At 49.2% G+C, this 132046-nt stretch overlaps 6 protein-coding genes and 1 long non-coding RNA gene across 14 annotated transcripts in view; 5 read left to right on the top strand and 2 right to left on the bottom strand.

Moving 5' to 3' along the window:
* MAP2K5 (mitogen-activated protein kinase kinase 5) overlaps nt 1-18574 on the top strand; it is a 120423-nt gene extending 101849 nt beyond the window's left edge. Inside the window, exons 21-22 of the mRNA XM_059482469.1 lie at nt 1524-1569; nt 17337-18574. Coding sequence (XP_059338452.1) covers nt 1524-1569; nt 17337-17438 — 148 coding nt within the window. The 3' untranslated portion in view covers nt 17439-18574. The remainder of the gene's footprint in view (nt 1-1523; nt 1570-17336) is intronic.
* Nucleotides 18575-25925: 7351 nt separating this feature from the next.
* On the top strand, nt 25926-30231 carry SKOR1 (SKI family transcriptional corepressor 1). The gene is made up of 8 exons (XM_059482412.1): nt 25926-27923; nt 27998-28094; nt 28382-28489; nt 28568-28639; nt 28832-28906; nt 28983-29057; nt 29603-29668; nt 29741-30231. Exons 1-8 carry the CDS (start codon nt 25941-25943, stop codon nt 29836-29838), a joined length of 2574 nt encoding a protein of 857 aa, XP_059338395.1. The 5' UTR covers nt 25926-25940; the 3' UTR covers nt 29839-30231.
* Nucleotides 30232-38749: 8518 nt separating this feature from the next.
* LOC132079520 (uncharacterized) lies at nt 38750-49687 on the top strand. Of its 7 annotated transcripts, none has more exons than XR_009419423.1 (7): nt 38750-38928; nt 41009-41232; nt 44035-44195; nt 44809-45459; nt 46564-46688; nt 46903-47023; nt 49504-49687. It is a non-coding gene; the product is annotated as an uncharacterized LOC132079520 (long non-coding RNA). The 7 variants fall into 7 exon arrangements; XR_009419417.1 differs by having other exon boundaries at nt 44035-44323; XR_009419421.1 differs by having other exon boundaries at nt 38768-38928; nt 41012-41232; nt 44035-44323.
* Nucleotides 49688-50892: 1205 nt separating this feature from the next.
* PIAS1 (protein inhibitor of activated STAT 1) lies at nt 50893-106190 on the top strand. The gene is made up of 14 exons (XM_059482099.1): nt 50893-50921; nt 72603-73047; nt 85782-85866; nt 87175-87222; nt 88082-88172; nt 88671-88805; nt 92233-92338; nt 94144-94217; nt 97348-97508; nt 99019-99149; nt 99386-99563; nt 101002-101144; nt 101342-101379; nt 103258-106190. The coding sequence occupies exons 1-14, from the start codon at nt 50898-50900 to the stop codon at nt 103552-103554; spliced, it is 1956 nt and encodes a 651-aa protein (XP_059338082.1). The 5' UTR covers nt 50893-50897; the 3' UTR covers nt 103555-106190.
* Nucleotides 106191-108142: 1952 nt separating this feature from the next.
* On the bottom strand, nt 108143-112169 carry CALML4 (calmodulin like 4). 2 transcript variants are annotated; one of them, XM_059482232.1, is made up of 5 exons: nt 112094-112169; nt 111935-111965; nt 110394-110534; nt 109613-109801; nt 108143-108788 (listed from the first exon to the last, which is right to left on the bottom strand). In XM_059482232.1, exons 1-5 carry the CDS (start codon nt 112094-112096, stop codon nt 108691-108693), a joined length of 462 nt encoding a protein of 153 aa, XP_059338215.1. In that variant the 5' UTR covers nt 112097-112169; the 3' UTR covers nt 108143-108690. The 2 variants fall into 2 exon arrangements, with proteins under 2 accessions (XP_059338215.1, XP_059338216.1); XM_059482233.1 differs by lacking the exons at nt 111935-111965; nt 112094-112169 and adding an exon at nt 111522-111601.
* A 1289-nt stretch (nt 112170-113458) lies between these two features.
* Nucleotides 113459-121218, bottom strand: CLN6 (CLN6 transmembrane ER protein). The gene is made up of 7 exons (XM_059482269.1): nt 121049-121218; nt 119900-120014; nt 119333-119431; nt 116905-117093; nt 115940-115995; nt 114636-114758; nt 113459-113847 (listed from the first exon to the last, which is right to left on the bottom strand). Exons 1-7 carry the CDS (start codon nt 121129-121131, stop codon nt 113559-113561), a joined length of 954 nt encoding a protein of 317 aa, XP_059338252.1. The 5' UTR covers nt 121132-121218; the 3' UTR covers nt 113459-113558.
* Nucleotides 121219-124416: 3198 nt separating this feature from the next.
* Nucleotides 124417-130316, top strand: FEM1B (fem-1 homolog B). The gene is made up of 2 exons (XM_059482015.1): nt 124417-124684; nt 127336-130316. Exons 1-2 carry the CDS (start codon nt 124437-124439, stop codon nt 128969-128971), a joined length of 1884 nt encoding a protein of 627 aa, XP_059337998.1. The 5' UTR covers nt 124417-124436; the 3' UTR covers nt 128972-130316.
* The last annotated feature ends 1730 nt before the right edge of the window (nt 130317-132046 follow it).

Below are 132046 nucleotides of genomic sequence, written 5' to 3'. Positions count from 1 at the left end.
TCTCTGAGGCCTGCCACGGCCTGTAACAAATACAGCCACAAAAAGCAGGCTGATGAGCAGTTAATTAAAGTAACTAAATAATTAAAGTTTGTGTAACAGAGGCCTCGGTTTTCAGTGGTTTCAGCTTACAAAGACCGAGGGTATTTGGAGGATCCTGCAGCACAACGCGGGCTGTGGAGCTCCAGCTCCTTTCATCCTGCCCAAAGCAGCGATGACAGGCTGCTCTCAAAACCCCACAGCGAGGCAGAGGGAGGGACAGCCTGTGCTGAAATCCCCCCATGTCAGCTGCAGCAGGAGAAATGGTGGCTAATAGGCTGCCTCTCCCTGGGGACAGGGCTACTTTGGGCTGTCAGATTAGAGCTCTGCCCCAGACAGCTCGTGGGACCTGAATATCTGAGGGGCTCACAGTTATTTGTAGGGGAAGGTAAATTGTGTCCTTAATATCTCCAATTTACAGCACAGCTCATTTGGTGTTTTATACCCAGTGCTTTATTAGCTGTGCTTTGCAGTGGGGGGAATTACTGCTTAAAAAAAACCAAATAAGGAGCAACTATATCTTATTTAAGCAATCAATTTGGAATAACCCTGAGAGATGTCAAGTGAGCAGCATCCCAGACTTTGTGCCAGGCCCTCCATAAAGCCTGCTGCTTGGATGGAATCCAATTAGTCCACAGGCAGCTCCTGGTGGTCACCTCTGTGCCACGTTATTGTGTTCCCTCACGCAGCTAAGCACGGCCTCCAGAGCTAATTGCACCTGTTGCAGGGAAAAGCAGGACTGTTTGCATGAGAAACATGATCCTATAACCAGGTTAATGCTGGTTATGTGTAATGAACTATCACCCTGCAGGGTAATGGAAATAAATGGGGGAAAGTGAAGGTAGGAACCCCAGGGTATTGCATGTTTGGAGGTGGAGTTGGATTTCCCACCTGTTTGGATAATTCTTTGTGTCATAATCCCCAGAAAAAATGGTGTGTAAATACAGAAATCCACACAAGTGGATTTAAAAGTACATCATCAAATACAAATCAAATGTGCATATACATAATCCCCACCTTTCATGGGGGGGAGCCCTATATCCCATAAGGGGAGGCTGGGAGAGAGGAAAATCCCACTAATATTTTGGTTACTGTTAGGAACCCTGTGTCCCATACACTGAAATTCTTCACTCCGTTATAAAAGGGATAAAATACAATTGGAAAAATGGGAATCAACTCTCTGTATTTCCTGTTTTTTGGGGGATCTCTGTATTTACACACTTTTCATGGTTGCAAACAGTGCGGAGCCCTACACCCCTTAAGGGAAGGCCGGGAGGGAGGAAAAACCCAAAATTAATACTTTGGTTACTGTTAGGAGCTCTGTCTCCCATCAGCACCTGATAAATTTAATACCCTGAAATTCTTCACTCTGTGTAAAAGGGATAAAATACAATTCAATCTTTCAACATTTCAAATAAAACAACTCAATCTTTCAACATTTCAAATCAACCAGCAGTTCTTTTAATACATTTTGTTTTATGACACAGCATGAAGAAGCAGCCAAAGGAAAGGCCAGCACCTGAAGATTTAATGGTGAGTGAAACCTCAGTTTGGATTTGTCAGTGAATATATTTTGGTCATTCACATAGAAATTTATCTCTTTTTTTCCTGCATTTTTCAGTGTGCTCAGTGTATTTCTCTCTGAACTCTTCCTGCTTGTGCAGCAATTCCATATTTGCACCCAAAGCAGGGGTGGAGTTGTGGTTCTGAAGTTGGTGGGGATTTTGCTGTTGCCTTCACTTGTGATTTGGGGAGTTAATTCAGAACTTCCACAGCCACTATCGAGTTTCAATCAAAACCATTTTGATGCTTGATACACATTTTCTTGCAGTTTGGATGTCCAGGGATTACAGCTTAATGTAGGTCACTCCTTGTCAGCATTTGCCAGCCTGAATCTTCCCAAAAGTGAGGATTGCAAACAGAGAGTGGGGTTAAAATATGTGTTTTAAAAAAATGCCAGAGCCACTGTTTTCAGTGATGGTCATGTAAAATTAAACCAGATGGGCTGCAGGAGAATGAGAATATTTGGTGAGGTATGCCTGTGGAAGGGCTTGGAATCTGAACTCAGAGCCCACTTTTTGTGCAGTTGTCATTTTTCAATTATTAATTATTGCTAAATACAGCAATTTATGTAGACTCCCAATCTCCTCTGGGTCATGTCAAACACCTTTAATTTAAAAATGTTTCCTTACTTTCCTTTATATTCTCCTTGCTGTAACTCAAAAGCTTCTCTAAAACAATCATGATTTATTTGAAATGAAATACACATTTCAATATACTTATTTATTTGAAATGAATATACATCTGTGCATGAAGTACACAGGGATAATTGGAATACAGGAATAATTGTAAGGGATTTTAACAGGATCAAGACACTGGTGCATCCTCTCATTTCTTGCTTCCAAGAAAGAGAATATTCTCACTGCTTCTGTGAGAATAAACAAATTTTTCTCCTGCAGCAGTTCTCTAGTTAAAGGCTAATCTGTGAAGATGCCCAGGGGCAGGTGTCTCACATCCAGACCAGTCTCTTTCCTGGTTAGGAGGTATTTAACTGTGAATCTCATTTTAGGGATATTGACTCCACCAAATCTGCACTTGGAGTTGGGCACCTGCTTAAATACCTCACTGAAATGAAACCTTAAAATTTATCAGAGCCCCTCCACTTTGGGTTTTCTCCCACCAAAGGCCGATTTTTGTCTTTTTTATGAACTTTTGATGGCTGGGGAATTCTTGCAGTTAGTCACATCTGAGAAAACTTGGAGCAGGTTCTGGAGCTGCAGCCACATTTACCTCGTGCTCTGTTCTGCCATGGCTGGGTGCCTCGGCTATTAAAACAATGGAATGGGCTCTCAGAAAACCTCTCTCTGCTTGCAAATGCACATTCTGGTGATGCAATAGGCCTGCCACTTATAAATAAAACATCTGCAGATCCCAGCGCCCCCCAGAAGTGTGCGTGGGGATGGTTGTGAGCAATAACACCACTCCAGGGTGTAGAGCCATAAAAATGAGGCCAAAGGGTGAGTGCCTGCAGTAGCAGGGAAGTGCACAGATTTATCTTTCCAACTACATGCCCTGGAGTGTGCTGGGCCCCTTTAAAGGAGGTGTTTTGTGAAATTATTTGGAAATTTCAGCGCCTCTGGGATAAAAAAATAAATAAAAAAGGAGCATTCTTACTTTTTAAACAATTTAATGCTTTTTTTTTCCCACTTCCTTTTTAGTCAGTTAGAAATGAGCTTGCAACAATGAGTAGTAAAACAGGAGCTGCTCACTCCTTTCTATTATAGAGGATATAAGTAATATTATTTATATAATATATTTCTATTTTTATTTCATATTATAGATAAATATGTATTTATAATTAAGTATTAATTATATTAATTATAATATATATAGTGTGGTTTATTTTCTATTGTATTATAATTAATAATAATGTTTTATATAATTAATATTATTTATATAATATGTTTGTATCTTTATTTTTATTTATATATCATATGTTTATAGAGTCAAACCCTTTATATTTTTGCTTTTCCTCAGTCTTCTCAAGGAGCACTTTATTTATAAAATTAATATGAATATATACATTAGCATTATGTGTCTGTGTACACAGATACACACACAGCATATCTGTGCCTAAATATGTGTGCAGAAATTAATTTATAATTGCTGGAAAACAGGGCCAGAAAAAACCCAAAACTTTAAATATTGGGGAATTAATGAGGTTGGAGAAGCCCTCCAAGGTCATGGAGTCCATCTGAGCCCCACCTTGAGCAGAGCACCGAGTGCCACATTGCCTGGGCACAGAAATCCTGTGAATTCTGGAATTCCTCACCACTGCATCCTTCAATTCCATCTTGCTGAGATTGCCACGTGGCTCTGGTGGATGGAGGGGGTGCTCAGAGGGATGCAGTGAAACCCTGCATCCTCAAGGTCACCTTCTCCCTGATTCAAACCAGAGCAGGGTTTCACCTTGCTCACTGCAGTTTGGGTTGCTTTATTTTAATTAAAAGCAGCGTTCCAGCAATGATGGGAGGTGTCACACACCCACCCTCACCTGCAGACAAACCAGAGCATCTCCTCCTCCCCTGCAGACACCGCTGTGCTGGGAGTCACTGTGTTGTGACCACTTTGGGATAATTAAGCACTGAAAGCAAAAGGAAGGGAGCAGAAGATGAATCTTTCCCTCCTCTGCTGAAAATCAGTGTATTTTGGGTGTATTTGAGGAGCTGAGTGCCAATACCTGGAGTGCCAGGTTGGCACCTCCACCAGAGCCCTGAGATGGATTTCTCCTGCCTGTCATGCAAAAAGCTCTTTTTTACAAAACCCAAAATGTCCATTTTGTCAGGAAATAGGGCTGGATGAAATTCCTGTTTAAAGTCAGGTTTTTCATTATCACAGATTTCCATGTGCAGGTGGATCAGGATTTATTTATTTTATTATTTATTTACTCACTGCCCTTTCTTCCCTGCAGCCATGCCCAAAACAAGATAACCCATTGGTTTTTCTGGATGTGCATAATCAAATTAACTGACTTCTTCCACAGCAGTGAAATAAGGAATTTCACCAAGAAATGAGAAAAAAATTGTCCATTCAGGGAAAGGAACAACCTCAGAATTTACCAGTGGTCATCCTGAACTTGCTCTAAAATGCTGCTCCTTTATCTCCAGTTTGTTCCCTCTTAAGAGAAAGGCAGAGAGCCAGTTAAATTGAATATATTCCTGTATTATTACAGGAAGGGCTGCACAGCACATTCCTCTCTGTCTCTCCCCTCCTTTCTAACATGAAAATCTCAACAATTCTCCTGTATAAAGAGATTTTTCCCCTTTGCTGTTGTGGTTTTTGCCAGAAACACAGAGTTTTTCTGGCTCTCGGGGCAGTGCTTATTCAGGAGTTGTGCTGTGGCAGCCCAGGGAAGGTTTAAACTCTTGTTTAAACCCAGGGAAGATTTAAACTCCTGTTCCTGTTTTTAATTCCCTTGTTGTGCTTGTTGGAGATGTGGGAACAGGCAGCCAGAATGCATTTTTGAGTCTCTAATATATTGACACATGTCTTAAGATATTTAAATACACAAACTAACTGTTTATCTGGGAAAAATACCCATTACAGTCAGTAAAATCAGGATCCCTGGTCCAGAGCCATTCCTGGAATGGGAAGGGCAATTGCTGGATGCATGGGAATGGGAAATTTCAAAATTGTACTAGGCATTGAAATAAATAAAATACCAGAGGAGAACAGGTTTTACAGCATGTCAGTGGCTTTGCCAGAGATCATATACAGTTTATCACACAATGTTTAAGTTGATACATTTAATCTTTTTTAAATTTTTTTTAATTTTAAATTGATAAATTTTAATTTTTTTTAGATTTATTTTTAAATTGATTTTAAAAATCATTATAATGTAAATAGAATATCAACATAAGAAATGCCAGTAATTTAAATTTTTAATTCCTGTTTAAACCCAGGGAAGATTTAAAGTCCTGTTTAAAGCCAGGGAAGGTTTAGACTCTGGTTTAAACCCAGGGAAGGTTTAACTCCTGTTTGAAGCCAGGGAAGGTTTAGACTCTGGTTTAAAGGCAGGGCAGGTTTAACTCCTGCTTAAACTCAGAGTCCAGGGCAGCATCCAGGCTGGGGCTGGGCCTGTATTTACGGTATTTTCCCAAAGCTTTCCATCCTAAGCTCTATTTAATGGAATCTATGCATAGTAAGTAATCAGGTCAGAGAGAAGCAGCATCCCCTGTTTGAGATCAATCGCTGGCTAATACTTTATCTAGGCCACTTTATTATCTCATGCTGATTCCATTCCCATTCTCCTCCTCCTTTGTAGCGTGCACTTCAGCTGTGGTAAAACTACGCCTGGCATACATATTAAAAACATATACCCATTCTATCTGTATGTAAATGGGGGAGGCACAGCTGGATATTGCAGGAGTTTGATTTACTAATAGTTATTATCTGTTCTAGCTGTTCGGAGGCAGGGAGAGTTGCAGAAAACAAGCTAGCGCAGAAATTGCCTTTATGATATCACTGCCCTGCTTTGGTAATTGTTTAAAATCTCTTCTTTAGCTGCAAGCTCGGCCTCGGCTGCTGCAGATTGTTGGTGCTTTTTTTGGAATTGCTGGAGCCTCTTGGTGAGGGGTTTTTTGTTGTTGGTGCAGCATTGAACTCCTCCATGATGGTTATTGGAATGAAAGGTGTTTGTGTAAAAAATGGTATTTGAAGCGCCAAAAGTCAGGAATGGAGCAGTTATTCTGTTGTGCCTGCCTTTAGGATTTCTCAAGGAAAAATTTGGCATGGAGATGATGCAGTCACCTCCTGCACTCCATTACTTTTGCACAGATCTAATGATTCTTCTTCAAGTTGTCAACACAACCAGGAGCTTTTATCCTTCTTAAAATTTAAGTTACTGGTGCTTCTTATGTCAATATTTTATCAATTTAAATGATATAAATTTAAATATTGTGTGATAAATTGTACATCATCTGTGGCAAAGCCACTGACATGCTGGAAAACCTGTTCTCCTCTGGTATTTTATTTATTTCAATGCCTAATACAATTTTGAAATTTCCTATTCCTATGCATCCAGCAATCCACCTCTCCATTTCAGGAATGGCTCTGAAGCAGGCACCCTGATTTTATTGGCTGTAGTGGGTATTTTTTCCCAGTTAAACAGTTAGTTTGTATATTTAAATATCTTAAGACGTGTCAAGATATTAGCGACTCAGAAATGCATTCTGGTTGCCTGTTCCCACATCTCCAACAAGTACAACAAGGGAATTTAAAATGTAAGGTTTTAAGTAGCTATATTTTATGTAGCTTTATTTCAGAGGGTCTGCAGAGTAGCTAAACATATTTGCAGTTAGTTGTGTTAAACCCCTGGTTCCAGCTCTCAGGAAACACTTTTATGGTTTAAACAAACAAATGGAGGATCAGCATAATCCTGCCTGGATTTTCATCTAAAGCCCCAGAATAAAGCCAATAAAACACTGGTGCTTAGGTTTGTCAATAAAGGGCTTTCCCCCAGTGGTGTCAGTGAGGAGCCAGGGCTGGGGTTTGGATGGTGATGGTTTTTGGGATGGACCAGAGGGCTCTCAGCACTTCCCTTTGCACAGACACACCCCAGAGATCCTGTGAGATCAGCTTTAGAGATCCATGCTTGTTGTGTGCCCCCATCCAGATGTTTCGGCACCATTGCTGAATCACAGGGAGCCAAGAATTTTCCCTCTTTGGCTACTCTGTTTTGTCCTGGGCCAGTGCAGGATCTCCCATCAGGGCTGATGGAATTGTCTGTGCTTGGAGCTGTGATGAATGGCTTTGTTTGCAGATGTGCAGCCTCTCCTCTGTCACAACGATCCCAGTTATTCACTCCATGACAAGGGGAAGTTCTGACAGACACCAAACACAAGCAGATGTGAAGGAAAGGGCTCTGTCCTGGTTTTCCAAGGAAAAAAAGTACAGAGCCAAGTATTTTAGCTGTTGTAAATATAGAATTGTTTAGGTTGGGAAAGGTTTTTTAGGATCATCCAGCTCAGTCATGAAATATATGTGATAAATAATAAACTGGGTCTTCAGTCTCTCACTTCAGACATGCGGTGGACAAGGAGTTCTGGATCAAATCACTGAAGACAAATCAGAATTTATATTGAGGCAAGGATTTCACAGCAGGGCTCAGGATGCGCCTGTCACTGGGTGTTCAATATCTTCCTTGCTCAAGGTAGCTTAAGAGGAAAAGAATCTGTGTTTCTTCAGGTGGCAGCATTGCTCAGTGAGCTGAAATTGGTAAAGGTGGGCCAGGGATATTTCCCCCTGTCTTTCCAAAAAAAAAAAGTGGGGGGAAAAGCCATCTCTGTCCTTTGGGGTGTGAGTTCTTCTGTGCCACTTGAGAAATTGGCTCTTGAAATGGAGACATCCATTCTGTCAGTATCACTAAATCCAGCAACCACCCAAGAGCAGGATGGTGACAGCTTAAGGGGTGGTGCCTTCATTCCCTGCCTGTTGCACCCATTGCTATGGGATCACCCAGTTCCCCCAGCAAATGGGAATATCTGGGAATAATATCTGGGAATAAATGGGAATATTCCCCTCCTAGAGCTGCACAAACCAGCAGCACTTCCCTGTGAAATGTGAAAAGGAGTAACTCGAGTTGGCTGAAAGAGGTGTTGAAAATCTAAGGAAATTGGACAAAAACGAATTGGCAACAGCTTAGAGGGATACAGTTCATATTTTTTGGCTACTTGAGTCTCCTGGGCTTTGCAGTTTAATTTGAGCAAATGTTTCATTTGGCACTGCTGGTTGTTCAGTAGTTCTCCAGGCACAGGGAGAAATATTTACATCTCACTCATTTTGGTAGCAGAATTGCAAATCTTTCAATTACTGGATATTGAGAAGTTGTGCATTTGCCTTGTTGATGTTTTATGTCAGCTGTCTTCCTTACGTATTTCTTATGTATTTATTTTGAAAAATTGAGGAAAAAAAATCTGTTAGCAGTTCCAAAATAAGACCCCTATCTTTAAATCCCAGAATACTGTCCTCTCTATTCATTCCAAATCCATCAAGGAATTTACTCTAACAGGCAACTGTTGAAATTCACGTACAATTTTTATTTGTGCAGTGAAATTGGCATTTTAAATCTATTCAGACACTCTGCGTAGATTAAAATGGCTGGTGCTTGTGGAGTACCAGCTACATGTGGGTCTCTAGTCCAATTAGCACCTCAGGACACTCCTGCAGTATTAAATAAGAGTAATAATTGCCTATGAATAAGCAGAGTATAAAGCAGGAGATAGAGATATGGCTTCTTAGTGACCTGTGTGCATTATGCCTCAAATCCCTTAATCAGATTTGTGCCGCTTGATTCTTCCATCCGCAGAAATTCTGCTGGAGGATCAGGGCCTAAAGTAGTAAAAAATCAATTAATACGACTTTCTAATTTGTGCAGTTGACAAAAAAAAAGGGAAAAAAAAACCCGCATATAAATAGAGGACATTTTTCTCCTGAAGAGGGGCCGTGCTGAAAGATTTTTTAATTGGATTTTCATTGTGATTGACAGCGCTTGATTATGACAGTAACTTTATTTCGCTGGACTGTTAGAGCCCCCTTGTTCAGGGTGGTTTTTTTCCCTTTTTTCCCCATCAAAGGCCTTTTTTTCTCGGTGGCATTCCCGGCGGAGAGGCAGAGTTTGTGAAAGAGCCTTTTAGCACCTTTGTTGCCGCCATCCCTGGTGACGATTGGGCCCAGCTGGTTGCGGGTCGCAAAATGCTCCTCTCACAAAGAGAAATCTCCCTGGCCTCCATCATTTTAAGAGCTCCAGAAACCTGTTGAGGATTAGAAGTAGCTTTAGATGTGAAATGAGTGTTAAGTATTAGTAATCGGGAGATTAGGGCCCCGGGGACAACGGGAGATAAACAACCGCAATTAAGGCAAATCTGCCAGAGTAAACAAAATTGAGCAGAAACAGATGCCCTCGCCATTTTGGGGGATTGATTGGAGGGCACCGAGGAATCGATTTTTGTCTTGTTTACACTTCCAAACCCCGGTGATAAACTGGGAGGCTAAATATTTCATAGCGCCTGATTTTAGTTAATTTTTCTCGGCTCCTCACAGTGACCAGGCCCGGCCTCGCTCAGCCTTCACAGGGAGCAGCTAATTGCCTATGAAGGGCCCCTGTGTTTAAATGGGCTTGACAGGAATTTAAATTTTGTTTCAATCAACCTCTGTGCTCACAGCCTGCTCCAGTTTCTAATTTTTAAATTAAACATGATTTCTTTTTTATTTATTTTCCTTTTTTTGAGCCGCGGCCTCCCCTCTGGAGCCGGCTGCTGGCGCTCCCACCCGGGGCAGAGCTTGGAGTACGCAGCTTTATTGAGGCTGAAACCCCAAAATACAGCCCTGGAAAAGTTCATTGTCCCATCAATGTGCATCTGCCTGCTGGAATTGATGGGAGAGGTTGGGGAAACACTCAGATGCTGTAAATCGGGATGAGCTGGTGCCTGCTGGGCTGGGGAGAGCCAGGTTTCCACCAGGGAAAGGCTCCCCTGGATTAAAACACAGCTCTGAGCATGGAAATGGTACTGGTGGCCTCGGTCCTTGTTCGGTGACCTTGGGAAGGATTCAAAGGAATTGATATTTTTTTCCCCAAGCCAACTTGTGCTGATGTATTTTGCTCTGTGTTTTCAGCAGGGCTCTGTGCGTTTATGCCAACATTGTTTCATACCTTAGCTTTCTCTGCTCCTCAGACGAGAGGATTTGGCAGCACCTTCCCCTCCATCATTTAATACTTTACTGAGTCCCCTTCCCAGAGCCTGCCAAACACGGGGATGTCATTTTGCACTCCATGCAGGCAGTGTGCAGCCATGGAATGCAGGATGATCGTAGTGGTACTTCTAAAAACAACTTGTTCATTTGCAGAAACTTCATCGCAAAAATGCTAACGAAGTACGAGCTGTTCCATTCTCCCTTTTTGCTTCCAGCCACATCATTTTCAGGGTTTTTTTGCTTTTGTTAATTGTTGTTATTTGTGCGTGTGTGTGCACACAGCATTTTCTTCTCTAGGATTTGGATGAAAAACATTTAGGAGATTGTTTCAGTTTACTTCAGCTTAGTAATTTGCTTAGCAAATTTTTTTTTCCCCAGTAGAAAAACTTGGGGAAAACAGTTGTTTTCTTCACCCTTCCCCCTGAGTCTAGGGGAACACTTAGTCCTTGTTTGAAGGAAATTCTGTATCATCTCTGAATTCCTGACGAGCTCTGTTTGGTGTCACTGAGACCATTCCTGTGTCCTGAGGACACTTCTGCAGGTGCAGCTCCCGCAGAGTTCAGGTCAGGTGTGCCTTTCTGGTGTGAATCTCTGCTCTTTCTGAGCCCCCACTCTCTCATTCTCATCACAGCCAGGTCTTGAAGCTCACGAACTGAATCGATTTCAAATGAAGCCCCACCAGAAGATGTGCTCCAGGCACACACCTAATGAGCTCCAGCTACTAATGGGCACTGAGGCCACAGACCAGACCAGAGCTGGGCAAAAGTCAAAGCTCTTCCATCCCCAAAATGTTGCACCGAGCGTTTCACTCAGCAGAGCTGCTTCTGTTGTCGACAGCTTGCTAATGTTGACAGACTCCATCAGCCTTGGGCCACTCTCCCCATTCCTCCTCTGCAGCTCTCCTTAACCTCAGCAGCACTTGCAGAAGTAAACTCCAATTAGATTTGGGTTGCTTTAGTTTGTTTTAAGAGTTTTTAAGAGTCATAACACAAAAGTGAAATACCTTTGCTGAGAGCTGGCTCGTTTTCAGCTGAGCAGCGTGAGGAGTGCCAAGGACAGTTTCTGCTTTAACAACAAATATCAAAAGCAAAGCTGCTGTGGAAAGAATGATCTGCAGATGGGCAAATAGATTCCTCTGTGCCACAGCCAAACCCTAAACCCTGCAGTAAATTTCAGACCAGTTTTTTGCCACAGGAAGGGAGCAAATAGCAGACCTGGGGTGCTGCAGGAGGAGGGGGTGAGGAGTTTGAAGTCAGGGCCAGCTGTGGAGTGGAGCTGCTCCAATTCCTGCTGTTCTCACCTGAAGAATTCCCTCTTGACCCTTTGTCTGCTGATGAGTTGGGAGCTTGGACACATCAGTCAAGTGCACGAGGGGTCTCTGAGGTCTGTTTTGGGGTCACCAGCTGTCCAAAGCTTGGGAAAATAATACTATAATCATAATGAAGAATCTGTATTGCTGTTTAAAATGGAAATTTGGGTGAGGTGTGTAGACAGTTGATGTTCAGGTTAAGGTGTTGAGGTCAAAGTTAAGGTGTTCTTTCTCTTGGTCCATCCATCAGGCCTGGGGACTGTTGTTATTTGAATACAAATTTTGTAAATTCCAGGAGAGTTTTGGTGCCTCAACAAAACTAAACCAGCTGAAAATTGCTTGCAATTAACTTTATCATATAAAAAGGAAAAATGCATTAGTGAAAGTCAATCTACAAACAGAAAAATAATAGGAGAGAAAAGTACTTCTTAAAAAAAAAGGAAGAAATACAACCCCAGGGCTTCAGTGCTTAGTTGTGTCATCCATTTATCTTTGTTTTGCACCATCTTTTCACTGTCTCACATATCATCAGAGGGATGAAATCATTAGTGTGCTAATCTAGGTAGCCATAGTTCTAAGGCTGACCTAGGCTAATCTGCCTTTGCAATTTCAAGTACTATGTTTGACTCCTCTGAAAGTAACCTTAAATTGTAGTCTTGTAAGAATTCCAGAGCTGTATCCTTCACTCCTTCTCCTAATGAGGTTATGACCAAATGCTCATTATAATTGCTTTAGACTCCTTTTAATTTTCAAGCTTATTAATCATAAGAAGAGTTATTTAAAATTGCATAAATTAATCTTAGATTAAAAGCCCATCAAAGCCTCGAAACAATTAAGAATAAGTAGGATTTCCCTGGGGCAGCAAGTTTTATTTTAATAGTGTAGTCAGGTGGATATCAGAACATTGAAGTATGGTAGTGATTAATGTATGCAAAATTTAAATGAGAGTTTTTAAATGGCAAATCTAAATCACATATTGACCTAACTGTAGGCTTTAACTGCATTGTCTGTCATATATTTAAACTGTTTAGTAATCAACATTTTAATTACAGTGTGTGTTAGGGAGGCCATGCAACAAACAAAACTCCCCACTTCCCGAGTGGAGCTGCTCAGCAGCCTGGGCTCTGCTCTCAGCTGAGGAGCGAGCAAGGAGCAGAAACTTGCAGGAAAATAAGCAGACTTGGTTTTCCCTGTGGATGTGTTCTTGTCCCTGCCTCATCTCCAGCCAGAAAACGCCACTGGTCCATGCTGGGAGTGCTCAGGGTTGGATGGGAGCAGCCTGGGGCGGTGGAAGGGGGAGGAGTGGGTGGGTTTTAAGGTCCTTCCAGCCCATGATTGGGGATGCCATGGTTCTGTGGGGTCAGGTTCCACCCCCTGCACAGGGGCTTTGTCTCCAGCACCCAGCTGAGCACAGCTCTGGGGTGCTGGAGCCTCTCCGGTGCAGCAAGCACAGTCCTTGCCCTCAATAGTCTGAGGACAGAACAGTGAGAGAGAACTGGGCCAGCAAACCTCGCTCCCAGATCAGGCACAGTCCCAGGGAGGAGCTGCAGTTTTAGGGTTAAGCTCAATCTGTGATCTGCAATCCCATTTGGAAGAGACAAGGAGGCTGCAGCTGACCTTGCTGCAGCTTTGGGGCACTCTTGGCAGACACAGACTGAGCCTCCCAGTCCCCGCTGTCCCAAGCACTTCAGGTGCTCACACTTCCCTTAAAAGGGTTTAAAAATTCCCAAAATTTCAAAAGGAAAACAAGAGATGGAGCAGCTGGATCACACTAGAATAGTGTCCTGCAGGGCCCTTTCACCTGTGGGTACGTTCTGTGTCTCTCTGGGTTCACCTGTGCTCAGCCTGCAGAGTTCCTACCCCACTCAGGCCTCAGAAGCTGCGTGGAGCATCCCCTGAGGATGCCCTGCCACCTCCTGTGCCTGTGAATTAACCATGGTTTGGGAGTCTGCAGTGAGACAATTGGCCTGAGGATTCCTCGCTGCTATTCCTGGCTGTGGGAGCCGCAGTTGGATCCTGTGGATAGCTGGCACAGATAATTAGAACAGCTTTTAGTGTGGCTTGTCCTTGGAGGCAGCAGCTCGAGATGGAAAATCCTCCAGCACTGGAGGCAGGGCTGGAGTGATGAAATCCTGACACGTGCTGAGGGCACTGCAGGGGGACCTGGGGTCAGTTTGGGGTGGTTTGGGTTACTCAGCACTTGGTGTTTCCAGGAATTCTGGGATGCTGTTTGCATTGCTCAGCGCTTGGTGTTTCCAGGAGTCCTGGGAAGCTGGTGCAGCTCCAGAGCTGAGCTTTGTGTTTGTCCTGTTGGAGGTGGGACTTCCACTCCATTAAACATGAGGATGGGCAGGATTTCCCCTCGAATCCATGCCCTGAGTTCATACAAGAGCTGTGCACAGCACAGGCACCTCAGGAGCAATGGGAGAACCAACTGGGATGTGCTGCTGGACAGCCAAGTTGGGACTTTTTGGAGTTGGAGGGATGAGCTGCCAGGCAGGCTTTCCTGGTTTAACATTTGAACAGAGCACCTGGAGTGGGGGAAGGCCTGGAACATCCCACCTGCAGCAGGAGCAGCAGGGGTTTGGTGGTTTGCTCGTGTTTCACATGGAGTTAGGGCTGGAATTCTGCTCAGGGGCTGGAATTCTGCTCAGGTGAAATGGGTGCAGGGGCAAAACAGATCCCAGGTGTCCAACAGAGAGCTGGGTCAGAGGATGCTCTTCCCATTCCCAGCTCTTAGTGCCAGGGAGGAATTAAGGAATGGCAGGGAAGGGGAGCAGGCTTTCAGTTTCCACTTGTGCTGTGTTTTATGCAGGAAAATGTGCATCTGATGCATTCAGGGCATGCCAACAGCACCCAGTAAACTGCTGCATCTTCCTCATCCCCCCTTAAAAAACTGCAAGTTAAGCAGCGAGTGAGCTTCCCTCAGAGCAGCCTGCAGCCAGCAGTAATATTTATTTTCTCTATTTGTTTTAAGCCTGGGAAGGCTGTGCTTTCCTGCACACTGTCCTGATGGAGCCCTGCCCAGCGAGCGTGCAGTGCCCCCAGCCCTAATGTGCCATTAATGATAGGTTAATGTACAGTATAATGTTTTTTGGACTATGGGTTCATTACACTTCTGAGTGCAAGGTCCTTCTGCAGAGCGCCCAAGGTCCCATTGCATTATATCATGCAATAAAAATACCCTTTTCATATCACACACTAATAAACTGTATTTGAAATGCTGTCTGAGGGCACGGCCATTGTCTTCATAGGCTGTGGCTGCAACAGTTGGGATCTTTTTTATTGTGGTTTTTTTGTGGTCTTGAGTTCAGAATTTTTTAAATGGAAGGCATGGTTTGTCTGTGCTGCTTGGTGATAAATGGAGTTCAGGCTGGGAGGGTTCCTGGAAAAAGGAATGTTAAAAGGGTGGCACCACTGCAACCAGTGCAGTGCCACTCATTTCCCAACCTTCCTTGCATAAGCGTGAGGAACTTTATTATCATTTTTAATTGGCTGCCCTCCCCAGTCAGCCTCTCACTGTGCCAGAGGGAAAAAAATATAAGGAGGTGCTGGAGTGGGTTAGATCTCATGTTCTCCCACCATTTGGGATTCAGGTTCCTGCCATGCTCTGTGCCCCAGGGAGCACCACCCTGGGGAGGAAAATCTCTCATTTCTGGTGATTTCCAGGGAAATCTGTGGCTGACTGGCATTTCACCCTGGGAATGTCCTTTGTCACCATTGCAGGCTGGTAGCTGCCTGTTCCATGGACCTTTAGAGCAGTCTGACATAAACACTGACTCCTTTTGAGCCTGAAATCCCAGGCATTGCACGAGGGGCATTGTTGATGGTCTGCCTGTCCTTTGGCATTGCTCTGAGGCTCCCTGGTGCTCTCCAAACACATTTTATGGCCAGAGGATCCTGTTTGTGGGAGAGGCTCTCCTGAAGCTCTTCCCTGGATTTGTGTGTGAGGGGCAGTGGAAGTTGTTCCCTGTGCTTTAGACTGAAGAGGTGTAGGGATTTGGGGTTGTGGGTGATGATTTTGTGTCCCAGAGGGAATTTCATCCACCTGGAGCAGAGCTGCACTCTCCAGGTGGGCACTTGGAGCTGGAAAAGGCCCCTGGACCTGCAGCCCTGCCCAGGATGCCATGAGGCAATAAGCTCAGGGTGGGTTATTAACAGAAACAAAGATTTTTTTTATAGGTCAGAGGAGACAGCCGTGAAAGCAAATTGCTGAATTTTAGGGGTAGATAAAATGATAGAACTTTTACCCTTGAATAATGGGGATTTAATTGACTGAGCTAAATGATGGATGGTTGGTGAGCACTGAGTTGGAATTACCAGGGCTCTGTGTTCAGGGGGGCACTGCCCTTTTAATTTCCTGTCAGGTATTTAAATCCTTCACCTCCTCCTCTGCCAGGAGCTGCCCTGTGAAAGAGTTAAACCTGTCTGGGGGGACACTGCAACTCGAGAAATGTACCCTTTATCAAGAGAACCAGAAGAGACAAGTTCATTTAAAAAGCCTGGTTTGTCATTGTTTATCTCATTTTCAGGCTTGACACACAAAATTAGGCTGCCTGACACTCACTGGGGGCCAGCCCTGGCCCTGTCCTGCCTGACCTTTCCAGCTCCAGGCTCTGCAGCAGCCACTTCCCATTCCCTGCAGGATTCCCAGTGCATCCCACTGAGCCAGGGCACAGCACACCAGTACCAGACCAGTAAGAAAAAACACTTTGGTGCTGGATTTTCTACCTCTCTCCTGCTGGCTGTGCTGAGTTCCAGGTATTTTTAAGGCTGAATATTTAAAAACCTGACAGCTGAGGTTTCAGAGCTGAAATTTCATTTGGAGCAGCCTGAATGCAGGGATATGCTGGGGGTGAGTGGGCTCTGGCTGCAGGGTCTCTCCATCCTAAAGGGGAAGGGACTGGCTGGAATATTTGCGTTTGATTGCCCCAGAGCATCTGCTCTGCCCTGTCTGTGCCTCCTGACTGTTCTCTGCTGCTTCTCCATCCTAAAGGGGAAAGGACTGGCTGGAATATTTGGGTTTGATTGCCCCAGAGCATCTTCCCTGCCCTGTCTATGCCTCCTGACTGTTCTCTGCTGCTTCTCCATCCTAAAGGGGAAAGGACTGGCTGGAATATTTGGGTTTGATTGCCCCAGAGCATCTTCCCTGCCCTGTCTGTGCCTCCTGACTGTTCTCTGCTGCTTCTCTCTGGTGTCCTTGGCTGTTCTGTTGAGGAGGTGAAACAGCTGCTTCTAGGCTGTGTTAAAGGCATTTCTCTTATTCCTGCACTTTTCCACCCAAAACCACCCCAAGTGCTGGGCAGAAGACCTCATCATGTCACTCCTGCCTTGTCCAGAGTCCCTGTCCAGCTCTCTTGGATCCCCTTTAGGCTCTGGAAGGTCAGTGCACATGAAGGATGCACGGTTGGTTGTTAAAGAGAGGAATTTTAGGATATTGCACACATTTACAAGCAGAGGAGCAGATTAATGAGGTTTTTTTGGAATATCATTTCACCCAAACACCATTCAGCAACTGCTCAGCTGTCCTGGAAAGGGGCTGGCTCAGAACACAAGGAGCAAATGGAATAACAAAAACAAAAAGAGCATTTCCAAGGAGTCTGGGCTCGGAACAGGCTGCAGGGAAATGCACTGCTCTGAGGCAGTGCTTCATGGCCCTGCTGTGGCTGTCACCACGGGCTGTTTGTGCTGCAGAAGGGCTCTGTGTGTCTGTCCTGCTGACCCTGGCTGTCCCCTGCAGGGCCACCCGTTCGTGGTGCAGTACAACGACGGCAATGCCGAGGTGGTGTCCATGTGGGTGTGCAGGATGCTGGAGGAGCGCCGAGCCCAGGGACCCCAGTGAGCCCTGCAGCACCCGGGGCTCTCCCCACGCCAGGATCTCCACCTTGGCACTCTCGGCTTATCCAGGTCCTGTTTTACTCCAGCTGTTTCCTAGAAGCATCGACAACATCAGGGTGTTTGCTGGCTGCCTTTTCCTCACCGCCACGTTAAGGAATTTTCTTAATTGTTTCTTTTGTTGCTGAGCAATTTCCAGGTTTATCTTCAGTTATACTGTACACAGCCTTAAAGCAAGTATTTTATATCTCTATTTTTGGGTTACTGAATGTTCTGTTTCCTGACTCCAGAGTATTTTTTAACTGTTGCTCCTTTCCAAGTGTCCAGAGGATTTCCTGATGAGTTGGTGGCTGTCTCTGAGTGCAGGCAGCCACTCAATACTGGGTTTAAGTGTAAAACAAAAGCAAACAGACAATAAAGAGAAATATCTGGGCTTGCCCACCCTGTGAGGAGGTGAGGGGTGCCAGAAGGGTCAGCATCACACCAGTGAGTGACTGGGAATGCCCTCTCTGCTCCCAGTGTCAGCTGCTGGGACACGAGGAGCACCCATGGTCAGGCTGATCCCTGAACCAGAGAGGGTTTGCTGAGGTGGAAAAGGGGGAAAGAGGACAGGGCTCTGCTCTGGAGCCAGGCTGGGAGAGCTGGGAATGTTCCCCTGGGGAAGGGAAGGATCCAGGAATCCTCAGAGTCCTTGCAGGGCCTGAAGGGGCTCCAGGAGAGCTGGAGAGGGACTGGGGACAAGGATGGGGGGACAGGACACAGGGAATGGCTCCCACTGCCAGAGGGCAGGGATGGATGGGATGTTGGGAATAATCCTTCCCTGGGAGGGTGGGCAGGCCCTGGCACAGCTGTGGGTTCAACCAGGCCAAGCACAGGCTCCAGGTTTGGTGTTGCAGGAAAAAGGAATGGCTGCAGTGTCTCTGCTGGGTGTTCCTGGCTCCTGCAATTCCTGGGGAACATTTCCACAACAGACCAACACAGGTTGAATCATTCCTTGTGTAAAAATGCTTAATAAAAGGAAAAAAAAAAATAAACCATGGATGTGAGAGGCAGGTTTGGGGTGAGTGAGTTGGGTGGGAGGAGGTTGGGGTTTGTTTGCTTGTCTTTTCATTAGAAATAAACTTTTGGTAAAAAATAAAAAAAGACTCAGGTGGTTTATTTTCTACCAGCAGCTTCAACCCCCCCCCCCACAGTTCAGTGAATTATTCCTCCCGAACCACTGCAAATCCTAAATGTTATTCTGGAAGCAGCCTGGAAAAGACTTGCTTTCCTTCCTTGGAGGGATCGTTTGTCTTCTTTTGAAGTGTAGAGGTTGCAGGCATGAACTTAGAGACTAAAGTTTGTCTTAATTGCTCTGATGTCACAACCTCGCTGGCAGATAACAGGCAATGAATGAGGCAGCAGCCCCCGTTCCTCCAGGTCCTTTTGCTAAAGTGAGACAAATTCCCTCCCTGTGAGCCAGGCAGGGCATGGCAGCGCTGCCATTTATTTATCCCTAACAGTTCCAGCAGCTTTCCCTGTATAAAAGGGCTCTCTCTCCCTCTCTCTCGGATCTGGTTTAAAACGCAGCAATCCCAGGGCTTTTCTTGCTAATTTTCATGCCGGGGAGGTTGGGAGGGGAGGACTCACCCTGAAAATCCGTGTGGGATGGAGCTGGAAAAAACCTCCTGGTTAAAGCAGGGCCAGAATTATAATTCATGTGGTTCGTCAGTGGGATGAGTCCAGGGGAATTTGGGGCTCCATCCCTTCCCTCTCCCAAATCCTGGGATTCATTGCAGCCAGGGATCTGCTCATCTGCCCCATCCCGGCAGAATCTGGGGAATGGGGCTGGGTGAGAGGGCGGAGGAGGGAAGTTTGGGATTGAGCAGCTCCTCTCAGCCTTGCTGGCATTCCCAGCTGAGACCTGGGAATGGACCCCAATTCCTGCACCACCCATCAGCACCGAGGGCACAGCTGAGGGGGAATGCAGGGAATGTGGCCAGGATTGAGCTCACCCCCATCCTGGACCCGGCCCAGGCTCCTCTCCCTGCTCCAGGAACATCCCAGTCCGTGTCTGTGCCCTGTGGGATGCAGGTGAGCCTGGCATGGGGCACCCCACAGTGCAGGAACCCCCAAACCTGCCCCAAGGGATCCTCCCGGGCTGCTTTGGGGCTGAGCAAATCCTGCCCCAGGACAATCAAACATGACTCTGAGGTGGCCAGGACACAAAACACGCCCCAGGTGTAACATCCCCCTGTTCCCAGAATGTCCAGGGATGGGAATGAAGCTCCAGGGAGGTTTTCCTGAAGTGCTGGGTGCTGGGAAGGGGCTCAGCAGTGCTGCTCTCCCCACAGGCAGGAGCTGACCCACACCTGGGGCTGCCCAGGCATGGGTTTGCCCTCTCTCCTCTTCCCTGCTGCATTTTTTTGGGGTCTGAATTGTGGCATTTCTTGCTGGAAATGTTGCAGGAGATGCAGCAATATCACACCCTACAGCTGAGTCCTGCTCAGAGGATGGCATCAGGGGTGTGCAATGAGTTCAGCAGAGGATGCCACAGCTGCAGTGACCCCCCAGTCCCACTCCTCACCCCAGCTGCTCATTGAGGGCTCCCCACCGATGTCACCTCTGTCTCCCCTCCTATAACCTCAGTGGTGATGATTCCCATGGGAGTGTGGATGTGGGAAAAACGGAATGTGTCCCATCTGTGCCAAAACTTCCAATATTTTCCACATTTCCCTTTCCCGCTGCCCGGCAAAGCTCCCGTGAGAAGAGCCCGTGGAAGATCGCCCTTAAATCAGCACAGAATGAGAAAGTATTTTGTTTCTCGTATCCCGTGGCCAAATCCAGCCCGCTGTCAGCATTCCCAAGGCAAAGCGCCCGTCTTTGTTTTCCGGAGAGCAGCCTGAACAGCCGGGGGGGAGGCGGAGCTGCCGGGGCTCCTTTACCTGTCGCTGTCCCTCGGCCCCACGCCGGCAGTGCGGTGGCGTTCACACCCGAGCCACGGCCGGGAGCCGCTCTGGGGAGCTCCGTTTGATCCCTGGGTACCCGAGAGGAAAACCAGCGGGAGGGCTGGAGCTGGGGAGGCCGTGGGTGCTCTCCTGCCTGCCGGTCCTGCAGGGAAAGCTCACCTGGAGGCATCCGTGGGACCGCGGGAGTGTGCGGGCAAAACCTGGGAATTTGGGGCTTTTTTTGGGGAAAAAAAACACTCCTGCAGGGAACCAAATCCACTGGTGGAGAGCGAGAGCTGCGGGAGAAGCGGCTCGGCGGGGACAGAGGGGGCGATGGCACCGCCGCGGGCACTGGCCTGGCTCGGCTCTGTGGCCCCAGCGCTGGCCCGGGCAGGACAATCCGGAGCCACCGGGACAATCCGGGCAGGACAACCCGGAGCCACCACATCCCACGGGAGCTGCTCCGGGAACCCCGGGAGCTGCAGCTGGGCTGGGCAGGGGGGACAGGAGGGACAGGAGGGGCAGGGGCTGTCCCAGGTGGCGGCTCCGCTCTGCGGGGCTGCTCCGGGGCCAGGGCACACACACAGAGCCCCTTCGGGCAGGGAACAGGAGCGGCGAATCCCGTCTCCAGAATGCTCCAGGGCTGCTCATCTTCTCGGACACATCTCCGTGCTCTTCATCCCGCTCCCGTTGGGATGTGACAAACACAGGGACACCCCTGGGGAGCCGTCCTTGCCCAGCTGCCACGGGCCGACCCATCAGGGCACAAACACAGCCCAGGTGCCCCCAGTTACCCGGGAGCCTCAGAGGATCCAGCTGTGCCCCCTCTGCCCCCAGGGCAGGGTATTTGTGGTGCCTCTGCCCGGGGAGCCAGGTAAGGAGCATCCCGAGCCCCAAATGCTGCGGCTGGGTGGCAGCGATGTCCCTGCGGGCACAGCCAGGCCTGGGGGGCACAGGGGCTCTCCAGGGAGGAGCTGGGGCCGCTGAATGATGGTGAGGTCCTGAGCTGTGACCGGGGTTTTAGGGTAACTCATCCTCAGCATTCCTGGGGGGCCTCACAGGCACCACAATTTGGGGGTGTCCTCTAAACTTTCTGGCCTCCTCCTGCTCCCCCAGCTCCCCAGCCTGGACTGGGAAAACCTAACGGGGAAAAAGAGAAATTTAAAAATCTCCTATTGCAGTATTTGGTCACACCGAATAAAAAAAAAAGGTTGTGCAAGCTGCTCTAGAGGAAGGTGTCCCTGCCCATGGAGGTGGGGTTGGAACGAGAGGAGCTTTAAGGTCTCTCCTAACTCAAAGCAGCCACAGCGAGCCTGTGATCCTGCGCCTTTCCCGTCGGGAAGCTGCAGCCGGAGCTGCGTTACCTTCGGCAGAGGCTCTGTCCATGAAGCACCGTGCTCGCCCAGGACAGGATTTATGGATTGAGCCTTCCCGGCTGCGGCTGCTCCGGCGCCGGGCCCGCGGCGCAAGTTCAAGGTTTGTGAGAGCCGGAGAGCCCGGAGGTGTTTAATGGCAAATGGATGTCCGGGGCTTTTATGGGCAGCAGCAGAAGCAGCAGGAGGAGGAAAACTTCCCGCGGCCAGGCCCGCGCAGGTGAGTGCGGCTCCATCCCGCAGCGGGCACGGCACGGCACGGCACGGCCTGGAGCGCTGCCCGGGCCTCGTCCCGCTCCATCCCTGCCCAGTGCTCGGCTCCACCGATCAATAAATCGGCGCCTATCGATCCCGCGCTCCCGCAGCCGCTCCGGCCCAGGAAAACGGGGAGGTTCCGAGGCGCAGGGAGGGTTCGGGGGGACAGAGAGGTGAGGGGGACAAGGGGACAGTAGCCGTGGGTTGGGCCTGGGGCGCACTGGGGACAGCCGGGGATGTGTTGTGGGGATGGAGGGTGTGTGGGGTGTCACGGGGGGCACGGAGGGGGCCATAGAAAAAGGGGGTGCACAGACTGGGGATGCACGGAGGGCATGCAGCGGGGTGGGGGTCAGCTGTGCCCAGCCCTGTGAAAGGATCCCGGGGCGCAGCCAGAGGGAGCCCCAGGCTCCCCGGAGCCCGCACGGGTCCCCCCGGCCCGCGGGGACTCAGCAGCCGGGTCAGGCCGAGTGTGCCCGGCCTGCAGAGAGCCGCCGCCCGCTCCCTTTGTCAATGTCCAGTAATTAAAATGTCACCGTTTAATTTTCAGGCCTCTCGGAGCAATCTTTTCCTAATAAAGAGTCTAATCGAAACGCTCCTTCCCCCGCCTCGGCGGGAAGGGCCGCGGAAGAGGCTGCGGAGGTGCAGAGCCGCCGCGGATCGATGGAGAGAAGCCCGGATTGATCGGCCTCTAAAATTAAATTTATTGGGGTCATGGTTTTATATGGTGCTGATACAACTGTTAAATGGGGAACATTCATTTCCAATAGGAGGCGTTTATTAAACTTCCACTGAATTAGACCGCCGTGATTTATGTGGCAATCTCGGCTCAGCCCTCCAGGAGCGCGGGGCCTTCCGCGCCCGCCACGCGTGATTATTTATTTATACACCCGTGACACGGCTCCCTAAGTTTTAACCTAAATTATCCTCCGGCTTCGGCTGCGGGCGGCACCGGCCCGGGGAGCGGGGAAGGACGGGGGGTCCCGTCGGGGCTGCGCCCTCCCCGCCGGCCGCGGCCCCTCCGCGCCCCCCGGCCCCGGGGGTGTCCCGGGGGGGGTCCCCGGTTTGGGGGGCGGCGGAGCCCGCAAACGTCCCGGCTCCCGCGTGCGGCGATCGTTGAGCGTTAATTAGAAATTCATTACAATTAAAAGCCGCGCGCACACGCCTTAATTACATCTGATTTTTAATTCCGAATCCGTGTTTACACAGTAAGCGAGACGTACCTCCTGATTATCCCCAATACTCTTTATACTGTACTAATTATGTAAATTAAACCTAATTAACTGACAAAAACTGCAGTCAATTCAACTGTTAAAAGATACGGCGGTCGCGAGGAGCGGGGAGCGCGGCCGGGGCGGCGGGGCCGGGGTCGGGCCCGGGGCCGCTCCCCTCCCCGGGGCTCCGCGCCGCCGTCGGGGCGAGCCGGGGCCGCCTCCGCCGCTCCGGGCGAGCTCCGCGGGCACCGGGCAGAGGCACGGCCCGTGCAAGGGCACGGCGGAGGGAACGGGGGCAGAGCCGCGTCCTCCCGGAGCGCCCCCCGCTCTCTCCGCCCCCCGGTCCCGGCGGTACCGGCTCGGTCCGCGCCGCCGCCCGCTCCCGGTGCCTCGCGGCCCGGCGCGGCCCCGCGGGTGCCGAGCGCGGCGGGATCGCCCCAAACGCGGCGCCGAGCGGGGTTCGACCGGCGCGGGAGCGTCTCACCGCGCTCCTGCCTCCGTATGGCTGCAGGAGGGGGGGCTGGCGAGGATAAATAATTAAAAGGCGCGGAATAATTACCGGCTCGGGTTGCGATCATTGCGGGAAGGCCGCGCCGCAAGGCCCGGCCGGCAGCGCCCGGTCCGCGTCCCCCCCGACGGGGCGTCCCGGGGGGAGCCGCGGCCGCTGTCCCGCGTGGGAGCGCGGCCGGGGCTCGGCTCTCCGCGCAGGAGAAGGGCGGCTTCGCGCCCGCGTTCCGCTCCGCGCCGGCCCCGCCGCATCCTCCCGGTGCCGCCGGTGATGGCGGGGAAGGAAGGCGCGGGGGCACACACAAAAGTGATAGCTGGGGGCGATCCGCGCCGTTATTAACTTCTGTTTGATCGCTGTAATTGCGCCGATCGCGGCCGGACGCGATGATTAATTACAGTTTAATTAACGTGGCCGTGACGAGCGCCGCATGCGGGAACCCTACCCGGGCAGGGATGCGGCGAGAGGCCCCCGCCACACCGGCACGGCCGGCGGACACCGGAGCGCCGGGTCCCCTAAGCCGCTCCGCCGGTCCTATCGGCCGGTCTTGCCGGCGTGGCGTGAGACCCCGTGGGGAACGAAAAACCCGAGCTCGCCCCTCTCTGCCCCCTCCTCCCGGCGATTTCGTTGCCGCCCGATGTCCCCCCCTCGTCCCCGGTACCGCTCCCGCACCCGCGCCCCGCACCGGAGCGCGCATCCCGGCTGCGAGAGGGATGCGCGGCAGCAGCGCATCCCCGATTTCGATGGGGTCCCTCCGCCGCTCTCCCCGGGCTCCTCTTTTCGTTACCGCCCGCTCCCCGCGCAAACTTTCAACGAGCATCGCTGCCCCCGGGCTGGCGGCACGGCGGGAGGCGGGCGCGGGGGGGACACGGGGACGCGGAGCCCGCGCAGGTGCGGCGCGGGGCCGATCCCCGCTCTTACCTCGGGCTGCCCGGGCGGGTCCCCGCTCGGTGGCGGCCCCCCACGCCCTCCCCCCCTCCCGCTCCCTCCCCGTTCCGCCGTGCCTTAAAGCCGCGCCGTGATTGACTGGAGCGCATCGGTGATTGACGGCGGCGGGGTCCCGGAGGCCGTTAATGTAAATATGCTGGTGCTAAGTGGGTGTGTCTTCCCGTTATTTTAGCTGTCACCGGATCAATGTGCAGCGTCTCCAAGTACGGATCCGGATCCTCCCTCGGTGGCGCGGCTGGTCACTCGCTCTTGTTGCATCTCGCCCGGGCGGACGCGGCGGCGGCGGGGCGGGCGGCGGCCCCGAGGCGTCGGTGAAGGGCGCGCCCGCTGCCCGCCCGCCCCGCAGCTCCGGCTGCCCCGGGAACGGGCGCGCTGCGGACGGGCCCCCCCGGCCGATGGCGGCCCCGGCCCCGGGCTGCGGCCCCTAGTCCCGAGCAGAGCCTGCACGTCCAGCCGGGCTCCGCGGCGCGGTGAGTGCGGGCGGGCGGCGGATGGAGGGGTGGGCGCGGGGATGTGGGGGGGCGCAAAGCGGGGCGCGTTTTCGGGACTCGCTCCCCGTTATTTTGTGTAATTACCACGGAAGCGGCTTAAGCACCGGGAGCCCTTCCCGCTAAGCCAATTTGCCTGGCTCGCTGCTGCCCTTCTGCTACGTGCGGCGGGCGCTGCCCGCCCCGGCCCCTAATCCGCCCGCGCCTAATCGCCTGCCGGGGACACCACAAAGGGGCTCCGGGCCACCGCGCCCGCCGCCCCGCTCCGCCCGCGGACACCGAGCGCCAAGTTTGGGCCCGCCCGCTCCGGCCGGGGCTCGGGCCCCCGGGACGCGCCGGCCGCATCCTCCGGCGCCTTTCGTTGGAGCCCGCCCGGAGCCCGCCGCGAACCGGCACGGCACGGCACGGCCCGGCGAGCCGGCACAAAGGGAAGGGACGCGGCACCTCCCGGGAACTCGGCGCGGGAGGAGGCGGAGGTGATGACCCCCCCGGGGTGCCCTTGCCCCGGGCTCCCGGGGCCGCTCAGCCGCGGGGCCGCGCCCGGATGCGGCGGCGCTCGGTACCGGCGGGCGCGGGCGGGAGATGCGCTCCGGCCTCGTCGGACCCCGCCGGCCCGGGAGGGTCCTGCGGCAACGCCCGAGGGGCTCCGGGTCGGGGCCGGCAGCGCAGAGCAAACAGCGGCCGGGCCGCGCGGCGGGGATCGGGCGGAGCTCGGGGCCCCGGGAGCGGCGGCGGGGCCCCGGGAGCGCCTCTAACCCGCGCCTTTCCCCGATTTCGTTTTGCAGGGGCGTTTTGGGGGGGAATGGAGGCGATCGCCAGTCAGATGGGAAATGGGAGAGATGCAAGCTCCTCCCCAAATTCAAAGCAAGAGCTGCAGCCGTACCAGGGCTCCAATACCCTCAAGCCCAACCAAGTGGGTGAGACCTCCCTGTACGGCGTGCCCATCGTGTCCCTGGTCATCGACGGGCAGGAGCGGCTGTGCCTGGCGCAGATCTCCAACACGCTGCTCAAGAACTATAGCTACAATGAGATCCACAACCGGCGCGTGGCCCTGGGCATCACCTGCGTGCAGTGCACGCCGGTGCAGCTGGAGATCCTGCGGCGGGCCGGGGCCATGCCCATCTCCTCCCGCCGCTGCGGCATGATCACCAAGCGGGAGGCGGAGCGGCTCTGCAAGTCCTTCCTGGGCGAGCACAAGCCGCCCAAGCTGCCCGAGAACTTCGCCTTCGACGTGGTGCACGAGTGCGCCTGGGGCTCCCGGGGCAGCTTCATCCCGGCGCGCTACAACAGCTCCCGCGCCAAGTGCATCAAGTGCAGCTACTGCAGCATGTACTTCTCGCCCAACAAGTTCATCTTCCACTCCCACCGCACCCCGGACTCCAAGTACACCCAGCCCGACGCCGCCAACTTCAACTCCTGGCGCCGCCACCTCAAGCTCAGCGACAAGACGGCCACGGAGGAGCTGTCGCACGCCTGGGAGGATGTCAAGGCCATGTTCAACGGCGGCACCCGCAAGCGGACCTTCTCCCTGCAAGGGGCGGCCGCCGGCGGGCCCGGGGCCGGCTCCCCCGCCGCCAAGGCCGCCCTGCACCCGCCGCCGCCCGCCGGCCCCGAGCTGGCCCCGGCGCACAAGAGCCTCCGGTGCAGCGGGCAGGAGGCGGCGGGCGAGCGCGGCGCGCTGGGGCTGGCGGCGGCGGCGGCGCACGGCGGGGCCGCGGGCGCGCACGGCGGGGCGAGCGCGGTGCGCAGCTACCCGGTGATCCCGGTGCCCAGCAAGGGCTTCGGGATGCTGCAGAAGCTGCCGCCGCCGCTCTTCCCGCACCCCTACGGCTTCCCCGCCGCCGCGTTCGGACTGTGCCCCAAGAAGCAGGAGGAGGCGCTGGGCGGCGCGGGGGGCGGCGAGGCGGGCAAGGGCGGCGCGCTGCCCCCCGGCATGTTCTGGGGACCCCCGCACCCCCACCCGCAGCAGCCGGCCCAGCCGCCGCACCAGCCCGGCGCCGCCAAGGACGCCGGCGTGTACCCCTCGTTCCCCGTGTTCTGGCCGGCCGCCGGCAGCCTGCCCGTGCCGCCCTACCCCGCGCAGAGCCCGGCCAAGGCGGCCGCCACGGCCGTGGTGGTGGCGGCGGCGGCAGCGGCGGCGGCGGCGGCGGCCGAGCCGGCGGGGCTGGCGGGGCGGCACGGGGAGCTGGAGGGCTCGGAGCCCTCGGGCAGCGGCCGGAGCAGCGCCACCCCGCAGGAGGGCGCGGGCGCCGAGGGCGAGCGCTGCCCCAGCGCCCTGTCGCGGGCGGCGGGCGAGGAGGAGCGCTCCGGGGACGAGGCGCTGCTGGCGCCGCTGCCGCTGCCCAGGAAGGGCAGCTACCTGTCCGCCTTCCGCCCGGTGGTGAAGGACGCCGAGAGCATCGCCAAGCTCTACGGCACCCGCGAGGCGTTCGGCGGCGCGGGGCCCCGCGGCCCCGGTTACCTCTCGCCGGACTTCCTCAGCGAGGGCAGCTCCAGCTACCGCTCGCTGTCCCCCGGCGGCGACACGGCCGAGGAGCCCGAGGTGGACGTGGAGTCCAACCGCTTCCCGGAGGACGAGGAGGAGGAAGGCGCCGCCGTGCCCGCCGTGGGCCCCGCCGAGGGCCGGGAGCCGCCGCCGCCGCGGCTGCTGGCCGGGCCCGAGGAGCCGCCGCCGCCCGCCGGGGCCGAGGGGCCCGAGGAGAAGGCGGGCGAGGCGGGCGCGCAGGAGGGCGGCCCGGGCCCCGACGGCAGCCCCGAGCGCAGCGGCAGCAGCGGCGCCTACGAGGTGCGGGGCCGGCGGGGGGATCTGCCCTCGGGGGTCCCCGGGGCCGGGCCCGCTCCTCACTCGCTCTCTTGCAGGTGTTCGCGGCCGAGAGGGGGGAGCTCCTACAGCCGCTGAAGCCCGCAGCGTCCCTGGGAGCCCCCGCCGCCTTCCTGTGCGCCCCCGAGGCCAAGGGTAACGCGGGCTCGGCCCCGGGGGGGGGCGCCCAGGGGCCGCTTTCGTTTGGGGCTTTGGGGAGAAAAGCGAAAGAAACGGGATCCGGGCGGGGAGCGGGGCCGGTGCGGCGGGGATGGGCCGGCGGGGCCAAGCTCCTGCCCACAAGCTACTTTCCAACGGCAAAGCGATTAGGATGCCCGCTAAGAAGGTTTTAACGAGGGCTTTGTCCGTAATTATGTAATTAAGGATATATCAGGACCATACTTTCATTGCTTACGGTTGAAAATCGGTTTATTAACTTTAAGAGCAAGATAAAGAAGACAATCACTCCGCGGCGGAGGATTTGGAGAGCAGAAAATCCTATCAGGACCAAAGGAATGTCTCTCATGCCAGCCCTGTAAATACCGACAGAGGTAAGCACCGCTCCGCGGGGCGATGCGCGGCCCCTCCGCGGGTCCCCCGGCCGGGCTGACGCCGCTCTGGCCCCGCAGGCGAGGAGGGGCTCGCCATGGATGTCACCGGGACGCAGCTGGTGGAGAAGGACATCGAGAACCTGGCCCGAGGTGAGGAGCGGGGCTCGGGGCGGGGGTCGCGGCGCCCCCCGGCCTCTGCCCGCGGCTCGGGGTATTTGTGTTTTGTGCAGGAGTGATTAACTCCTGTGATTAATGTAACGTAATGCGATTAGCGCCGCGCTGAGCCGCCTCCAGATGGAAAAGTGCGGGCTCCCCTCAACCCCGCCGTGTATTTTTAAACAGATGAGTTACAAAAACTGGTCCTGGAGCAAATGGAGCTGAGGAAAAAGCTGGAGAGGGACTTCCAGAGCCTGAAAGGTACCGGTGCCCCATCCCCTGCCCACGGCCCGCCCCGGCCGGGCAGGGGGCGCGGCGCTGACCCCCGGCCCCACAGATAACTTCCAGGACCAGATGAAGCGGGAGCTGGCGTACCGGGAGGAGATGGTGCAGCAGCTGCAGATCGTGCGAGGTAAGGCCGAGCCCGTTAGTACTTTTTTTTTTTTAAATTTATTTTCTTTCATTTTTTAAAAATTTAATTTCATTTGATTTATTTCTGCTTTTTTGTTTGGGTAAGGGGTTTTCAGGAGGGTTTTTTTTTTATGTTTTGGGGTTTTCAGTTTATGTTTTAGGGGTTTTTTTTGGTTGATTGTTTTCTGTTTGTTTGGAGGTTTGTTTCGTTTTGTTTTGGTTTTTTTTCTCTCCTGTTTTTTGTTGATTTTGTTTGGGTTTTTTTTTGTTTTGTTTTGTTTTTCCTTTCTTTCGTTCTGTACCTTTTCCTGCCCTCCAACTCCCCTCGCGATTCCGAGCTGCGAGGAATCGTTCGCACGGCAGCGAACGAACCTTCGCTCCCGCAATCGCTTCCACTCGGGCTAAATTAAAAATCCGAGCCGTGAAACGCCTTACCCGGCGAGCCGGGAGAGCCGTGCCCGGCCCTGCGCCCCCGTCCCCCCGTCCCCCTGCCCTGGGTGCCCCGGGGCGGGCTCAGCCCTCAGCCAGCGCCGCTCCCCATCGCAGACACGCTGTGCAACGAGCTGGACCAGGAGCGGAAAGCGCGCTACGCCATCCAGCAGAAGTTGAAAGGTACCGGGGGGGTCTCGGGGGTCCCTCCCCGCCCGGGGGGGGCTCCGGGGGTGACGGCTGGGTCCCTTGCAGAGGCTCACGACGCGCTGCACCACTTCTCCTGCAAGATGCTGACCCCGCGGCACTGCAGCGGGAACTGCTCCTTCAAGCCGCCGCTGCTGCCCCAGTGAGCGCCGGGCCCCACGCCGAAGCCATGCGGGCAGAGCCCACTCAAGCCATGCCCACGAGGAGCCACCTGTACATAGAGGACAGAGCCCGGCTGTGCTCGGACTGCGCCAGGGCGGGGGCGGCCCCCGCTCCGCCCGCCCCTCCCTCCCCGTGTGTCCGCTTCTTCCACCCTCGTCCAGACTGGAAACAAAAGTGGCGATGTGCAATGGATATAAATGTACTGTGATTCTCTTGGTACAGTATTTGTCGGATTTTTATTTATTTATGATGTATATTTATCTCCCCCCGCCCTCCTCCTTTCCCCCCACCCCTGTAAATTCTGGATGTAACGGCACTTTAACGGGCGGCCCGCGACTCCCGAGGCACAACAACGCTCGCCCGCTCTGGGGACAGCCCCCTCTGTACGTGACTTTGGTTCTTTAATAAAAACACACTTGGAGAAGCCGCCTGGTGCGTGGGGCTGGCCCGGGGCCGGGCCGGGGGTGCCCCGGGCTCCCCGCGCAGCCGGAGCTCATTAATGCCCATTTATATGCTCGTTTCACACATGAAGGTACCGCATTAATGAGCTCGGAGCGCGGGCGCGGAGGTGCGCGCACACCTCTTGGCCCGAAGTAGCCGGGTTTTAGCCCAGAAATAACGGGGCAGCGCTGCGGGGCCGGGATGGGGAGAGGCGGCACCGGGGGAGCTCCGGGGCTCGGAGGGGACGCGGGGAGCACCGCAGGACCGGCACCGGGAGGGGATGCGGGCCCGGAGCACCCCGCGGATCGGGACCGGCAGCGGATCGGGACCGGGGCTGCCATGGCGGGGTCCGGCCGGCCCCGGGAGCCCGGCGGAGAAGGAGCCGCTGTTAATTAGCGCGGGGCTCAATTAGCGCGGGGCTCATTAGGCCGTTCCGCGGCCTGGGGCGCCACCGCGTGGGTGCAGCCGGAACTGCAGCTCCTCAATTCCGGCCCTGATGCCGAGCTCGGGATCAGCTGAGCGGGGCAGCATCGCCCACCCACCCTGAGGGGAGGAGGCTCTTCATCGGGTGGGATGAAGGCTAAAAACCCCTGGGGCGGAGCCCTAAGTGGGGGGTTTCGGTTTCTGTCTGTTTGGGTCTCAGAGAACGTTCTCAAGGCTCCTCTGCCCCATCCCTGGGGTGCCCAGGGCCGGGTTGGACGGGGCTTGGAGCAGCCTGGGACAGAGGGAGGGTCCCTGCTCATGGCAGGGGCTGCAACGAGATGACCTTTAAGGTCTCTTCCCAGCCATTCTGGGATTCTTGGATTCTTCCTTTGGTCACAGCCCCCCTGCACAGGACACCCCGAGTGTGACAGGAACCCCTGAGCAGAGCAGCGGGGCTGGTGGCACCCCCAGGTGAGTGCAGGGGGGATCACTGGGCAGGACACGGAGGGGACCCAGGGAGGTGAATTTGGGATCTGAGTTGAGCTGAGAGGCCCTCACTGGAGGGAATGAAACATTCGGACATTTTGGAGTTTGTAGAGTAGCAGCAGAACCTTTCCCTCTCATTTTGTGCCTCTCAGGGTCGTTGGTGCCACCTGACAGGAGTGGCACCGGGTGACCCCACAGAGGAGGTGCCCTGGGTGCCTCTCCAGCCCATAATTTCACCCAGGCCCCGCTCAGCCCACCTGCCCCAGCGGTGCCTCCCAACACAGGCGCAGAAATGAGCCATTAGGTTGTATTAATATTGCCCCACTACTTAGTGCTCATTAAAATGTGCTTTGCAGAATTTAATATGCGGCTTGAAATGACACAACGTATTAAGTGCTTAATATACTAGAAATTATGAAACTATTACAGTCTAAGTAATATGAAATAATTAGAGTGAATTAAACTTCACGGGCAGAATGAGGGAAAGGCTTCAATTTTTTTATAGTTGGTGGGGTTTTTTTTGTCGCTGTTGTTTAGTCTCAAAATAGTTGAATGTGGTAACAGCTCCCGAAAATAAACAGCCAGAGTCGGGATTTTTAAATAATTAAAGCAGGAAGGCGCCTGTGTGTGGGGAATGGGGGAAGCAGAAGGTTCTGCGGCCGCAGCGGATGGAGCCGCTCTTTCGGGCGGGTGGCGGAGCGGCCCCGGGAGCGGCTCAGCCCGGCCCGGCCCGGCCCCATCTGCCGCTGCCCTGTCCGTGCCGGGGGCTCCCGGGGACAGATGGGCTCCGGCTGCCGGGCCGGCACTGCCCTGTGCGGGGCAGCCCCACCTGGGGGTGCGGGCACCGGAGACCCCCGGGACAACCCCAGCAGGGATTTCCCCCCTTGGGAAGCGCTCGGAGCCATCGCGGGTGCTGGGGTTGAATTCCGGGCGCTTTTCCCGGCCGGAGGCGATTCCCGGGGCTGGGGATGCCCTCGGGAGCGTCTCCAGCAGCGATGCCAAGGGCCAGCTTTGGGCAGGGGGTGGGAATGGATGGGAATGGGCCGCTGGGCACCGAGCGTGTCCCAAACCTCTGCTGTTCCCCGTGTGGATGAGTTTTAGATGGGATTTTGGGGTGGAATTCTCTGTGAGGGTGGGGAGGGCTGGGCTGGAATTCCCAGAGCTGCTGTGGCTGCCCCTGGATCCCTGGCAGTGCCCAAGGCAGGCTGGAGCCCCCTGGGATGGTGGCGGGTGTCCCTGCCATGGCAAGGGTGGCGCTCGACGGGCTCTGAGCTCCTTCCCGCCCCAATTCCCGATTCCTGGAAGGCGCCAGGAGGTGGCGGCTCAGCCCAGCGCTCCCCTCCGGAGCCGGGAGCGAGCGGAGCTTTGTGCCCGGGCTGCCCCTGGGCAGGCACAGGCTGGGGCCAGCCCGGGCAGGACGCGACATCCGCCCTCCCCAGGTGCCAGTCCCCGCGCCCGGGGATGTCCCAGCGCTGCCCCCCGCTCGCTGCGGCCCCACCGGGGTGGCAGATCGGGGACAGCATCGATCCCGAAGGACGGCGCTGCCCCCGGGGCCAGCGGGACTTTGTGCCCCGGGCCATCACAGCCCGGCCGCTTCCGCTGCTCGTTCCCTTATCCCGTCCCCAAATCAGCCACGAGGATGCCGCGGACGCTGCGCCAAAGCCCCGCCGGAGCCAAGGTGAACAAACCCCGCTGTGCCTCCCCTCCATCCCCGAGCGCCCCAGGAACGAGCCGTGCCCGGGAGGCTGCACCGGCTGTTCCAGCCCCAAAACTCCCTGGGGATGCATCCCAGCAGGATCTGCTCCATCACCTTCCCAAGGTGTCCTCTGGGCTTCCTCCTCCCCTCCAGACCGAAGCTGGAGCCCCAGCCCTGCTGTGACCCTTTGGGGATGATCCCGTGGTCCCACAGGGATGCAGGCAGGATCCTGCCCACCCTGGATGGGTTTGTCCAGGACCCGAGCAGCACCAGGAGGGTTCGGGTGTGACCAAAATGACCCCGTGAGCTGTTGGCTGCCTGCAAATCCAAAAGATCTTTCTTGGGGAAATAATCCCAGCTGTTTCAGGGTCTGGCTGAGGACAAGGTGATGTTTAGTCCTGGCCTGGCTGGAGGTTCCTCCTGCCTTATCTTAATTTTTTTGGGAAGCTCATTTAATTTGAGTGATGATAAGTCTGGCCGGTGTCCTTTGGGTTGAAATTCAGCATTTTAGGGGTGAGTGTCAGCAGGACAGAAAAGACCTGTGCATAAACAGGGGTGTCCACGTGTGAGGAGAGGTGGGTTTAATTAAATTGATTTAATTTTGGGTGCTAAAAAGACTTTTTGTGTGTTGCTCTGTTGTGAGAAGGGAGTGAGCAGGGCAGCTCTCCTTGCTTACAGAACTATTTTTAATTCACTTTTAATTTAACAAAGTGATCCTCCTGGAAACTTAAACCACATTTTCTGGGAGATTTTTGCCCCTCAAAAGCTGACAACCGTTCCCTTTGATGTCCTTTCTGACTCCTAATTAAGCTGTGGGATCTGCTCCTTTTGGAGGGATTGTTTTGGAGATCTTGCACCTCAAGGTTGAACCATAAGATTCTGCATCTTTTTGGATGTTATTTTGGAGATCTCCAGGCTGAGCTGTTCCATCTCCTCCCCCTGCCCTCACAAGGGGGCGTTTCATTCCCCTCACCTTTGCAGTCACCTCCCAGTTCTCAGGACGCTGCTGCAGGTGAGGATGAGCGGGGCAGGATCCCCAGGATCCCCTTCCCGACCCCTGGCACGGTGGGAAGCGCTGCACAACTCCTGCCCCGAAGGAAAACTCCCTGGAAGAGGCCAGGAGCCCTCTCTGGGGATCCTCCGGAGCTGCCCTGGCCCTGGGGCTCAGCCTTGGCCGGGAAGGGCCGTAAATGTCACCTTGCCCAGAGCCCTGAGCTCGCAGAGCCCGGCCAAGTCTCGCACGTTTTAATTCGCTCCTTTCCCAGGCATTCCTGCGTTTATGGCTCTGCTCAGCCCGCATGGAAAGCTCCCTCCAGAGGGTCCCTCCACGCCATAACCCTTGTGGGCTCCCTGGGGGGAGCTGATGTGCTGCTCCCTGGAAGGTTTCCACCTGGGCAGGGGCTTTGGGCTGGATTTTGTGGGAATCTGGAAGCTGGCAGGAGCTGGTCTCTGGGATTCTGTCTGAAGCTGGGGCTGTTACTCGGCTGCCTGCTTTAAAGGCTGCCTTGTTTTCAGGCAGGATGGACTTGGGAATGTGCTAATTGTGTAAAAGTGAAAGAGAAAGGGGGGGAAAAAGGAGAAACCTGGGGGAAAATGGATTTTAGTGATGCCTGCACCACGTTGAGGAGCACATTTGGAGCTGGTTACCCTCTGCAGCACGTGGCCAAAGCAAACACCACCAGCCCAGCCAGCTTTGGCTGCGTGCTTGCCATAAACCATTGCAAGGGCATCCAGACTAGCACAGCCCTGGAACCACTTCTAGGATTAGGCCTTACTCCCTTGAAAAATAAACCTTGGCAGGAGCTCCGTTCTCCCCAATAAAAATTCCGTTTTCACAGCTCCAATCAAGTTTTCCAGAGCCGTGGTCCAAATGAGAAACTGCACACAGAATCCCTGACCCGGGAGAAGGAGATGGAGCCCTGCATTTAGGGCTGTGCCAGGCTGAAAATCTCCAAAGTTCTGGGTGTCCCAGCCATGGCAGAGCCCTGGAGTGTCCCAGGAAATCTGTCCTGGCACAGCAAAGCTCTGCCACGACCAAATCCCTGCTCCCAGGTGGGTGAGGCTGCTCTGCAGGGAGAGCTGGCGTTGTCCAGCCTGGAGAGGAGAAGAGAAGGTTCTGGAATACCTCAGAGCCCTTCCAGGGCCTGAAGGGGCTCCAGGAGAGCTGGAGAGGGACTGGGATGAGGGATGGAGGGACAGGACACAGGGAATGGCTTCAAATTGGAAAATGGGAAATTTGGGTGGGGTTTTGGGGAGGAGTTGTTCCCTGTGAGGGTGGGGAGGGGCTGGGATGGAATTCTCAGAGCAGCTGTGGCTGCCCCTGGATGTTCCCAAGGCCATGCTGGGCATTGGGGCTTGGAGCAGCCTGGGATGGTGGAAGGAGTCCCTGCCCATGGAACTGGACAATTCCAGAATTCCATGATTCCGTGCACTCGTCCATTGGGCCTGTCTGTGAAAGGAGGATCCACACCACGCTTGATCTCCGTGTCTGAAGATGCTCAGGAACAAAAACCTCGGGTGAGGTTGGGGCTGGAATGATCCCATGGGCTCCCAGTTGTGGCAGCACGCTGGATCCCGTGGCACCAGGGGTTACAGAACACCTTTTATGGAGCTCTTGGCAGGAGAACAACGTGTAAAAATAACAGATGTGGCAAATCACAACCACGTTCTGAGAGCTCGCTGCAGCTTGGGTTTGTGAAAACAATAGGCTGGGTTTAAATTGCCTTGGTTTTTTTTTTTTTTTTTTTTTTTTTTTTTTTTTTTTTTCAAGAAAACCTCCATGGGCAAAGAAATGGTTGAAAGAAGGGGGCAAAGGCTGAAAGTGCAGATGGGGATTTGCCTAAAGGAGCTGAGATGGGGGGAGGGTTGAGCCTTGGAAAGCTCCTTGGTGCCTGCAGTGAGATTTTCCTTCTGAGGCTGCTGAGTTCCTGGGATGGATCCCAAGGGAATGAGGTCCTCCAGTGTCCCCATGAGCAACCGTCCCTCTGGGACATCCCTGTGGAAATGTGGCACTGCCTGAGGTTGGGAATGTGTATGTGGCTGGGGGTGTGGATTCTATCCGCATCTGCCAGAGGTGAGGCAGCTCTCTCTGCTCATTGGGCAGGTTTCTTTATCTCTCCCACAGCCAATCCTCCCTCCAGGAGATCTCTTCTGTTTGTGGGCCATTAATTATTAATTATCTTCTGTTCATGGATCATTAATTATTAATTATCTTCTGTCCATAGCCAGTGAGTGTCCCTGCATGGCTGATCAAATCCCATCATCCCACGGGGAGATGCTCCGCCCAGGGGAGGAGCCAAGCATTCCTACCTGGGCACAATCTGAGCTTTGGGACACCAGAGAGATCCTGGTTGCCCTGCATGGCCAGAGGGAGCCCAGGCCCATCTGCAGCAGCCCTGGAGCTGCAGAGGAAAACTCCCCCCTTGTGCAGGATCCCTGCTGCAGCAGAGCCACAGCTGGCACTGCAGGAGGGCTGAGCCCCCATGGGATGGGGCTGGGACACCTCCTGACACACAGGGGACAGGGCATGGTCTGGCTCTGGCAGTGTTGGTTTGTATTACTGCATTTTTATTTTTAAATTTTATTTTTAAATTTTATTTTTGATTTTAATTTCTTAATTTTAACTTCAATTTTTATTTTTAATTTCTTAATTTTAACTTTAATTTTTATTTTTAATTTTAAATTTTATTTTAATTTATTTTCATTTTTCCTAATGAAGAACTGCTATTCCTGCTCCCATATCTTCGCCCGAGAACCCCTTAATTTCAAAATTACAATAATTCAGAGGGAGAGGGTTTACATTTTCCATTTCAGGGGAGGCTCCTGCCCTCCTGAGCAGATACCTGTCCTTCCAAACCAGGACAGGCACTGGGGACATGGCTGGGTTGGTGCCTGGACCGTTCTTGGAGGGAATTTGCAGCCTGATGATCCCCTGGTGGTCCCTTCTGCAGAACCTGCAGGTTTGGGATGAGCTGGGAGCACAGCAGGGAATACCTGTGGCTGTATCCGTGTTTTCCCAGGGCTGTGTCCGTGTTTTCCCAGGGTTTTCTGGGACGGGCTGGCTCTGCAGCTCCTCAGAGGTGCTGGGACCAGCAGCAATGTGGATTTTCCCCCAGGCCCCTCCCAGGGGAGCAGTGCAGAAGGGACAGGCTGTGCCTGCCTGGCTGATAAAGAGGAACAAACTCAATCAAGCACCACCAAACCCCTCTGTTTGCCATGGGACACGGCGTCCTGAGCACCTCAAACCAGACCCAGCCCTTTAAACCACAGCAATAGTGGGATATTGCTGGGGGTTGGGTGCTCTTTTTTTGTTTTAAACCCTTTTTTTTTTTTTAATTTCAACCTTTTTTTTTTTAAATTTAAACCCTTTTTTTTTTTTTTTGTTTTAAACCCCTTTCCTGGCCATCACTTTACAGCTGATTTTTACTTGGACATATGGGAAATCCCTGGTGCAGCAGGTCCATGATAACCCCTCTTCCCAGAGGGGAATTTTGCCTCCAGTCTGCTCCAGGATGTGCCATTAATCCATAATTTATTGTTTGGGAGAGCCCAGATGTGAGCACAGGAGCAGCCACTCCACAGCAATTTTGGCCAAGAGGTGCCAATTATTTCTTGGTATCATTTGAAAGAATTTTGGGTCCCCAGACGGGAGAAAACTGCAGGACATCTTCAATGGGAAGGGAAAAAGCAGTGCTAACAGTCTGTCTTTATTAGCAGAGAAAAGAAAGATATTTTAGCTAAAGGCTTCCAACTTGGAAAAAAAAAAGAAAAAAAAAAAGGAAAATTCAGCTGAAAGAGAGAAGTCACTGTTTTGAAAGAGTTCACTGGGTGGAGACATCAAACAGAAAGGATCTTGTGTAATTCTGCTTTTTTGGTCTAATGCTAAATTCACCCCTTTATTCCTTGGCTTTCCCACAGGGAGCTGGCTGAGGAACTCTGAGGGAAAAGCTGAATTTTGGAATTTTGGAGAGGCTGAAGCATGTGGTATCTCCCAGGATCAGCCCCAGCCTCTGCTGTCTCTAATTTCTGCCCAGACATCTGATATTCCCGAGCTCTTCCCACCCTCCAAGGCCTCTGCAAGTGTTAAGTATTTTTTTGCATCCAGCAAATGGAACAATAAGGGAGGACTTAATTTTCCCATCTGTCAACTCATCCCGAACAAATTGTACGTCTTCCTCTTCGGAGTGAAATCTCAGCTAAATTAAAACATTTACTGTTCATTTTCATGTAGCAGAGGTTCTGCAGGAAATTCTGTCATCACATTTCTGCCTGGTTTGGTTTTTTTAAATTTTTTTAAATTTTAATTTAATTTTTCTTTTTTAAATGTGTCACGAATGATGGATGGTTTGGTTCTGGAGCTTGGGTGGTGGCTCTGTCTGAGGTATCCAGCCTGGAATTGTGCTGCCCCAGAGTGATGCTGGGCAGGTTGGAGCCAGAATTTTCATGGAATTCTGGAAGGATTGGGGCTGGAGGGACCTTAAATCCCCTCCAGTGCCACAGCAGGGACACCTCCCCTGTCCCAGGGTGCTCCAGCCTGGCCTTGGGCACTGCCAGGGATCCAGGGGCAGCCACAGCTGCTCTGGGAAGGGGCATTTTGGGTGTCCCAAGGGGCATTTTGGGTGTCACAAGAGGCATTTTGAAACCCCCTTTTCTCTCACGGTTTTATTTCCTTGCAGATGCTGTCTGTCTGTCCTGCCCTCGGCCTGTCCCTCCTGCTGTCCCAATGTCACCCAGCTGGCCGGCTCAGATAAGGGCTCCAGGGGCAGATAAGAAGTTCCTCCCCTTCTCCTCCCTCTCCTGGAGCAGCAGCAAATGGTGAGGCTGAGCTTTGACAGCCCCACAAACACCCAGGAAAGTGAAACCAATCCCAGCCCCTCCCAGGCTCTGGGAAAAACATTTGTGAACGCAATTCTTTGGTGAGAGAAGTGAAATAATAACAAAAAAAAGTTACCCTTGAGGTTCCAGGGCAGGGTTACCTGGAGCAAACCCTGCTCTGTGATGTGGCAAGGACACACCCTGCAGGACACAGGTAGGAATTTGGCTCCGGAGCTGTTTTTATGGGAAAACAAAAGGGTTTCTGTGACAGTGCAGAACCAGTGCCAGCTCCAGGCTGTGACCTCTCCCCAGCCCCTGGGAACTGAAGGATGTCCCTCACAAGGTGCCTCCAAGCCAGCAGCAGCTTTTCCCACCCTTCCCAATCAGCTTCAGAGCAAGGTGGTGACAAATCCCGGGAAACTGGGAGAATTTCAGGGCAAATCAATGATTTCTCCTTGTGTCCTGGTGCTTGTCCCTCAGTGAGGCATTCCCAGGGAGCATCCATGGATGCAGGAGGAGCAGGAATCCTGCTGGGATGTTCAGAGGAGCTGTGGGAATGCCCCATGCTGATCATGATGCCTTGGGCTGAGCTGGAGCAGAGGCTGGGCAGAGTTCCAGAACAAAGCAGGGATTTATTGACAGCATCTCCTCCATGGATCCACCTTGGGCAGCGCCAGAGCCCAGCCAGGGCTGCACCCAAGATGAACCAAAATGGCCCCAAAATGCACGGCCGGGCACGGGCTCTGTCCCTGGGATCAGCTCTGCTCCATTTGCACCTTGCAGTTCATTGTCCCATTGCAGCTTGAGCCCAGGCAGTCCCACCCTGCTTGTTTTTCTCTCTCCAGCCCACGGGGTTTGTGCTCCTGGGCTGAGATTTGGGTCATTTGTGCTTGGTGCCCAGCTGGAGCAGGAATTGTTTTGTGTCCCTGCTCTGTGCACAGAGCTCACCATCCCCTCGTGTGAAGCTCAGAACTACACACTAAAGCAGCACAGAGTATGAAAAATAGAAAATCCAAACCCGAGGAGGGGCAGAGGCAGCTCCTGCATGCCCAGGGTGTTGGGAGCTGCTGGTGACTCCAGCCAGGATCCAGGCAGGAGCTCTGGAGCAGATCAGGGTCAGGAATTTGGTGTTTGCAGCAGGGTAAATGCTGATGTCAGAACAGGGATGTTGTGGTGTTGCATCTCCCCGGTGGGGTCAAGGCTGTGCTGTGCAGCCCTCAGAGAGAGAGCACACGGCAGCAAGGGGCAGGAAAAGCTCCGCAGTGTTTGGGTCAGAGCTGCAGACAAAAGGCTCTTTGTGCCCAGGGCTGACAATGACAAATAACGAGGAACCTGTTGATCTAGGGGAGAAACTGAGGATTATGGAGTCATCACATGGGGAGGAAAAGACCTTGGCTGTTTGTCCGGCTGTCAGTCTGGCCCTTCCTTAAAGCACTTTGCTTAAATTAAATATATATTAAAAAAATTGAAATCTAAAATACAAAAAACTCTTAAAACTTTAACCCAATAAACTAAAACTTCAACACCAAATTTAATATAAAACCTTAAAAAAACCTTCTAAACTTAAATATTAAAAATATTAATTTATAACTTAAAAAATAAAAACACATTTAAAATTTAAAATAAAACCACATTAAACAAAATAAAAATATTAAATTAAAAATTTAAAATATAAAAAATTAAATAAATACAAAAATAAAGAAAAATTAAAATACAATGCTACATAAATATATATAGTAAAAGTATAAATACATAAATATTATATAACTATATGTACTTAATATGTAATAATAATGTAATTTTTATTATTGCATGTAAATAATACATGATTATAAAATTTATTGTACTTTAATTTATAATATATATATGTCTATATTACATATATTTATATATCAGCATAATTAGGTCATAATATGTAATTATGTAATATACACAATATATATGTAATGTATGCATATATTATACATATATATGCATATATTTTTATACATTATACAATATTTTGTACATTATACAATATATGCATATATATTATATATTCATATATAATGCATATACAAATATATGTAATACACATAGTTATGTAATAAATATGTAATTATAATAATATGTAAATAGTACATAATTATATAAATTTGTTGTATTTTAATTTATGATATATGTAATATTTCTATATTTAAATATAGAAATATATCATAACATAAATAAGTAAAAAGCCTTAGACTACGACATAAATATAACATCAAAACTTAGGCCATAACCTCTAACACGAGCTCCTGTGCTTTTTTCCTCAGCAGAGGGGATCTGCTCCTCGCTGGCCCCCAAGGGGGGCAACAATCATGACAAGAATCCGTGTTTGCAAAGCCCCGTGATGGCAGCAGCACGGCTCAGCCCCGCTGGCTGTCCATAAATCCAGGACACAAAGAAAAGTGGGAACAAACCGCCTGTTACTCAGCAAAGTTCCTGGAAGGAGCCCAAAAGCCGTGTCTAATGCTAATAATAAGCGTATTTCCCAAAGGTAACATTTGATTTCCCTCCAAAACGAAACATATTTGAAGCTCTGCCTGGCTGGGGTTGTATAGGAGATTAACTGGGGTGCTTTAATGTGTGGCTGGGTTTGTAAAGCCTCCAGCCAGCTCTGGAGGAACTGCCCCAGCCCTCACAAGAGCCACAAAACCCTTCCCAGATAATGTGGTGTTTTTCACAGCAAGCCTGGAGAAATCCAGGGCAGGGCTCTGGGTTTGTGGCACGCACATCTGGCCTGTGCAGAGCCCGGAGTGGCGTGCACAGAGCATGCTGACCAGAAATATTTGTGCTGAGCATCGATGGGCTGCCCAGAATGACCTCCAGAGCCTGCAGAGCACTGTGGATTCCTCAAAAATCTATCCCAGCCCATTATGTGCTGGAATGCATCCGAGTGCACCAGGGAGACCGATGGAAACGAGGGGGATTTGGGATAAATCAGGGTTGGGGGGGGGGAAATCACAACAGAATGCTTTCCCTGTTTTATTTATTTATCTATCTATCTTTATTTATTTATCTTTTATCTTTCCAGCTGGGGGAGGGGAGGTGAGCCCCAAAGGGAGAGGGGCCCTGGCTGCCCTGTGAGCGTTTGCAATCAATGCAGATAATGCACTTGGAAGTGCTCTCTCCTTTACTGGTTTTCCAGTAAACTGCTGGGCACAGCTTCCCAGTGATAATGGCAGAGCTGTGCCTGTGCCAGCAAGGATCGACTTCCAAATAAAAAACGAGAGTGCAGTTCCTTGGGATGGTTTAGTCTGGGAGCTCCCTCGAGGTTCCACCTCTCCTTCCTGTGGAACAGAGCGTTCCTCCCTTCCCTGGAGTTTATCCCAAAGACACAACAAACCCAAACATCCTCCTCCTGCTGGAAATGCCTGCTCAGGGAGGTCTGGAATCCTCAGCCCAGGATGCTGAGCTTCCAGAATCCTGGAATGGTTTGGCTTGGAAAGCTCTCCTCGTCATCCCAGGTGTCCAAGGAATTCTGGATGTGGCACTCAGGTGACGAGGTGGGGACGTGGCACAGCCTGGACTTGATGCCCTTGGAGGGCTTTTCCAGGATTCTGGAATTCCTGCTCACCAGGAGCAGCTCTATTTATGTAATTTTGGAGGGTAATTTTTGGGACTTGATGACCTTGGAGGGCTTTTCCAGCCTCAGGGATTCTGAAATTCCGGCTCACCAACCAGAGCCCTTTTCCAAGCACTGCTCTTCCTTCCCCATTTGCCGTCCTGATTTTCCACCCTGGCTGTGGGTGATACATTCCCAGAACAGCTGGATTAGGCCTAGGGTTCAATTAGCCTCATTAAAAGTATAAAATAACAATTCCTCATTAAAAACATAAACTAATAATTCTTTGTTCAAAGTGTAAACTAATAATTCCTCGCTCCAAGTTGGTTTGCCATGGACAGCCCCACCAGGGATTTAGTGCCTGATACTGGAGTGGGGGCTCAGATTTTCTTTTAATATTATTTTTAACTGGAGGGTAATTTTGGAGGGTAATTTTTGGGACTTGGTGACCTTGGAGGGCTTTTCCACCCTCAGGGATTCTGGAATTCCTGCTTACCAACCAGAGCCTTTTTCCAAGCACTGCTCTTCCTTCTCCCTTTGCCATCCTGATTTTTCACCCTGGTTGTGGTGGATTAGGCCTAGGGTCCAATCAACCTCATTAAAAGTTAAAATTATTACACTAATAATTCCTCATTAAAAATATAAACTAGTAGTTCCTCATTCAGAATATAAACTAAGAATTCCTTGTTCCAAGTTGGTTTTCCATGGCCAGCCCCACCAGGGATTTAGTGCCTGACACTGGAGCTGGGGCTCAGCTTTTTTTTAAAATATTATTTTTTATCTGGAGGCAGCTCTATTTACCCGTGCTTTGGGAGGGTAATTTAATGGGTAAATATAATCTTTATTAATATTTTCTTTGTTAACTCATTGATGTTGGTAAAGAGCTTTGAAGATGAAAGCGCTGCGTGCAATAAATATTAACGTTATTCCAACTTATTTGAATGTTGCCAGCATTCCAGCTCCAACATCTTTCATCCAAGAATCTCAAAGTGCTTTTCCAAATGTTAATTAATTTCCTCTCAGCAGTCCAGGGAGACACCTTTTATCAGCAGCATCTTCCTTTCCCCGAGGAGTCATTCCGAGTGCATTTCACCCTACGGGTTTGGGCAAACTCAGGGAATATGGCAGGAGTTTTTTGGGATGGATCCAAGAATTCCTGCCTCCCGTTTTCCCAGCCCTGCTGCCTGACAGCATTCCCTTCCTGGGAGTGGGCTGTGACACTCGGCTGCTTTATTGGTGGCTCTTGGAAGAAATAAAAACAGACCGGGATCACAGGCCCCACCCAGGGCAGAGAAGGAAATGGAATTCTTCCAAATCAGGATGATCCCAATCAGGAATCCAGGAATTTTTCAGCATTTTTGATGGGAAGGAGGAAATAATGGGATCTTGAATCAGAGCCTTGTATTTCTTATTTGAAAGACCATTATAATGAAAATATTTTCTGAAATGCAGCACAGGGGAAGATCTGAGCTGAAGGAAATGGAACTCTCCCAGATCAGGATGATCTCAATCAGGAATCCAGGAATTTTCAGGATTTTTGATCTGCAGGAGGAAATCTTGATGGGATGTTGAGTCAGAATCTTGTAATTCTTACTTGAAAGACCATTAAAATGGAAATATTTTCTCAGGTGAAGATCTGAGCTCAAGGAAATAGAACTATTCCAAATCAGGATGATCCCAGTAAGGGATCCACCAATTTCCAGGATTTTCATGTTCCATTTTTTGATTTTTCAGGAGGAAATCTTGGTGGAACGATGAGTCAGAACCTTGTAATCCTTATTGGAAAGACCATTAAAATGGAAATATTTTCTGAAATACAGCACAGGTGGGGATCTGAGCTGCAGAGCAAATGCTGCAGGTGAAACTTGCCCTGAAAATCCCTCCCCAGTCCAGAGGTGAGGGAGTGATGAGCCAAAAAAAGAGGATTTTGAGACAATGTGACTCCAGCAGGCCATGAGAACAATGAGAAGTTCAAAAATAGCACTATTGACTGGTGGAAAAACAACATACATATAATTTTCAGGTAATTACTGCAGCATAATTAGCTGGGTTGTTTTCACATGAGCCATCTGAAATGAGCTCTGCTTGCTGCTGGAGCTCAGCTTTATTTGCAGCATTCCCATGACTCAGGGGATGCTGGAAGAGGAGGGATTGGGTGGAAAATGAAGATTTTTCTCCTAGCTGAGCCCATCTCGAGGCACAGCCTGGCTGCTGCTGCTTTATCCTGAGTTTATCCTGCTTTTTAGGCAAAAAAGAGGAAATTTGGAGCAAAATCTACTCTGTAGGAATTTCTTGTGTGGTCCATAATGGGAATTATAGGACAGGAAAGAGACTCAAATTGGAACAGGCCTTTTTCTAGGGAAAAATGATGATAAATTCAGATTATATGAAAATATCAGTATTTTATGTGCACTGTGTGAGTGGACGGATGGGGGAACATCCTAAGGACTCACTCTCCAAGTTCTGGAAAACGTGATTTATTTTTATTTCTTTGTTTTATTGCCACAGGCTTTGCTTATTAAGAATCATTTACTATCTGTAGAAACAACTTCTGACTTAAGCACTGGGGCCTTAAAAAATCACTTTTAATTGGAATGAGAGAGTTCCTCCCAGTGAAACCCTGGGTCTGTTGATGCTGGAAGTCTGGAGAGTGCAATTAAAAGCCTCCCTCACCTCTGTGATGATATCTTGGAAATAAATGCAGCTTTCTGGAGTTTTTCTCCTCATGTTTGAATAGTTTTTTGGCCAATTTGAAGCTTCTGGAGGATCTGATGTTTTAAGTTTTGCCTGGCTTTGAATTTCTCAGCTGCCCAGGACCTGCTGTGGTTGCTTTTTACTCTTTCTTCTTCTGCTGCATCCACAAATTATGAAAATGGGTGCTAATGACCAAAAAAAAAAAAAAAATCCCAATCATGATTCATGGAAATGGAATTTTGTTGACAAAAAAAGGGGGATTTAACTTGGCCAAAGGAAATGCTTTTCCAACTGGAGATGAATATCTCAGGAATGACCATTTCTTCTCAGAGACAGAACTATTCCAGTTTTCATTTCAGAAAAAACAAAATAGAATAATGCAAATAAAGACCTGGAGAAAAGCAAGCAGATCCACCCAAAAGGGGCAGTTTTTCCAGGCTAAGAAGTCCCAAAAGTGAATTTTGGGTGAGTGAAACGAAGGTGGGGAGGATGCTGGGGCAGGAAACGCTGTCACCTCCCCTGGGCTGGCCACACCTTATCCCAGTACAGACCAGCAGCTCCCAGAATCCTGGAATGGTTGGGCTTGGAGGGCACCTCAGAGCTCTCCTTCTCCTCCAGCTGTCCCCGGATCTGCTCCTGAGGAGCCCAGGTGTCCCCAGGCCCTGTCCAGGTGTCCCTTAGAGCCCTTCAACCCCATCCCCAAAGTCCCCAGGTGTCCTCAGCCCTGGTCCTGGTGTCCCTAACCTTGTCCCTGCTGTCCCTCAGTGTCCCCAGCCCTGGTCCTGGTGTCCCTAACCCTGTCCCTGGCATCCCTCAGTGTCCCCAACCTTGGTCCTGGTGTCCCTAACCCTGTCCCTGGCATCCCTCAGTGTCCCCAACCTTGGTCCTGGTGTCCCTAACCCTGTCCCTGGCATCCCTCAGTGTCCCCTGCCCTGGTCCTGGTGTCCCTAACCCTGTCCCTGGCATCCCTCAGTGTCCCCAACCTTGGTCCTGGTGTCCCTATGTCCCTAACCCTGTCCCTGGCATCCCTCAGTGTCCCCAACCTTGGTCCTGGTGTCCCTAACCCTGTCCCTGGCATCCCTCAGTGTCCCCTGCCCTGGTCCTGATGACCCCACGTGTCCACAGTCCTGGTCCTGGTGTCTCTGGGTGTCCCCAACCCTGTCCCCAACATTCCCTGGTGTCCCCAAACCCTGTCCAGGTGTCCCTCACCCTGTCCCTGATGTCCTCAGGTGTTGCCAGTGCTAGTTTGGATGTCCCCAGGTGTTCCCAAACCCTGTCCAGGTGTCCCCCACCATATCCCCAGGTGTCCCCCCCCCATCTGCGGGCAGGTGACCCAAACCAGTACAGACATGGAGGGGGGACTGGGGGATACTGGGAGATACTGGGAGCCCCTCCCACCCCAAGATCATCCTGAGAATGCAAATCCTGGGCAAGAAGGGGCTGATTGTTGTGGCCACGGCCATTGTCCTGCAGCTGCAGAGGCCTGTGGGGCTGGGGAGTGACAGCGGCTGGGATGGGAATTCTGTCACTCTGGGCTGGGAATAGAGGCTGGCATTTCTGTCATTTCAGGATGGGAATTCTGTCACTCCAGGCTGGGAGTTCTGTCATTGCAGGATGGGAATACAGGTGGGAATTCTGTCATTCCAGGCTAGGAATACACCTGGGAATTCTGTCATTTCAGGATGGGAATACAGGTGGGAATTCTGTCATTCTGGGCTGGGAATATGGGCTGGGAATTCTGTCATTCTGGGCTGGGAATACAGCTGGGAATTCTGTCACTCCAGGCTGGAAATACAGGTGGGAATTTTGTCATTCCAGGCTGGGAATATGGGCTGGGAATTCTGTCATTTCAGGATGGGAATACAGGTGGAATCCTGTCATTCCAGACTGGGAATCCTGTCATTCCAGGCTGGGAATTCTGTCACTCCAAGCTGGGAATTCACTCATTCCAGGCTGGGAATACAGCTGGGAATTCTGTCACTCCAGGCCAGGAATACAATCCGTGTGTGCAGGGCAGTCCCAAAATGAGGTGAGAAATGTGAATTTCTGTAAATGTTTGCAGGAATCGCAGCGGGGCAGAGTTTGTGCAAAGCCACGGCGGGGTGTGAACGGAGTGGTGTGAGCAGAGCCTGGATCTGGACGGGAGGAGGGAAAATGCAGGGAACAGGGAAATGAGGGATGTGTCACCCCGTGACACTGCTCACATTGTCATTAACAATTACACAAACTCATTTGCATGTGCTTTCCATAGGGCCACTGCTGGGGTGACATCCCCAAATGCTCCAGGGTCCCTAAATTCAGGTCTGAGCTCCCCCTCTGGGAGTTCCCCCACAGGAAATTTTCCTTTCTAAGCAGCAGCCCTCGACTGGGCCCAGTCTGGGAGAGGGTGGAAACACAATATGATATAATTTGGTCTGATATTGCTCTTGGATGTGGGTTTGGGGGAGATGTTTGTGCCAGCCCTCTCCACATCAACTTCCTGCTCAGCACACAGAGCCACGTGTGTTGTTATAAAGTTAAAAATGGGTTTATTTTATCAGATATTGGCTATTCCGTTGTCTTCTCGTGCAGCCAAGTAATTTTCACTGAAATATTCCTCTTTCTGTCCCTCAGAAAAGGGTATTTCACACTTTTCATGCCTGCAACAGGCTCAGCAATAAAGGGATTTTAAGGGCTTGGTTGTGTTTTCTATCAAGAAATAGTAACTGAGAGTCTCTCATTAAATCATTTTTATTCAGGGTCAGAAATGCCCCTATATTACTTTAAAGCAAAGAGTAAATTTGGATTATTAGGCAAAAAGGGAAAACTCTTGGATACTGGGACTAATGGAAACAATATGTTCAGAGAAAAAAATGCATATCTTTAAAAAATATTATTGTGTCTGGATATGGCTTTGAGCATGTGAGTTATGTGACACAATACATTTTTGGGGAAGTTGCAGAAGAGGAAAATAAAAGAAATGGGGGAGTAGGAGATAGATTCTCAAGTCATTTATTTTACTGTGATATGGCCAAAAGGGGGAAATGCAACTTTGGAAAATTAGGAATTGAAAACAACAGAATTTTGGAGGGTTTGAGGGAAATCTTGATCTTTCATTTTCCCTCCCCACAGAGGTTAAAAATCAAAAAAATACCATAGCTTTAGCTCAGGAGGAGGACAACTGGAGGATTGTTTTGGGGCTGTTCTCCCCTACTCCAGTTGCATCCCAGTATTTTCTTTTGGAAATGGAAAGAAAAGGAAAGATTTAATTTTCTGGCAGATCTGAGTGCTGCCATCACTGCCACAGCTGGAGCCACTGACAGCACCTCTGGAAATGACTGCGTGTTGACAAAGGCTTTTTTTGGCAATAAACCATCATCTGAGCCTCGGGAGCAGAGAGGAACAAAATTTCACTACATGTAAATAATAGCCTAAAAATAGAAGCGCAGATTGTTTTTCTCATTAAGTTCCTTCTCCATCCTCCAGTCTATTCTGCACTGAAAAGGGAGTGACTATCAAAAAGCCCAAACTGAAAAAAATGAAGAGCCTGGTAGAGGTTTGGCTGTAAAAAACACTGGCAGGACCATTTTAAACCTGGTTTTCTGTATCCCCTTTTTTAGTTCTCTTCCTTATTTTAATGCAGCCTAAGCCATTCTGGGGCTGCTTTATTTAAAGTGAGTTTTGAGAGAGGACGCTGTGGTTTATGGCCACGTGTCAAGTTTGATAGTGGTGTGCCATGATTTGGCAAAACACTTGAAGCACATGTCCACATCCCACTGAATTTGGTAGGAAGTGAAGAAGCAGAGGAAAAGCTGTTTGGCTGTGCAGCAGCCTCATTCAGGGGGAAAAAACACAGAAGTGATTGAAATAAACCAAGGATTTGTCTCCACACAATTACAGAGCTTTAAGGCCAAATTCTTTCAACTTGACATGAGCTCATTGATCATATTAGATCACGATTATGACATGTGTTTAATAATTTCAAATGGAAGGGTTCTGCACTGGGCTGCCTCAGACCACTGAAATAGACAGGCTAATTATGGGAGCCGTGGGCGTGCTGGAGTCATCTGACTTTTATTTTTTTTAGCAATCTCACCGAGCACCCTGCCCCCTCCCCAAACAGCATTTCAGATTTGGAGAGAAATCTTCATTACGCGCAGGATTATCGGAGTGCTGCTCATCAGCCTCCTCTAATTGCTGCTCATTTTCCGAGGGCTTCGTTTGAACGTGGCAGAACTCCAGGAGAACAGTGGCCATCCATGGAGCTGGGATGAGGGAAGAGGAAAGAGGGGTGGCAGCCAGGAGTTCCCCCGATTTTCTGCCAGGCTGGAGAAGATTTCTGAGTGAAATGCTTGGAAATGAAAAGTTTGGAAAGAGATACGAGTTGTGTGCATTGTATCCGGACTTCATATATCCTTACCGTGAACAGGATGCCATCAAAAAGCTGCTTACTGAACACATAAAATTTATATAAATGTTTATATGTTTATTTATATAAGTTAATATAATTTATATATGTTCCTTTTCTAGGTTAACTATATGTGACCTGTCCTCCTTGGTCAAAATCCACAGTTTTGTCCTGGATTGATGGGAGGTGACACATCCTGATACCATTCCATTGTCATCCCTATCTACTAGGAGTTGTTTTCTTCAGGGCTTCATATAAATATTCTTACCAATAAACAGCATTGTATTAAAAAGCTCCTTAAACACATCTCTCTCCCATTCTTCCCTTAACACAAACTACGTAATTTTAAATCCTGGGTAACCCTCTGAGTCAAATTTTTAAAATTTAAATTTAAATTCTGTAATTGCCACTTGTGGTTATCTTACCCCAGGTTCCCTGCATGCGTTGTTTGAATCTGCAGAGTTGGGACATTAAAGCTTTATTTTATTTTCAGTGCTCATAATCTAAGTGCTTTCTGAATGTAGGACGATGGATTTTATGGCAGCTATGGAAAAATAGGAAATTTTGTTTTCTTTGTTCTGTTCTGTGCATTAAGGTGAGGGCCAAGGAGAGAATTTGTCGTGGTGATATATTTACGGAATAACACACAGGTAGAAAGAAGCTGAATCAAGCTATAGTGGCTTAAATACTAATATTTGATCCACCCAAATTCACAACTGATGCTGTCATCTTGCCAGGCAGAATTTTGGTAGATATTTTCCCCTCTGTCTTGCTGTTGGAAGAGCACAAATTTTATTCAAAATTGACATGAAATGAGCGTATTTGGATCCCAACTGTCTGCTCTTTGGGACTCCTAAAACACCTGTAGTGCTGTTCCTCGGTAACAGGAAAACCCGGGAGAACTCACGGTAATTCCTGAACTTCTCCGAACTAGCCCAGGGAAATAAAAATTGTAATTCCCTGAAATAAAACTTGTAATTCCCCGAAGTAAAGCTCATCATCTCCCGCTTGGCGCAGACCAGGAGCCGGAGGTTCCGCCGGCGCCCGCTGAGGTACCCCGGCCCCATCCCCTTCCACTACTAAAGGTCTGAAACCTGCGGATTGAGTAGCAGGAAGCGGAGCTGCAAAATCTCACTTTAATCAATTTATTTATTACTGCAGGAACGCGCATCCACCGCTCCCCTGTGGCGATCCGCGGGGCTGAGGGGAGCCGGGGCGCCCGGAGGGACCCGCGCCCCTCACGGAGCGCGCAGCGGGGCCGGCAGCACCGCGGAGACCGCGCCGCGCACGGCGAAACTTTATGGGCAGGGCGGCGTCCCGGGGCGGCTGGGGAGCCGCAGCGAGAGCCCGGCGGGTGCGGCGGACCCGGCCGAGGGCTCCGAGCGGCGGGGCCGGCCCGGCCGAGGAGGCACAAAATGGCGCCGCGATTCAAACGCTGCGCGCTGCGGGCGGGCGGGGCGGTGGGGGGGGGCGGTGTCCCGGCGGGGTTCACTGCGCCTGCGCGCAGAGTCGCAAGATGGCGGACAGTGCGGAACTAAAGGTAAAGCGCAGCTCCGGGTCCCCCCGCGGCGCCGCCGGGGCCGCGGCCGAGACCGGCCCGGGGCGAGACGAGCCCCGTCGGGGCGGCCGCGGCGGAGCCCCGCCGGCAGCGAGGGCTGAGGGGCGGGGTGGGTGGGAAGCGGAGCGCGGAGCTGCCTCCCCTCGCCGCCCCCCCTCGCCGGCCGCGCTCCGCCGGGCGGCCCCGCCGGCAGCCGGGGCAGCGCGGGCGGCTCCGCTCGGCGCCCGCCGGGTCGGGCCGCGCCGCCGCGGGCGGAGGGCGGCGGCCGGGGGAGCCCCCGCGGGGGGCGGCGCGGCCGCTGCCGGGGCGGGGGACGGAGCCCCGGGCGCCCCGCGAAGTTTGCAGGGGAGTCCGGCGGGAGCGACCCCGGCAGCGGCGGCGCCCGCGGTGACAGCGGGGGCAGCGCGCCGGGGAGGCCGGCTCGCCGCCCCTCCGGTAAATAAAGAACGTCACAAGCAGATGTGGAGGAGTTCCGCGGCGTTGAGCTGGCGGCCGTCCCTGTCATCCTGCGGAACGCGTGGAAACGGGGCGCTCCGAGCGCCCCGCAGCCCGGCCGCCGCTGCCCGGGCCGGGGTCGCAGCGTTTGGGGCGGTTCTGGAGGATTTTTTCGGGGGGTTTTGGGCGCTCACCCGCGGGGCAGGAGCGGGAGGAGCTCTGGCGAACGCGGAACTTCGCGTTTCCTAAGGCGCAGGAGAATCAGCAGGTTTGAGGAAGAGCAGCGCGGATGGAGGGTGGTAAGGGAAAGCATCCGCCCCACAGTCCGAGGAAGGGACCCCCCGAAACTTTGCGGGCGCTCTGAGGCCGTGCGTGGGTGCAGACTGAGCCCTGCACTCCCTGCAGGGTGCTCGAAGTTGCGGAGTTTCCTCGCAGTTGTCACAGGGTCCGTATTCACCAGGAGAGCTCCTGCCTCTGGAAGTTCGCAGTGAGCGGCACGAATCAGGTGGATGTGAAATGTGTGCGGGCACGGGCGTGTGAAATGTGTAGCATAAACTACGGAATATGTCAAGTATGACTAAGGAGATATTTTGTCTTTCCCCTGAGGTTTGGTAGATCTCAGTTTTCTGGGTATCAAAGGTATCGTGCACTTTAGTTTTTAGATGCTTAAGGAGCTGTCAGCAGGTGAAGAAATATCAGAACTTGGGTGTGTTCTGGCTGGTGTGGGTCAGGAGCCTTCAGATCCTCCTTTAAATCCTCCTCTGGCCTCTGTTTTTCTGGCTATCCTCAGACCACATTGTATTGCTTGAGCTGTGGAGTCCTTAAGCCTTTTTTCTTTTCAAACTCTGCTTCCCACATAATGAGATCAATGGGTTAAGATGTGATTCCAGTGCTCAACTTTTTGTTAATTTTAGCGTGGCAAATGGAATAAAGTGTTTTGGTAAGTAACTGAGAGAGTTTCGTGGTGCACAGCAGCCAGCTTGGCTTTATGTGATGCCTTTATTAGCAAGAGGGACTCAAAAGGAGTTCAGAGAGGTGGGAGATAGGGAATAAAGTAATTCCAAACCTCTTTATTGATCACTGTTAGAAATCTCCTTCTTGAGAGTCAGCAGAGAAAAACCAGAGTTTTTTTGAATTTATGTTTCCTAAAGTGCTGTTGCCTCAGGGATGTGGAGGGTAAATACCAAAGTTACTATTTTATTGTCAATTCAGCTTTCTGCTCGGGTTATGACTGGAGTGGTACTTGCAGGCAGGGATGGGAGGATGGCTCTCTGTGAAAAGTTGGGCTTTTTTCTCTAGCAACAGGAGCTTGGCAGTTTGCTTAGCAAAAAAGTCATTACTTCATAAATTCATTCTTGGAAGACCTCAGGACATTCTGAATTTTTTTATCTTTAAACTTACAAAGGTGGGTGGGTGGGTGCTGCTCTGTCAGGAAGGACAGGGGGCACAGAACCTCCTGCTTGGGCTTGGAGCTGTCACCCTGCAGCTCTCCAGGCTCTCAGGTGCTGCAGGGGCTGAGTGCTCCTCACAAAATGTGACGTCGTGGCTGGGGACACTGGCTGTTTTTTAAGCTGGAGTAAATCCCCAGAAAACATGCCTTTAAGTTCTTTTTTTTGGGAGTTGAAAGGTAGCTAAGGGAGGGTTTGTGAATAAGACTCTGCTGTTTGAAGAATGACCAGTGAATTCCTTTAATTATTTTCTTAGGTAAAGCCTTGTACGGTTCTCCTCTGATTAATTAGCAAATGGGATTGATTTCAAGTTTAGTGACCTTAAAAAACTAAAATCAACTGTAATACTTGGGCTGGGACTCTTTTGCCTGGCCAGAAAAAGTTTGTCAGGAAAACTTACTCAAGTTTCTAAAACTTTGTTGCCTTCCTGTGCAAAGAGCCCTGGGGCTGTGTGTGGGGAGCATGTGGAAATTGGGGAATGTGATATGATGGGTGCCATTGCCAAAGGAAAATTAAAGTTCTTGCTCCCTCCAGAAAAACAGTGGTCAGTCTTACTTGCCACAATTTTTCATGGAGTTTTAATCATGAAATTGCCTTTCCTGTCATCTATTTTCTTACCACAAGCAAGAGCCTTTCAGCCTTTTTTGCCCCCATTTGGGATTGCTTGTTCTGTGGGGGGAAAAAAAAATCAGATAAGATGAAACAGAACTTTGCAGATCCCAGCCTTGTGAGGTTCCCGAATTCCCGGGTATTCAGTAAGGTTGGGGTAAATTGAAGCAGTGTGTTTCCCTTTCTGCTGCTGAAATAAGGTAACTGCAAAGTTTGTTCTTGTGCAGAGTTCTCCCTCACTCCATAGGCTGAGGCATATGTGAATTTTCCTGATCTTAATTACTATTCCTGTCTAATTGCACCCAGACTCTAATTTATCTCAAGGTAAGCTATTTAAAGCTCTTTCTAATTGGAAGGAGTATACTTGAGTGATTAAATCTTTCCTTCAATATTTCTTACATCTCTTTAAATTGGTTATTAGATTGTTGTGATCTTTGCCTTCCACTCCAGCATTTTGGAAATCATTACACAGTTTGCAATAATCAATTCAATTAAGCACGGATCAAAGAATGAAAAAGAAAAGCTTATGTTCAAGTATTGTCATTCTTGATACTGTCCTAAGAAGCTGGTTTGGAAAGCACATGCTGGGAGGTTTTCTCCTTTGTTCTCTCTCCTTTTAAGAAAGTGCCTTTGGGGATTGAAGAGATCCCTGGTGTGTTTCTTGTTAGACATAATTTATACTTTTAAAAAAAAAAAAAAAAAAAGTGAGCCAAGAGTTTGAATGAAAATTCATCACAGCATTTCCACACAATGGTGAGGAACACAAACCACTTAGAAATATTCTCAGTTGGGAAATACCCCTGCCTGAAATCCAGGGAGGCACTTTTGGGATAACAGTGACAAATGGACCTGTGGAATTGCATCCCTTATTTTAATAAACATAATCTACCTGTTTCAGTGTTCAATTAGAATTTTACACTTCTGCATTACGAGCTCTTCCTGCTTAATCCTTTTATAAGTTGCTGAGGTTGTGTGTTGCTGAGATTAAAGTAAATATAATCCACTTTTCATTGTTATCTGAGCCCTTGGATTACGTTTGCTCATGCTCTAATTTGGTGTGTGCCAGCACAATTGTATTTTTCACTGCTTTTTGGGCTGGGTATCTTTTTTTTTGAGCTTTAGGTCATCATCACTGGGGTTGCAGATATCAGAGGGATAAAATTGGCAGCTGAACTGTGCAAGCCTCAATCCATAACCCTTTTTTATTGCCAAGAAACCCCAGATTGTTGCATGCACATAAATACAGTGCCAGAGAAGTTTGGGTAAAAGATCCTGGGAGGATCTGTGGGTCTGTGCAAGTCAAATTCACTTGAGGAGGAAGCACCAGCATTTCTTAGTAGTTATTTTCAATGGATTTACAGGTGATTTTATTTGGGTTATGACGGTATTTAGGAATCCCAGTTAGAAGCAGGTAGGAGATGCACCAGAAAAATGTTCTTGCAGGGAGGAGAAGTGCTCAGGACTGCCTGGCCTTGGGTAAGAATATTCATGGTCAGGCACACAAGAGAAACAGTTGACAGCATCCCATGGAGCAGGGCTGGGGAGCTGGGGCACCTCTGACACGGAGGTTATTGATGGGGATGGAGCCTGAGTGCTGTGCTTCAGAGCCCAGCCAGGGCAGCTCGTCCCTAATGCGCTTGGCACGGTGGGATGGAGTTCCTGGAATCCCTTCTCAGGGAAACCAGCCTCTCAGCAGTTCTCTGCAGTGCCATTAGAGTGAAAACCAAACCAGGGCTTCGGGCTCTTGAGGCTCGAGTGCTCCCTGTAATTGTTCTGAGATACCCCCAGCCCAGGCCTTTCTCTGGAGCATCTCCTGGAAACCTTGTTTGTCCTGAAGCTTGGGGTGAGGTGAGGGCTGACCCTTCAGAGCATCTCCTGGAAACCTTGTTTGTCCTAAAGCTTTGGGTGACTTGGGGGCTGACCCTTTAGAGCATCTCCTGGAATTCTTGTTTGTCCTAAAGCTTGGGGTGAGGGTGGTTCTGACTCTTTAGAGCATCTCCTGGAATTCTTGTATGTCCTAAAGCTTGGGGTGAGGGTGGTTCTGACCCTTTAGAGCATCTCCTGGAATTCTTGTATGTCCTAAAGCTTGGGGTGAGGGTGGTTCTGACTCTTTAGAGCATCTCCTGGAATTCTTGTATGTCCTAAAGCTTGGGGTGAGGGTGGTTCTGACCCTTTAGAGCATCTCCTGGAATTCTTGTTTGTCCCAAAGCTTTGGGTGACTTGGGGGCTGACCCTTTAGAGCATCTCCTGGAATTCTTATTTGTCTTAAAGCTTTGGGTGAGTTGGGGGCTGACTCTCTGGATCATCTGGAATTCCTGTTTGTTCTAAAGCTTGGAGTTATTTGGGAGCTGACCCTTTGGATCGTCTCCTGGAATTGTTTGTCCTAAAGCTCAGGGTGAGGTGGGCAGGTGCTCTCCATCCCTGTGGCATTGGGCTCTGCTGAAATGATGGAATCTGAAGCCATAGTCCCTTGGTTGCTTGGGAAGCAGCATTTTGAGAGGGTTAATTTTTGGATCTCTCAGTGTCCCAGAGGATTTGTGGCTGGAGAATGGATTTTCTCTCTTGGGGCTTTTCTCTTACATGAGGCCTTGATGTTTGGCTCTTGGCAATACGAGGAGAGGATTTCACCTCCAGAGCTGAAGTTGTGTCAGAAATGTCTCTTTGCTTTTGCTGCTGTGCTTTCAGTGTAGAAACTTTTGCTCTACAGGTGCCCTTCTAATGGAAAACTTGGCTTTATCACCCTCCATAAAAAGTAGTAAAAGCCTTTTGAAAACCCCAGATTTCAAGGAAGAATGCAAACATGGCTTTTACGTGAAAAACTTCTCTGTAAATACCTTGTGTGCCTCAGCCTGTGCTGCCCCCCTTCACCTCTGATTAACAGAATTGTGCCTGCAAGAATCACAAATAAATGTTTGTGTTGTTCTTGAGCAGGAGAAAAGGAGAAATGCCCACCTGGGGCAGCTGGATTTTGGGATCCTCTTGCTGGAGCTCAGGTATTGATTGTGCTCTGTCTCTGCTCCAGCTCTGTGCAGACCAGTGAGTGCTGAGAGTGTTGGTTTGGGCTTTTTAAAGTGGAGCTGATTGGATTTTATGATGCAGAAATTGCACGTAGTACCTTCAATAGCAGTCTGTTCACGGAAACAAATGCCTTTCTTAAAAGTAGAGTGAGTAGAGAGAGCAGATATTGAAAAATCTTTTGCTAGGGAAGGGGATGAGGAGGAGAAAGGAGCTTACAAAAGACTGCTTATTTCTGTAATTTTACTCAACGCTATCAAAGCCATTTCAAACGTAGTCACTGCCATAAAACGTGGCTATTTCAAAGTAAATTAAAAGCTTGGGGGCTACAAGACAAACTGGAAGTATGAAAGCTTTGAGAATAGATGGAGCTGAGGCTGGGCCAGGAGATGGTAGCTTTGCTCTGATCTTGCAGGTTTTCAGGCAGAATTCTGTGGAACCAGGTGAACAGGATATTATTGTCCCTTCAAACCTTTTCTTCTCCCTCTTTGGCTGAGGCTGCCGTGGCTGGTGCAGCTGCATTGATCCAGGAGCTGCTCAGCAATTTGCTTCATCTGCTTTTCCCTTTGGGATTGGGGCTGTCCCTGCTGGTCTGTTGTGTCCCTCCAGATTGGATTCCAAGGCTAGGGAGGAGTGGGAGGGTGTTACGGGCTTGTCTGGAATATGGGAAACAAAGAAATGAGAAGCCAGGGTACAATTAGACCAGAGGTCAGCCTGAGCTTGACCTTCACGTCTATGGGAGATGATATACAAGAGATTTATATGGGAAGTGGCAAGGAATTAATGGCGAGGAAGAGGAGCCTCCTAAAGGCTGTGCTGGGGGAGAAGGGAGCCCTGGGCCCTGCAGCAGAGCAGGGACTCTGTGGCCACGTGGAAGTTTATTTAGGGGACACAGATAAGTGCTGTCACCTCACGGGCTGCACTGCAGATGCTCTGCAGTGAACTTCCCGTGTTTGGGTTAGGGAATGGGAATGAGCTGGCTCATTGGGAGTAAACATGGATGGGCCCTGCCTGGGCTGCAGGAAATGCTCCAGGGGCCGTTTCCATCCGGGAAGGACGCCTGACAGCAGGCAGGGAGCAGCTCCTATCTCTGCCCTGCTTCGGGGCTCACACAGCCAGCCCTCCTCCTGCACACATGGTGGAGCATCCCTTCATCTCTGTAGGGACTTCCTTCCCTGTCCCTTATCTGCTTGTGGTGTATGCTGAGTGCTTTTCCCCCGTTTCCAGCTCTGATAGAAATTGTCATGCTGAATTATTTAAGCCATAGTTCAGCAGGGCTCTCCCGTTGGTTTTTCATGGTGTTTCTTTCCATTTGACACCTTCTTGCTCCTTGATCCTGACCACCCACAGATCATTCGGTGACTCTGCTTGAGAGGGACTGTGGGCAATCTCCAGCCCGGGCAGGATCAGCTGTGGGGTCAGAGCAGGTCACTCAGGGCTTGGTCTGAGACCCCTCCAGGGATGGAGACGGCACCACCTCTGTGCACAGCCTCTTCCCTGGCTTGGCTGCTTTCATGGTGCAAACAGGGTTGGTTTGGCTGTTTTTGCTCTCCATCCCGAGCCTCCTCCTTAGCTTGTGCTGTGTGCAGTGGGAGGATCGCGGCTGTTTCTGTGGTGACCTCCTGGACACCTTGGAAGGTTGCCAGGAGGTTGCTCCAAAGCCTTTTCTCCACCAGGCTGAACGAGCCCTGTTCCCAAACCTCCTGCCAGGCCATCCTGCTGGGCCTCACTTGTGTGACGCAGAATTCCTGGGGATGGGGTTTGGGCAGGTGATTCCATGCCACAGTGCCGTTCTTGAGGAGTTTCCACTCCTGAGGATTTCTGTTTGTGCACGTCCTCAGCAGTGTGCAAAAGTAGTTCCTGAGACTGTCCACCGATCCCAGTGGAAAAGGTGGGAATTGCTCCCAGAAATTAAAATTTCATAAGGAGTGAACCTTTAGAGAGGAGAAGGTGACACACAGCTCTTCACCAGGAGGCTCCATGAAATCATTGTTTTTTTTGAAGCTCTCCTACTCCTTCCCCTTCTCCTGCTAAATCCATGGTTCTAAGCACGTGGGAAACTGAGCTCAATCTCCTCCTTGGTGGCTGCAACACCTGAAGTTGCATCTTTTGTGGTCACAGCCAGTGGAGCGTGCAAACACGTGAGAAATGTTCTCAGAAATTCGTGCTGGGCAGAACTTGGAGGCCTGGCTTTTCTAAGCTGGGCTTACACAAGATATTCAACTGAAAATGGGACATACAGGATGGTTTATACAAGATATCCAACTGAGAAATGGTTAGTTAGTGTGCAAAATAGAATGTAGGGTGAAAATAACAGCAAAGTGAGTTTGCCTTGGCAATTTAGCTTAGGTGTAGCTCCCTATTCTGTATTTTTTTGTAAAAAGCAGAAGCCAAATGCAGTAGGGATAATTTGGTTCAGGCAAAATCTGTGATCTGAGCTGCAGGAGAGTCCTGTGAAGAGTTGTGTGGATGAGAATGTTTTTGATACATTCATTCCTCTTCTTGTTTCTTGAGACTCCCTAGACAAAATGATCTCACTTCTGTGCAGATGTTGTATCTCGTTTCCCTGGTGCAAAATAAGAGCCTTTGAAGCAGTCCAAGTATTTGTGGAGATTCTCAGCTTCTTAGAAAAGCTGTTGGAGGCAGCTCTGCTCAGGCTCTGGATGGAGCTGTGAGTGCACCTAGAAATGCACAGCACCAGGAACGTGGGACACAAACAAAGCTGTTCTTTTTGGTAGGTTCTGTGTTGATTTAACAGCCTCTCATCTGTGAATCTGCTGAGGCCACTCCATGGCAGGGCTTCAGAATTTTTTTTTTTTATTTCAAGTATCAGAACTGTTGTTGGTTTGAATCACAAGGATTTGAAATAATATTTTTCTAAAGGGTGTCCACCCAGGTTTTCATTCAGTTAATTCCCCTTTTGCCTCTTTGCTGTTAAAGTGTGTCGCTTTCTGTTCTGTAGTGACATTTTTATTTGAGGCCTCGACAATGTCACTTGGCTTTTAGAGGAAATGGCTGAAAATAAATGTGTTAGAAACTGCTTCTTGGGGATGGAAAAGTGGCTGTGGTGGTTCAGACCAGGGGTCCATCCTGCCTGGTGGTGTCTCCTGCAGCTCCTGGAAATGTGTGAGTGAGGAAAAGCAACAACAGGGCAAGGTGGGAGAAATCCCTCCCTGCAATGTTCCTGCATCTGCAGGCACTTCCCCTCAGCCCTCTGCATCCAGTGGGGTGCATGAGCCATAATAAATCTGTTCTCAAGGGCCTTTCCAGGTTTCCTTGAACCTTTATAACCTTTATTTTGGGAGGGATTTCTGACCCTGCCTGTATTGTTTGGAGCCTGGTTCCATCCCTGGGTGCTGTGATGGAGGAGGACAAACAGCTCCTCCCTGCCCATCTCTGTGTGCTGCTCGTGGTTTTCTAGATTGGGTCACAGCTGTCCCCAGGTCCTCTGTTTTTAGGTTGATAACTCTGAGCTTTCATTATTTCTTCATTAGGGAAGTCATGCTGGACTTGTGCCATCCTCTGACATTTCCACTTCTCACCTCTGTGTATATATGTATATATAATTATTTAATTTGTTTTTTATGATGAGACCACCGAACCCACCCACACTTGGACCTTTGGGTGAAGCAGCAATTGACATAATTTAGAATATTTTTTTTTTTGCTCTCTGCTCCCTCCCAACCATTTCTCCCAGTGATTTGTGTGCTCGCAGCTGAGCTGATGTTCTCATACCTGGTTTATCTTGGGCCCAGCAGTGGCAAAGGTCACTGTGCAAAGCTCTGGCCTGGCTGCTCTGCTTTCCCCACAAGTTCTGGACATTAAACTGGGCTGTGCCAGTGATGCTCCATCCTTCAAACCCCACTGATCCGGGATTTTCTGGCTGTTCAGGAACAGGTTAAAGGAGAGTGCAGTGCAGGACTCCATGCATGACCTTCCCCTATTGTTTGCTCGGAACAGCTCAGCCTGGTGGTAACACAAGAACTTTGAATAGCTGAGCATCCAGGGCTGCTTCACTTTCTTAAAGGAGTTCCTGGTGCTGGAGGAATGCTCAGCTCGTGTGTGCACACTGGATTTTCAGCCTTTCCTTTGACCTGTTGTGTTGTTTTTAAACACATGGAGGACTCTGAGATGGTGCCAGGCTGCGTGGAGGGGAAGCTGAGATGTGTTGGAACTTGTTTCCCATGTTCACTTCACTCCAAAAGTTTGGTAGAATGTGCCTCTGTTTTTTAGAGGACATTCACAGAGTTTGGTAAAAGGCTTGAGCTAATTAATAATTAATTAACCGCATGGACTCCATTCCTTGGGCCCATATGATGATGTCTTGATGTCTCTATTTTTATTTTCCCTTTTGCTATAGAGGCTGAGCAGTATTGTGAAGCAGTTTAAACATCCTTACCTGGAAGTTTTTACTTAGGGGTGGGTCAGGAGGCACAAAGGTGAAGCCAGTTCATACTAAAAATCTCTGCTGCAACCCAGAAATTGCCTTGTTTTGTCAGCAGACCCTGAATAATCCTGTGTGTGTAAAAGGGACAGGCAGGGAATAAATTCATGAACGTGTGAGAGTTATTCAGGGGCCATTAATGAGCTGCAAAAGCCTTGTCTATATGCAAATTGCTATTCAGGGTGGGATTTGGATGAGGTGGTTAATGAGGTGGGGCAGAGGTTTGGGCAGTCAGGATGAAAAGGAGCAAGGATGGAACATCCTCCTCCCTCTGCCCCAGAGTGGGATGGCAATGGGGCAGGAAGGCTTGGAAAACTGAGGGAATGTTGAATCAGAAACCGCAGCTCTCTCACCTGGTTGGGATTTTGATCATTTTGCTATCAGAGTTCTCCCTTTGGATCCTGTTGGAGTTCACTTGCAGTGGTTTTCATGGATTTGGAATCCTAGGTGTGGCTGAAACTTGGCTTCTAAAAATCCCCTCATTCCATCAGGGTGTTTGTTTCTGTGCAGGGTAGGGGTTATTGTGGCAATAAATTAATTGGATTCAGTCTGATTGTGAGGAAAAGTGTCTGGAGGATGGGGTGGTGGGTTGGGGGAATGAAATCTCCCTCTTCCCACCAAGCAATGTCCTTAGCATGTGCCAGAATGCTGGGAAAGCGTTCCTGAAGGCCCTGCTGAGCTCTGTGTGGGCCAGGAAAATATTGCATACAGAATATATAGAATTTCCTAACTCGCTGCGTGCTTGAGCCTATAGGTAACACTCTGGCCATACACATAAAATGCAGTTCTCTGGCATGGACAGCTCTGGAAGCTGGAAGGACAGAATATCCCAGATTTTGAGGGCTGAAATAGGATTGTGGGGTTGGTTTCAGCTTTGCCAGCAGTTCAGGCCTTGCCCAAGACGCATCTTTGGCTGTTTTCATTGCAAACCATTTTCTTTCTCCTCATTGAGGGCTGAAGAAAAGCAGGAAGATCTGCTTCCTCTGCCATTCTTCTGCCCTCTCTGTGCATTTTGCACAGTGGGGAGAAGCCCTGCTTGGGGCTGATATGGAAAACTGAATTTCCTGCTGAAAACTGAAAAACTGAATTTCCTGCTCCCCCTTTCCCTTTCTGTGTGCCCAGGGCTCTTTGGGCTCCAGCCCTGGGATCTGCATTCGGGCCTTGGCACGTGCTGCTGCCATACAGAATACAGAATTTATTTATTTATTAAATTCGTTAAATTCATTCATTTATTTATTTATTTATAATAAATAGATTGCAATTCTGTGAGAACAGGAGGTTTTCAATGGGAGCTGGACTTCTCCCTGCCATACAGAATACAGAATTTATTTGTTTAATTTATTAAATTTACATATAAAACTTTATTTATTTATTTATTTATTTATTTATTTATTTATTTATTTTTAATACATAACTAACTAACTAAATAAATAGCAATTCTGTGAGGACAGGAGGTGTTTTTCAACAGGAGCTGAACATTTCCCTGCCAGGATTTTCACCTGGCCTTGAATTCACATCATAAAACTACTTTTGCTGATTTCTCTCATTATAAAATACATTTTGGCACTTTAATCTATGTCACTGTGTGATGTAAATATAAATTCTATACTATATATAATTTAGTTTTTAAAATTTTATTCATTTATAATAAATATTATTAATATTTATTATTGAAGAACTCCCTGCCAGGATATAAATATTGTTATTTATTATTATTGAAGAACTCCCTGCCAGGATTTTCACCTGGGCTTGGATTCACATCCCAGAAATATTTTTTTTTCTGATTTCTTTAATCATAAAATACATTTTAGCAGTTAATCAGTATCAGTATGGGATGTAAATTTTCCTTTTTCCCCCCCTTTTCCCCCCCTTTCTTTCCTCCCCCATTTAAGCTGTTTTGGAGCAGTTAGTGGAGATTTTTCACTTATTTCAGGGAAAATCCCAACAAACCGTGGGATGGATGTGACCAGGGTGGTCCTTGGTGCCCCCTGACAAAGCCTGAGCTCCAGCCTTGGGAATTCATCTCTTGAAGGGAATTTTGCCTCAAATTCCAAAAGAAACCCTGAATTTTGTCACGTTCCAGTTTGGCTTTCATGATTTTTTTCCCTTTTCCAGTGTGAATTGTGAGCTGATCACTCCAGTTTTGCAGTTTTCCCTCTCTTGGGGCATTAGCAGAGCCATTGGTTACTTTTCAGGGAAATGAGATTCAATTATGTACTGCCTTCACCCTGCTGTTCAGCACTTTGCAATTCAGTATCCAAATTTAATATGATTCTTAATTAAACCTTCTTGAGATACCAGAACAATAGTCAGGGACGATGTCGTCTGTCTCCTGTGCTGCATCCTAGAAAATGGGACAAATGAGGAGAAAAAAGGGGATAGTTTGGATATATTTGAGTGCATAATCTCATCTCTGGAAGTGTTAGCTCATTTGGAGCTAATTAATAGCAAAGTTTTAGTGGATAACTAATTTTTCACTTAGGCCACGCGGGGAATAAATCACTTTGCAAGGTACAGAAATAAGATTGTGTTTTCAAATCTTGGAGGCAAATCTGCATCTCTTATGTCAATAATTTATTTTAATCAAGCTGGAGTTGACAAACACAAGGCGAGCAACGCTGGCTGTTGGTGCAGCAGGGCTTTACAGAGTTTTACAAGCAAACATCAACCCCTGGGAATGCTGGTCTTGGTGAGCGTGTCCTGCTGCTGGCAGGCTCTGGGAGCTGCTCCTGGAGTGCATTCGTGGAATTCCAGGTGCATTCTTCTCCAGCTTTCCCTCCAAATTGCCTCACAAAAGCTCCCTGTGCTTCATGCAGGTATTTGAGATATTTAGGAAGTGAGCAGAGGTTGTTTCTGGTGGGGAAAGGATGGCTGGAAGGGAGTCTGACAGGCAAATCTGTCTGGAAATCCCAAATCTCTCCAAGAGCTGGTGGGATAATTTCTTCTTAATTGTGGATTCCACAGTGGATATTTTATTGTTTTAAACCACAGAGGGAGGGGAAATCAGTGTGGATTTGTGACCTCCTATGTGGCTTCTTAGTCCTGTGTTTTTTTACACAAACAGACAGCATTTCAGACCATTCCTGAGTGCTCTGACAGTTGTTTTATTTTGGTTAGAAGCTGTGATCCTGAGCGGACACTGGGTTTAGGAAGCTCTTTGCACATCTGTCTGCGTCTGCCTGGGGCTCCAGTGCACCTCACCCCGTAGGAGCTGGCTCTGCTGTCAGCCAGCAAGGCTTTGCTGCAGAATATTCTCCATAAAAACTCAATTGGTGTGGCACTGACCCTCTCCCAGATAATTGTGTTCACCCTTAGCCTCAGGTGTGTTTGCAGAGAGGCTCCTGTGGCAGACCCAGGAATTCCTAAACTGGAATTTCTGCCTTTGCTCCGTGTGGAAATCATTCCCAGCTGCTATGAGAAAAAACACCAGGGACAATTAAGTTTAAGCGTGGCTGAAAAGAACCTGGAGCCTCCAAGAAAATGGAGATTACCACTGTGTCAGCAACCTTATTTAATACCAAAAGTAATAATATCCTTCACCTAGCAGGGAAATTCTCCTGGGCCTGCTAAAACTTTCGTTACGGATTAAGATAAAACGGGCCTTGCTTTAAATCAAACCTGCTTTAGACATGACTTAAGTCTTGGCAGACTTCTCCTAACAAATCTCTCTCACAGCTGGAGCAAATCCCTGCCCCAGCAGCTCTGCCCAGCCTGCTTGGTGTGTCCTCATTGCCACCACTCCAAAACCCCACAGGGTTCAGTGAGCAAACTCTGAATTTGGGGGTCTGGTCTGTGGCTGGATCCTACAAGAAAACCCCACAAGATTCAGTGGGCAGACTCTGAATTTGGGTGTTTGGTCACCCAGTTTGGCTGGATCTCCCTCTCAGAGGAAAAACTGTAGGAAAAGGGCTGTATTTGGGGTCTAGAAGGGCACTGAAGTGCCAGGTTAAGTATTTCCCATCTCCCAGAGCACAGCAAAATCCCACAGGCATCTGCCAAAAGCACAGGACAACCTTTAAGAGGTGGGGATTATGTTAAAAATTCCAAATTCTGCCTTTGCCCAGCAGCAGTTCAGGGGGCTGGGGCTGCCTCTGTTTGTTTTTCCAGTATCCTGTCACTCGTCACTGAGTTTTGGGACTTTTATCACCATGGGTTTTTGGGATCCAGGCAGTGACAGACATCCCAAAGAACTCGGTGACATCACTGGGGTGGGATTAGCTGGAGAGCTCTGGCTGGAATTTACAGGCTGGAATTTCAATTTATTTGTGTTCAGGTATGAAACAGCATCACTGAGCTTCCTAAAACTGAGTTTGGGCATTTATTGGTGTTCAGGTATGAAACAGCATCACTGAGCTTCCTAAAACTGGATTTGGGCATTTATTCATGTTCAGGTTGTTTTATTTTGATTTTATATTCAAGTTGTTTTATTTTGATCTTATATTGGTGTTTGCAGTTGTTTTATTTTGATTAGAAGCTGTGATTCTGAGAGGACGCTGGATTTAGGAAACTCTTTTTTAGGAAACAGCATCACTGAGCTTCCTAAAAGTGAATTTGGGCATTTATTGGTGTTCAGGTATGAAACAGCATCACTGAGCTTCCTAAAACTCACTGAATTTGGGGCTAGTCAGGTTTTACCAACATAATAAATATAAACTAGAATAACTGCTTGCCAGGGGAATATTCCATGGGTTAATTATCTGTAGAATTCCAAGTTCTGTGCTTGCATGGGCTGGTACAGAAGGATTTTGATGAGAGATCCTGCCCAGAGCTTCCACCTCAGGTGCTGCAGTTTTTATGATTTCCTCCCTGCCAGCTTCTTAATGTTAGCACTGAGCTTAAAGGTGTAGAAGCTGAGTTGAAAATGGCACAATCACAGAATGGTAAAGGCTGAGAAGGCTGGCTCAAGGGTCAGGATGTTTCTATAAATAGGCTTGCAGCCATTGAATTGACAAGGAAATCTGCTGTTTGGGAGCCTGCAAAGGTAAATAACACCTGCTGGCTGCAGCTCTGTGGCAGGGAATGCATTACTGGGGAAATCAGGAATGCAGGTTGAATTTAAGGGAGCCCAGATCTCTGGGGTGCCATCAGCAGCTCTGCCCAGGCTGTTGGGGCATTTCCAGCATTGTTTTGTTTGCTGATTTTTACTGTTTCACGCCTGTCAGTTTGCTCCTGCAATTCCAACCTGGCCTTTCTGAGCACTGATACCCTGTGCAAACAGAGCTTTCTTTGAAATCCTCAGAAATCCTCAATCCTCTTGTATGTGCAACAAAATCATATTTAAACCTGCTGCTGCCTGGTTCCTTCACTCCTCTGGTTCTGCCTCCATTCCCAAAACCTTGCAGGTGCCAAAAAAGAGCTTTTCCTGATGGAGCCCTCCTTAAAGCCTGGAGGATGTTGCATATTTATGATTGTTCTGCTGTGCTCTGAATTGCAGGGGCTCCAACCTGTGGCTCTTGTGGTTGCTGGACAAAGGCAGGAAGTCCCAGGCTGTCCCTGCAGCTTCCCGGCTTTGCCTCACTCCCTCCTGCAGATTTTGGGGAGAAAGAGCTCAATTTGTATCGTTCAGCCTTGAGAGTTTCCTTAGATGAGCCTTGCAGGTGGGATTTAGGGCTAGGGGATGTGGGTTATTAAAAATGGGGATGTTTTAACCTTTGTGATTGGCCAGGTTCACAGATCTGAAATATGCCAGAGTTCTGTGTGAGTGTCACTTTTCCAGAACGTTCCTCTCAGGGTTAAGGAGGCTGCTCAGAGCTTGCAGGAGCTGTGTTTTTACAGCTGGGGCCTGGAGTTTACTGGGATTCATTCAGAACCATTTCCATACTTGTCTGACACTTCCTCATTGCTTTTCTTAGAGAGAAAAAAGATCAATTTTACGTTTTTTTTACCTGTCTTTTGGAAGTGATTCGAGAATTCCTTTTTGATAAGGGGGAAATTTCCATTGGTGTTGTCCTTCACCTGTGAAGGAATTTGCTGCAGAGCTTGCTCTCTTCAGTCATAATGACCCTTAATTACTAAAAGATCACTAAAGCTAATCACTGTGTTTTTAATAACAAATTTACTATCACTGCCTGAAATTGCTGTTTATAAATTGATGATCTCCCATTTATTTTTTTTTTCTCTCTTTTTACTCATTCTCTTCCATCTTTTCACTGGGGTTTGAGGTGGTTTTTTTTTTTCATTCCTATATTTCCCCCCTTTATCTTTCAGGTTAATGGGGAGGACCTGTTGGATTGCTTTAGGCACAGAATGTGGTGTGGGCCCAAGCCAAATGCTTCTTGTTGTTCTGGCAAATAATTTAAATATGTTTTGGAGGCTTATTCCCTGCTTCTGCTTATCATAAACATCCAGGAATAACTCGTTGGGTTCTCCTGATAGATCCTAGGGCTGATAACTGGAGAAATGTCCTTTTAAAAAAACAGGGATCAAACTTGGATTTGAATATTTTGCTTTGAGGACAGTTTTGGTGCTGCTGGACAGGTGAAAAATGCTCAGCCTTGTCCATCACTCTGTGGATGCTGCTCAGTTTATTAAAATATAAAAAAATATTGGTTTTTACCTGGTTTTTACCTCTCAGACAAGTCCCTCCCTTCTAAAAATGGGGAAAATAATTCAGGTTCACAGATTATTTCCCTGAATAATCAGTGCCTGTGGGACCAGCCACAGGTTATCCAGGGAATGTCTTATCCAGAGGCACCTACACTTGGATTTTATTTATTTTTAAGCTTAATTCCTGATTTTCGTAGGTCATGGAGGCCAGATGCATCTCCTGAAAATGCTCTGAGCTGCTAAGCTGTGCTGAGGGCTGGAATTCCTGGAGCTCAGTCTGGGAATCTTTCCTTGGCTGGAACAACTGGGTTTGTGTGGAAAGCCAAATTTCATCTCTGCTGTTGCTGTTGCAGAGAAAATCCAAGTAAATGATTCTTACCTTCACCAGTTTTCATCTTTAATAGCTTTTTTTAAAATGCCCTGATTATTTTGGGCAAGAGCTGTAGGTAGAAGATCCCTTCCCTATGGGTAATCACCAGAGAGCCTGAGGGGAATGGCATCAGTGCTGCCCATGGATTACTGCCATATATTTCAATTATTTTTTTCCAAATCTCCTTGGTGGAGTACTCCTTGTTTGCGGGTGGGTTCTTTCAGAGTGTTTCCTCAACACACAGAAATTTGGGATGCTCCTGCAGCAGCAGGAATGGCATCAAGCGCTGGGGATGACACGGGCAGAAAAGTGGCCCCGGTTGGACCCGGTGCAAACAGGGCGGAGGGAAAACAGCCCGGGCTCTTCCCCACCTCTCACAGGCAGCTGTGGGGCTGGCTGGATGCCCTGAGGGGTTTGGGAAGGCCGTGCTGCTGGAGCTGGGGTGCAGGGATAAGGAATCCATGAGCGATGCACTTTTGGTGCAGGAGCACGGGCTTGGGTTGGGTTGTGGAGCAGGAAATGTCAGAGGTGTGTTCAGAGATCCCTCCTCGCTCCAGGAAGGTGTTCACAGGCAGGCAGAGCAGAAATGTGCCACCACCCCCTGCTCAGCTGGGTTTCTGGAAAGCTTCTTCTGAAAAATGTCTCTCACCATCCGCATCCTCTTTTTGAGCATTGAGTGTCCCCTCAGTGCCAGAATGCACAATACCAGTGTGTGCTTGAGGCTGGGATTTGTTGGAAACCAGTTTGAAGCTGTGTGGCAAAACCTCGACCTTTTTGGAGCCAAACAACATCAATTCCTTGTGCACTGCAGTGCTGTGTGCAGGAATGGATATTCCCACAACAAACACCTGGAATTGCAGCGTGCAGGATTTCTCTGCAGCCAGTCCTCGGGAGCTGTGCCTCCTTTCATTTCTCTGCAGTTCAGCTTTTTGTTGTTGTTTTGTTGCTTTATTTCCTGTTAGCATAGGGAGATCCCAACATTTTGACAGTTCTGCTCAGCAGCCAGGGGTGGGGCAGGTGTTTGTTATTTGGGGGCAGTCTTTGTGCTGGGGTTTGTACCTTGCAGGTGCCCCTGATCTTTGTGCTCCCCTGCTGCAGGCCACAGGAGAGAAATGCAACATTTCCTGCAGCAGAACTCTCTGTGTCTCTGCCCTTCAGCTCTGCTGCTGCAGCTGAGCCAGCCAGGGCTTGGAGCTGAGATGGGACAGAGAAAATGGGAGCAATTGAGGCTTTTCCTGGATTTCCCTGGTGTGTTTGGCAGCACTGGGGTTGTGCTATCCTGCCTGTCCCAGAGTCAGGATACCATGGATCAGAGCATGGGGAGGGCTTGGGTTTCTGCTGTGGAGCTGGGCTGGTGTCAGATTGTGCCCTTTCCTGACCCAGAGATGGGGCAACTGAGAGGTGGTTTAAAACTTTTATTCCATTTTCAGTCTCATGTGAAGGGTGAGACAATTCAGATGTTATAATTCACAGCATCACAATCAGCAGCCAACTATTTCCTAATTACATTTAAGTGTTTCTTGGTCTATCAGCTTTAGCCACACCATGCTGTAAATGCCTTAAAGCCAGTCATCTAAAATTACCTTTTGTGAGTCCTACCACAATGCATATCTCAAAGTTTTATTTCTCTAAAATATCTAGTTTTATTTGTTAGGCCATCCTTTGAAATTGTTTCTGGTTCTTTCAGCAATGTCTGCCCTATTCCATGGCATTTCTAAGTCAGCATTTCTTATCTCTTACGAATCCATTTCCCACAGGTTGGGCCCTGTAAACCCCAGCTGGGTTGGAGGAGGGACAGGAATTCTCTTGTTGGTGTTGTAGGAACTTTTCCCAGCTCAGCTTCCCAGGGGCACCAACCCCTGGCAGTGCCCTGTGCAAGGTGGGCATGGTTTGAGGCATTGCCCCTCTGTGATGTGGATAGAAGGTTTATCTATGAATTATGGAAGCGTAATAAACCCACCAGGTTCATTGCTGGTTTTAGGGATGGATCTGTCAGGGCCCTGAGCACTGCAAACAAAATTATTCTTGTCCTCCTGTGCAGGAATGCGCGGGGTGGGGAAGATGTGGGGATTTTGTTTGTTTTGGGCTCTGAGCTGGCTCCAGCATGGCCCCTGCTCTCTGTGTGCTCATTCCAGCTCTCCTTTACCTTACAAATGGGAATTATCCAGCGTGGAGCAGGAGCTTCTCCCTTGCCTCAGTTATTTCTTAATCCTCTCGTGCGCTTGGCGAACTGAGCCCGTGAGTTTATCACAAAACAAGAACAGGGTGAAGCTCTGAGAGGTTCTGCCTGTTCAGGAAGTGACTCTTAATGGTGATGGCATTAAACCCTTCAGCTGTAACTACTCATTCTGTTGAAGAAGTGTTTGTATAGCATTATAAATAGTGTTTTTCCATGTTTCAAATCTATTTGTTTCACTTTCCTTTCAGCTGTCAACACTTCAGATTGGAGCTGAAATGCCTTATTCTTTTAAGACATCTTCATTTCTTACCAAGTACCTCGTCTGTTCTCATTAGTGGCTTTCTGACAGTCTCAGAGTTGAGTGTGAAGAAGGTTCTTGGGGTATTCAGGGAAATAAAACAACTCCAGTTCCATCCAGAGGGTTTGTGGAAGGCTGAAACAAGGATTTGCAGCGAGGTTCCCGAGCTGTGGTTCAGCAGAGCAGAAATCTTGTGGCAAATTTGACTTCAGTGTGGCTGCTGCAAACCTCATTAAAGACATGAATCATCTCAGTTGGGGCTTTTAAATACCAGGAGCAGTTTCAGTGGAGGGAAAACCTCCCATGGACACCTGGGCAGTGAAGATCTCTGGCAGGTACTGAAGCTCTGAGATGATGGGAGTTTGGGCTGGTTTTGTTAAAGCCAGGGTAGCACCTTTCTAATCTTGGCACTTCAGGTTTGAGAATTTATGTGGAAAAAATCAGAGCAGTGTTTGAGACTGAGTAGTTTGCACAGTTTGAAGGAGCAGAGAGGATGGGAGCATTTGTAGTCAAATTCAGAGATGTCAAATGCAAATTCTGGTTTGGGTCTTCATCCTTCAGTGGCTGGGAAATTGCAGAGCCCTCCCTCGTGTGCTGCATTTGCTGCTTTGGTCCCAAATCCATCCATCAAGTGTTGTCTGGAATCAGATCTTCTGGGGTTCACTACAGAATATTCAGTGTGTTTCCTGCAGAAGATTCAGGCAGCCTGGCACATCGATGGGTTTTAGGCATTGTATTTCTTTATGATTCCTTGGGAGTCCAAATTTCTGAAGGGATATCATCATTCCAGCTGGACTCTCAGGCCTTCTGATGATGAGCAAGCCCCTGCCAAGCTCTGAAATGTATTTTTCAATGAAAGCCAGACCCTGGAGTTGATTTTCTGGCTCCTGCCTGCCCAGTTGATGCACACTGGTGATTACTGGTTTCACTGGTTTGGGAAGTGTTTTCCTCAGTTCCGGGAGAAGTGAGCCAGGTGACAAGTTGTACCAGTGTGATTCATTGGATCCTGTTGGGAGGCACTAAACGGCTGTGCTAATGAAGATGCTAATTAGCAGAGGGCAAAGCCCAGCTTCCCATCCAAACAGGAGCCACAGCTCTGCTGGGAGCAGAGCAGAGGTGGAAGGGGAGGAAGTCTCCTTTAACCCAGGAAGGTGACAAGGCTCAAATGGGATTATGTTCACTCTCCTTTTAGTGACATTGATCTCCTTTCTCTGAACCTGTGTGGGTCAGTTCTGCTGCATGGCAGGAGCTGAGGGAGGCTCGTGGGAGTGTGTTTGGAGTTGAGCTTGGATGTTGTCAGTGTACAGCTGCTCTTACATCCAGCTAGAGCAAGAAAAAATTCGTACCATCAGAGATTCCAGCAAGTGATTAACAAATAATTAGTTACAACCTTTATTTTGCACCGAGTCCTTTTCTCAGCTTTTTGCCCAGGGAATGGAAATGCCTTTAGAAATCTCTCACTGTAGACTTGAAAGTAAACACTGAGCGTTGTAATAAATACTGAGCATTATATTAAATACTGAGCATTGTAAAAGAGGGCAGAGCAGGGGCACAGAGCCTTGAAAACTTAATGCTTAACGGGCTTCAAGCCCTTCCTGGTGTAGTGAGGATGCTGAAGTCACCTGTTAATTCTTTGTTTTTGTTTCTGGTGAGGATTCTGGAATTTACCTGTTAACCCTTTGTTTTGTTTCTTTGAAGCAAATGGTTATAAGCCTTGGGTGAGGATGCTGAAACTCACCTCTTAACCCTTTTATTTTGTTTCTGGTGAGGATACTGAAGTCACCTGTTAACCCTTTGTTTGTGAGGTTGCCGAAAGTCACTTGTTAACTCTTTGGTTTATTTCTTTGAAGCAAATTGTTATAAGCCTTGGATGAGGGTGCTGAGTTCACCTGTTAACCCTTTGTTTTGTTTCTCTGAAGCAAATGGTTCTGAGCCCTGTTGAGGGTGCTGAAAGTCACCTGTTAACCCTTTGTTTTGTTTCTGGTGAGGATTCTGGAATTCACCTGTTAACTCTTTGGTTTGTTTCTTTGAAGCAAATGGTTATAAGCCTTGGTGAGGGTGCTGAATTCATCTGTTAACCCTTTGGTTTGTTTCTTTGAAGCAAACGGTTCTGAGCCTTGGTGAGGGTGCTGAATTCACCTGTTAACCCTGTGTTTTGTTTGTGAGGGTGCTGAATTCACCTGTTGACCCTGTGTTTTGTTTCTTTGAAGCAAATGTTTCTGAGCCTTGGTGAGGGTACTGAATTCACTTGTTAACCCTGTGGTTTGTTTGTGAGGGTGCTGAATTCACCTGTTGACCCTGTGTTTTGTCTCTTTGAAGCAAATGGTTATGAGCCTTCGAGTGTCGGAGCTGCAGGTGCTGCTGGGCTACGCGGGCAGGAACAAGCACGGCCGCAAACACGAACTGCTGACCAAAGCCCTGCACCTGCTCAAGGCCGGCTGCAGCCCCGCCGTCCAGATGAAAATCAAAGAACTCTATAGGAGAAGGTTCCCCCAGAAAATCATGACCCCGGCAGACCTGTCCATCCCCAGCGTGCACTCGAGCTCCATGCCGGCCGCGCTGTCGCCTTCCACCATTCCACAGCTGGGCTACGACGGCCACCCCGCCACGTCCCCCCTGCTCCCCGTGTCGCTGCTGGGACCCAAACACGAACTGGAACTGCCCCACCTCACCTCGGCCCTGCACCCCGTGCACCCCGACATCAAGCTGCAGAAACTCCCCTTTTATGACTTGTTGGATGAGCTGATCAAACCCACCAGCCTAGGTAAGGAGAGCTCCTGCAGGCTTTGGGGGAAAATGGTCAAATTCTGCTGCTGCTGCAGCGAGGGGTTAAATATTGCATCACAGCAGTGTTTAGAGAATTGCTATTTTTGGTAACTTTTGGAACAGATTGTTCTACATGGAGAGACGTCTTACCTAACACTCATTAGTTGTTTTAGCTGAGCCTCTAAATATGGTTTAAACATCCGTTATTTTAAGGGGGGGGCTTTGAGAAAAAACAAACTAAATCTTAGAAAAAAAAAAAGGGAAAAAACCAGTCTGCTTTCAGTAGTTCTTATAAACCACAGAGTTTCATTATTAAAAAAAAAAAAAAACAAAGTAAACAGAACTACCCCCAAATCTGTCAGGCTTCTAGAATGTTCTCAGCCGTGCTGGGAAGGAGTGCCAGGCTGGAAATTTGCTGGATCCATTACAGCCTGAGCATCTGAATTTAGGGTTCTTTAGCAGTTGTGGCTACTTTCCTTGCAGCTGATTTTTGTGTGAAGGTATAAATCACTGGTGGAGCTGCTGAGGAGATTGTGCTGCTCCCAGAGCATTATGTAATGTGTGATTTTCCAGGCTCCACTTCACAGCATGGTTACCTTCTAATACTGCTCAATATTGCCTAAATGCACCAGGCCTGGTGATTTCTGTGTGGTGGAACCTTCTGCTGGCTTGAAAGCCCAGCAAAGATTCCCTGCTGGTAGGAGGAGCAGATTGGTGAGAGGAGATCTGGGGAGAGAGGGTGGGTGAGTGAGAAAAAAAAGCCCTTTGCAGAAGAAATCCCTTGTAAACAAAGCTGAGCAGGTACTTTCCAGTGACAGTCTGGAGGGCTGGGGGATGTGGGAGGCCTGGTGTGTGACTGCTGAGCTTGTCTGTGCATTTCTGAAGGGTCTGGCACACTATTTTGCATTTTTGTTTTTTGCTTTAGCTGCTGTAATGGAGGGAAAAGCAGAGAGATTTTGGTAATTTGATCTTCTGGCTCAGGTGTTCTTTGCAGAGGTGCGCTGTATCTGTTTAGCTTTAATCTGAGCCCTAATTGCTGAATAACCATTCCAGGCAGTGCTGGTGCTGGGAGCTAATGAGGTGCTCAGTATGTGTCTCATCACTTTTACAGCAGAAATACTTCAGGAAAAGGCTGGAATTTCCACAAGACATTCCAGTGCAGGAGTGATGGCGTGCATTTATTTATTTAGTTATTTATTTATTCCTGGATGTGGGAAGAGCCCTTTGCTGTCAGCTCTGAGTGGGACAGAGCACCCCAAACGCGGGGATCAGCATTCACCCCAAATGCAGGGATCATCATTCACCCCAAATCCTGGGATCAGCATTCACCCCAAACGCAGGGATCAGCATTCACCCCAAATGCAGGGATCAGCATTGACCCCAAATGCAGGGATCAGCATTGACCCCAAATGCAGGGATCAGCATTCACCCCAAATCCTGGGATCAGCATTCACCCCAAATGCAGGGATCAGCATTCACCCCAAATGCAGGGATCAGCATTCACCCCAAACGCAGGGATCATCATTCACCCCAAATCCTGGGATCAGCATTCACCCCAAATCCTGGGATCATTCACTCCCTGCCAGGTCTCAGGCCTCAGGAGCTGATGGACAATGGGATATTTCTCCCCTTTGTGGAGTGTCAGGGTAAGAAAATGGAAGTGCAATTGCAAGCAGATACCTTTGGAATCAATCCCTCTCCTTTGTGGTAACTTCAGGAATGTTTGGGGCTTGTTTTGTGTGGGATTTCTGTTTGTCTGAAGGAATCCTATTAAAAAGCCTCTGAGCTGAGAGTTTGGGGGGAGAGCTTCAGTATCCATCATAAAATTCTGGAATGGTTTGGGATGGAGAGGACCTTAAAGCCCATCCCCACACCTTCCACTGTCCCTGGCCTTGGACACTGCAGGGATCCAGGGCAGCCACAGCTCCTCTGGGAATTCGTCCCAGCCCCTCCCCAGCCTGCTCAGACTCAGATTCATTTTCTCCATTTATGCATTTTCTGATACTTTGGCTACAAAATCTGAGATGATTTGTAGAAGGTTTGCCCCAGATGGTCTGGGCACCCTTCTGTGTGCTGCCAGCAGTGTGGGTTTCCTCAAGTGTCCCACGTGTGGGTTCCCTGGTTTGTTTTCCACTGGCAGATATTACTGCAGCCACTCAGAACTTGGAATCGAGCCAGTGTTTCAGCATCTCCTGCTTGCTTTTTCCCATCAGATTACTCATGGGATAGGGATAAAGGACTTTTGAATTGACTCTGGTTCCCTCCCCCACAAGGATGAACTGATGACCCGATGTGGGGTTTGGAATGATTCTCTGCCTGCTTGGAACAGAAGGGAAAGAAAATGTGTTTGAGAGAGAGAATTTGTGTAATTCAAACTTCACACCCTCCTGAAATGACATAAAACCGGGCAAAGCACATCCCTGGGTGCTGGGATTGCCCCTGGTTGTTCCCAAGGGCAGGTGGCACAGCTGGGAAGGTTTGCTCCAGTTGCTGTCCCTTTGAGAGGTGATGGTTGGTTGAAAAAGCAATAATTTGAGCGAGCCTCGGGGCAGGGAGGGTGCCCAGCAGGGCACTTGAGCAGGCATTCTGTACCCAAATATTTCGTGTGGGTGGGTAGCACGCAGCTAATGTGAGGAACAGATAAGGAAATGAAATCTGCTAACTCTTATTTGTACCGTCAGGAACAAAAGGAGGAAACAGAAATTCTTATATTTAAATAGAAATTCTTATATTTGACTGCAGCTCAGCCTGGGATTCAGAGGGATGTGCCGGGCTGGCTTCATGGAATGCAGGGATTTCTCCATCCCTGCCCTTCTCACCAGCAACCTGGGGTTCTGGGCTGGATCCCAGAATCCCTGAGGCTGGAAAAGCCCTCCAGGATCAGGGTCCAGCCTTTGATCATCACCTTGTCCCCAGCCCAGGCCCTGAGTGCCAGTCCAGTGCTCCTTGGCCGCTGCTGGGGTGAGACAAAGAGCCATTTGTTCCTTTGCAGTGGAGCTGTTGAATTTGATCCACATTTATTAGTCACCCTCCCTGCCAAGTGCAGAGAGCATGGGGATGGGATGGGTTTGTGTCCCAGCCAGCCAGGAAAGCTCCTCGTTCTGAAATCTGTGCTTGCAGCTCTCTGCCCCTGCTTAACCACCATTTTCAGGGATTTTTAGTTTTTTAATAAGGATTTTTTGTGTTTGAAGGAAAAGCTGCCCACTCTGGCTTTGATGGAATGTTTGCCTTATTCCTGTGCTTCTCTGTTGTTCTCCTAATAGGATCTAAGGAGGAGAATTGAGGTTGTTTGTCAAGTGAAGCTGCAGCTCTGCCTTAATTCCCCCATTTCCAGCCCCCAGAGCACAGACATTGCTAATTGGTTGTTTTTTAAGCACATTTTCTAAAAGTAACTCCTAACACACAGATAAGATCTCTTTTGTGTGCTGAAATGTGTTTGCTGTGAGTAGCAAGGCCCAGAATTTGCCAGATTATTGTGGAAGGAACATGAGATAGTTAAACAGCATCTTAAAAATGCCTCTTGTTCCAGCAAATGTCATTCCTAATTGCTGGAGCTGTGTAGTTGTTCCAAAAAACATTTTAACTGGCTTAGGGGTCTTTACTTACCTGTAAGGGAAATGAAGATGTTTTATTTTTTTTTTCCAATTGAAAGGATTAAAGAGGCTGTGAGCTCTCCTCCTGTTTAAAATCAGTCTAAATGGCACAAGGATCATCCTCCTGCAGTTTATTTGCTGTGCTTCATCTCTCAGTGATACAAACAGAGCACTGGAAGCTGGATATGAGCCAGAGAAAGGAGAATTTTTACCTGCAGCCTCCTGGAAGGAAGAGGCACAGATCAGTCATTATCCCTCAGAGGCAGCAGAATTCCAGCTCCATCAGAGCCTCCACTGAGGCACTCTTGATGGAGGGCTCCGGTTAATTCCTTCATTTCTGTGCTCTGCTAGCAGGATTTCTGCAGGCAGCACAATTTCCCCCTCAGGGTTGATTCCCACCCTGCATTTGTGCCTTGCACTTCCCCTGGGTTTTCCTGTGACAATCCTGGTGCCTCAGACCTGGAGCCAGATCTTGCAGCTGAGCTGCCTAAAATCTTGAGGGTGCCTGTAGTTCAAGGTACAGCCATTAAACAATTAAACAATTCAGTGCACGAGAGAGCCGGGCTGGAACCCATGAAAGTTTTGTTTGGCAAGAATTTCTCCTTTTTCTCTATCAGCGAGCTGATCTCGTGCTCTGTGCAATTGCTATTATGGTTTATATGAAAGTCACGCTTTTACTGTCTGCTGTGTTTATTATTTTTTTGAAATGTACTTTGTGGGAGGAAGTTCAACAAAACACTAAATTCTCAACTCAGCTTTGAGTTCTCTGACTTCCGGCCCTGCAGCTTTGAACTGTGCAAGAACGGGGTGAAATATTGGCTCTGTGCTGGGGCTCAGCTGGAATTACAGCACATTTGGGGTTCTTTAGTTGGGTTTGCATGTGCTGGGCCCCAGGATAAGCTTTCCACAGCTGAGAGTTTCTGCTGAGAGAGCTTTAAGCAAATGGGTAACTCCTAGAAAAAGGATTTATTCAGGTTTTCTTCAGCTGGTTGCTCAATCTCCTTGTGTGTGGAGCTGAGGTCAGTGAGGTTCCAGGACAGGGATGTCCCCAAGATTCCAGGACATGGATGTCCTAGGATTCCAGGACATGGATGTCCCAAGGTTCCAGGACATGGATGTCCAAGATTCCAGGCCCTGACAAAGTTTCCAGGCCCTGCAAAGGACTTTTTTTGGACATGGATGTCCAAAGTTTCCAGGCCCTGACAGGACATGGATATTTCCAGACATGGCTGGAATGGAACTGGGAATCACAGGAAATATAAAATATCCTGAGTTAAGACAAACAAGGGACAAAACCCATCTCCCTGGCCCAGCAATGCCATCTTGTGCTGGAGGAAAAGCTTTTCTTGTTGAGAGGAGAACTTCTCCAGAGCAGGGATGTGGCAGTGCTGGCTTTGTGCTGCTCCTTTGAGGTGGCTGACTTGGTGCTTTTAGCAATAAAAGTTAAAATATCAAAGCTGAAAGCAGCATGGGAGTTGTGGGATGGAATTCAGGTGTCTGAAGGAATCAAGGGGCTGAATTTGAGCAAGGAGGATCCTGTGGTGTTCCTTCCCTCTGGGAAAATGCTGGGTCAGGTGAGATCCAGGGATACAGGAGAGGAGAGCTGGGATCCATCCCAGAGGTGGTTGGGAGAGTGAAGAGTTGGAAATGTTGGCATGGAAATGTCCCCTGATCTTCCTGCAGGTCTTCAGGAATACTCCACCCCATGAGTGATTTAAAGAATGAATAATCTCACATAAATGTCTGTCCAATTGCACATAACTTCCAGCTGATCTCTTCTGTCTTCTGTTTATACAACATATCAGAAAGAGTTATAAAATCCATAATATTTATGGATTAATTGTAGCCCTTGGAGTATTTCCAGGCTATTTTCATATATATCTTTAGGCACAATTTCAAATAAGCTCCTTCACATTTCTTTACTCCCTTCCTTTCCCACCCCCAGGGTGGCTCTGCCTGTTCCTCCTGAGGATTAACTGTGAGTTGGACAGAATCTAAAATGGATGTGAAGGGATGAATGCAGCAGCTGGCCAGAGCCAGGGCTCAGTTTCTCACCTGTGCCAAGGTGGGGATTGTGGCCCTGGCACTTTCCTTTCCTCTGGGTGTTTTGGGCACAGCTCTGACTGGGGGGGTGCCAGAAGGGCTCAGCAGGGCAAGAAGGATTTGGGTGTTCGCTAAAATGCCTCCCCTCAAGTGGTTTTGAAGGGTTTGGAGAGAATGCAGCACCCATTGTGATAATTGGAATGAAGCAGAATGGCCAAGGGGGGACAAAAAGCAGTGGGAATTCGGGATTTCTCTTGGCTCTGGAGCTCAGATCTCCTGGATCCCACAGCCTGTGTAGGGCATGGCTGAGGGGTGTCAGGTGTTGGATTGTGGGGTGCAGAGCCCTGCTTTGGCATGGGCTGGGATGGATTTAGTGATGGCTGAGAGGGTCTGGCTGCTCCCAGCCCCATCCTGCTCGCTCCAGCTGCATTTAATGCAGCAGGAAATGCAGGAGTGGGAGGTGTGGGCTGGCAGTGCTGCTGCTGCCAGAGCATGGCAGAGCTGGGGGCTCAGAGGCAGGAAGTATTGATGTGTAAACAAACACTGCGTTACTGGGGAGCTCCAGAATTTGGGCTGGCTGTAAAGGCCATCCTGAGATTGATGCCTCAGGTTTGGGTTTTGTATTTTTCACATTCTGTGCTGCTTTAGTGGGTGGGTGTGGGCTTCACATTCAGGGATGGTGAGCTGTGTGCACAGAGCAGGGACACAAAACAATTCCTGCTCCAGCTGGGCACCAAGCACAAATGACCCAAATCTCAGCCCAGGAGCACAAACCCCGTGGGCTGCAGAGAGAAAAACAAGCAGGGTGGGACTGCCTGGGCTCAAGCTGCAATGGGACAATGAACTGCAAGGTGCAAATGGAGCAGAGCTGATCCCAGGGACAGAGCCCGTGCCCGGCCGTGCATTTTGGGGCCATTTTGGTTCATCTTGGGTGCAGCCCTGGCTGGGCTCTGGCGCTGCCCAAGGTGGATCCATGGAGGAGATCCTGTCAGTAAATCCCTGCTTTATTCTGGGACTCTGCCCAGCCTCTGCTCCAGCTCAGCCTTCTCAAGGCATCAAGATGAGCTCCTCCATCAAGGTGGGTTTTCCTCCCCCAAACCCCCTTGGATCGAGCTTCTCCACAGCTCCAGCACAGCCTTGGCTGCTGCTCCAGGGGCAGCTGGGGAACATCCAGCTGGGCAGGGGGATCCCAGGGGCTCCCCATGTCTGGGGTATCCTGGGCTTCCTGCCCTGCAGCAGGCTCTGCACTCAGACCTCTCTGAATTCTCACATTTTCAAAGGTCAGATGTTTGCTATGCCCTTATCTAAGCAGTTTTGGTCTGGTTGGGAGGTGGTGGTGAAATTTTCAGCAGTGCTGTTTGATAGAGGATTGCACATAAATTGATAAAATGCCTTCTGTTGTTTAAAGGAAGAGCAAATTGAGGCACCTCACCTGTCTGGGGAGGGAAAACGAGAACTGGGGAATGTCCTGGGCTGGGAACAGACACCCCAAAATCCCCCCCTGTGCATCCCTGAGAGCATTGCCCCAAAATTCCTGCAGTTGTTGGGAATGTGCCCATTCCCCGTCCCCCCTACCCTTGGGGGGAAAATCCTTGTTCTGATTCCCATCCCAAACCCCAGACCAGCTTCCCTCCTGCCCCTGGGCACACGAGGAACCTGGAAATTCCATGAGGAATTATGGAAGTCCCAGGAAATTCCACATTTCTGGTTAATATTTGGACAAATTCAGCTAATCCAGACCATTAGTTAGTGAATAACCAATTGGGCATCTCTTGTTTTTCTTACAGCATGCAGCAAAAGTTTCCTCTGCTCCTTATCCTCTTCCTTACAGCTCTTTTTACCTTAGGAAATAAACACAATTATTTGGAATCATTGGGAATGGGCCCATGCAATGACATCTTAGGTAATTCTTGTGTAAAGTGCAGTTTAATTTTAGTGCAAGCCTTTCTTTAACACATTCCCTTCAGTATTTAATAATTGGTGATGCTGGTGGGAAGATGAACCTCAGTTCATTGGTGCTTAGGAAGCATCACCACCACAACTCCATGATCCCAAAAAATTCCTGAAGGATTTGAAGGTGTCTGTGCCTGAGTGGAAATTCAGAGTGGCTTTTTCTCAAGACAGCAAGAGGTATTTTACTGCAGAAAGATTGTGTGGCTATTTTTAGCCCTGGGTACTGGTGAGGTGGAACAGAATATTTTTAGAGCTGTAGAAAATGCAGCCACTCAAGCTAGGTTCTTTTTTTCACACTGGTGCTGGAGGGGTTTTCCAAAATAAAGAGCAGAACTAGTAGAAAATGGCTTTTCTGTACCGTTTTTATTTATTAAACAAGTGATCTGTGGATATACATATATATTTTATATACACAGTGGCTATTTATATTTATATTTATATTTATATTTATATTTATATTTATATTTATATTTATATTTATATTTATATTTATATTTATATTTATATCCATATCTATGTTTATATTTATAAATATATTTATATTTATATTCCTGTACAATTTTAAGTGGTTTGACCCTGTGCATACCATGCATTAAAACAGTTTTCCCTCAAATTTTGGAAACTTTTAACTCAGTGAAGTGTTTTAAGGAAATCCACAACCAGCAAGGTATAATTTTGTCCCTCAGTTAATCTGTACCAATCCTGGATCATTCCTGGAGTGAGGTAAGCCTGGAATAATTCAGGAAATGTTGGTGAAATTAGGAAAAGTAAAGTTTGGGAAGAGAAACTCTGTAACTTTTTAGGCATTTTGACTTTGCCAAACTCTGTTGCATTCACAGTACAAAAGAAAATGTTTTGATATTTAATAAATCATAGTTCTGGAAAAGAAACAACGAACCCAACCCCCCAGAAACATTCCTGGCATCTTTCTGAAGAATGTCCATATTAACTCTGTTGTCCTGGCTTGATTCCAGCGTTATTGGATTATAAATTCTATTTCCATCCTCTTGGTTTTCAATTGCAGATCTATTTTTACCTTTCTTTTGTTAAATAATAATCGTTGTTTGCAGGGCACAGTTGTGTTTGTAGCCATCAGAATTAAATTTTTTTTTTTTTGTCTAAAACTATATTTTTCTAGTTTAGTCATCCTCCAGAACTTCTAAAAGTAAATTATGTGCCAGGATCTGTTTGGTGTTTTAAACACAGCAGATACACCAGATGAATTAACAGAAATCTGTCAGCTTTTCTGCATCCTGAAATTCCAAATTCCCAATGTTCCTGCCTTGGAGAGTCTCAGATCTTTGGGAATAGAGGAGTTGGAGGCAGAGATAACCACAGAAATTTGGTTTTTAGGGGAACAGCTGCTCAGTGTTTAATGTGGTTTGGTGGGATCTTCACGCATCGTTTGTGGGGTAAGCAGATCTGGAACGGACTGGATGTGGGCATAGAAAGATGATAAGGGAGAAGATTAGAGAAAACCACACAGAAAAATCAGATTTTGTCTCTTTTTTAGAGGCAGCTGCACATGCAAGGGGCAGAGTAGTATCGTGGGAGTAGCTGAGGAGCCTGACCATAACTCAGTTGTGGTTTCAGGGTGCTTCTTGCCGCCTCCCTGTGCCTGCTCTGCTCCGTCTGGCAGGAGTTTGGAAATATTTTGATTGCCTTTTGGAGCATCTCTGCCTAATTACCAGCTTTTCTTTCCCTTCCCTCGTTGCAATCCGGCCGTGCTCCCCTGGCAATCACAGCGAGGGCTGAGCACGGAGCAGGGCTGGGGAGAGGGGAGGCAGGGCTGCTCTCTGGGACCAGGGATCCAGCAGGGATCCAACAGGGATCAGGGATCCAGCAGGGATCAGGGTGTGCTCACAGGCACTGGGACACAGGCAGTGAGCACAGAATTCCATGAGAGTTTGGGTTGGAAGGGAACTGAAATCCCATCCCATGGATCCCATCCTATGGATCCCATCCCATCCCATGGATCCCATCCCATGGATCCCATCCCATGGATCCCATCCCATCTCATGGAGCCCATCCCATCCCATCTCATCCCATGGATCTCATCCCATCCCATGGATCCCATTCCATCCCATTGATCCCATCCTATGGATGCCATGGATCCCATCCCATCTCATCCCATGGATCCCATCCCATCCCATGGATCCCATCCCATCCCATCTCATCCCATGGATCCCATCCCATCCTGTGGATCCCATGGATTCTGTCCCATTTCATGGATCCCATGGATCCTACCCTTATCTCATCCCCATTCCATGGATCCCATCTCATCCCATGGATCTCATCCCGTCTCATCCCATGGATCCCATCCCATCTCATCCCATGGATCCCATCCCGTCTCATCCCATGGATCTCATCCCATCTCATCCCATGGATCCCATCCCATCTCATCCCATGGATCTCATCCCGTCTCATCCCATGGATCTTACCCCATGGATCCCATCTCATCCCATGGATCCCATCCCATCCTGTGAATTCCATGGATTCTGTCCCATGGATCCTACCCTTATCCCATCCCCATTCCATGGATCCCATCTCATCCCATGGATCTCATCCCGTCTCATCCCATGGATCTTACCCCATGGATCCCATCCCATCCCATGGATCCCATCCCCACACCTTCCACTAAGCCTTCTCTTGTGTTCCAAGCCTTGTTCCTTGGACATTCCAGGGATCCAGGGAGCTTCTCTGGGAATTCCATCCCATCCCCTCCCCACAGTCCCAGGGAGGAATTCCTTCCCAAATCCCACCTAACCCCATTTCCTGGCCAGTTTAACCCATCCCCTGTCCTGTCACTCCCTTTCCAAGTCTCCTCTTTGAGGCTGCAGCAGTAAGTGCACAAACACACTGAAAACACAAAAAAATCCCACAAATCACAAGAAAAAACGTCAGAGGCCTTTTTGAATTCGGGTTTTGGTTCAAGCAGAGGCTTTCTTTCTGAGGTTTGCTGTCCTGGCACAGCTCCTGAGGAGAGCTGGAGTAGGGAAAGCTCCCATGGCAGCACTCAGGGCTGTCCTTCCCCATTTTCTCCCAAATTAAAGTATAAATGCTTTAATCTGACTAATATAACAGTTGGATGTTAGGAAATATTTCTTTCCTGGGAGAGTGGATAAGTATTGATGCAGCTTTCCCACGGAAGTGTGGAATCACCATCCCTGGAAGGGCTCAAAATCCAATTTTGATTTAATTGCCAAAGTGCTGTTCAGTCAGGAGTTGACCCTGGTGAGCTTTGAGGTCTTTCCCAACCCTAATAACTCAGTGATTCTGTGAATATGGAAGTTCAAACCCCACTTTTCATATCACTGTTTAGTAAAAATAAATCTGTTACCAACATGAGCAGAGGGAAAAGGATTGAATTTCAGAACCTTTGGTCCAAACTTTGTTTTCCTCCTGCACACAAATTCACTTCCTCCCTTTTGCCCATTTCCCTGATGGATTCCCTAAATTAGAGCTACTGCAAAAAGGTGGGGAAGGGAGAACTTGGGAAATCCAAGGAATTTTGGGAGCTGCTGGTTGGCTTCTCTGGATAATTGAGCTTTAAATGAAGGTGGCATTAGTTAAATAGTCAGCAGTTTTTAATTAGTGAAGTGCTGCAGTTCACACCAAAGGTTCCCAAAAACCTTCCTGAACTTTTCTAATAATGCCAAAATTGACAATTTCCAGGCTAGAGCAAATAATACCTGGGAGAAAAACCAACCCAGCAGAAAAAGCCATGGAAAAGCAGGAAATAACAACTGGAATTCCCTCATTTCTCTGCAGTGCATGAGCTTGGCTAATTCAGCTTTTGTTAATTAGAGTTTGTAATTGTGATCTTGCCATTTATAGCTAAAAATAGGTGTCAAATTCTATGGAGGAGCAAATGTGAAAGCAGATTTTCATTGTTAATTGTATACATTGTGTCTGTTTCCTGCAGACATTGGATGCAGGAAATGTATGCATTTCAGAATCTGAGTTATTTATAAAACTTTATTCTTTCTCAAAGATTCCTAACAGCAGCTTCATGTCCCTGTTCCTGCTCATGCACAGCAGCAAATCATGGGATCAGTGAAGGATTTTGGAGCAGTGTGATGCAGGAAAGATAAAAAATGGAATTTTGGGAGGTTCCTGCTGTAATACTTACACTCAGTGTCTTCGCTATTGTTGGTTCCAGCCCACCACACGCTGCTTGGAACAAAATCTCAATTCTCACCCTGAAATACTCACTCAGCTGTCACTCAGGGATGAGTCAAGAATGCATTATAGTAAACCAAAAAATGGGAAATCTATCCAGTGTTTAGTGCACAGATAATTATATTGATGTATTCACAATAATTGTATTATATAATATTTATTCAGAACTTACAAATTTATTCAGAACTTACAAAATTATGAAGAATAACGGGATTGAAGTGCAACTTACAGACAGCTTTTCATTCACTGTGTGTTGGTGAGTGTGTGGAATCTTTCTCTGGGGAGATGATGCTTTCTTTCAGTTTATGATTTAAAAAACCTTTTTCATTGCTGCAGCGGCCCTGTGAAAGGCTGTGTTTTAGCTAAAACCACTATTTTAGGGATATTTAACATTGGTTTCCAGCAGGAGCATTTTACTCTTGAGCACTGTTTGGTTCTGGAGTGGCACAGAGTGGGAAGGCTTTAAAATCAGATTTTATGGCTGCAGATCTCACGAGTTCTTGGCTTATTCTGGATATATTTGGTGCATTGAAGTCCAGAAAGCATCAGACTGAAATGTGAGATGTCCCACGTGTTGTGTTCAGCCCCTCTGTGAACTTTGACAGGCTGAGCCTGATCTGGCGCATGGAGGGAAATAAAAAAGAGATTGATGAGAAATCCTCAGATGTATTTTTATTTCATATCAGAGCACATTTGACATGAAATTACAGCGATAAAAAGCCTTGATTTGCCTCAGCTCTGCTGTTATCTCCAGCCCCATTTTAATGTACACTTTATAGGCACATAAAGTTTGTTCATTGTATTTTTATTTACAGGAGGCTTCCAATGGCAACTTCCTCAAAAGCTCTTTAGAGCCAGATGTGTCTGATGCTGCTGGAGTTTAAAAAAAGTGTGTTCTGACTCGATGTAATTATTTCCTGCTTGTCCTGGCTGCTTTTTGATGCTCTCTGCTCTCTTGCAGCCTCAGATAACAGCCAGAGGTTTCGAGAAACCTGCTTTGCCTTCGCGCTGACGCCGCAGCAAGTGCAGCAGATCAGCAGCTCCATGTGAGTGAGCTCCAGCAGCCCTGAAATCCAAATAACCCTCCCCAAACCCACCCAGCCTTCCATAGCCCTACTCAGCAGCCCTGAAATCCAAATAACCCTCCCCAAACCCACCCAGCCTTCCATAGCCCTACTCAGCAGCCCTGAAATCCAAATAACCCTCCCCAAACCCACCCAGCCTTCCATAGCCCTACTCAGCAGCCCTGAAATCCAAATAACCCTCCCCAAACCCACCCAGCCTTCCATAGCCCTACTCAGCAGCCCTGAAATCCAAATAACCCTCCCCAAACCCACCCAGCCTTCCATAGCCCTACTCAGCAGCCCTGAAATCCAAATAACCCACCCCAAACCCACCCAGCCTTCCATAGCCCTACTCAGCAGCCCTGAAATCCAAATAACCCACCCCAAACCCACCCAGCCTTCCATAGCCCTACTCAGCAGCCCTGAAATCCAAATAACCCTCCCCAAACCCACCCAGCCTTCCATAGCCCTACTCAGCAGCCCTGAAAAGCAAATAACCCTCCCCAAAGCCACCCAGCCTTCCATAGCCCTGCTGGGAATGGCAGGGGAAAAGTCCTCTGGGGAATTGGTTTGTCTTGTTGTGTGGGGAGCAGAGAATTCATCCCCACCACTGAGTTTGGGGTGGGTGTCTCTGGTGTTAAGCTCCCTGCAAATCCAGAATTCTGCTCCCTGCAGCTCTTCCTTGCCACCAGTTTGTTGATTCATTACAAAGCTGTGACTTTATGGTCACCCATCAGAATTATTTTTCTAATATACAAAAAAAAACCCCCAAAAAAAGCCAGAAAACCCCCCACAAAAACAACCCATAAAACACATAACCCCCAAAACAGCAAAAAACAAACAAAAACCCAAAACAACCGACCCCCCCAAAAAAAAGCAAAAAAGCCCCCAGCAAACAAACAAACAACCCAAAAAACCAACCTCCCCCCAAAAAAGCCTAAAAAATAAAACCCCAAACAAAATCCCTAAAAAATAAAACCCCCCATAAACAACTAAAAATCTCAAACAAAAACCCCCACAAAAATAGAGGTCAGACACAAATTTATTTATTTACCTCAAAAAATAAAAACTCTTCCTTTTAACCTCTCTTGAGAGTGGTGGTTTGAGCAGGAGCAGCAAAGTCTGGTGTGCATTATACATGCCTGAAAGTGTGAATTTTCCATTTTTTGTGTAAAGATGAAGTGTTTTCCATAAATTGAACTTCCAGCAAACTCCTGAGGAATCTATATTGCAATGCTGAGGAATCTTGTGAACAACAGGATATTTTAATCCATTTTCTCTTGTTTTCAGGGATATTTCTGGGACCAAATGTGACTTCACAGTACAGGTCCAGCTAAGGTAGGGGTTTTGTTGCCTGTTGGTTTTTAGGCTTTATCAGCAGGTCCTGCCCAGCAGGTTGGGAATACCTGGATGGAAAAGAGTTGATTTCCCTCATCCTGGCTTATTTTCTTGCCAGTGAATCCTTCCTGTAATTCCACCTTGGTCATTCCATGTCCTGGGGCTGGAAAATCCATGAGGAGGGAGGGTTGTTTTTCTTAGCATGGGCATTCCAAGATCTGCTTCTTTAGGCACTTTGGGAGTCACCAGCCTGGTGAATTTGGGGGTTTTTAATAATCATAAATGGATTAAATCCTCTGTCTCAGCCTGGTGGGGTGGGATGGACCAAGGATGAGGAGAGAATGAACAAACCCCTCTTGGATGGTCCATGGGCAGGGATGGGGCAGGTCCCTGGAAGAACCCAGGGCAGCTGAGAGGTTCTGCTGCTCCTTGGAATGCTCATTGTCCTGCTGGCAGCAGGAAGGGTGGGTCCTGCTGGGATCCAGCAGCAAAAACACCTCTTTGAACTGGAAAGAAAGAAATCCAACAGCAGCAACTGCCTGGAACTGCAGCTGGGACAGGGGAAATGTCATTTGTGACACCTTGGTCTTGTGTGGAGAGGTCAGGCTGGAGAAGAGGCAGAGAAGGAATTGGGGGTGGGATGAGTCAGGCTGAGGAATTCAAGGAATCTCAGAGGAACCTCCAGGCTGCTGAAGCTCTGTGGTTTTGGGGGGTTTTCCTGCTCTGTGACTTCATTGCAGGGCTGTGTTGAGGAAGATCTGTCATGGTTTCAGAGCTCAGTGGAAAAAACAGTTCCTTCTGGGGAGAGATGATCTTTAAATCACTGTAAAAGTGAAAGATGATGGCTCTTTGCTTTTAGGTTTTGTTTATCAGAAACCAGTTGTCCACAAGAAGATCACTTCCCACCCAATCTGTGTGTGAAAGTCAATGGGAAACCATGCAGCCTTCCAGTAAGTAAAATCTCCTTTTAGTACTCATTTTGGGATGCATTATTAGGAGTTACCTGCCTGAAAATGTATCGCAATCTTTGTTTTCACATTCTGGAGCATTGGAATGAACAGAAAAGATGGAGTAATTTGTTTTAGCCAGTAGATGCAGAAGTTCATATGGAAGTTAAAAACCCCTTTTCAAAATCATAAATTTAGTAATACTAAAATGAGCCGAGAAAAAAGGATTGAATTTTAGAAACTCTGGTCCAGAGTTCAGGGGTTTCTGTTTAGTTTTGTTGGGACAGGAGAGGTGGCAAAGTTCCCTTTAATTTTCTGTGGGCAGGGTTAGGATTTTGAATTTCCGTCAGGAAAAAGAGCTTCTAAAATGCTCCATATTTTATTGTCTTATCCTTCTCTCTTTGAATTAAAAACAGAGCCTGGTCCAGGTGTATTGGGAGGGACAGGAGGCAAAAGCCCTGTGGGATTCTTTTTTCTGAGAGCTAAAATTTTGCTTTTCAGGGCTACTTGCCACCAACCAAAAACGGTGTTGAACCAAAGCGCCCCAGCCGACCAATCAACATTACCTCACTCGTCCGCCTGTCCACCACGGTCCCCAACACCATTGTCGTGTCCTGGACTGCAGAGATTGGCAGGGTGAGTGCCTCTGGGGTCTCTCCTGTCTGCCTGAGAGATAATCCTGGGCAGAAAATCCCTCCTGGGCTGGCCACGGGTGTCCTTGTCTGTGATGGTGTTCACAGGGGTCCAAGGATGAGGGAAGAGATGAGGATCTGACTCCATGTTTCAGAAGGCTGATTTATTATTTTATGGTATATATTATATTAAAACTATGCTAAAAGAATAGATTTCATCAGAAACCTAGCTAAGAATAGAAGAAGAAGGAATGATAACAGCAGCTTGTGTCTCGGACAGAGAGTCCGAGCCAGCTGACTGTGATTGGCCATTAATTAGAAACAACCACCTGAGACTAATCACAGATGCACCTGTTGCATCCACAGCAGCAGATAACCATTGTTTACATTTTATTTCTGAAGCCTCTCAGCTTATCAGGAGAAAAGATCCTAAAGAAAGGATTTTTCAGAAAATATCATAGCTACAGTTGTCCAGCTGGAATTCTGTGCTGCTGGGATGTGCTCCCTCAGATCCCTCCCTCACCTTGGGGTGGGATCTTTCCCTCCTCATCTTTGTGACTCAGGGAGGGCCAGATAAAGAGATCAAGGCATCCTCTAAGCCTTTTGTTTGTTGATTTGGCCAAACTTCAGACTTTGAAGCTCTTCCTGACTGCGGGGACTTGACAAAGCTTGGCTTGGACTTGCAAGGAGCGGGTGCCATTGAGCCCAGAGTGGCCTTTGGGGCTGTGAGTGTGGACACAGTACAGCCCAGCTAATTCCATTGAACTTTTTTGCATTTCTCCCAGCTACTCTCCTTATCCTTTACATTTAAAACCTCATTTTTAATCATTTTTGTGTCTGTGGGGAGGAGGTTACAACCAGTGTCAGAAAATCGCTGATGTTCCACCGGGCTAATGAAATCTGGAACATGCTGCAAAAAGTGACTCCAGTAAATCACCCATGAATTACTGAGCTGCTTTCAGTGCTGGCACCAAAGCTGCTGGGTGGGCATTCCAGAGGCACCGTGTGCTGCTGCCACTGCCCCCATCCTGTTTTTAGAAGTGCCCAGAATTGTCCTGAGGTGAAACTTTGGCCAAGAATTTGTCAGCGTGCAAAGCCCAGCGTGGAAAAATGCTTACACTCCAGTCAGGGACAATGGGCAGCTCTGAAACACCAGGGTGGGATTTCGGGCTGGATTTCTTGTGGAGCAGAAAACAATCTCCATTCAGATGATGGCTGAGTGATTCTGGTCCAAAAAATCCTCTTTTATCTAATGAGATATCTAATGCAGGTATCAGAAGGAAGCAGTTCCACATCAGCCTGCTTGGGTTTGCATGCTGAGCTGCAGGTGGGTGGGTCCCAGATGCTGCTCTGAGGGATTCACAATTCAGGATTTAGGACAAGAAGTGCCCCAAGTTTGAGTCAATCCCTTGGGAACTGGCTGGTTCTCAGGTTTCACGGATTAATCAGTTATAAAGAACATTTTGGGGAACTTCTGGCATAAATAAGCACTAGATCCAGAGGTGTAGGACAGGGTTGGAGCAGCCTGGGACAGGGAAGGTGTTCCTGCCCGTGGCAGGGGTGGAATGGGATGGGATTTAAGATCCTTTCCAACCCAAACTGTCCTGGAATTCTATAAAAAACTACTTCCTAAACGGATTCCTTAAGACACAGTCCTTCCTGAATAGATTCTTTAAGACACAACCCTTCCTAATTTGATTCTTTAACACAATCCTTCATAAATTGATTCTTTAAGACACAACCTTTCCTAATTTGATTCTTTGAGACTTTGACAGTGAAATGTGAAGAATTATTTTATATTTGGCTGTGTAGCACAAAATCTGAGTTCCCCTCTCCCCTTTCCCTCAAGAGTCAGTTCTGGTCCCAACTGTGCTCCTTACCTTTGCTGGAGCCCTCAGTGTGATTTTTACACAATCTGTTTCAAGAGCCTTCTGTACAAGATGCCTTGGGCAAGTTCCTGCCTTTGTAGATTCAAGCTGTCGGTAAATAATTTCACAATGTTAATTAGCATTTTTCTAACTCCTCTCCTAATTGAGGCATTAAACAAACAAGTTAAGGCAGTAGTGGTTTTTAACGATGTGAGAAGCGTTCATTGTGAGAATAAAATATTTAAAATGTGGTGTTTCTGATGCTGCTCCAATTGGTGTGATTTTGTGGTGAGATATATCACTGAGAGCCTGCCTTCAGATCCTAAATAAAGGATGGGGGATGTCACAATTGCATGGATTTTTTTAAAGTGGAAATGTGTGGCACTTGCTGAGGGAAGCCTTTTATTTTTCAATTTAAATTGTATGAATGCAACTCCAAGTTTAGCCAATGTTCAAATCAAAAAATAATTGATGTACCCTAATGTGAGAACACGGATTTGGTCCTTTCCGTTCTGAGGGATGAGAGGTGTTGCTGCTGAGTCACATTTTTAGAAAGACATTTATAACCTGATTTTTCTGGAGTTTATAAGAAAAATGAGAGCTTCAGAAATCCCAGGAATTTGGGCTCCATGGCAGGAGGAGTTCATTCCATGAGGGAAGGTTCACCTGAGTTGGGTTCTGCCTCTGAGCTGCTTTGGTGATGAAATTCACATTTCAGAGACAATTGAGTGCAGGAAGAGAAGAAAAAGATGGCAATGCTTCCAGATATTGCAGGTGATGCATCTTGGGAAGAGGCATCACTGCTCCTTTTCCTATTTTGAAAACAAAATAGGCTTTTATTGAAAAAAAATAATAACTTCTGATCATATTTGACGTGACAGCTTTACTTAAATGCACTGACACAAGTGCAGTGCTGAATATTATCAATATGAAATTAAATATACTGACACCAGTGCAGTCCTGGACATTGTCCATATAAAATGAAATATAAAGACACAAGTGTAATGCTGAACATTATCCATGTAAATTCCAGTGTACTGATACAAGTGTACTGAATATTATCAATATAAAATTGAAGCAGCTCTCCTCCATGGTGCCCTGCAATCCCATAACAAACTGTTACTTGCTGCAAACAGGGATTTTCTCTGATGTTTTTGGGGTTTTCCCTGATGTTTTTGGGGTTTTCTCTGCTATTTTGTGGTGTTTTCCAGAACTATTCCATGGCAGTGTGCCTGGTGAAGCAGCTCTCCTCCACAGTGACCTGCAATGACATAACAAAATGTTATGTGCTGCAGACAGGGTTTTCCCTGATATTTTTGGGGTTTTTGCTGATTTTTTTTGCGGATTTTGCGGATGTTTTTGGTATTTTCTTGGCTGTTTTTGAGTTTTCTCGCACATTTTGTGCTGTTTTCCAGAAATATTCATGGCAGTGTACCTGGTGAAGCAGCTCTCCTCCATGCAATGCCATAACAAACTGTTATGTACTACAGACAGGGATTTCTCTGTTTTTGGTATTTTCTCTGATGTTTTTGGGTTTTCCCTGATGGTTTGTGTGTTTTCCAGAACTATTCCATGGCAGTGTACCTGGTGAAGCAGCTCTCCTCCACGGTGCTCCTGCAGCGGTTGCGGGCCAAGGGAATCCGGAACCCGGATCACTCCAGAGCACTGAGTATGTGTCTGCTGGCCTTCTGTAAAAAAAGAAAAAAAAATCACTTTTGTGAGGGGGGATTTGGAATTGGGGCTGTGCTAACCAAGCTTTGGACTTCCTACAGCCCTCTGGGCTTTGGGAATGTGATAGTGGTGTTCTTTGTGTTCAGCTCCAATTCAAAGACTCAGAGCCTTTGTTTGCACTAGGAGCCAGTCCAGGAACCCTGTTGACACTGTGAGGGGAAAAATGCAAGAGAATCTCTTTCAGCTCAGCCATCCTGGCTTTGTTTGTGCAGAATGGCACAACTGTGCTCTGCAGTCAAGTGGGCATTCAGTACCTCGGGAGGAGGAATTGGTGGAAGTTTGTGACATAAAATCAGCACAAACTGCTGCGCGTTTGGTTTTCAGGGAGAGGGGGAAAATCCCAGCCCCTGATAGTGGTGTTACTCTTTAATTAATGCTCACATCAGGTTTTGTACTTTCTCCAGAGGGGAAAAATTAGTGCAGCAGTAAAAAATGGTGCAGAATGGTATAAATGTGTTTTACAGTGAAGGGGGCTGAAGGCCTGGGCCTGGGCAGGAGCAGCTCCACCAAGCATTTTGTGTTCCCAAAGTTGTGGGGTGAGCCTGGGAAAGTGCCCAGCACAGAGCCCGTCCTCACTCCAGAGTGAATTTGCTGCCTTTCTGGCTCCTCTGACAAGAAATTGGTGTAAATTTGTGGCATAAAAACATAAAAACTGCTGTGGGTTTGGTTTTCAGGGAGGGGGGAAAATCCCAACACCTGATAGTGGTGTTACTCTTTAATTAATGCTCACATCAGGGCTTGTACCTTCTACAGAAGGGAAGAAATTAGTGCAGCTCTAAAAAATGGTGCAGAATGGCACAAGTTTGACAATGTTTTACAGTGAAGGGGGCTGGGCCTGGGCCTGGGCCTGGGCAGGAGCAGCTCCACCGAGCATTTTGTGTTCCCAAAGTTGTGGGGTGAGCCCAGAGATAGTGCCCAGCACAGAGCTCCTCCTCACTCCAGAGTGAATTTGCTGCCTTTTTGTTTCCTCTGACAACAAATTGGTGCAAGTGTGTGGCATAAAAACAGTAAAAACTGCTGTGGGTTTGGTTTTTGGGAAGAGCAGGAAACACCTGATCCATATAAAATTACTCTTTAATTAATGCTCACATCAGGTGTTGTACCTTCTCCAGAGGGGAAGATGTGAGTCCAACACTAAATGATAATGCTGGGCATTAATTTGTCCTAATGCAGTTTGATGATTTATGCACAAAATGCACAAAAATCTGCAAAGGTCCAGTTGGCAGCTGCTCTGCAGGGTGAGGATGAAGGTGTAGGTCCAGTCCTTAGCACAGGAATGAAATGACTCTGAGTTGTTAATTTTACCAATGGCTGCTCATGAAACAGGCCTTGTAAATAAAAATAGAGGATGAAAAGCTCCAGGAATTAAAGACTTCAGTGTTTCACTGCAGTTATTTAAATCTCAGATTTTGTCAGGGTGCTGCTGACTGCCTATTGCTCAATTTGCTTTTCAGTTTGAAATCACTTGATGAGGATTTGGGGGGGTTATATGGTGCCTGTCCATGTGAGAGTTGTTAACAAGTTTAGCTTGGAGTTGGAAATGAAATTGATGTGATATTAAATATTAAATAATGGTCAGGTACAAAGCTGCATGCAAAGGAGTTAAGACATCTCTGGATAAACAAATATTAGGGGTCTTGAATTCAAAGTTTACTCTGCCATTTCATATTTATTTTATTTCTTTATCATCCAATTCATGTTTGAATTAACATAAAATAAACTTTTTCTTCTTTCAAATACCAGTTAAAGAAAAGCTAACTGCTGATCCAGACAGTGAAATAGCAACAACCAGCCTAAGAGTGTCTCTGCTTTGTCCAGTAAGTTGATTTTTTATTCCCTCAAAAGTGATTCTGATGGAAATGTGGCTGTTGTGGTGGAAATTACCTCGTGTTTACCTGGTGTAACTTTGTGGGGACAGAGAGCAGCTGAAATTCTCTATCTCTGCTTGAAAGCTTCTGAAATGCCCCTGGGAAAATGAATATTCCATTAGCTTGGAAATGTTACTCAAAATATATGTAAGCATACATTTAATGTGTCACTGCATCCTCTGAGAGTGCAGCTTGGGCTTGGATTGATAAAAACTCTGTTGAAAAGGGGGGAATCTGATGTTCAAAGCAGCCAAAGGAGGCAGCACCTCCCAGAATTGTGCAAATGCACACTTGGGTTTAATAATCTGAGTTTAAAGCCAAAGCAGTGTCCTGGAATTGTTCAAACAAAATGTTTATTTTTAATTTTAATTTTAATTTTATTTTCATTTTGGTTTTAATCTTAAATTTTAATTTTAATTTTACTTTTTAATTTTGCCCTCCAAGCTGCTCAGATCTTCCTTGGAATTTGGCATCCAGGATCCAGAGGAGCTGCCCTGAGCCTGGACTTCAGAGCACACTCAAATTCTTGTTCATTTTTCCCCCTGAAAGCACAAAAAAATAAATCCCCAGGCCCTGCAGCAGGACCAAATATTTAACTGGAGAAAAATTCCATATCCAGGGGTGTTCTGGAGGTTCTACAGCTTTGTTTACAAATCCTGAACTCCTGTTTTGTAACAGGGAAATAGAAATGTTTTGTGTGCTCGTAAAAGAAATTAATGCAGTGTTTTTTTGGCTGCCAGCAGGCAGGAGTCAGTCCCAGTGATGGGAATGCAGCTTTTCCACACTTGGGATGCATCCCTGCTTTTTTTTTGGTTTTTTTTGTGGCAGAGCTGATCCAGGAGGTTCAGTGCCAAAAATGGGAAAAAAGCACCAACCTGGGAACTCAGAGCGTGGTTAAATCCCATCACAGACAGAGTTTTTTTGCCAAAACTCCGGAAAAAAATCTTTGTGTTCTTTAAATCTGTTTTCTTTTTGCTTAGGGACATCACAGGTAGAGATTTTCTACCAAAACCTTGGGAAAAATCTTCCTGGTTTTTAAATTTTGTGGTTTTTTTCCCTCATGAACATTACAGGCAGAGATTTTCTACGAAAATGTTGGGAGGATCTTCTTGGTTTTTAATCTGTTTTTTTCCTCTGAGGAGATGGAGTTTTGTTGTCCTTCATGTCTTTGACCTTCCTTATTTTGCTTTTGAAGCATCCAGGTTTTCCCTCTGATGCTCCTGAGCTGTGCCCAAAAATGAAATGAGCCATTGCCCCAGCAGCTGGGAGATGAGAATGTCTGACAGACACAGAGCAGGGGGGAGTTGGTTTGGGATGAGAATAATTTTTGGGTTGGGGATAATGTGATTTTTGGGATGGGAATGATGTGCTTGGTCATGGATTTGGGGGGAGGAGGTGCCAAACACCTGGCACCAGAGCATCTCCTGTGGGAATTCTGAGCCCCCAGGGAATTCTGTGTCACCTCCCATCACTGGGGACAGGGTGACAGTGACTGAGAGCCAGGGGGAAGGAAAATAAATGAGATTTCAGTTCAAGGGAATAAAAACAAGCCCTCACCATCAGGCTGGAGGAAGTGGTGGCGTGTGAGAAGAGCCTTTGTTTGTACTGTGGGTTTGGGTTTGGGGATATTCTGGTGCCATCCTGTGGCATCCTCCTTGTACTGCTCAGCATCAGCTGGATTGAGCCACATCCCAAAAATCCCATTCCCAGCCAGAGCTGCTCAGGTGCAGCCTTGTGGGTGTTTTACTCCAATAAACACAACTTCACACTCCTCAGTGGGAACAAATCTCCTGATTTAGAAGGTTCAGGTTTAGATTTTGTATTTTTCAGGTTCTGTGCTGCTTTAGTGGGTGGGTCTGGGTTCACATTCAGGGATGGTGAGCTCTGTGCACAGAGCAGGGACACAAAACAATTCCTGCTCCAGCTGGGCACCAAGCACAAATGACCCAAATCTCAGCCCAGGAGCACAAACCCCGTGGGCTGGAGAGAGAAAAACAAGCAGGGTGGGACTGCCTGGGCTCAAGCTGCAATGGGACAATGAACTGCAAGGTGCAAATGGAGCAGAGCTGATCCCAGGGACAGAGCCCGTGCCCGGCCGTGCATTTTGGGGCCATTTTGGTTCATCTTGGGTGCAGCCCTGGCTGGGCTCTGGTGCTGCCCAAGGTGCATCCATGGAGGAGATGCTGTCAGTAAATCCCTGCTTTATTCTGGAGCTCTGCCCAGCCTCTGCTCCAGCTCAGCCCAAGGCATCACTGCATAAATTATTGTTCTGTTAGATTTTCATGTGGTGAAAATCCCATTCAGACCTTGCTGCTCTCACCTTTGGTGTGGTCAGTCCAGGCCCCTCCAATGCTTAAAACAAGAGAAGTGATTCAAATAGACAAAAATACATATTATAGTAGAGCCATGTAACACAAAGTAGTCAATAAACAACAAAGTTCAAAGAGTTTCTTTTTAGTTGTACCAGGAGGAAGAAATGCGGGAAATAGTAAAGGTAAGATTTTCAGAAAGCTGTAAAAACAAGCCTTAGAAATAGAAAGAGCAGAGAAAAAAGAACTAACTAAAGCTGCAAAATCTGAAAGTAGAAAATTTACAATAGTATAGCAACCAAGAACATTTGAGCAACTGCTGGGGTTTTATGAGGAGATTTTTATTTCAGATTAAAGTGAAATTCCTTTCTCTGTCTGCTTTCCTTTCAGTGTAATGATGCTTTCATGATAATGAAGGATAATTCTGGTTTTGGTCCATATAATACATGGAATAATATATAATAATTCTGGTTTTGATCCATCCAGGCCACTGCTATTTACCGGTGCTCAGTGCATTTTGTTACAGGAATATGGCAGGATGTATTCTTCAGCTTACTGGGTCAAATAAAACTCAAAACATGATTTTTATTCACTTTTATGCCCTTTTAAACATACAGGAAGGAGGGAACAGTGCGTGTGACAAAACTCAGATTTCTGAGAGTTCTTTCTGGAATAAAACTCAATCTGACTCTTGTCTCTTTTCAGGCAGGAAAGCCCTGGTGCTTAATTTAACTCCAAGGTAATAAAATCCTGTTTTTTTTCTCTTGCAGCTTGGCAAGATGCGCCTGACCATCCCCTGCAGGGCCCTGACCTGCTCCCACCTGCAGTGCTTTGATGCCACTCTCTACATCCAAATGAACGAGAAAAAACCCACCTGGGTGTGCCCTGTGTGTGACAAGAAAGCTCCCTACGAGCATCTCATCATTGATGGGTGAGTGAAGCTGAAATCAGAACCCGAAGGGATGTTCCTGTCTGGAACCAAGGGGATTTCTCTCCTTTTGGAGCTCCCCATGTTGGATTTCCTGCTGCTGGTCAGGAATTCCTGAGCAGCTCCTTCTCAAGGATTCTGCTCCTCCAAACTCAACTTGATAATAGTGAGAGCAATTCTCAGTGAATTCCTGAGCTTTCCTAGGTGCACACAGCACATGTTGTATTTCCTTTTAATGGAGCAGCTGTACAAATCTGGCAGGGCTGATAGACAGAGCAAATCAATGCTGCCACCCCTCCGAGTGCCTGCACAATTCCGTGTACAATTTCACACTCGGGGAGTTGCTATCTATAGAAGGTGACACACAGATTGATTCCCTGGCTCTGCCTGCTTGCAAAACACTAAAAAAAATAAATAAATCTCACCTCAGGCTGGGCCTAGGGTGGATTTCTGGGGTTGCATTTTAATTTCTTTAAGAAAGAAATTTTTTCTTTTTTTTTATAAAGGGAGAGAATAGGTTAGAGGTTTCTGAGAATACTCTCAATATAAAACAAAGCCCAAAAATGGATGAAACACATACAGAAAAACCCCAAAAGCAAAGCTGAAAACACCCAGGAAACCCCAAAATCTTAAAAAACCACCTCGTCAATGATGAGTCTTTCAGGGAATGTATGTTTTATTTTGCTAAGGAAGGATGAGATCACTCAGAATCCCTTTAGAGCCTTGCAAGAGACACTCAGGCTGATCTGGACTCCTGCATCCCCAGATTTCCAGGGATAAATCTGCCTTGGATCAAAGAGCTGGAGGCTCCTGCTTGAGGTTTCTGCCTAAAACAGCAAAGCCAAAAAGCAGGAATAATGCAAACCCCACTTTCCCTTATTTCTCCTGGTGCTGCCAGGTGCAGATGTTGGGTCTGATCTAACTGGAACATCCTAAAGAGAAAGTTATTTGTGGAAATGCTCCAATCTGGGAAAGAGGGAGCTAATTAAAGCCAAGCTCTAATTAAAGCCAAGGTCTTCCCTGCAGAGCCACATGAATGGGCCTGGTCAGAAGCTGGAATTCCCACTGGCACTGATGTGCTGCCAGGATCCTAAAATTTTAGGACATGCCTGTGGGAGAAGAGGCTGCAAATTGAGATTCTCAGGCTCAGCATTTGGTAGGAAGTTTCACAAGGCCTTAAATCCTCAGATTTAAGAGAGGTTTCCTCAGTTAAGTTTTGTCAGGATTTTTTATCAACTCTGGTTCACAGAATTCCTTTGTTTTGGGAAATGGAGAGTTCTGTGTCACGAGCTCTGCAGGATTCCACTCTCAGTGCTTTTAAATAAAAATCTTCATTTTTGCAGGTTTTTATTTTAGGTAATACTCGAATTTTGTCAGTGATTCCTTTTAATCAAGGAAACAGTGAGAGAAGAACAGAACAGTAAAAGCTTCACCACAAATTCAGATTTACTGTGACTAGTAAAGGGAAAAAAAGCTCTTTTTTGGGACTGATATGAAATATTTTTATGGACAGGTTGTTCATGGAAATCCTGAAGTTCTGTACAGATTGTGATGAAATCCAGTTCAAGGAGGATGGGTCCTGGGCTCCCATGAGGTCCAAGAAGGAGGTGCAGGAGGTGACAGCATCCTACAACGGAGTGGATGGTGAGCCATGGCTGGGATCTGAAGGGCACTCTGGCATCCCCTGTGTTCCTTCACCTCCCAAAATGCTCATTTTTAAACATGCATTTATAGTTTTAATCATTTCTGTTCAGCTAATTGGGTCACACCTGTCTGGGGCTGGTGGTGTTTAAAGTTACCAACATTCTGTGATTATTTTTTATTTTAATGTTGAGCTTTTTAACGAGCTGCGGGCGTAACTGATTGTTGGTTCTGTGCAGGATGCATCAGCTCCTCCTTGGAGCATCAGGTGTCCTCTCACCAACAATCCAACAAAAACAAGAAGGTGGAAGTGATCGACCTGACCATCGACAGCTCCTCAGACGAGGAGGAGGAGGAGCCCTCGGCCAAGAGGAGCTGTCCCTCCATATCCCCAGCATCACCCATGAACAACAAGGGGTGAGCACACAGCACTGCAGGGGGAATCAGAGATTCCAGAATAAATCAGCTCTAGAAACTTCTGGGGTTGGGTTAGAGCCTCCTGTGGTAGCTCTGGGTTTGCTCCCAGCACGAGGCCTGGGGTTGGAATCACAGCTTTGAGTGTGGAACACAAGGAAATATTTCAGTTGTGAATTGGTGCAAAGGAAATCAAAATTTAAGTGTGCAACACAAATATTTCTGTTGTGTTTGTGAATTGGTGCAAAGGGAATCAAAGATTTAAATGTGCAACATAAATACTTCAATTTTGTTTATGAAATGGTGTAAAGGGAATCAAAGATTTAAGTGTGGAACACAATGAAATATTTCTGTTGTGTTTGTGAAATTGTGCATAGGGAAATCACAGCTTCGAGTGTGGAGCAGCATGAAATATTTCAGTTGTGTTTGTGGAATGTGCAAGGGGAATCACAGTTTTAAGTGTGCAACATAAATATTTCAATTGTGTTTGTGAAAGGGTGCACAGGGAATCAAAGATTTTAAGTGTGGAACACAATGAAATATTTCTGTTGTGTTTGTGAAATTGTGCATAGGGAAATCACAGCTTTGAGTGTGGAGCACCATTAAATATTTCAGTTGTGTTTGTGAAATATGCAAGGGGAATCACAGTTTTTTAGTGTGCAGCATAATAAAATACTTCAGCTGTTTGTGAATTGGTGCAAATGGAATCTTAACTTTTGAGTGTGCAACACAGAATATTTCAGCTGTATTTGAAAAAAAAAAGTGTAAAATGATGCAAAAGGCACAAAAGCGTGTGGATTATGCAAATCTGGGAATGTTTTTCTCCCACTGGGAAATGTGGAAGCAGCAGCAGGGAGGAGCAGGGCTGTGGGAATAGGGAGTGCCACGAGCGCCTGGGCACACCTGGGCAGCCAGGCTGGAAACAGCTCCTGGTTTGCACAAATCTTGTGGGATGGAAGCCGGGGATCCTGTGGGAAGGGTTCCTGCTGCACAGTGGGGATCACTCAGGGACCCCTCCAGCCCCTCAAGGCCTTTTCCAGCTGGAATCACCTTGGAGGGTGTCAGTGCTGTGGGGTCACACGGATCCCTGTGGTGGAGTTTTGGGTTCAGTATTCCTTCAGGATTGTCTTGTCCTTGTTGAAAACACCTGTAACACATTTCCAGAGATGCCAGCAGCATTTCCAGTTCCTGTTTTTTGGGACTGAACTTTCCTTTCCCAAATTCCAGCTGTGCTGGGCTGAAGGGATGTTCCTGATGGAATTCTGTGCTTGGGGAGTGTGTGATGCAGCTTTGGAATGGCTGCACATCCTCCAGGAAATTCAGAATGTGTTTTGAATTTAAGTCCAATTTGAAAATAAGCAAACAAGCATCTCCTGATGGAACAGCAATAAACTAAGAGTGTATTTTATGCTTTTAACAAGCCTTTTTTTTTCCCTTCCAGCATTTTAAATTTACCCCACCAAGCTTCTCCTGTGTCAAGAACCCCAAGCCTTCCTGCTGTGGACACCAGCTACATCAACACATCACTCATCCAGGACTACAGGCATCCATTCCATATGACACCCATGCCTTATGACCTGCAAGGTGAGTTCTGGCTGCTCCTGCACAGCTCTCCAGGCACTCATTTAATTATAAAATAAAAATAATGAGGGTAATATCTCTGGTGGCAAAGAGAATTTGGAGTGTCATCAGTGTTTGGCTGGTTTATTTCAAAATAAGTGGTGACAAAATGGACAGAGGCTGTTTTGAGAAGCTGAATTTTGTTTTTTATCTCTTGACAGGTTTAGATTTCTTCCCTTTCCTGTCAGGTGACAATCAGGTAAGTTAGGGAGAACCAAACCCTGTGGTAAACACTTTTCCTAGCAGGATTTGCTGTGTGGGAAGCAGCAGCAGCATTATCTGAACACAGGTGTGGGATGAGGCACAGCAAAAATAAATATTTGGGCAGTTTTAAAATTTCAAACTCAGCAGCCACTTCATTGTGGAATGCAGGTGCAGCTTGATCCCTTTTCCTCCAAAAAAAGGGAGCTGGGATGTCTCCCTGCACGTTCTGCCCTCCCAGGGAGGGAAATTGCACTAAAATTGCCCTGAAAGCTGAGGGACACTTTGATATCCTCATGGAGAGTAGAGCCTGCACTGGGAATTTGGGTCAGGAAATCTGGCTGAATATCCAGAATCTGAGAATGATCCAAGGAATGCTGCTCTGGTTGTGGAGGAATCTTTGGGAGCAAGGCTGGGACAGCCTGGATGTTCCATCATGGTGGGAAGGATCACTGAGGGCAGGGTTCCTCCTCAGGGAGGTTGTGTTTAAATGGGATTTGTGGCTGCTCAGGCTCCTGCAGCAGAGAGGAGAGCCTGGACAGCCCTGCTCCACCCATGGGACCAAGCTGGCCCTAAATGCAATTCCCAGGATTGTGCCTTGCTGCCAGCAGGGACCAGCACAGCTCCACCTCTCAGCTGGCTCACCCTGACTCCTGGGCCTGGCAGAATGAGTTTGGGGGAATTTCACCCCCAGGGAATTTTTTGAACAACTAAACCAAACAAAAGCCCCAAAAGTGCTGCTGCTTGCCCTTTTTCCTGGTTTGGGCTCTCTGATCCCATTCCTGCTTGCCCTTTTTGCTGGTTTGGGTTCTGTGATCCCATTCCTGCTTGCCTTTTTTCCTGGTTTGGGCTCTCTGATCCCATTCCTGCTTGCCCTTTTTGCTGGTTTGGGTTCTGTGATCCCATTCCTGCTTGCCTTTTTTCCTGGTTTGGGCTCTCTGATCCCATTCCTGCTTGCCCTTTTTGCTGGTTTGGGTTCTGTGATCCCATTCCTGCTTGCCTTTTTTCCTGGTTTGGGCTCTCTGATCCCATTCCTGCTTGCCCTTTTTGCTGGTTTGGGTTCTGTGATCCCATTCCTGCTTGCCCTTTTTCCTGGTTTGGGCTCTCTGATCCCATTCCTGCTTGCCCTTTTTGCTGGTTTGGGTTCTGTAATCCCATTCTCTCCCTGCTGTTTGTATCCCCAATTCCTTTTGGCTTCAAACCTGGGGGACCACAGAGCTAAAAATCCATTTTATGTCCCACTGCCCGAGCTGCTGTGAAACCCAGAACTGCCAAAACCTCCCCTTGACAAAAACCCCTTTATTTCCTGCTTCAAAACCTGAATTTTAACCCCTTTATTTCCTGCTTCAAAACTCGAATTTTAACCCCTTTATTTCCTGCTGCAAAACCTGAATTTTAACCCCTTTATCTCCTGCTACAAAATCTGAATTTTAACCCCTTTATTTCCTGCTGCAAAACCCGAATTTTAACCCCTTTACCTCCTGCTGCACAACCCGAATTTTAACCCCTTTATTTCCTGCACAACCCGAATTTTAACCCTTTTGTCTCCTGCTGCAAAACCTGAATTTTATCTCCTGCTGCAAAACCCGAATTTTAACCCCTTTATTTCCTGCAAAACCCGAATTTTAACCCCTTTATCTCCTGTTGCAAAACCTGAATTTTAACCCCTTTATTTCCTGCAAAACCCGAATTTTATCTCCTGCTGCAAAACCCGAATTTTAACCCCTTTACCTCCTGCTGCAAAACCCGAATTTTAGCCCCTTTATCTCCTGCTGCACAACCCGAATTTTAACCCCTTTATTTCCTGCACAACCTGAATTTTAACCCCTTCACCTCCTGCTGCACAACCCGAATTTTAACCCTTTCCTCCCCGCAGCATTACAACACCTCCCTCCTCGCCGCGGCCGCCGCCGCAGTCTCGGCCTCGGACGATCAGGAACTTTTGCACTCCCGCTTTTTCCCCTACACCTCGTCCCAGATGTTCCTGGATCAGCTGAACGCCGGGGGCAGCAGCTCCCTGCCCGCCACCAACGGCAGCAGCAGCGGCAGCAACAGCAGCCTGGTCTCCTCCAACAGCCTGCGGGACAACCACGGGCACCCCGTGGCCAGCAGGAGCAGCACGGACACGGCCTCAATCTTTGGTATCATACCAGATATTATCTCCTTGGACTGATTCATTTCTATTTTTTTTTTTGGGGGGGGGGGTGGGGTGGGATTTGGGTGGGTTTGGGGACAGAGGAAATCTTCGTGCTCGGTTTTCCTTTCTGTTCTGGAAAAAAAACAAAACAAAACAAAAAAAACCCAAAAAAAAGTTAAGACAAGGTGGGTTTTTTTTTTCCTTTTTTTAAAAAAGGGGAAAAAAAAATTTATGTGTACAGAGAACAAAAAAAAAAAGTCTATTTTCAGTTTTACTTTTGTATATAAACCTAAGATGGCCTCGCTGGTAAAAATAAGAAAAAAAAAAAGACAAAAGAGAAAAAAAAATTTAAGAAAAACAAGGAGCTTCAGTTCATTTTTATGGATGCTGAAGATTTTACACCTGTGCATTTGTCATGTGAGTTTCTTTCCTTTTCTTTTTCCCCCCTATAGTTTGGACACCAATGGCATTATTTTCTCCACAGTTACAGAAACATGAGAGGAGCTGAGCTTCTAAAGTTCAAGCTTGGGGAGAGGGCTTTTTCTCCTCTTGGAGAATTTCCCTTGGCTGGTGGAATCTAATTCCCCCATCCCATATTTAGTGCAGATTTTATAATTCTGGCAGCAGAGCACACCCTGCTCTGTCTGCAGCCCAAAGCCTTTCAGGAGTGGGGTTGGTTTTTTTGGGATTTTTTTTTGGCATTTCTGGTTCTGTGTGCCCTCTACCCAGGCAAATTCTCCTTTTGAATTCCATGCTTTAGTCAGGAACGTTGCAGATTCATCCAGGGAATGACACAAAGCTGACTGGGAGGTTTAGGTTGGATATCAGGGAAAATTCCACCTCCAGAGGGTGTGGGGCAGTGCCCAGGCTCCCAGGGAATGCTGACATTCCCCAGGCTGCCAGAGCTCCAGGAATGCTGGGACAGAGCTCCCAGGGATGCTCAGGCTGGGATTGTGAGATGCCCTGTGCAAGGACTTTGATATCCTCATGGGTCCCTCCCAGCTCAGAATATTCCACAGTTTTGGGATTCAGTTACTCCTGAGGGCCTGACTCCATCAGATCCCAGCTGAGGAATGGCCTGTGGGACAAAATGTTCCATTTTTATGGAGTGGAGCCCCAAATCAACATCAGATCCCAGCTGAGGAGTGACTTGTTGAGGAATTCATTGAGAAATGAATTTGATTTGGTCAAGCTGTTCCATTTTTATGGAGTGGAGCCCCAAATCATCAAATCCCAGCTGAGGAATGACCTGTGGAACAAAGTGTTCCATTTTTGTGGAGTGGAGCCCCAAATCAACATCAAAATCCAGCTGAGGAAAGACTTGTTGAGGAATTCATTGAGAAATGAATTTGTTTTGGCCAAGATGTTCCATTTTTACGGGGCGAAACCCCAGACCAAAGCCTCACTTGGGGCTGGAGGGTTTTGTTCCTCAGAGCTTCAGTCCTGCTGAGCTAAGTTCAGCTCTTCCCTGAGCGTGTGTCGGTGTCACCTGGTGGAGCTGCTGTGTTCAGACTCAGCCTGAGCCCCCCTGCAGCTGGGCAATGCAGGTTTCAGTGCATTTTTCTGTGCAGGTTTCAGTGCATTTTTCAGTGCAGGTTTCAGTGCTGCAGCTGTGCCCAGCACACCCTGCATGCTCAGAGCTCAGTGCTCCCCCCGGATATTCCCTGCTCAGTGCCAGCCTGACCCCCAAACCCACCAGCAAAACCCAGACTGTTCCTCCCCACCCTGCTCCTTTAGGGGTAGTGGCTTCCAAATTTCACTTTTCCCTCAGAGTTCTTTGGATTCTCCGGATTTTTTTCAGCCGTTCTTAATTCCTGGTTTCTTTTCTCATTGTTCTTAAGTTGTGCATGACATAGGAAAATTTTTTTTTCTTTTGGGTCATTTGGGCTGATCTGTTCTTCTTAAGGAGTGGAATGTGTAAATAGCTGGAATGCAGATTTTTTTCAGGAGATTCTTTAAAGTCAGAGAAAGGGGGAGGGAAGGAAGTGATTCTCTTGTGTCCCAAAGTCCATGTCAGAGAGAGTAAATATTTCCTCTGGTGTGAAAAATATTTTTATAACTGGTTGAAAGTGCAGGTATTGAGTTTATCAGGAAAAAGAGAGTTAAGGAATACTAAAATTAGCAGATTCTTGTCTGAATTTTTTCATGTCCAAAAAAACTGTTGATTGCAAATAGTCGCTTCAAGCATTGACAAGGGCCACCTTTTGCCTATGAAGTCGTCTCTAAAAAACGTAAATATAAATCTTGCATTGATTAAAAAAAGGAAAAAAAAACAGGAAAAAGTTTTTAAAAAACCAAGAAAAAAAGAAAAAAATCTTTAATCCAAGTAGCATTAGGTATTGCTGTCTGATCAGTCGTATGGTTATTTGAAAGGTTCACATGATGTGGCATCAAAAATTGTTTTTAGTGTTTTTACAGCATCCCTCTGCCACTAAATAGTTGACTTGAATTTTGGAAAAAGGAAACTGTTGGTGTTTATATGTATATGTGTGTGTATATATGTATTTATAGATCCGTGTGTGTGAGTTCCAGGTGAGTTCAATAGTTTTTTCCCATGCATGTGTATTTCATACATATCTGGCTGATATATTCTATTTCACCATACACCGATTTTATAATTTATTAAATGTCAGTTAAAAAAAGAAAAAAAAAAGAAATAAAAGGATAGAAAATGGGAAAGACTTATTTTTGAAACAGTCTGATTTTGAAGTGATTCAACCTCTGCTAGGAATATCTCTTATCCGGTTTAGGAGGAGATTTTTCATGGGTAAGCTGGAGGATTTTTCTGGAATTGGGGCTGAGTTTGCCTGGAGCCTGCGTGTCCCAGCTCCTGGAGCATCCAGCAGGAATTTGGGATTGCTCACAGCTCCTTTCCCACTTTTCCATGGAGTCTGTGGAGGGCGACCCCAAGAGCAGCGGGATCAAACCCCCATTAATGCCATGGGAAATGGAACTTGGCAGTGTTGGTATGCTGGGATTTGGCACTTTGGGAACGGCAGCTTGGACAGGAGCATTCCCCATTCCCTGTGATCCTGCTGTGGGGAAGGCAGGCTCCAGGCTCAGGGCTGCCATTTGTGACCTGTGCCCTGCCAGGAGGGACAGGGGCCCTGCAGGATCCATGGCCTGGGATCATTCCTGTTCCACACTCAGCATTCCTGAGGCTGGGATTCCGCCGTGCCTGCAAGCACACGTGAGCCTTGTGGTACAATCTCAGTCTGCTTCTCCCCATTCCCTGCCAGAGTCATTCCCAAATCCCCAAACATCTAAACTTCCAAATTCCCGAACTTCAAAACTTCCAGACTCCAGCTCTGTGGTCTCCAGCCCTGCAGGGGTGGCCTGGGCTGTGCTCCTGCTGTGATCCCTGGAATTGCAGGTGGGATTGTCCTCGGGGTGTGCGCAGCCATGGCTGGGGGGTTTCACACATCTGGGGTGTGCAGATGTGCCTGGGATGTGCACATCTGTCTGGGGGATGTGCACACATGTGTGGGATGTAACACATGTCTGTGGGATGTGCACACATCTGGGATGTGTCCGTGTGTTTGGGATGTGCACAGATGTGTGTGGGGGCTCACATGTGTCTGATCACACACATCTGGGATGTGCACACGTGTGTGTGGGATGTGCAGCCATCTGTGGGACATGCACACACCTGTGCGGGGTGTGTGAGGGACATTCACACATCTCTGGGACATCCACACGTTTGGGGTGTGCATATGTGTGTCACACACACACACTCAGGTTTGGGGTGTGCACACAGGTGTCTGAGACACTCACACCTGGAATGGGCACACATGTCAGACATGCACACACACACATTTGGGGTGTGCACACACATGTCACACTCTTGTGTCACGCTCTCACACTCACACCTGGGATGTGCACACGTGTCCCTGTCCCATCCTTTGGCAGCTGGAAATTCCCCCTGAGCCATCCCAGAGCCCCTCCAGAGGGATGGAGCAGCAATTCCCCTTCCTCTCCCTGGAGGATTCCACAGCTGGGATGGTCCAAGAGTTCCTGGGATTCTCCAGGAGCTGCAGGGCCCAGGAGTGTGAGGAGAACGTGGTGGAAATTCATTCTTTGTTGCAATTGAGCATTTCAGGGTTTGAAGTTCATTTTAGTGGGAAAAATTTTGGTTTAGCAGTGTGATTTTAGTTTATTTTATTTTTTTTAAACAGAACTTAGATTTCTAACTAGGGAAGATCACTGGTGGTCCCCAAAAGTGCTGCTGTTCATGAATTAACAAAAGGGAAAAAGTGTAAATAAGGACAATATGAAAATGACCATGAATTCCATGAATGGAAAGCTCTCATCCATTGCCTTAAACCTTTTCTCTTCGTTTTCCTTAGGGCATGCCAAACCAATCCATGGATTTACAAATGTACAGTAGCCCAATGTCAGTTTGTATAAAAGTACCGAGTGAAAATATTTATTATATGCATTGGAAAAAAAGAAAAAAAAAAACAAACCAACCCCTGGTTTACCTTTTGAATGTTCCCTGTTCCTGTAGAAATCCTTCAACGTAATAAAAAGCATTCGGTTATTCTGTGTTTCCTGAGGGGGGAAAAAGTGGGAACAGAGGGTTTTCCTGAGTGGGGTTTAATCAACCTGGAAAATAAGGATCAGAGGGGGCTTCATCTGTCTGGAGATGGGGAGGTTTTCCTGGTGTGGAAAAAGGGAATTTTCCTGAGGAGGTTTTTCTTGGTGTGGAAAAAAGGGAATTTTCCTGGGGAGTTTTTCCTGGTATGAAAAAGGGGAATTTTCCTGGCCCTGCTTTTCCTTTTTCCCTGCTTTTTCTTTGTGGAGACACCAAACACCTGCTGGGCTGTGCAGACTCTTGGAGAACCAGGAGACCTCGACCATGAGTTCCTTCTGCCACATCCCCAACATTTAAATGCTTTTTTAAATGATTTTTTTTTTTTTACAGCTTGACACGTGTTGTCACACTCAGTTTATTTCAATAACAGTTATTATTGCTATAATAACAGATATATATAATAATATTATTTCTTGTTTTTCCAGGAATCAGGGGGGAACCTGTGGAAATGTCAGCACTAAATGAAGGCAAAATCAGGTTTTGAAAGGCAACTGATGGTTCCCGAGTCTGACTAAAAGTGGGAAAAATAGAAATAGAAACCCTGCAGGTGCTGCTCTTAGCAAAGCCCACTCTGGGTTTCAGTAGTCGACCGAGGGAAGGCAAATGTGGCGCACAAATTCCTCGTATTTGATGGTTCCATTTGGCCCCACTTTGGCTTCTTTCAGCAGGTCATCCACTGAAAAATGGGAAAATATCACTGGGATCCGATATTTGGAGGTGTTGGGGTGTTCAGAAGGAAAGCAGCACTGCAGGGTTTGGGGTTTGGGGGTTTTGTTGGCAATCACCTCTGGGATCAGGTGAGAGTTTCACACCGGCACCAATCAACACCTGGATTTTAATTGCATGTAAAATTCTCTGCAGCAGGAATATACATCTTTTTGAGTTCCACAGGGGGGAAAAAACCCCACAAATTTAGTCCAGATGGGCTTTTGGGTTTATTGTCCCCCTCGGAGCCAAATTTCTGACAAACTGGAGGGATTTGGGATTTTTGCCTGTTTTTACTTTGGTGTCTCCTGCTGGCACAGGCCCGTCCTCATCCCAGAGGCTGCTGCAGAGGAGGAAGAGGAAAAAAGAGAAGAGAGAAAAGAAAGAGGGAGAAGATGAAGGAAAAGGGAGAGGAGAGGAGAGGAGAGGAGAGGAGAGGAGAGGAGAGGAGAGGAGAGGAGAGGAGAGGAGAGGAGAGGAAAGGAAAGGAAAGGAAAGGAAAGGAAAGGAAAGGAAAGGAAAGGAAAGGAAAGGAAAGGAAAGGAAAGGAAAGGAAAGGAAAGGAAAGGAAAGGAAAGGAAAGGAAAGGAAAGGAAAGGAAAGGAAAGGAAAGGAAAGGAAAGGAAAGGAAAAAGGAAAGGAGAAGGAAAAGGGGAAAGGAAAGGAAAGGAAAGGAAAGGAAAGGAAAGGAAAGGAAAGGAAAGGAAAGGAAAGGAAAGGAAAAGGAAAGGAAAGGGAAAAGGGGAAAGGGGAAAGGGGAAGGAGGAATTTGGTCCCCGAGGGAATTGCAGGTACCTTCCTCCTCGGAGAGCTTCTCCCCCAGCCGGGTGAGCTTGGCGCGCAGCTCGGGCACGGCGATCACTCCTCGCTTCTGCCGGTCAATCATGGCCAGGGCTCTCAGGATCTCCTCCTCGGGCTCCTCCTGCTTCATCTGCCTGTACATGATGTTCAGGAAGGTGGAGAAGTCCAGCTCTGCGTTCCTGTCTGGGAGAGGAAGGGCAGATCCTCTGGGAATGGCTCTGTTTGGGGGCTGGATCCAGGGCTAAACATCCCCCTCATCTTCTACCAGTTCCCTTTCCTGGGGTTTCCTTTCCCGGGGTTTCCTTTCCCTGATCTGGATCAGGGCACGTCACAACTTTCACCTAAAACAGAATCCCTAAAAAATGGGATTTTTTTTCTCCTAAAATCCCATTTATAACTCTGTTCAATTTGTGCTCTGAACTCAAATCCTGAATTTTTAATCCCCCCACACACCTGATCTCACAATTCCTTGGGTTTTGTGCTTTGTTTTTTCCCACAGATCTTCAGCTGAACATCCTTCTGTGCTCTTCCACCTCTGCTGGTTGGCCTGGACAGTCTCCCCCCCCCCCACTCCAAATCCATATTAAATGTTTGTCTCCTGCTTTTTTAGGGATTTTAATGGCGCTGTTTTGACTTGTGGGCTGGATTTAACACATCACAACAGCTTTCTGGAGACTGCTCTGGGTGGATGCTCCCTCCTGGAATATCCCAGCTCCAGGAAAAGGGGATTTTTGCACGTTTAATCCCCGTTGTGGTGGCGGTGCAGGTGGCTCACCGATCCTGTGCAGGTGCAGGTGTCTCTGCACCTCTCCGGGCGTGGGGCTGGCTCCCAGGCACCGCATCACTGCCAGCAGGTCCGACGCTTTGATCTTCCCTTTTTGTTTCTTGTCGTACAGGGAAAAACATTCCTTGAACTCTAATTAAGAACCAAAGCTGGGTCAGCCGCAGGATCCCATTGAGGCCGGGCCGGGCCGGGCAGGATTCCAGCCGGGATCCGGTGTCGGCCCCGCGGTGTCGCCTTTCCAGCGGCGCGATGGGCACGGGGCGCAACCAGGGGGAACGACGGGCAATTCAAACCCCGAGCGGCGCTAACTGGGGCCCTCGGGCTGAGGAAGCGCCGATGGGAGGGGAAAAGGGCTGGGAAAGGGCAGGGTTTTGGTTAAAAGTGATTTTTCTGCATTGGTGGGTGAGAGGGACGGAGGAGGCTGAAGGAGGGAGGGGGAGGATGATGGAGGAAGAGAAGGAAAAAAGAGGAGAGGAGGAAGAAGAAAAAGAGGAAGGAAAGAAAGTAGAGGGAAAAGAGGAAGGAGGGGAAGAAGGAAACGAAAGAAGAAGCAAACTGAAGAAGGAAAAGGAAGGAGGAGAGGAGAGGAGAGGAGAGGAGAGGAGAGGAGAGGAGAGGAGAGGAGAGGAGAGGAGAGGAGAGGAGAGGAGAGGAGAGGAGAGGAGAGGAGAGGAGAGGAGAGGAGAGGAGAGGAGAGGAGAGGAGAGGAGAGGAGAGGAGAGGAGAGGAGAGGAGAGGAGAGGAGAGGATGATGGAGAGGAGGATGCTGGAGGATGTTGGTGGCGGAATATTTTGGAGATGGAATATTTTGGAGGTGGAAGCTGCCGAGTTCTCCCCCCTCTCCTGCAGCTCCGCCCGGCTGCAGCTGACCCAGATCCGGCCGGGTTCTCTCCCGGCTCCCTCCGGCTGCAGAAACCCAGCCTGGGCTGGTGCCACCCCCGTCCTTGTCCCCTCTGTCCCCAGCCCTCGCTGCTGCCCCGGGGATGCTCCGGGGCCGCCCGTGGGCGCCGTGGCCTCCCCTGGCCCGGCCGCCTCCTCCGCTCGCCGATCCCTCGGCGGAGCTGATCAGATTTGCAATAATACTCCCATTAATACTCTCATTAATGCTCTCATTAATACCCTTATTTCAGCTTCCTTCGGCCGTTCCCGGAGCAATCCCAGCCCCGGGCGCGGTTCCGCTTTCCCAGTGGGAATTTGGATCCCCTGCGCCGCCTCCTTCCTCCTACTCCTCCTCTTCTTCCTCCTCCTCCTCCTCTTCTTCCTCCTCCTCGCGAGCCCCGGGACGGGACTGAACCCCGGAATTCCCGGGTGTTTTCCCGGGGATGGGCACCGGGCGCTCCCCTCCCGGCTGCTCCTGCCCTGCAGAATTTCCCTGGAATTTGGGAGATTTCCCTGTTTTCCCAGGCAGCCGATCCGGGACTGAGGGACAGCGAGCCCCGACCGAGACACTTTGGGGGAAAAACGTCATTTTTATATAAATCTAAATTGAATCTCGCTAATTAACGCCCGAAGGGGAACAAACTCATACCTACCATTAATTTGATCCTGGGACAGAAACTTTGCCTGGAGCAGGAACGGAGAGGAAAAAAAAAAAACAAAAACAAAAACAAAAACAAAAACAAAAAGAGCAGCTTTAAAATGAGATTTGGGGAGCGCAGAGGGGCCCGGCGGGGCCCGCCCGCGTCACTCACCATGGTTTTGGGGCCAATTCCGGGGATTTGGGGTCCCGGCGGGAGCGGAGGCGGCTGCGGCCACTTTTCTGCTTTATTCGGGGCCAAAGTGCGGCCGGGCGGGCGGAGGCTGTAATAAATACCCGCTGTCATGGCTACGGGGCTGAGCCTGCTCCGCTCTGCTCCTGTTCCTGCTCCTGCCGGGAAAAAACATTTCCCAGCCGCTTTGGGATGGGGATTTGCGGCTCTCTGGGGCCCCAAAACCGCGGGTTTGATCATCCCAAAGAAGCGCACCTGGCACTGAGCTTGGCTGCTGGGAGAGGAGGAGGAGGAGGAGGATGTAAAAATCTAAAAATTCCAAAATAAAAACTATTCCAAAATCCAAAATTCCGAAAATTGCCAAATTAAAAAAAAAAAATAATCCAAAAATTAAAAAAAAAACCTCCAAAATTCAAAAGAATTTAAAAAAAATTTCTAAAATTCCAAAATAAAAAATGCAAAAAAATCCAAAATGAAGATATTCCAAAATCCAAAATTCCAAAAATTATTCCCAAATAAAAACATCCAAAAATTCAAAAAATCCAAAAATTCCAAAACGCGAAGAAATTCCAAAATTAAAAAAAAATAATTTCAAAGTTCCGAAATAAATTTAAAAAATCCAAAAATTCCTAAATTAAAAAAAAAAAAATCAGAAAATTCCAAAACCCAAAAGGGAAGGGCTAAGGGCTTGGAGAAGGCTGACGGGGATTTCCTGGGTCTGCAGGAGGGTTTGTAGGGAAGGGGTCTGGTTTTATCCCAAATTTCACCCGCAAATTTCCTCCTCCCAGCCCTGGAGCTGGAGCTGCATCCCTGGGGCCGCTGGAGCTGCTCAGCCCTGGCTCCCCTTTCGGGCTGGTTTGGGGGAATTCTGAGGAATTCTAACCCCCTGAGTGAGAGCTGAAGGTGCTGGGGCAGAGATCCTGGGAGTTCCCCCCTTCCCGATAGATTTTGGGGCTGTTTGTGGGGAATTTCCCCTTCTGTGTGAGCTGAAGGTGCTGGGGCAGAGATCCCTGGAGTTTCCATCCTTCCTGAAGGATTTTGGGTTGCTTTGTGGGGAGTTCTGAAGGATTCTTAAGTATGAGTGAGAGCTTCTGGTGTTGGTGCACAGACCCCTAGAGTTTCCCTCCTTCCTGATGGATTTTGGGGCTGTTTGTGGGGAATTTGCCATTTGTGAGAGCTGGCAGTGCTGGTGCACAGACCCCTGGTGTTTCCCTCCTTCCTGATGGATTTTGGGGCTGTTTGTGGGAATTGCCCTCTCCTGCCCCATTCCTGTGCTCACCAGTGAGAGCGAGTTAATTCATTTTAATTAATCCCCTCCCCGACCAGCAGTAATCACCACACAGCCACCACCACTCAGGAATTTATTGGAAACACATGAATCTACATTAGAAAAACTAGATTTCTTCTCTTTTTTTTTTTCCCCCCCTCAAAAATACCCCTCAAAAGCTTAAAAAGCGTCCTTGGCTGCGTGCAGGTTGTTCATGTGCAGGGTGTAGAAGGCCCAGGGCTCGGGGATGTAAATCACCCCCGGGTACTTTTTCCGCAGGATTTTGTCATTCCAGAGCCAGCCCACCCAGGCGGCGATGAGGAGCAGGGTGATGATGAAGGAGAGGAAGAGGAAGAGCCCGTTGCTGTCCAGCACCAGCCCCTTGCGCCGCTGGTGCATCACCAGCGCCATCATGGCGAAGAAGGTGAAGATGTAGAGGATGAAGATCTGGCCCTCGGTCACCAGGTACCTGCGGGGACAATTCCTGGGGATCCCGGGCTGCTGGGAGAGCATTCCCAGCCCCTCTGGGATCAGTTTTGTTCCTGGGATTGCAGGAAGAGCATTCCCAGCTCTTTTGGGATTCACAGGGAAAGCATTCCCAGCTTTTCTGGGATTATTTTGATCCTGGGATCACACAGGGAAAGCATTCCCAGCTGTTATGGGAGCAATGGTGATCTTGGGATCATGGGGAAAGCATTCCCAGCTTTTCATGGATCAGTTTTGATCCTGGGATGCAGACAGAGCATTCCCAGCTGCTTTGGGATTACTAATGATCACAGAACCCACAGGGAGAGCATTCCCAGCTTTTATGGGATCAGTTTTGATCCTAGTAATCACAGGGAGAGCATTCCCAGCTGTTCTGGAATCCAGGGTGATCCCGGGATCACAGGGAAAGTATTCCCAGATTTTCTGGGATCGCTGGGAGAACATTCCAGGCTGTTCTGGGATCAATTTTGATCCTGGGATCACAGGGAGAGCGTTCCCAGCTTTTTTGGGATCAGTGGGATCCTGGGATCACAGGGGGAGCATTCCCAGCTTTTTTGGGATCAGTTTTCATCCTGGGATCACAGGGAGAGCGTTCCCAGCTTATCTGGGATCAGTTTTGATCCTGGGATCACAGGGGGAGCATTCTGCAGAGCAAAAGCTGCCCTGGGGAGCCCTGGGGAATGGAGCAGCTCTTCCTGGAGTATTCCTGGGGTATTCCTGGAGTATTCCTGGGTATTCCTGAGGAATCCCCTGCCAGCCCGAGGCACTCACCAGTAGTAGAGGCTGCTGGGCCCCACCAGGAGCAGGGCAGCCAGGGGCATCCGGCTCTGTCCCGCCGCGGGCGTGAAGCACCCGGTGAAATAAATGAACAGGATCAGGAAAAACGGGATGTACCTGGAAAAAACAGCAATTCCCAGAGCTGGGAGGAGCCTGCAAGGGACTGGAACTCCCCCAGATCCACCCCACACCCGGAGCTGCCCCTGTGCTGAGCCTGGGGAAGGAGCAGCTGTGGGATTCCTCCTGCTGCTGTGGGATTCCCTGCTCAGGGATTCCTGTAGCTGCGGAATTCCCTGCTGTGGGATTCCTCCTGTAGCTGTGGGATTCCCTGCTCAGGGATTCCTGTAGCTGTGGAATTCCCTGCTGTGGAATTCCCTGCTGTGGGATTCCCTGCTCAGGGATTCCTGTAGCTGTGGGATTCCCTGCTGTGGAATTCCCTGCTGTGGGATTCCCTGCTCAGGGATTCCTGTAGCTGTGGGATTCCCTGCTGTGGGATTCCCTGTTGTGGGATTCCCTGCTCAGGGATTCCTGTAGCTGTGGGATTCCCTGCTGTGGGATTCCCTGTTGTGGGATTCCCTGCTCAGGGATTCCTGCTGCCTCCCCAGGGCACAGAAGGGGCTGGGCTTGTCCTGGGCTCTGCAGATCCAGAGAATTCCCAGCCTGGGGCAGGAAAAGCCTGGATTTGCTGATGAAGGCAAAGCTAGGTTCCAGCTGCCTTGGACAATTCCAGCAGGGCATTCCCAGGCTCCTGTGCTCCTGGGATATAGATCAGGATTCCTAAAACCCCCAGAACTCTTCTTCCTTTTGAAGGGCTCCAAAGGATGGGGTTTGCTCCTTCCCAGCACTCCAGGAACCCCAAATCAGCCAGAAGAGATTTCCCCAGGATCACCTGGAGTGGATCCAGGTCTAGCCAGGCCCTCCTCTTGGGATGTTTGGGGTATTTTGGGATATTTGGGGTGTTTGGGGTATTTGGGATATTTGGAGTGTTGGGGATGTTTGGGATATTTGGAGTGTTTGGGGTGTTTGGGGCACATCTGGGGGTGCTGGAGGAGGAACCTCCTGTCCCCCTGGAAGGACAAGCTGTTCCTCTGTCCCTCCAATCCCAAAATACCCCTGAGCAGAGGGGATTTTCCAGCGATTGCCAGATCCCCTCTAATCTGGATCCTAATCCTAATCCAGCCCTGGCCAGCAGATCATTATCCCCAGCAGCTCTGGCTCGGGGTTATTTTATTCCACTTTAAGCCCTGCCCTTCCCCCTGTGCCATCCCATGACCTGTGGGCCTGCTGGCATCACTCACCACATGGAGTGCCCCAAATACTCGTCGTAGTAGTAGAGCAGCTCGAAGGAATCGATCTGTGGCAGGACACGGGGAGAATCCCAGTTAGCAAATGAGTTAATCCCAATCAGCTTCATCATTCATAAATTCAGATTTCAGAAATGCCTGAGCCCAGCTCGGCCCCTCACCCAGGTCATTCATAAATTCAGATTTTAGAAATGGTTGAGCCCAGCTCAGCTCCTTACCAGAGTCTCAGGTTTGAGGTTCCTTTATCATTTATAAACTCAGATTTTAGAAGCCACCTCAGTCTCTTACCAGAGTCACTTCTGAATTCAGATTTTAGAAATGCTTGAGCTCAGCTCAGTTCCTTACCAGAGTCTCAGGGTGAAGGTACCTTTATAATTTACAAATTCAGATTTTACAAACCCAGCTCAACCCCTTACCAAAATCTCTGTCTTGAGGTTCCTTTATAATTTATAAATTCAGATTTCAGAACCCAGCTCACCCCCTCACCAGGGTCTTGAGTTTGAGGTTCCTTCATAATTTGTAAATTCAGATTTTTAAAACCCAGCTCAGCCTCTCACCAAGGTCTTGGGTTTAAGGTTCCTTTACCATTTATGAACTCAGATCTTAGAGCCCAGCTGAGCCAGGTTTGAGGTTCCTTTACCTTTTACAAATTCAGATTTCAGAGCCCAGCTGAGCCAGGTTTGAGGTTCCTCTATCATTTACAAATTCAGTTTTCAAATCGTGGCTGAGCTCTCACCAGGGTCTCAGGTTTGAGGTTCCTTTACCACTTACAAATCCAGAATTTACAAACCCAGATTTTACAAACCCCGCTCAGCCCTCACCAGGGTCTCAGGTTTGAGTTTCTTTCACCATTTACAAATTCAGGCTTCAGAGCCCAGTTCAGCCCTCACCAAGGTCCCAGGTTTGAGTTTCCTTTCCCATTTACAAATTCAGGTTTCAGATCCCTGCTCAGCCCTCACCAGGGTCTCGGGTTTGAGGTTCCTGATGATGGGGTTCTCCCTGACAGACAGGTGGTGCTGGTACCCGCTGAAGATCAGCCGGTGGTTCACCGAGTCTCCCACCAGGTGGATGCTGGCGCCCATCACGAAGGTGATGATGCTGACGTAGACCATGGACCTGGGCAGGGTCTTGGGGGACCTCTCGATGAGCTGCAGGCACAGGGAGGGTGGGAGGATGAGGAGGAGCAGCAGGACATGGCAGCTCCTGCCCTCGCTGGGTTTTGGGGGGTTTTTTGCAGAGCGCTCAGAAATTCATCACCAAAAATCCCAGAATGTCCTGAGCTTGAAGGGACCCAAAAAAAAATCATCAAGTCCAACTCCTGACTGACCTCATACTGGGGTCAAAGGCACAGGTTTTGTGTTTTTAGCACCAGGAGCTGATGAGTTAGGCTGTGCTGAAGAGAATGGATTGCCTTCTGCAGGTAAGGCACCTGCGTCTCACCAAAATCCAATTCCAGACACTCTGCCTTGCACTGAAAGTTGCGACTACAACAGATCCCAAGAGTTTCATGTCATAACAGCAACAGATAGCCTTGGTTTATTGGGATAGGAATCAGAAATGGCATTAAGTGCAATTTTAAATGGACCCAAGCTAAATATTCCAAGACAAATGTTGTCATTCTGCCAGGGTGCTTCAAATCAAGGGTTACAGGCCTGGTTTTCAGCACTGGCCCTCAGGTTTTAAGGACCTTAGGTTTTAAAGGTATAAACTCAGCCAATCCCTTTTTCTCAAAGATGTAACAACCTGTCCTGGCTTAGGATAATTTAAAGGGGTTTCTGCTGCATTCAACCCCAAGATTTCGTTTGGTTCGCTGTTAACGAGGGTTTCCTCATCAAAAGGCCGTGGTTCTCCTGCCTCTGGAGAGGACTGGGAGGTTGGATGTGCCCTCCAGTGGCAGCAGAGCCTCCAGCACAGAGCTCCTCACGCTTCCCACCCCGTCTGGACACTTCAGGATTCCCCAGGTGAACATTTTGGGGTTCTGTTCCCTTCCTTCCCCATGGAATGGGACTCAGCTCCACAGAAAGCTTCAGGATTCCCCAGGTGAACATTTTGGGGTCCTGTTCCTTTCCTTCCCCATGGAATGGGACTCAGCCCCCACAGTTTGACCCCACAGCCAGGAGGAGCCACAAAACCACTTGGGGCAATTTTTGGGCAACACTTTCAGTGCTGGGCTCCCTCCCTGCCCCATCTCGAGCACCTGAGGCTGGCTCAGGGTCCAGGACAAGCCTTGGAACAGCAGCAGGGATTTTGGGATGCAGCTCCACGCTCAGCTTGCACAGCAGGAAGAGCTCCCAAGGCAGATCCCAGCCCCAGGAGTTTTCCAGCTTTGGCTGGGTCAGCTCTGGGATCAGCCAGGGCCCCCCCTCTCCCCAAATCAGCTTTGCAGCCCTCCCCAGGCAGGGAAAATCTCCTTATTTGTGTTTAATTTTGACCTTATTTGGGTTTAATTTGGAGGCTTAGCTTTCCCTTCCCCTGGAGCGGCGGCACGGACGTCACAGGAGGACAAGGAGAGCACGAGGTCCTGGGGGGGACAGGAGGGTGGGACACGTCCCTGGGCCAGGGAAATGCACCCTGGATCTCCCTGTGGGTGAGCCCTGCAGAAACCACCTGGGAAAGGTCAGCTCCCACCTCCTGGATATTCCTTTTTAGCCCCCAGTCCTGAAATCCTCCCGGGATATTAAGAGGGAATCATTTCCACCTCCGGCCGTAATTCAGTTCCCAGCTAATGAAGGTTAAAATAGATTTATAATTGCTTTCTCCTCAAGTGTTTAATGGGAAAAGATTCCTAATGATCTGACAGGGTTTCACCTCGTGAATGGTTCATGGGATCCAGAGGCTGGCAGCTGGAGCCAGATAAATTCCAGCTCCAGCCACAATTCCAATGTCAAAGATCAAGTGGGATTAAGCTCTGAACAATTCAGAAAATCCACTCTGCTTCCAGCTGCCTGTTAAGCCAGGGGTGGATATTGTCCTAAAAATATCATTTGGGAACAGCTCTGACTCCTCCTGAAGCCAGAATTCCAGGGGAAGTGATTTGCTTTGGATATGCAGGAAATTAAAAGGTGGCACCACAAATCCCTCCTGGAGTGGGAAATTCCTCCTTGCTGGAAGGAATTTGGGAATAACCAACATCCTAAAATCCTCTGAGCCTTTGCAAAACCTGGAATGGAAAACCCCTGAACATTCCCAGGTTTACCTTCAGCTCTGACTCCTCCTGGAGTGAGAATTCCAGGGGCATTTGCTCTGGACATGCAGGAAATTGAGGTGGCATCACAAATCCTCTGAACTCTTCCTTACTGGCAGGAATTGGGAATAACCAACACCCTCAAAACCTCTGAAACTTTACAAAAGTGGGAATGGGGAACCCCTGGACATTGCCAGGCTTACCTTCAGCAGCAGGAAGGGGGTGATAACGTTGTAAGCCATGTGGAAATAATCTCCAGCGCTGGGTTTGTTCAGAGGGAACCATTCCAGAGGGAGGATGATCTGAGGAGAGAGGGAAGAGCAGCACATCAGTGATCATGGCAGAGGGAAAATGTTGAGATTGCTTGGGAATGCTCAGCTGGGCTTCAGAGGGTTGGCAGGGACCACACTGGGCAGCTCATCTTGGAGCAAACTTCCCAAAGATCACCCTCTGGAAATTTCCACTCCCGTCCCTGCCCGGTGCTGGCAAGCTGTGGGGACAAGGAAAGGATTTGGGATTCCCAGATCCTCCTGAACCTTCTGCCAGCTTCCAGCTCGAAAAAATTCCATTGAAATGGAATGGCCACTCCTGGGAGCTGCAGCCCCAAACTCTGGAATGCAGGCAAGGAATGGGAAGAGCAGGTGTGAAACAAAGGTGTGGGAGAGGTGACAGGGAACAGAGGCTGGAGCTGGCTTGGCCCCAGTGCCACCAGAGCAGGGCAGTGGTCCCAGCTCCTCCAGGACACCCCCTGGCCCTGTCCCCTCACTCACCATGGCGATGGGGCGCCCAAAATCCAGCACCCAGTTCTGCAGGGTGAAGTAGAACCACAGGTCCAGGTGGAACGGGGACGTCTTGAAGGTGTCCTCAGCCTTCCCCGCCCCGTGCCTGGAGGGGACAGAGGGACACGCAGCTCTGGAGCAGCTCTGGGAGGAGGCAGAGCTGTCAGCCCACGCCAGGGCTGCGCTTCCCTGGCTCTGGGAGCTGCGGGATGACAAAGCTGGGGAGCAGGCAGGGCAGGAGAGCACCAGGCTGTCACCATCCCTGACCCGTCCCTGTGGGGAGGCTCCTCCCGGCCTCTTCAGCAAGGTGAAAAGTGCTGAATTAAGTGCAACTATTTTTAACTTTTGCATGATGAAGCAAAATCCCAACTCCCAGGAGTTGAGCCGAGGGCTGAAAATGCGGCGCTGCCCGGCGGGATTCCAGCGCCGGGATGGGATGCTCGGGATGCAGCGTCACCTTCAGCTCCTGCTCCAGCCCCCTCTGCCGAGGACCCGACCCCGAGGATCCAACCCCGAGGGAGCCTTTCCGTGAAATGCACCCCCAGCACCTCTGGACCTTCACCCCCCTGCAGGAAAAGTGGATCAATGCCTCTCCTGGTGCCCAGACCAGAACGGGAGCAGCTGGAGCAGCCCCGGGCTTGGGCTGCCCGTGGTCCGAAGTCCATGGAAGTGTCCCTGCCCTGGACCCACAGGATCTTTAAGGTCCTATCCACCCCAAACCACTGTGGGATGATTCAATAAACACCGAGAGCTGGAGGGTGAGGATGGGGTACCCTGGATGAGCTGGGAATGCTGTGGCTCCCTGGAAGAGTCTGCCAAACCCTGGATCGGCTGGGATAACCCAGGTACGCCGGGATGTCCTGGACAAAGCTGAGTGGGGGAACCTTGGGGGACCCCGACCCTGGGGATATCCTGGACCCCGACCCTGGGGATGTCCCGGACCCCAACCCTGGGGATATTTTGGATCCCGACCCTGGTGATGCTCCGGACCCCGCAGCACCGGGGGTGGTACCCGGGAAGGGGCCGGGCTGTCCCGGGGGGCTCGGGGCGGGCTGATCCGGGGGGGTTGGATGCGGTGAGGATCCCCAACGAACCCGGGGTGGATTTTCCCGTTCCCGAGCCCCGGCCGCGCTCACTCACCTGCCCGGGTAGAGCGGCCCGGCGGGCGGGGGCGAGCCCGGGGCCGCGGCCGGGAAGGGCCGGCGCCGCGCCGAGCCCTGCATCCGCCCGGCCCGGGCTCCCGGAGCCGCTCCCGAGGCCGCTGCCGCTGCTGTGGCGGTGCCGGGGCCGACCCCGCTGCCGGGAGCTCCCGGCCCGGCCCCAGAGCAGCGGCGGCTGCGCGGGGGCGGCCCCGGGCCCGCCCGGCGGGGCGGGGGCAGCGCCGGCCCCGCTCCTGGCCCGGCCCGGCCCGGCCTGCTGGTCACACGCCGGGAGAGCGGCGGGGTGGGGGTAACCCCGGCTGTGAGGGGCACACCGGAGTGCTCCGGACTGGGATCAGGGAGAAATCCCCCGGGGATCAGGGAGGAATCCCCCGCATCCCCGGGAAGGGGCAGCGCCGGCCCCGCTCCTGGCCCGGCCCGGCCCGGTCTGCCGGTCACACACCGGGAGAGCGGCGGGGTCGGGGTCACCCCGGCTCTGAGGGGCACGCCGGAGTGCTCCGGACTGGGATCAGGGAGGAATCCCCCGCATCCCCGGGCAGGGGCAGCGCCGGCCGCGCTCCTGGCCCGGCCCGGCCCGGCCCGGCCTGCCGGACACGCACCGGGAGAGCGGCGGGGTCGGGACAACCCCGGCTGTGAAGGGTACACCGCAATGCCCCAGACTGGGATCAGGGAGGAATCCCCCGGGGATCAGGGAGGAATCCCCCGCATCCCCGGGCAGGGAACGCTCAGGGCGTTCCGTGCCGATCCATCGCTCCGAGCCCCGGGTTCACTGGGAATGAGGAGCTGGAGCTCTCCGGGGGTCTGGCCACGTTGCTCTGCCCGAGTTTCCATTGCCCTGGGTTATTCGCAGTGGGTGCCCTGCTCTGTTCGCTGCCTGCTCTCGGTGTTGGCTGGATAAATCATCGGGATGGGGTCGCACCCAGACAGTCAGCCCATTCACAGCTTTCGGGGCTGAATTTGTGGTCGCTGGGTTTTGGAGTTTTGAGTAAAAATCAGGTGCTGAATCCTGCGATGGGCAGGGATATTTTCCCAGGATTATCCCAGGTTATCCTGTCCAACCTGGCCTTGGACACTTCCAGGGATGTGGCAGCCACAGCCAGGGCCTCCCCATCCTCATAGGGAAGAGTTTGAGGCACCAAACCCCTCCAGGAGGGCTTGATCCGGGCACGGAGGCTCCATCACCCCTGGGTGGGAGCTCCGTGTGTCACACCCTGTCCCCATTCCCTTGGATGTGCATAGTGTGACACGGGATGGGAACAGGACAATCCCTGGGAGCTGCTGTGTGTTCCACTGAGGAATTCTGGCCTGGAATTGTGGTCCCAGTGAAGCTGAGGGGGCTCACAGCAGCAGCAGAAGGGAGATCTTGGTCCCTCTCGAGGAGCAGGGGACCCTCCCCACACCATCCCTACTCCCCCAGCAGGACAGGGGTGACACCTGGGGAAATAGCTCTGAAAAGTGTCAGAGATCACCAAGATAACGGAGCCACTTAATCTTACCAGGACCCTGCTTGTTACCCTGAGCCTGACACGGCTTCATGGCTCTAGACAGGGCTGGCCACGGCCTGGCTCTAGACAGGGCTGGCCACGGCCTGGCTCGTGTCCCCTGGTGTCCCCTGGTGTCCCCCGGGCTCTCCGGGCTCCGGCTGCTGCTCCATGAATAATGCACATCCCACAAAGGGCCGCGGCTCCGGTGTCAGGACTCCAGGTTAAAAATTAACGGGGCTGAGACCGGATCCCCCACAGGACAATGGGGCAGCAGATGGGCCCGGGGTGGTGTCCCCTTACTGCTGGTGGCTCGTGTCTCCAGCAGCCAGGGAGGTGGCCCAGCAGGGGGTTGAGGTGACAGGTGTGTGACAAGGGGTCCCCAAAACCAGGGGTGAGGGTCCTGCGTGTGCTGGGTCTGGCTTAAAAACCCAAACTGAGCCCAACCCAGCCCAGCTGAACCCAACCGAGGTCAGTCCAGTCTCACCCAACCCAACAAAACCCAGCTCAGCCAGACCCAGTCCAGCTGAACCTGGCCCAGCCCAGCGCAAATGAACAAATTCCAGCCCAACCCAACCCAATCCAGTCCAACCAACCCAACCCAATCCAGTCCAACCAACCCAACCCAGTCCAACCCAGTCCACCCAATCCAACCCAACCTAACCCAAACCAGTCCAACCCAACCCAGTCCAGTCCAACTAATCCAACCCAACCCAACCCAATCTCCCTCTCCACACTCCCTGACAGGAGGGGGCAGCCAGGGAGGGTCAGGCTCAGCTCCCAGGGAACAGGGAGAAGATTCGAAGACATTTTCTTAAACTGCACCCAAGTTGAGGTTTAGGTTGGATATCAGGAGGAATTTCTCCATGGAAAGGGTGGTCACGGGCTGCCCGGGGGGGTTTGGAGTGCCCATCCCTGCTGGTGTCCAGGGGATTCCTGGATGTGGTGCTGGTGACACGGTGGGACTCAGTGACCTCTCAGGTATTTTCCAAGCTCAGTGGTCATGCAGTGGAAATGAGGATGAAAAGCTGAGCTGGTGACACAAGCAGTTGTCTGTGTTATTGCGTTTTGGGGATGTGCCCTGGCAGTGCTGCTGATGCTTTAAGTTTCAGCTTTCCTATTTTCCAGATTCTGTACTGCATTGGTGTATAACTGAACTTCATATAAACTATTACCAAGTTCTCTTCATGGTTCAGTCAGACAAAACAATCCTTTTCCAGGCCTAGAACCAAGGACACCGCTGCAGCTTCAGGCCCAAAAAGTGCAAACAACAGCGAATTGAGGAGAGCAATCGGGAGGATGGGGCTGCATAACCTAGAGCTGGAATTGGACAATTAACACCAATATGGAAATGGATCAAAACGTATAAAAGTGTGAAAACGTGTGACCTGGAGTCCAACTCGGGTGTAGCCACGACCAGGCCCTTGCACTGCCCAAGGTGTATCCTGTGAAGGCCTTTAATAAATAAATCCCTGCTTTATTCCTTGAACTCTGCCCGGCTGTGTTGCCGCAGGCCCTCAGGCCCCGCTCCCGGCCCGGCTCTGGGGCCGCCGGCGCTCCCGGAACGCGCTGCCCGGGCGGGCGCTGCCGGCCGGCCCCGCTGCGGCGGGCGGGCGCTGCCGAGCGGTTCCGGGGCGGAGCGCGGCGGTGCCGGCCGGGCCCGCGCTCCGGGCGGGGGGGCCGCGCCTTGCCTGCCGGGCGGCGGCTGCGCTCCCGCCGGGGCCGGGGCAGCAGCGCCGGGAGCGGGGCCGGGGGCGGCGGGCCCCGGGGCGGCCGCATGTGCGCCCCGCGGGGCGCCGCGCCAGGACGGAGCGGGCCGGGGCAGAGCCGGGCCGGCCCGAGCGGGGCCGTTGCGGGCGGCGGGGCCGCGCGGAGGCGGAGGCGGCCATGGAGGGGCTGGCGGGGTACGTGTACAAGGCGGCCAGCGAGGGCCGCGTGCTCACCCTGGCCGCGCTGCTGCTGAACCGCTCCGAGAGCGACATCAAGTACCTGCTGGGCTACGTGAGCCAGCACGGCGGGCAGCGCTCCACGCCGCTCATCATCGCCGCCCGCAACGGGCACGCCAAGGTGGTGCGGCTGCTGCTCGAGCACTACCGCGTCCACACGCAGCAGACCGGCACCGTCCGCTTCGACGGGTACGTGAGGCCCGGCCCGGATCGGACAGGCCGGGCGCGGCCTGGGCGGCTCGGGGAGAGCGGGGCTGGGCGGGCCGGGCGGCTCCCGCTGCTCCGGGGCTCGGCGGGGCTCGCGAGCCTTCCCAGCGCTGGGGCTTCCGTGAGCCGATGGGCTTTGTGGGTTCTGTGGTTCGGTGCTGGGTTCTCTTCAGCTCCGGCTCTTCTGTGACGTGCTGGTCCCAGCTCAGATTATTCCGTGACTTGGTGGTGCTTGTGGATCTCCTACAGCAAAGTGTTCTGTGACTTGGTGGCCCGTGTGGGTATTTTTCAACTCGGGCTATTTTGTGATTTGGTGCTCCTTGTGGGGCCCTTCCAGCTCTGTGTTCTGTGACTTGATGGTCCTTGTGTGTTCTTTTCTGCTTGGGCTGTTCTGTGACTTGGTAGTACTTGTGGGCCTTCTCGACTCAGGCTGGACCTTGAGGGTCTCTTCCAGCTCAGGATTCTGTGACTTGTTGGTACTTGTGGGTTCTCCCTAACTCAGACTATTCTGTGACTAGGTGGTGCTTGTGTCTCCCTTCCAGCTCAGGACATTCTGTGACCTGGTGGCCCTGTTTGGCCCTGTCCAGCTCAGCATTCTGGGCTTTGATGGCTCTTGTGTGTCCCTTCCAAGGCTGTTCAGTGATCTGTGATCACTCCCTGCCCTCTGTGGGCCTCACCAGAGCTCCCAGGAGGATGTGATCTCTGATTTTCCCAGGCTGACAGGTTGGCAGTGCCCAGGGCCCTCCTTGCTGCTGTTTTTAGAAATGAATTCATGACATCCCCACCTAAACATCACGTGGGTGTTGGAGGCCACAGTGAGGTCACAGTTTGGTGATTTTCTGGTAAAAAATGCCTGTGTGGTTGGAGATCTCACCTGATGTTTTATGAGCCATAAATGACTTTTCCATTTAGGAATTCCCCATGTGAAGCTGTGGACAATAATATTCACAGGATAATATTCACAGCCCAGAGAGCTTCTGCTGGGCCAGAGTGGCCTTTTTGGGACATTTTTGCTGCTGCAGGTGACAGTGCCGTTGGGAAGGCTTCTCACACTGCTCAGTTTTCACATGCAGAACCACTTCCCTGTGTGGTTTTTTTATTCCTTCCTTTTCCCTTCCAGCTCGGTTTGTTTTGGGTCTTTTTGTGTGCATTTTTTTGTTGTTGTTGTTTTTTTGGTTGATTTTTGGTGGTTTTTGTGTGTTTTTTTTTGTTTGGGTTTTTTTTTTTTTTGTGTGTGTGTGGGGTTTTTTTTTTGTGTGGTGTGTTTTTTTGTTGTTGTTGGTTTTTTTTTTTTTTGTTTTGTTTTGTTTTGTTTGTTTGGTTTTGTTTGGTTTTTTTTTCCCCCAATCAGAAGCAGGTTGAGAATTCCCGGGGTGCAAATTCCTGGAGGAGGAAGCACCTCCTGACAGACAGCAGATGCTGGAATTGTGCCTGGCTGGGGTGGGGATGTTTTCCAGAGGCTGTGCCTGGCACAGATTGAAGGAGGAGTTGTGGGAGGCACAATGGATGCAGAGAGAGGAGCAGAGCCCATGTGATCCCTGGGGTTTGTTGTTCCTCAGATAAGGTGGTGGCTCGGCAGCTCCTCTCCCTTGGGCTTTCCACTTGGACCCTCAAAACACCAGCAAATCACCTCGGGTTCATGGAAAATCCCCCCTCCTGACTCTCCTCTTGCTTCAATGCATAAATATATTAATGGAGTTATTTACAAAATCAGGAACTTCTTACTGGGAATTCTCTCTGAGATCCTGAAGAGCCTCTGGAGGTGTTGGATTTACAAACAGTTGCTGTGGAGCTGCGAGGACTTTATAATAATTAAAAATTGCTGTGAAAGTGCAATTTCAGCTGATCTTACCATATTTTAACTCTGGGGAACGTGGCTGTTTGAAAATATTTGTCCTTCCTGTGTGTTTGGGACTTGCCCTGAGGGTGTGTGAATCCTGCCTGTTTCTTCATTTAAATCCTTCAGGAACCAGGGAATGGGAAAGGCAAATCTTTTATTTTGTGTGCTGGGTTTGAGGGAATAAAAACAGCTTAAAAAGAAGGATCTGTCCCCTCATTTCCCCGATATTCATGTGACACAGATCTGTGGAGCAGCCCAGCCCAGAACTTCTGCTTTTTTGGGTTTTATTTTCTTCCTGAAGTTCCATTTGTGTCACCAAGTTGCCAGGCTGATTCAGGGCACGGGATCTCAAATAGGGAAGCACTGGGGAACTGCAGCTCAGGGAGAGGGGACAGGGGAAGTGATTGGAAGTTTTGAAGCCAGGGCTGTTGCTGGTGTGTAAATCTGATTTTTTTGTGTGTCAAAAGGTCAATTTTAAGGTTTTTCTTGGGCTTTAATATGTCACTTAGTGGCACTGAAGGGGTCATTTTAGAACTCTTCTTGCCAGACCTCTCTAAACTGAGGCTGGAGTTTGTGAGTGGGATCTTCAAGGTGGCCAAACCCCTTTGGCAGCCTTGAAGCTCCAACTTCCAACGCTCCGTGTGCTCCCTTGGCCTCATTCCTTGGCCATGGCGATCCTGGTGAGTTCCTCGGAATCCAGGGATGGGCTGGCTGTGAAATCCCCATTTTGGTGGCTGGGTGTGGGATACTTTTGAAAGAGCGTCAGCCTAATTCCCTGTTCTCTCGTCCCCAGCTTCGTCATCGACGGCGCCACCGCGCTGTGGTGCGCAGCCGGCGCCGGCCACTTTGAGGTGGTCAAGCTGCTGGTGAGCCACGGCGCCAACGTCAACCACACCACGGTGACCAACTCGACGCCGCTGCGGGCGGCCTGCTTCGATGGCCGGCTGGACATCGTCAAGTACCTGGTGGAGAACAACGCCAACATCAGCATCGCCAACAAGTACGACAACACCTGCCTGATGATCGCGGCCTACAAGGGCCACACGGACGTGGTGCGCTACCTGCTGGAGCAGCACGCCGACCCCAACGCCAAGGCCCACTGCGGGGCCACCGCCCTGCACTTCGCCGCCGAGGCCGGGCACCTGGAGATCGTCAGGGAGCTGGTCAAGTGGAAGGCGGCCATGATGGTCAACGGCCACGGCATGACGCCGCTCAAGGTGGCCGCCGAGAGCTGTAAGGCCGACGTGGTGGAGCTGCTGCTGGCTCACGCCGACTGCGACAGGAGGAGCAGGATCGAAGCTCTGGAGCTGCTGGGGGCCTCGTTTGCCAACGACAGGGAGAACTACGACATTTTGAAGACTTACCACTATTTATATTTAGCCATGCTGGAGAGGTACCGCGACAGCGAGAATGTCATCGAGAAGGAGGTGCTTCCCCAGATCGAGGCTTACGGAAACAGGTCGGAATGCAGGACCCCTCAGGAATTAGAGTCCATCAGGCAGGACAGAGATGCCCTTCACATGGAAGGCCTCATAGTGCGGGAGAGAATCCTGGGCTCGGACAATATCGACGTCTCCCACCCCATCATTTACCGGGGCGCGGTCTACGCGGACAACATGGAGTTCGAGCAGTGCATCAAGCTCTGGCTCCACGCCCTGCACCTGCGGCAGAAGGGCAACAGGAACACCCACAAGGACCTGCTGAGGTTCGCTCAGGTCTTCTCCCAGATGATCCACCTGAACGAGCCCGTGAAAGCCAAGGACATCGAGAGCGTCCTGCGCTGCAGCGTGCTGGAGATCGAGCAGGGCATGGCGCGCATCAAAACCACGCCGGACGCCGACATCCACACGGCCATGGACAACTACGAGTGCAACATCTTCACCTTCCTCTACCTGGTGTGCATCTCCACCAAGACGCAGTGCAGCGAGGACGACCAGTCCCGCATCAACAAGCAGATCTACAACCTGATCCACCTGGACCCGCGCACGCGCGACGGCTCCAGCCTGCTGCACCACGCCGTCAACTCGGGCACGCCCGTGGACGACTTCCACACCAACGACGTGTGCAGCTTCCCCAACGCCCTGGTCACCAAGCTCCTGCTGGACTGCGGCGCCGATGTCAACGCCGTGGACAACGAGGGGAACAGCCCCCTGCACATCATCGTGCAGTACCACCGGCCCATCAGCGACTTCTTGACGTTGCACTCCATCATCATCAGCCTGGTGGAGGCCGGCGCCCACACGGACATGACCAACAAGCAGAAGAAAACCCCTCTGGATAAAAGTACCACCGGGGTGTCCGAAATCCTCCTTAAAACTCAAATGAAGCTGAGTCTCAAGTGCCTGGCTGCCCGCGCCGTGCGGATCTACAACATCAGCTACCAAAAACAGATCCCCAGAACTCTGGAGGAGTTTGTCCAGTTCCACTAGGCCGTGTCCAACCTTTTGTGGTGGTGCTATCCCGGGACAACACCAGACAGCAGAATACACCCGTGTCCATGAAGTTGTTTTTCTCCATTCCTTTGGTTTTGGGTTCCCCTGGATTCCGTCTGCGGCCTCAGTTCTCGGGTGGAGATGGTGGAGGGCACGGGGACAGGAAAAAGCCACATCATTGTCCTGTAGTTGAATCTGATGTTTGAGATTTTGGTCCTTTTCTTTTTTTGATTAAATGAATCCCTTCATTAGCTCTTGGTTTTCTAAATGACACGAGAAGAATCCCCCAGGTAACTCCTGTCGTGTCCGACACGATTCGCACAATTGGATTTCAAACTCCTCACAGTGAGGTGAGAAAAGAAAAATTGGGAATTCTGTGGTAGTTGGGTTAAAAGTGGAGTGTCCAGCCCCAGAGCAGTGTGTTGCTCTCATACCTCACTGTGCTTTTATGCCTTTCAGCTCGTGCTGAAGATGTTGGTAACATTTTAAAAGTTGTGTTTTAAATCAAAATTTACAGCTACAGACGTGAGGGATGCTCTGTTAGGAAATGCAGGTGGAAATTCAGCTCTGAGGGGCTGAATTCCATTATCAAGCTCTTCACTGACACTGCTCCAGTAAGTACTGAGTAACCTATGGACAAAAACCACTTCCACGCCGACCGAAAATAACCGGAATCATTGTTTCTTTTTCCGTAGCTCCGTCGCTCCTATCCAAACATCATGCATGGATCCCTAGAAACTGGGTAGGGAATTTGTGTTTGTGTGTGTCCCAACATTTCAAACTGCTTTGGACTTGGGTTTTTTTCTGTTGTTTCGATGCTCAACACGCACCTTTTTTTTGACTCAAAGTCTGTCCAGCTGCACTCTTGGATTCCAGATGCTGTATCTTCCTAACGGAGCCGTCTGCCGCCAAAGAGAGTCTTCCTTGAACCTGGCTTTTCCAAGAAGCGTTGGAGTCTGTGCCTCCCTGAATTGGACTCGAGGATTTTTCATGGTTTTTACTCCTTCCAGTAGGAAAATCTCTTCTTAAAAACTGATTTTTACAAAAAAATAAAAAATTCTCCTCTCATCAGCCTCTTTGCTGATGAGCGAGTGATTGTACGGGGACGTTGTCGCTTGAGAACTTTTGGGAGAAGTGGCAGATGCTCCAGCAGGAAAATGTCACTTGTTGGGACAAGGCTCCTGAACCCTCTGTTCCTTTCCCATGCAGCTTTTTAACCGTCAGGATGAACGAATGTTCCGTGGGGTTTTTTTAAAAACAATCCAGGTAGAACTTTCAGGCGAGATTTGGGGCACACGTTTCTATTTGTATGACAAAGAAATAAACATTGAATGTGGAATTACCTTGGAATTCCTGTTTTTTTGTCCGGGGTTTGTGTCCTTTGAGGGAAAAGCTTTAGGGTTGGGTTTAGGATCAGGTTCTCTGAAGGAGCTGCGACTTCCGCATCTCTGGAACTGTCCTAAGGTAAGTCTGGGCTAGTGGAAGGTGTCATTTTCCTGAGGAGAACTCCAAAGTAACAATAAAAATTCCTGGCTGTTGATTCCTAAATACTTCCAAGCAGGGGAAGCTCTTTGCTGTGGAAAAGCTGCTCCTGCCTCCGGCCTATTCCCGGTTGTTATTCTGCTTCCCAGTGAATTCCTGCTGCCTGCTGTCATGGAATGCTGTCCTGCCACCTTCCCCGTGTCACCAAGAGCTCTTGGCAAAGGGGAGGGAATACCTGTGCATGCAGCCTTGGGAATCCTGAGATCTCCAGGATCTGGAATTTTCCTCCCGAGTATTAGACACTGTGAGGTTGCCCTGGCTCCCCTGTTATTTAAAGCCCCTGATAAAATTCCTTGGAGGCTCCAGGTGCTGTTTTCCCTGGAAAAGCACTGTGAAGTTCCTGAGAAGAGCCAGGTGCTGCCAGAGGTTGGGATGTCGTTGACGGAGCAGGATCAGCACTGGGAGAGGCAGAAATAAACCCGGCCTGGAAATAAACCTGGGGCTGAGCCAGGCCTTGGAATGCTGATCCTGCTGTCCCGAGGGATCCAGAGGGTCTGAACCACCCAGGGATTGGGGGCAACCTCCAACCCCGCCCTCGCTGCTGCCAGTGGGGCCAAGGGTCCTGGAAATCTGGGATTCCCAAATATTCCTTGGGAATGGCTGGGGAGGGGAGCAGGAATGGGGCAGCTGCAGCCTGAGCTCCACAGAAATGTGGGAATTGTGTCCTATATATATATATATATATATATATATATATATATGTATATATGAATTTATATATATAAAATATATCAATGTATTTATATATATAAAACAAATCCATGTATTTATATATATAAATATATCAATGTATTTATATATATCAATGTGTCAATATGTATATATAAAAATATATCAATGTGTGTATATATATAAATATATAGATGTATGTATAAAAACATATCAATGTGTATATATAATAGATTTTATATATTTATAGAAAACATTACAATATTTTTGTATTTTTATAAATTATATCTAGATATAGAAATAAAAATATAAAGTCTATATTTTCTATATTTTATGTATTTATATATATACATACACATATATATACGTTATACATGTGTATACACAGATATTTTATATACGTACATCTATGTTATATTTGTACACACACACTCTTATATATATAAATTTTTCAAAAAGTCTAGCCATAAATTTATTTATAAATCTATATGCACATATAGTGTGTGTGTGTGTGTAGGTATACATCCATAGATATAAAACCACAATGCGTATATACATTTTTATGCATTTTTGGTATACATATACATATATACATATATAGATATATATGTGTATATATATGTGTGTATATATATATATGTAAAAATCCTGAAGGACCCTGCCCCTTCCTGCCTGCTCTCCATCTCTTTCCCTCCATGTGCCGGGATCTAGATCCTGGGAATGTGGTAGGGAGGATCCTGTGGGATCCCACTGGAGCTGAGCTCCCAGATCCCAAGTTGGGCTCTGCAACATTTCCCCGCACCCCAGCTGGCCCCCTGAGCTCCCAATCCATCAAAAACTGGGAAATCCACAATTCCCACT

Source organism: Ammospiza nelsoni, chromosome 14, assembly GCF_027579445.1.
Source record: "Ammospiza nelsoni isolate bAmmNel1 chromosome 14, bAmmNel1.pri, whole genome shotgun sequence".
Taxonomy (NCBI): Eukaryota; Metazoa; Chordata; class Aves; order Passeriformes; family Passerellidae; genus Ammospiza; species Ammospiza nelsoni.
The sequence above is the reverse complement of the archived record's forward strand: the minus strand, read 5'-3'. Positions and strand labels throughout refer to the sequence as shown.

What these genes read in the sequence shown, in the direction of transcription:
- SKOR1 (XM_059482412.1), top strand. Translation starts at nt 25,941, where the DNA reads ATGGAGGCGATCGCCAGTCAGATGGGAAATGGGAGAGATGCAAGCTCC. An exon ending in GCAGCAGCGGCGCCTACGAG is followed by an intron (nt 27,924 to 27,997) that starts GTGCGGGGCCGG and finishes GCTCTCTTGCAG; the next exon opens with GTGTTCGCGGCCGAGAGGGG. An exon ending in CCCTGTAAATACCGACAGAG is followed by an intron (nt 28,490 to 28,567) that starts GTAAGCACCGCT and finishes CTGGCCCCGCAG; the next exon opens with GCGAGGAGGGGCTCGCCATG.
- PIAS1 (XM_059482099.1), top strand. Translation starts at nt 50,898, where the DNA reads ATGGCGGACAGTGCGGAACTAAAG. An exon ending in GGATCACTCCAGAGCACTGA is followed by an intron (nt 92,339 to 94,143) that starts GTATGTGTCTGC and finishes TTCAAATACCAG; the next exon opens with TTAAAGAAAAGCTAACTGCT. An exon ending in CATGCCTTATGACCTGCAAG is followed by an intron (nt 101,145 to 101,341) that starts GTGAGTTCTGGC and finishes ATCTCTTGACAG; the next exon opens with GTTTAGATTTCTTCCCTTTC.
- CALML4 (XM_059482232.1), bottom strand. An exon ending in GTCCCAGGATCAAATTAATG is followed by an intron (nt 110,535 to 111,934) that starts GTAGGTATGAGT and finishes GTTCTTAATTAG; the next exon opens with AGTTCAAGGAATGTTTTTCC. An exon ending in GAAGCTCTCCGAGGAGGAAG is followed by an intron (nt 108,789 to 109,612) that starts GTACCTGCAATT and finishes CCCATTTTTCAG; the next exon opens with TGGATGACCTGCTGAAAGAA.
- CLN6 (XM_059482269.1), bottom strand. Translation starts at nt 121,131, where the DNA reads ATGCAGGGCTCGGCGCGGCGCCGGCCCTTCCCGGCCGCGGCCCCGGGC. An exon ending in CCCCCTTCCTGCTGCTGAAG is followed by an intron (nt 117,094 to 119,332) that starts GTAAGCCTGGCA and finishes CTGTGCCTGCAG; the next exon opens with CTCATCGAGAGGTCCCCCAA. An exon ending in CCCAGCAGCCTCTACTACTG is followed by an intron (nt 113,848 to 114,635) that starts GTGAGTGCCTCG and finishes TTGTCCCCGCAG; the next exon opens with GTACCTGGTGACCGAGGGCC.
- FEM1B (XM_059482015.1), top strand. Translation starts at nt 124,437, where the DNA reads ATGGAGGGGCTGGCGGGGTACGTGTACAAGGCGGCCAGCGAGGGCCGC. An exon ending in GGCACCGTCCGCTTCGACGG is followed by an intron (nt 124,685 to 127,335) that starts GTACGTGAGGCC and finishes TCTCGTCCCCAG; the next exon opens with CTTCGTCATCGACGGCGCCA.